This window comes from Sturnus vulgaris, chromosome 20, assembly GCF_052056855.1.
Source record: "Sturnus vulgaris isolate bStuVul1 chromosome 20, bStuVul1.hap1, whole genome shotgun sequence".
NCBI lineage: Eukaryota > Metazoa > Chordata > Aves > Passeriformes > Sturnidae > Sturnus > Sturnus vulgaris.
Window position 1 is genome coordinate 1,206,465 of NC_142262.1, and position 103,879 is coordinate 1,310,343.

At 60.7% G+C, this 103,879-nt stretch overlaps 7 protein-coding genes across 13 annotated transcripts; 4 read left to right on the forward strand and 3 right to left on the reverse strand.

Annotated features, from left to right (window-relative positions):
• The first annotated feature begins 11,504 nt into the window (after positions 1-11,504).
• SDK2 (sidekick cell adhesion molecule 2) lies at positions 11,505-55,792 on the forward strand. 2 transcript variants are annotated; one of them, XM_088176439.1, is made up of 45 exons: positions 11,505-11,781; positions 29,152-29,311; positions 36,805-36,911; positions 37,850-37,997; positions 38,673-38,806; positions 39,635-39,746; positions 39,932-40,122; positions 40,333-40,416; positions 40,486-40,680; positions 40,811-40,927; positions 41,028-41,195; positions 41,358-41,460; positions 41,665-41,841; positions 41,925-42,061; positions 42,236-42,383; positions 42,456-42,596; positions 42,679-42,860; positions 43,047-43,162; positions 44,201-44,396; positions 44,517-44,615; positions 44,932-45,123; positions 45,213-45,334; positions 45,414-45,523; positions 45,646-45,796; positions 45,888-46,125; positions 46,203-46,318; positions 46,461-46,650; positions 46,813-46,911; positions 47,144-47,338; positions 47,418-47,619; positions 47,799-47,902; positions 47,998-48,068; positions 48,199-48,328; positions 48,873-48,929; positions 49,153-49,254; positions 49,332-49,447; positions 50,123-50,309; positions 50,703-50,840; positions 50,892-51,068; positions 51,173-51,298; positions 51,542-51,706; positions 51,974-52,114; positions 52,660-52,798; positions 53,168-53,294; positions 54,530-55,792. In XM_088176439.1, the coding sequence occupies exons 1-45, from the start codon at positions 11,703-11,705 to the stop codon at positions 54,884-54,886; spliced, it is 6,546 nt and encodes a 2,181-aa protein (XP_088032565.1). In that variant the 5' UTR covers positions 11,505-11,702; the 3' UTR covers positions 54,887-55,792. The 2 variants fall into 2 exon arrangements, with proteins under 2 accessions (XP_088032565.1, XP_014742935.2); XM_014887449.2 differs by having other exon boundaries at positions 11,509-11,781; positions 50,907-51,068.
• Positions 55,793-60,692: 4,900 nt separating this feature from the next.
• Positions 60,693-67,663, forward strand: CDC42EP4 (CDC42 effector protein 4). Its single transcript, XM_014887515.2, has 2 exons — positions 60,693-60,787; positions 65,765-67,663. Exon 2 carries the CDS (start codon positions 65,890-65,892, stop codon positions 66,832-66,834), a length of 945 nt encoding a protein of 314 aa, XP_014743001.2. The 5' UTR covers positions 60,693-60,787; positions 65,765-65,889; the 3' UTR covers positions 66,835-67,663.
• Positions 67,664-69,643: 1,980 nt separating this feature from the next.
• Positions 69,644-72,114, forward strand: CPSF4L (cleavage and polyadenylation specific factor 4 like). Its single transcript, XM_088176810.1, has 7 exons — positions 69,644-70,149; positions 70,352-70,493; positions 70,759-70,857; positions 71,002-71,095; positions 71,379-71,421; positions 71,532-71,664; positions 72,086-72,114. The coding sequence occupies exons 1-7, from the start codon at positions 69,790-69,792 to the stop codon at positions 72,112-72,114; spliced, it is 900 nt and encodes a 299-aa protein (XP_088032936.1). The 5' UTR covers positions 69,644-69,789.
• Positions 72,115-72,508: 394 nt separating this feature from the next.
• Positions 72,509-75,710, reverse strand: MTNAP1 (mitochondrial nucleoid associated protein 1). Its single transcript, XM_014887427.2, has 4 exons — positions 74,615-75,710; positions 74,229-74,336; positions 73,734-73,850; positions 72,509-73,321 (listed from the first exon to the last, which is right to left on the reverse strand). Exons 1-4 carry the CDS (start codon positions 75,666-75,668, stop codon positions 73,293-73,295), a joined length of 1,308 nt encoding a protein of 435 aa, XP_014742913.2. The 5' UTR covers positions 75,669-75,710; the 3' UTR covers positions 72,509-73,292.
• A 92-nt stretch (positions 75,711-75,802) lies between these two features.
• Positions 75,803-85,440, forward strand: VCF1 (VCP nuclear cofactor family member 1). 2 transcript variants are annotated; one of them, XM_014887516.2, is made up of 4 exons: positions 75,803-75,981; positions 77,563-77,659; positions 81,273-81,335; positions 82,943-85,440. In XM_014887516.2, exons 1-4 carry the CDS (start codon positions 75,935-75,937, stop codon positions 83,177-83,179), a joined length of 444 nt encoding a protein of 147 aa, XP_014743002.1. In that variant the 5' UTR covers positions 75,803-75,934; the 3' UTR covers positions 83,180-85,440. The 2 variants fall into 2 exon arrangements, with proteins under 2 accessions (XP_014743002.1, XP_014743003.1); XM_014887517.2 differs by lacking the exon at positions 81,273-81,335 and having other exon boundaries at positions 75,806-75,981.
• Positions 84,067-92,055, reverse strand: COG1 (component of oligomeric golgi complex 1). 5 transcript variants are annotated; one of them, XR_015807850.1, is made up of 15 exons: positions 91,721-92,054; positions 91,288-91,532; positions 90,444-90,625; positions 89,992-90,162; positions 89,761-89,914; positions 89,427-89,637; positions 88,554-89,306; positions 88,142-88,288; positions 87,153-87,314; positions 86,787-86,914; positions 86,263-86,371; positions 85,709-85,818; positions 85,541-85,616; positions 85,149-85,414; positions 84,067-84,248 (listed from the first exon to the last, which is right to left on the reverse strand). XR_015807850.1 is itself a non-coding variant. In XM_088176729.1 (15 exons), the coding sequence occupies exons 1-14, from the start codon at positions 92,042-92,044 to the stop codon at positions 85,167-85,169; spliced, it is 2,790 nt and encodes a 929-aa protein (XP_088032855.1). In that variant the 5' UTR covers positions 92,045-92,054; the 3' UTR covers positions 84,067-84,248; positions 85,149-85,166. The 5 variants fall into 5 exon arrangements, 4 of the variants coding, with proteins under 4 accessions (XP_088032855.1, XP_088032854.1, XP_014742910.2 ...); XM_088176729.1 differs by having other exon boundaries at positions 85,149-85,184; XM_088176728.1 differs by lacking the exon at positions 85,149-85,414 and having other exon boundaries at positions 89,992-90,156; positions 91,721-92,055.
• Positions 92,056-92,708: 653 nt separating this feature from the next.
• Positions 92,709-99,448, reverse strand: SSTR2 (somatostatin receptor 2). The gene is made up of 2 exons (XM_014887563.2): positions 99,405-99,448; positions 92,709-98,949 (listed from the first exon to the last, which is right to left on the reverse strand). Exon 2 carries the CDS (start codon positions 98,902-98,904, stop codon positions 97,774-97,776), a length of 1,131 nt encoding a protein of 376 aa, XP_014743049.1. The 5' UTR covers positions 98,905-98,949; positions 99,405-99,448; the 3' UTR covers positions 92,709-97,773.
• Positions 99,449-103,879: the final 4,431 nt, after the last annotated feature.

Below are 103,879 nucleotides of genomic sequence, written 5' to 3' on the forward strand. Positions count from 1 at the left end.
GGGGTGCTCTGGGGGTGTTGGGGGCCACAGCACCCTGGGGTTGGGGACACACAGGATGGGGGGGTCTGCAGGAGCTGGTGGCAGTGGGAGGGGTTCATTGGCACCTCGGGGGATGCAGATGGACCCAAACTCTCTTGTTCTCATCCTGCTCGGTCAGGACCTCATGGATCCAGTCCTGGTGATGCCACAGTCTAATGTCACATGAGACGGAGACTCACAGAGAGGGACTGGCACTTAAAATGGATTTAAACCACTCCCACTGTCCCCAGTGGCCGGGGATGTGTGTCCCCACAGCCTGGCTGTGGTCACGTCAGCGTGGCACAGGGGACAAGGGCCACCAGCTGCCTGTCCCTGCTGCCTCGAGCTGGGGACTGGAAAGGTCCATTCCTCCCTTTTGAGGTCACGGGGACCTCGAGCTCCATCCTGCACCGCAGCCAGCGCTCCCTCCCCGCGGCTGTGGGGCTGTGCCATGTCCTCGTCCGCGGGTGCCAGGAGCTGAGGCCAGCACGGATCAGTGCCCATGTCCCTCCCCAGGCAGCCGGCGGTGACGGATCCTGGCAGGGGACAGGAGCATGTGGATGTGGGCAGGCTCTGGCAGGGGCTGCGGGCTCAGGGGGCAGCTCCCGGTGCACGCCCCGCCGCTGCCTGGGGACAGCTCGCTCCGAGCTCCATATGCTGGAGGAGAGGAGCTTTATCCATCTCCAGCCTCCTCTGGCTGCAGCCCAGGCTCCGGCTGGAGCAGGGATCCCGGGGTCTGGCTCAGCATCCCTCCATCTTTCCTTTCCCTCCCCGCAGCTCCGTGGGGTGGGAGCAGACCTGGCTGAGCCTCCGTGGGACACCAGCGTCCCCTGCTCAGTCACCAAATCCAGCAGGAGCGTGGCTGAGCATCACCCACACCCAAAATCTGCGCAGGGCCGTGCATCCCTGCCCAGCCACTCGGCGGTGACAGCGGCGCCCAGGGGACACCGATGGCAGCATTCAGGGCCCTTTTGCCAAAGGAGCTCCCGGCGCCGCTGGCCCAGCCCTGCCAGCAGCCTGGATCCTCTGTGGAATTGTCAGCCCTGCCAGCAGCCAGAAGGAAGCTGCTGTTTGCCAGGGAGGCAGAGCCTGGCAGGGCCCGCGGGGCTGCGGGCAGTGCCAAGGCGGGGAGCTGTGCCGGGGAACGGGCCCCGGCTCATCCTCAGAGCAGGAATCCGATGTGTCCTGCTGAGGAGGAGCAGGATCGGTGCTGGGATGTGCCTGGGCACCCCCTTTTCCTGCACGAAGCTCCCCATGCATTAGGGGCCAGTTCGGAGCCCCTCTATCCCAACCCTCCCTCCTCGGGGTCCCTGCCGAGCCGCAGCCAGCGGGTGGCTGCTGGGAGAGGAGAAAAATCACTGGGAGAGGAGAAAAACCGCGGCATCAATCCCAGCGGGAGCAGGGGCGGTGATTTAGGGCACCGGTCAGCGCCCGAGCTGATTATGAGCTGCGAATGGAGGGGAGAGAAATCAGGCGGTGACACAAAAGTGGCATCTGCTCGCACGGAGCCACCCGCCCCGGAGAGGGGATAAATCCCTGTCCGCACGTTCCTGCTCTCCGGAGAGATGGCTTTGGAAAGCCCAGAGGCTTGGGGTGAGTTATTGGCTGAGGAGCGCTTGTGCCAGCTGGCAGGGGACCCCAAGGATGGTGGCACTCCAGTCTGGGACATCAGGGATGGCGGGACTCTGATGTGGGACCCTAGGGATGACAAGATTCTGTCACAGGTCCTCAGGCGTGCTGGGTATCCAGAATCCAGAGATTCCAGGTGTCCGGTGTGGGATCTTTGCACCACAGTCCCTCCTCTTCCTCCCAGCCCTTCCAGCTTCTTTAACTCTCATTTCCAAACAGGCCAAGATGAGAAAGGAGGAGGAAAAGGAGACTCGAGCCAGGGGTTTTTTGTTCCTGAACAACTCTTCCCTGCGTGCCAGATGGGCAGAAGGAAATGATCCATAATTCTTTATCTGGAAGTGCTACAGTGGAGCAGAATCACCTTCTCCCGGTGATTCCAGCTCCAGGGTGGGGGGCTGGGGCTGGGGGGCTTGCCCCCACTCCCAGGCCCCCCCATCCCTCAGAAATGGGGTCACAACCAGGGACCCTCCTCCATCCCCTCTCTCCCAAGCCACCCCCACCCCGTGCCCTGTCTCTCACCTCCCCGAGCCCGACAAATGGTTTACAGGGAGATGATGTACGACTTGCTTGCTCATCTAAGTTTTCCTTTAAATGAGGTTTGTTTTTTTTTTTATTTTTGGAACAGCCTCACAAATCGATCCCCTGTCACCCATCCTCTGTTCCTGCCGTGGGTAACAGCAGGGAAATGGATCCCTGGGTCCTTGGGAAGACTGGGGGCTCTTCCATGCCCGTGTCCAGAGCCTCTCCGTGCACGTGTGCCGGGGGTTGTGGCACACGTGGCTGCACATCAGGATTTCGGAGTGTGCACCCTGGCTCGGGCTGTATATCTGGGTGTGCAGAGCTTTATGACAACCGAAATGGAAAAGACAATTGGATGTCAAAACCTATCCCAGGAACCCATTTATACCCACTGACTTTTATGGGATTCCCACTGATTGATTCGAGCACTATCAAACTTCCCACAGCAGCTCCCAGCCCTCCCAGCCTGGCTTCTGTGGGGATGGGATTGACTCCTCTGCCTCTATCCAGCATTCCTGGGGGTGCAGCTTCTTCCCAGCTCCTTGTGGGAGGAATTCTGGATCAGGGATGCAGCCACCTTGTCACCCATCCCTCTGCTGGAGCATCAGGCACGATGGGGCTGGAGGCCATGGCTGAATCCTGCACATTTTCCTCAAGAAAATCCCTCCTGCGCCTCAGTTTTCCATTCCCAGTCTCTTTTTCTCCTCTCAGAGGTGAACTTCACACTCCACTGACAGTCTCCAAGTGACAGCCCTCAGTGCCACCAAGGCAGGAGCTGGGATTGTCCCCAGTGGGACAATCCATCACCCTGCACCAGTGCCACGTGGCACTGGCACTGCCCTCGCGTGCCGGTGGCTCCAGGAAGCCAAAATTCCATGTGTGGGCACAATTCATCACCCCCCAAAGCCCAGCGAGGCTCTGGAATCCTTCAGAGAATGGGACAGGGGGCTTTGCTCACACAAATCTTAATCAGAATCTCCCAGCCCCTCATTTTTTCCCCTTTATTCCCCCAAATCCTGAGCAGACTGCAGAAATAAAGCACTTTTGGATAGAAAGAAGTGGAGTATTTCCAGTTGGAAGGGACTTACACAGATCACCTCCCCACAGTCCCCCAAGCTGGCCTAAGCAGAGGATATCCAGGGAACCTGTGCCAAGAGCTCCCAAAAATAAAATATTTCCATGTCAGAAAGCTTTAAAAAAAGGAAATGGGAACTATAATGGAAAAGATGAGGAGTGAGGAGAAGAAATTTGACTGTTAATAGAGGAAAGGCAGTGAGAGGAAGGTTCTGGTGGGGGGAAGGTTGGGGAGATGTCCCCGGGGAGGGCACGGCAGGCGGCTGCAGCAGGTCACCAGTGTCACCAGGAGCCAGCAGTGGGCGCAGAGCTCGGGCCAGCAGAGTGTGTCCCGCAGGGAGGTGACAGGGAGCCCTTCCCCAGCCCCCCCGGAGCTGTTGGCACGGCTGGGAGCGGCTCAGGCGCCCTCCAGCGCTCTCCTTCCCATGGCTGAGCACGCTGACCTTTCCTGCCGGCTCTGGATGTGCCGGGGGGAGGCGGCCCCGGCCCCTTCCCCTGCCCAGCCCCCCCTGCGCAGCCCCTCCTCACATGGACACCCCCGGGTGTGCGCACGGAGAGCTTGGACACAATCAGGACACGGAGTCACAGCGCAGGGACAGGCAGTGGGCGGCTGGCACAGTGTCCCCAGTGTGTGCCTGTGACAGCACGGAGTGATGGTGGCACGTGAGGGTGACAGGCAGAGTCTGGTCCCCCAAATCCCTGCAGGGGACAGGGGGCACTGCCAAGATTTGGGTTGGGAAGGTTCGGTGCAGGTTCCTGCCACAATTCCAGGGAGGGGGTGAGGGGTGCTCAGAGTGGGGGGCAGCTCTGGCAGTGCCATTGTGACACTGCTGTGGTTTGTGTCACCATTTCATGCATTGTGTCACCATTTCATCGTCATTGTGTCACCACTGTGTCACGGTTTCATAGCCATTGTGTCACCATTGTCACCACCACATTGCCGTTGTGTCGCCACTGTGTCACCATCACATTGCCATGGCAGCGCCATTGTGACACTGCTGTGGCTTGTGTCACCGTTTCATCACCATTGTGTCACCATCACATTGCCATGGTGTCACCGTTCCACTCCCATCTTGTCACCCTTGCACTGCTGTGCTGCCGTCCTTGTGTCACCTGTGTCACCGTTGCATCGCCATTTTGTCACCACGGCATTACCATGACACTGTCCTTGTGTCACCACTGCACTGCCATTGTGTCACCATTGTGTCACCATTGTGTCTGTCACCATTGTGTCACTGTTGCACTGCCGTGACACTGTGGTTGTGTCACCATTGCACTGCCATTGTGTCACTGTTGTGTCACCATTGTGTCACTGTTGTGTCACCTTTGCATTGCCATGACATTGTCGTTGTGTCACCACTGCTCTGCCATTGTGTCACCACTATGTCACCGTTGTGTCACCATTGCATTGCCGTTGTGTCACTGTTGTGTCACTGCTGCACCATCCCCACATGATCCTCCCTGTCTCCTCCCTCTCCCACCCCACCACCCTTCCCACATCCTGCCCTGCCCAGACCACCCCAGTTTATCCCAGTGTCCCCCACCCCGAGCTCACCTCCTGCTGCTTTTTCCCCGACCCACCAAACCCGGATCCGTGATTTGGGGCTGCTCCATCGCGATCCCGACGAGCAGGGCTGAGCTGTGGTACAGCGAGTCCCGGTGTCCTGGGAAGGACAGGACACTCCGCTCCCTGCTCCCGCCTCTTCCCACCCCTCGGATAAAAGCTCTGCTCCTGGAATAAAGGATTTCGGAACCCGCTGTGCCTGTGTGGATAGAAACTCATTTGTTTAATAGGCAGCAGTTTGGCTTTGTCATGTTCATTTAGTTTTTAATGACGCACAGTTGTGCCAATATTGATTTTAGCTTATAGGGACTCAAAAAATTTACTATCTGGAATTATCTGAAATGTAGCTGTTTTATCCAGTGGGCAGCAGGATGGATCTTTCCCAGCCTCGCTCCCAACAAGGTGGTGGCACCAACCAGCTGGGAAGGGCTCTGTGTCATCCCTGTCCCCATGTCACCCATGGTATAGCCAGGCTGGATCTCATCCAGGGAAACTGAGGCACCAGCGTGGTTCCCCCAGGCCTTGCTGTGAGGTTGTGCTGGGGATCTGCTCCAGCTGTGGGGTTTTTCCCCCTGTATCCCACAGGGATGTTTGTTGTGGGAAGGAATGTGCTGGAAGAGCAGTGCCGGGGCTCTGCCCCTTCACCCCCCACCCAACAGCCTCGTCCTTCCGATGGTTAATGAGTCAACAGCTCCCAGGGGTGACAAGAGACAGCAAATCCCATCCATGGCCCCTTGGAAGATGAATTCCTCAGTGGGAGCCAGCCAGAATCCATTTCCTGAGCGTTTCGGCACTCCCTGGGGTAACAGGGGTCGATGTTCGGGGTGTGGTGACCCCAGGAACACCCGGGGGGAGCAGAGCTGAGCTGGCTGGAGCAGCAAATCCAGCAGGATGGGTGGGCTCGGCACGGGGAGGGGGCTGGGCAGGGACCCCTCCCCTCCTGCCTGAGTGCCCCCACAGCCCGATCCCAACCCAATTATGGGATAATTCACTCTGAGGTTTGGCTGCTGCTGACGGGATTGATTGAGGAGCTGGTAATTACATCTCCCTAAAAGGCCCCTGGGGCTTTGTGGGAACACAAGTGGGGAAGGGAAAGGTTAATTTTTATGGGGGGACAGATTTGGGGAGCCTGCCAGAGCCACGTGTCCCCCTCACCGTGTCCTCACTTGTGCCCTCTCCCCTGCCAGGCAGGGATCTCTCGCTGCAGCCTGAGCTGGGTGCCATCCATTATGCAGGTCTGTAAATATATTATTTACAATTTCCCCGATTTTCACTCATTATTTATCACCTGCAGGCAGGGCTGGAGTCCCCAGCCAGGAACCAGGGACAGGGCTCTCCCCTTCCCTCAGCAGCAGAGCAGGAAGCTGCAGGTTGGGGGGCTCCAGGTACCCCCTGAGCACACCTGGAGGGGTTTCAGCTGCAGGTGAGTTAAATCTCCTGCCCCAGTGCAGAGCAGAGCTGGGATGTGGGCTCTGCGCAGCTGCTCTGGGATTCCCACCCTGTGCCAGGCAAGGAAATGCTGGAGCTGATCCTTCCCAGGAGGGATGAGCCACGAGTGATGCCCACTGGGGATTGGCAAGGTGGGTTTTGGGCTCTGTTCCTTTTGTAGGGTTCTGCTGGCAGGAAACCCAAATTACAGGGGGTGAAGAGTGTCCAAGGCTGCTGTGGGCACCCTCAGACCTGTGGGTGGTGATGGCAAGGTCAGGGGTGCTGGGAGAGTGAGAGCACACGCGACATCTCCTAAAAACAGATCTGGTGTCCTCCCCAAGTCTTTTTGATCTGGATTGCCCAACAAAAACCCCACCTCTCTGAGCTTTGGATGTGGGAATCAGGGATGGGATTCCTACAGATGCTTCGGCTGAGGGGAATGGGTTTGGGGGGGCTCTGGCACCCCCAGCCTGGCCCTGGCTGCTGTGGGGGGGTCAGCAGGGAGGACCTCGAAAAGCTCGGCTTCTGGAAACGTGATTAAGTGACAGTCTTGGATGCAGCCCCCAGCAAACCTGGCTGGTCCCCAGCTGCTCTTCCCAAGGAACGCTCTGAAGGTGGCCTTTAAATGTTAAGAAATCATGTTAAAATGAGCCAGAGCCTTAGTTTAAATTTTTAATCTCCTGATTTAAAAACTCAGCCTTGAGGTCTGGGCTGTTGGTGGGGGCTGGTGCTGCTGAGTGGGTGTCTCTGCGCTGGTGGTCCTGGGGTGTGGGGTCAGCTCTGGAACTGGGGGGTTGCACCTTTGCCCTCCTGCTGCTGAGTGGAGCCAGCTTTTCCCATGGCTCATCCTAGGGCTTCTCTTTACTCGTTCCAGCCTGTAGGAAAAGGAAAATTCGGCTTTGCAGGGCAGTAGAGGAGCAGTTTGTGTGTCTGGGGCTGGGGAGGTCCTGGTTCCATGGCTGCAGTATGAGAAATGTTTCTTCCCCCCAATCCCTGCAGCCTCAAAGATGCTCTGCGGGAGGATTCACCAATGTGAGCCCCTAGCTGAGGGTCTGGAGTACCAGGAATGGTGTTTGCCCCACCTCAGCCCCTCTCACACGGGGATCCAGGTGAGAACCCCCACATCCTGCTTGGTGTAGGGGGGAGAGGCCCCTCCTGCACTGGGAGCTGCTCTTGCCACACTGCCCTGAGCTCCTCGGGAGCCTGTGGGGAGGAGGAGGAGGAGGAGGATGAAGGCTTTGGATGGAGCAAAGGCTCCTGCTCTGCCTGGCTGCTGGGATTTGAGCAGAGGGAAGGTGAGAAGCTGTCCTGGGGTGCTCAATTAGAGTTTCAGAGCAGGAGAAGGAACTTTAATGCCTGGGGTGGGTTTGGGAGTCCGTGGTGGTGCTGCCTGTGCCAAATCCTCGTGTTTGAAGGGGAGTCAGGGGTGGTTTGGCTCAGTGGAGGTCCCATGGTCCCCACATCTACCCTAGAGGGGCGGGACCCTTCACCCCCTTGTTCCAGTGCTTTGTGGATGACTTGAGCCCATCTGATGGGTGCAGAGGTGGAGCAGAGGGGTGGCAGCCATGGGCAGGTCTCCCTGTGAAGTCTCTGTCCCTTCGTGGCTTGTCCCCAAAGCTCTCCAAGGACAGACCCAGCTCCTGCTCACACATGGGGGTCCTGCCCCCAGTGCTGCTGCTGCTGCTGCTCTGCTCTGTGCCAGCTCAGAGCCCCCTCAGCACCGAGCACGGGCTTGCTGGGGGCTTGGACCAAGATCTTAATTGTGCTGAGATGCCCCAAAGAGCTGATGCTGGGAGACAGCCCCAGGGCAGGGAAGAGGAGCAGCCCTGGCAGAAGGAGAGGCCGCGCCCCCGGTGCTGTTCCTACCCTCGGCGTTTTTTTAACTCATGAAAGGTTTAAGATGTTTCTGCTCCGTGCCAGTTTGGAGGCTCCTTGCACAGCACCCGAGGGCAGCTCCGAGCCCTGTTTGATGCCCTTCAAGGAGAGGCAGCTTCAGCCCTGCCAAAAATGGGGCGTTTGCCTGCGTGTGGCCTTTCAGAGCTGGGGAGGGCCCTCAGGGCTCAGAGGATGAGGTGGCTGTGACTCATCCCAAGCTGCAACTCTAGGGAGAAGGGACCTGTCCTAAGCCCAGGTTTGAAGAGAGAGAGCAGCTAAAATGATTGCAGAGGCTGCTCTGGCCTGCAGCGCTACCTTGGATTGACTCTTCCAGCAGAGCTGGAGAAAAAAACCTCTTTCAATCTTAATTACAAGAAAAAAAAAAAATAAAATAAAAGGTGTTAGGGAGCCTTGCTGCAGCCAGAGTTATCCTCCCTGTTAGAAACGTGCAGGTTATTGCTGGTCTGGATCGTTCAGGCTTCTCCTCCTGCCTGTGGGAGCTTGTTACCCTGCTGTCCGTGAGGCTGCCGAGCCTCCCGGATCCAATTTCTCTTCCCTGCGCCGATGCTGACAGCCTGTGGCTACATCCATCTCCTCTCCCCTTTGATAGCCGAGAAGGACTGAGCTCCTGGAGCCTCTCACTCACAGGCAGCGCTTTCTACCTCTCCTTGCACTTCCCAGAGCAGGGAGCGTGGATGCTCAAGAACAGGGATGCTGCTGGGTGTCAGAGAAAGATGAGGGATGCTGAGGACAGCTGAAGCTCTTGCCTGTTGTCCTGCAGCCTCTGGATAATGCCGATGGTCCCTAAAGCTCCTGCCAACCCAGCAAAGACTTTTACATTTCAAACAAAGCCTTGATCTTTTTTTGGAACTTGCCTTGGTTTCAGACAAGAGTTTTTAATTCAAGCCCAGCGCCGTATTTTGGGTTTGACTTTGATGCGCCCTCTTCAAGCAGGAGGCAAAATAACAGCGTTCACATCCGCAAATAGCCCCGGGCCGGGTTCCTGCTGCCCGCGGGGCCGGCCCCTCCTTGGCCGCAGCTCCGGCCGCAGATCGGGGATGTGCAGCTGCCGGTGGGGGCTGGAGCCTCCCGTGCAGGGGTCAGCGATTGAGAGAGGAGCCCAAAAAACCCTTTTAGAGACGTCTTGGAGAGGCAGGAGCCGTGTGATGTGGCCCACGGTGGTCTGTAGGGATGTGCTGTCGCTATTCCCGGTGTAATTGTAAGCGCTGCTGCCCCAAATTGTAGGTTCAGTCGGGATTCTCAGTGATGTTGGGGGAGGAAGGGGCCAAAACTCATGGGAGACGGAGAAATGCCCTGTGTGGGGCAGGGGTGAGGCAGCAGCAGGGGGAGGACGCAGCCTCCCACCTGGAATGTCCTCAGGGACAGGAGTGAGCGGCGATGCGGGGCCACTGGAGCGCTCTGCCCTCTGTGATCCCGGCTATGTAGGGAGCAGCTCCGGGCTCTTCCACACGCTCCCGGAGACAGGTGTGGTGTTACCTGCTGGAACTTGCTCGTGCTGGGAGGGATTTGGGCAGAGGAGAGCTGGCACAGAGTGGGACTGGGAGGGGGGGACGTGCTCTGGTGGGAACTGATGTGACATCCAGACTCAATCAGTCTGGGTGACCGTGGGGAACCAGGTACCTGTGCAAGTGGGTAATAAACTACTCACAGCTCGGCAAGATTAATGGCAATAACCATAAATCAGTGCCGGCACCAGGGTCAGACCTGGATTTATGGCCCTGGAGACAGGAATTCCTGTTCTTCATGGAACAAAGCCCTGATCCTGCAGAGGCCTGGGAGCGTGCTGAGTGTTTTTGTGGTTGCAGCACGTGTGTAGGTGCCTGGGGAACGGGTCTGAACCCCCGATGGGGGCTGAGCTCAGCCCTGGCAGGGCAGCCTCTCCCTTTGCTTGTTCCAGCCAGCAGCGGGAAACACCTCCCTGAGGGGTGAGCCAGGATTGCTGCCTCCCACAGCACATTGATCCCGTCATCTCGGTTGAGAATGCCAGCCACGGAGCTGATTAATGCCGGGGTGGGCAAGAGCTGGGTTATTGTTCAGACTCTCCTCGAGAGGTCGATGGGAAATTTGGCAGTGGCTCTCCAAATACACAACGTGCACACAGGCGTTGTCCCCCCGAGGACTGTGCAGGATTTACACGTGAGTGTTACATTGCAGTGGAAACGCACACCGGGGCCCGGGCATTGTCACACGCGGTTGTGTCAATGCCTGTGGGAGAATGTTCCCTCCGTCCCTGCCCTGGTGTGACCCGGCACTGCCGGGGCTGCCTCCAGGCTAATCTGCTCATGCTTTCGTTTCACCCTGATCCTTGCAGGTCCCTTGGCTCAGAGGTGCCGTGTGTGTGTGCTCAGAAGGCTGATCCAGAATTCCGGATGGATATTTCCTCCTGTGCAGATGGTGCAGGTCCTTGGGTGTTAATGCTTGATAGCAGCCGTGACTGAGCTGCTTTCCCCCACCTAATGCAAGGCACTGTGCTAGCAGAAAGCACAGACATCTTTGAAGGATGGGAGCTCTGGGCTTGAGGAATTGCAGGATCGGGCCTGATGAGGTGGTGTGTTGTCAGACAGGTGCTGCTGGGTCATCCCTGGGGTTAAAGGATTTTTTGGGTTTGTTTTTGAGAGCCCTAAAACGTTTGTTTTGGTAATCCTGAGTCATTGAGTTCTGCCTCGGAGCTACCTGGGGGATGCGCTGTGTCCCCTTGGCAGGGGTCGAGCGCTGATGCTCTGAGCGCTGTCGGAGGGACTGGAGCAGCGAGGGGTGGGTTAGGGTGGGAGCTGCAGACAGGAGCCTCTGTTTCCACAGCGGGGACACCAGGAGCCGAGGCGGGGGGGGGACCCGCCCGCTCCTCACGAACCGGGGGCGGCCGGTGGGGACGCGCCCGCTCCCTCCGCGGCCGCTGGGTAGCGCTCGGGGCCGCGCCGTCTCCCCGCCTCCCCGGCTCGGGCTGCCCCCGGCTCCGCCGCCGCCGCCGCTCACTCCGCCGCCGCACAGCGCAGGAGGAGCAGCAGCGGCCGGAGCTCCGAGAGGGGTCGGCGCGGAGCCGCCAACCCGCCCGCCGCGCACCGCCGGCGGCTCCGAGCGGGACCCCGCGCCGCCGCCCGCAGCTGCCGCACTTTCTCCCGTTCCCCGCTGGGGACGAACCCTCTCACTGTCGCCCGGAGCCGCCTAGGAGGGGATGTCCCTAGGCAAGAGCTGAGCGCTGGGGAGGGGCCGCCCCCCGCCCCCAAACTTTTCGCTCGGCCCCCATGGAGCCCGGGCGGGCAGGAGGGGCCGGGGGCGCGGCGCCCTGCGCTTCCCGTCCCCTTCCCTGACGCGGGGCGCAGCGCTCGGGGAGGGGCTCGGCTGCCGGCTCCGCTCCGGATTTGGTGGTCCCGGCTCCGCACGTCCCCGGGGAAGCTGCCGATGGTGGGGAGCTGCCTGCGGACCGCCCCCAGCCCCACGAGGAGCCCTTCACCCCGGCGCCTTCGCCTCTCCCTGAGCAGCGCTGCTGCGGGGATCCCTGCGCTGGAGCCGCCCGGATTATAAAGTCGGGGAAGTTCTGCTCCCCGCAATCCCCCCAGCTTGTCTCAGCAGAGCCATGGCCCGGCTCCGGAGCTGGGGGCTGCTCTGCTTCGCCGTGCTCGCCCTGCCCGGCCCCCCGGGAGCCGGCGCCCAAGGTAAGAGGATGCGGGGGGCGGCGGGAGATGGACCAGGAGAGATGAGGGGGTCCCCGCGCTGCACCCCTTAACCGAGCCTATTGCTGCCCTGGGCTGGGAGATCGGTGTGCCAGCCGGGGGGTGGGAGCGAGGAGGCTCCGGAGCTCCTACCGGGGGAAGAGCAGCATCCGTGATATTCGCAAAGCCTCCCCGGAGCCAGGACTCAGGGCCCGCCGGTGCTGGGTGCAGCGCGGTGTCCGTGGTGGTTCAGGGGGACGAGCAGCACGGCTCTGCTCTGCCTCCCCCTTCCCCAAAACTGCCCTCAGGCTGGGGATGGGGGGAACGTGTTGCTCTGAGCATGATGTAGAGTCTGTGCTGGGCCACCTTCGGGAGGCTGAGCACCCCCGAGGGGTAAGCGTCACCCATTTCCCCCCCCCCCTCCACGGGTACCCCCGTTGTGTCACAAAACCCGGGGTGCAAGTTTGGGGGAGCAGCTCATACCCTGATGTTGGTCCCGTCGACTTCCAGCCGCTGGTACGAGCTGGTAGGGAGCTGGGGAGCCCCTGTGGGTGCCTGGGGCTCCCACTGCACCCCAACAACCCTTGGGGGCTGCAGGGCTGCCAGGCAGCGTGAGCCCCTCTCTGCTCCTCACCCTTTGAGGGCTCGGGCACAGCACAGGCTGCTTTTAGCTGCTCCGCTACCCCACAGGGATGTAAAAACAGTTTGTGGCCCTTTGGGGTGCAGCTGGGGTTCAGAGGGGCCAGGGGGACCCTGTGGTCCCCTTCCCCTGCTGTGAAGATCCCTGCGGGCCCAGAGAGGAGGCTCCCGGCTGGCAGGGCTGCAGCGTGGCTGCCTCTGTCCCTGCGCTTGGACTGAGCAGATCCAGACTGGAAATGGGGGGGGCACAGCTGAGAGCAGCGCCGGGGGTCCTCACCCACGACATTTCTTGCCCTTGTTTGTGGCAGCAAGTGGAGCCAGAAGTCCCTGTGCGCTCCCGTGCTCCCGCTCCCCCTGAGCCTCCCCCAGCACCGCTATAATTTCTCAGTAATTAAGTTCAGAACATAACATCTAAAGCGGCAGTATATTATCCGGGCAGGCCCTGTGTGGGGAGCTCTGAAGGTCTCTTTGATTGATTCACTCCCTTGCCGAGTTTCTCTTCTCCTGGCTGGCGTCTCCGGCTGGCGGGTCCCCTGTGATCCGTTTGTTCCCTGCCTGCGGGACGGGCTCCTGGGGTGACCCAACCTCCTTCCATTTATCCCTGGAGCTCCGGGGTCTCGCTGTGGGGTGGGAGATGTGGGGCTGCCTGTGTCCCATCGCTCTGGAGGGGTGGGGAAGGGGCTTTGCTCCTCTCTCCTGGCGCAGGAGCCGAGCTTTGCAGCTCTCTGCGGCGAGTGTCACGTCCTCGCGGGCGCTGTGACATTGCTCGGTGCCCGGCCCCGGCGTGGCAGCGGCCACGGGCGAGCCGGCCGTGCTGGAGGGATCATTCCCAAAGCCTGGCACGTGCCGCGGGTGGCACCGGGGACGCGCCAGCAGGGTCACCTCCCTCCCGGCTGCGGTGCCCGTGGGGTGCCGGCGCTCTCTGCTGAGTCCCGCTGGGATGGACAAGGAGCGCGGTGATGGAAGCTGGGGACAGCCCGGCACGGGGATCCTCCAGGCTCCGGTTTGTCCCCACTGCGGTGGGGCAGGCAGAGCTGGCAGTGGAGGGGCAGCAGCGCTTTGTGCCAGGGCTATTGATTCTGGCAGCCAAAGGAAAATGGGATCAATCGGGAAGGGAAAGGAAGGAGGAGGCGACAGCGCGAGACCTCCCCGGCCGGGGCACAGGGGCTGCCCGGCCATGGGGTGAGGCCCTTTCATACCTGTGGTTGGTAAGAAAAAAGGCCCCTTGCTGCCCCGGAGAGAGAGGATGGAAGTTTAATTACAGCCCGTCTGTGCTGTGTAATTATTAATTACCCGTGGCAAAAAATAACTTATTGATTAGGGGCCTCGCGCTAATTACCCGGAGCCCAATGCAGAGCTGGGGGAAGGCTCAGCCGGCAGCGCTGCCCGGGTGGGAGCTGTCGCAGTGCGACCTGGGGGCTGTGCCAGGGCTGGGGGCACCCCACCACCGAAGGCCCCTTTGGCTGATGAACAAGGCAATAAACGGCTCTCCTACAGCTGGGGGGGAAGTCTGGGGGTCCCCAGCCCCCTCCTGCTCACTCTTTGTAGATTTTCTGACACCCACAGATGTGGTTTCCCCACATTCAGTGCTGGGGGCACAGCCCGGGACCCCCCGTGCTGGCACAGCACCTCTAATGGGATTGAGACGGCCACGGCCAGTCCCAGGAGGGATTTGGGCAGCTTAAGGTTCCAGACGGGATTTGGGGCAGGGGCCTGCCATGGGCAGCTTCCACCAAAGAGGCTTATTAGAGATGGCAGCAGGGGACTTCCAGCATCTTCTGTCCCTGTGTGTGGGGCCTGGGCACGTCTGTACTGTGGGGCTGGGCAAGAGGGGGGCAAGGATGAGCCCCTGCCCTTCCTGGGGATGTGATGCTGGTGCCAGGCTCATGCCAGGACTTTGGTGATGAGAGCTGCTGGTTCCTCTGTGCTGGCATCAGAGCAGGAGGGGATGGCCCTGGCTCTCCTGTCCCTGCCAGCGCTGCCACATTCGCTGGTGGCCTCGTGCAAGGCTCCGGCTGAGGAAGGAGAGTGGCTTTTAGGGGAGAGGAAGGGAAGATTAAAATTTGATGCTGCTTGGGAAGCCATTAGTGCCTGGGCACAGCGATGATGAAATTTTGATGACCTGATAACCGTAAGGGAGGGGGTTACGGTCCAGTCCCAGGCAGGCTGTGTCACTGTGCCTGTCACTGCGCTGGTCCCCAAAGGTTTGGGGTGGCAGCTGAGGAGCAGAACAGGCAGGATGAGAGCTGCCAGTGGGATGGGAATGAGAGCTCGTACCCACCTCCAGCTGCCGGCACTGGTGGGCAGGGAGAGCTGGCGGTGGCTGAGCAGCTCCTGCCCCGGTGCCATCCGGGGACCAGGGTGAGTGACAACGTCAAGTGCTGCTCGTCCCTCAGTGGCGGGGACTGGGCTGCGGTGGCATTTCCGCCCAGCAGGAGCTCGAGGAGAGCGGGAAGGAGGGAGCTGGCGGATGCTTGGCTGCTTGAGAACCTGGGGAAACGCTGATAATTAAACCGAGAGGAGGGAGGAGGGAGGCTGGCGGGTGATGTGACGAGGGGTGACCCTGCCTCTGCCACTCCACGAGCCGTGTCCTTGTCCCCAGCCCGTGCCTGTGGCTGGTTCCTGCCTGGGGATGAGCTCCAGCCACACACACGTTACTGCAGGCCCTACACGAGCTGGTTTGGGTTGTGCTGGTTGCAGCAGCAGCACGGGCAGTGCCTGGGGTGAAATGGCCCCGTGGGGCAGCGTGGGTTCTGTTCTGTGGGAGCAGAACCCGCTGGGTGCTGCCCGGGTGGGTGAGCGGAGGGTGCCCTCCCCTCTGAGCCCTCATTACTGCCCCGAGCTCATTAACGAGTGCCTGGCGTGTGGCTGGGTGAGAAACGGCCGGGGAGAAATATGCTGCTGTCAGTGGTGATGTGATTGTGCTAACGAAGGGCGAGCTGAGCCCCCGCCGTGCCCGCGGCCGTGCCAGGGCTGGTGGCTCTGGTGCTCCACCGGTGCCTCATGGCACTGGGCCTTGGACTTGGATCCAGCAGCCCTGGGGAGCTGGGATGGCTCAGGGTGCTGTGAACTGGGGCACTGGAGTGTCCTGGGAGCTTCTTTGCCAGTGCAGTGGAGCTACATGGGGTCAGGATGTGGTGGTGATGCCAGGGACCACCCTCATCCCCACGGCTGCTGCTCTGATCTGGGGTTCCCCCCATCCATGGAGGTGGATCCAGACTCAGGATGGGATCCTATCACTCTGCCCAGGCCAGCGGGCAGGAATGTGCTGGCAACACCTCCATGTGCTGGCATGCTTGGCATCCCTCACACCCCCTTGGCATCCCTCACACCCCCTTGGCATCCCTCACACCCCCCTTGGCATCCCTCACACCCCCCCTGGCATCCCCCACCCCCCCTTGGCATCCCTCACACCCCCTTGGCATCCCTCATCCCCCCTTGGCATCCCTCACACCCCGAGCATGCTGGCGATGCCACTGGCATGGGCAGTGCCCTCAGCACCCTCCGTGGGTTTGGGGACCGAATCTTTGGGGTGCATTTCCCACCCCCACTCCCAGCTTTTTGGGTACACCCTGCACCCCTCTCCCAGTGCTCCCTCACCTTCCAGCCCCTCTCCCAGCCTGACTCCCAGCACCTGCCTGTGCCCCGGGCAGGCAGTCGCCCCCTTGGTGGCCCCTGCCCCACCCTTCCCTCGCCCCCAGCCCCGGGGGTGCAGGAATGCCTGCCTGGAAAGCCATGCCGGGCTCGGGTTGCCTGGGAACTGGGAAACCTGATCCCTGGGAACGGGGGCCGAGGGCAGGGGACATTCCCGGGCTGCAGCTGGTCCCTGGCCCCCTTTGTCTCTCTGCTCTGATGGGGCCCCCAGGAATGGAGATTTGGGGCGTGGGGGCCATCCTTGAGGGACACTGACTGGATGCTCTGGGGTGTCACCTTCCCATGTGGATCAGTGTCACCACCATGGGCTGGGGAAGGGGACCAAGGCCATGTTGGACAGGGCTTGGACGAGCCTGGTCTGTGGAAAGTGTCCCTGCCCATGGCAGGGGTGGGACAAGATGAGTTTTAAGCCCCTTCCAACCCAAACCATTCCATGACTCTCTGAAGGCCCCGGGATCAGCTGCTGCTGCGTGCCAGCAGCTGGGCATCCCGGCTGGCCACAGGGATGGCACGGTGGCCATTCCAGGAATGCTGGGGTCCCCTGTGCTGGGTCTCTCCCTCCCTGCCAGCCGTCACTGTCCCCACACCCACCCTGACACGTGGCAGCTCCCTGAGCACGCCAGGAGCTTCCCTGCAGCCTGGGCAGTGTGGGGAAACTGAGGCACGGGCCAGGGGGGGTGGTGGGGACAGTGGGAAGGGGACAATGGGGCTGGCTGGTGGCGCAGGGAAGGGGACCCAGGCACACGTGAGCTGCTCCTTTGGCTCCCATCCCTCTCTCCCTGCCGAAGCCCCGGCTGTGGGGAAGCCTTGATGAGTTTGACCATTAGCAGAAGAAGCCTCTGAGCTAATTTTAGCCCTGGTAACTAATTGCTTTCTGCACTGCTGGGTGAGCCCACAACCTGCGAGTCCTCGGCTGTAACCTTGAGCCCTCCTGGCTCCGTGCACGGCGGCACCGAGGTCCTGCCAGGGCAGGGAGCGGGATGGGGATTTGTCTGTGGGATCGCTGCGCCCTGGAGGGGTTTCTCTGGAATATTGAGGAAAGGCTGGAATGTCAGGCAGGGTCCTGCTGCCCGTAGCTTGGAGCAGTGTCTCTTGTGCTTTGTGGGGAGCAGGGACATTCCACAATGTAATGTGGGAGGACTCCGGCTCTCAAAGGTGGTCGTGAGGTGTGGACCCCCCCTTGTGGGTCTCCTTCAGCTCGATGAAGGGAAATGCTGGGTTTGGACTCCCTTAACTGGGAATTACTGGATCCAGAGAGCATTTCCCCAGGGCAAGAGTGAGGCTGGGGACACACACACGTGCTCTCTGTTCCTGGCTGCAGGGACAGCGTTCTTCCCGGGATGGCCGGAGGGACCTGTCCCTCTGTCCCCTACCCTCCAGCACATCCCAGCTCATTGACTGGGATCTGGGGCACGGGCTGGGCAGTGCTGGGGGTTTATGGGGATTTTTCTGTTCTTTCCATGAGCCCGTGTCCCCCTGCAGGGAGCAATCGAGCGCTGGGTGCTTCCCCCATGGGTCTCTGCAGTGTGGGATGCTCGGTGCTTCCCCTCCTCCTCCTCCTCCTTGCCTGGGCTTATCAGGGGTCAAGCTCAGAGCTCGGAAGGAGGTGATAGTGAGACAGAAATTAAGAATTAAGAATCAAACAGGGTCCGGCATGGATCTGGCATCCCCAGCTCCTGCAGTCCATGGAGGGCTGGCTGGGGATGGAGCAGGATGCGGCCAGCGTGGGGCCGGGATGGATGGATGGATGGATGGATGGATGGATGGATGGATGGATGGATGGAGGGGGCTGGGACCGGCGGATACAATAGCTCTGGTTTCAGCACCCCGCCTCCTGCATGCCTGAAAAACAGCTGATGGCCGTGACGGGGGATGAAATGGGATTAGCTGCTGCTTCCAAAGGGAGCGCGTCCTGCCGAGCCGGACAATGCGCCCGCTGTGCCACAGCCCTGCCCACAGGGGCTCGGCGCTGTCCCCTGCCCTGGCTGTCGCCGAGGGGACCTGCCACCCTCCCGGAGGTGTTGGAGACCCCGGGATGGCCTGGGAGCTTCTCGGTGCCACTTCCAGCACTAAGCAGCTCCCAGGTGAAGTGTTGGGGTGAGAGGAGCTCGGAGCTGTCCCACCCCACTGAATGCCCCCAGTGAAAGGGAGAAGCGAACCTCGTGGCACGAAGGGGCTTGGCAGGGTGGGCACCTCTGCCCTGGCCCCCCCGATCGGTGCCGGGACCCGCGGGGTGTCCCGGGGCAGGAGCGGCCCCAGCTGCGGTGCTGCCGTGCTCGGTGGAGTGAGCTGATGTTTATTTTGATAATGAGTTCTCAATGCATTCGTAAACTAATAAAATCAACTCATTAGGGTGGGATGTTTCTGCCGCCCTCGGGAGAGCCCTCCCCGCCGGCTGAGCACCTGGGAGCGCTCGGCACCCGGTCCCGGCGGGGAGGGAGAGGATGGGTGCCTTCATCACCTCCTTGTCTTCTCTCTCCTCGCTGCCAGGGCTGGCACAGGGGCTGTGCAGGGCGGTGGAAGCAAAACGCGTGCGGGGAGCAGGGCACGGAGCTGCCGGAGCCCTTCCCCCGGGGCTCCGGGGGAGTCTCGCTCGCTTGGCTTCTCCCCATAAGCTTCACGTCAGGCTGGAATCGCTGGCGCGGCGTTGGCTGGAAAAGCCCCTCTGGCTGGGAGAGCCACAAGTGTGTGAATAAATGCGATGACCAGAGTTTGCTGCGCTGCCCTGGAAATTCAGGGCTGTCTAAAGGGGAATGCCAGGCTGCCTGTTCCTCCCCCATCCGCGAACGGGGCTGTCTGGGGAGGAAAAGCTTTGGAAAAAAAGCTTTTCCAAGGAAAACTCATGCTCGCTGTCATGCTACAGCTATTTCTGTTTCAAGTGAGCAATGCAATGACTAATTAATACTTAGGAAAAAGGATGTCTGGGCAACACCCCAGTCAATGGGCGAGTGCCCGGTGCCCGCTGGCTCGGGGCCGTGCCGCGGGGAGGGGGACTCCGGCCACCAGCGCCTTCATCCCGCCTGGCACGGGCAGGGTGGGAGCTGGCAGAGCATTTTCCATCCCGCGGGGCTGGCCGCCCGATTGCGTCAGTGCCCTGGGAAGGGCTGAGCGGGGTTTTTCTTGTGGTTTCTCTCTTGTGTTTTTCTTTCCCCGCCGTTTTCTCGGTTGGGAAACGCCGCCTCGTTGGGATTCTCGGGGCCAGCCTGGGAAGCGGCTGGTGTGTGTTTGTCTGTCCGTCTGCTGAGCATCCTGCGGGGCCGGGGGAGGTGGCACACGGGTGCCCCGGGCAGGAAGGACATCTCAGGTGCTCCCACAGGGCGGGCCTGTGGTGGCTTTGCTTCCCCACCCCTTTATGGCCGCTGTGACCCCAGGAGTTTCCACAGTGGTGTCCTTCCAGGAATTCCTCGAGGATGCACTCGGCGCGTTCCATGGAGCCAAACCCAGCCCTGAGCTGAGCTGCGCTGCCCCGGGCTTGAGTGTCACTCGGTGGGGTGGGTGACAAGGGACAGGCTCCGGGCTCTGGGGACTTCCACCTCACTTGGCAGCAGCGTGTGGAGACAGTCCCTGCCAAATCCGTGTGGGGAAACGCCAGGCTCGGCTGGGGAGGGCTGGGAAAGGCTGAAGTACAGGACGGGGGATGCCCTTTGACCCCCACTCCTGCCCGGAGAGCATCCGGCTGCTGGGGGGGTCTGGAGGTGATCGATCCTTCCCTTCCTCAGTGTTTTGGAGCCTCTCCCGGGAGAATCAGCCGCAGGATCCGGCCCCTCTAATAGCGTTGAGTCACTCTCCGGGTGTCCGTGACTCACAGCAGTGACCCAGATACGGCGGAGCTGCGTAATCGCGGGCACAGGAGGGTTTCTGCCGTCGGAAGGAGTTTGCTGCGGATGGAGTTTTGTCCAGAGCCTGGAGCTCCTTAAACATCCCCAGGGCTGTGTCCTGCGGGGGGACAGGCTGGGCAGGACAATATCTGTCCGTGCCACCCGCAGCAGGGCGGCCCTGGGGATGTCACCTGGGCTGTCCCTTGTTCCCCCAGGATCATCCCTTTCCTGCAGGTCCCTTCCAGCTCCTGGCAGCTCCACGCGGTCGAGTTTGGAGTTCCGTGCCCTGGGGGCAGGATTGGGATCAGACTGCGGGGTCCGTGTGCTCAGAGCCGGCTCCGGGGGTCCGTGGGGGCTGCTCGGAGCACAAAGCTCTTCTTGTCTGTCCCCCGGGCTCGGGGCTGGGCACGCACAAGCGGCCGTGTGTGTGTGTGACTGTTTGGGGTTTCCCGGCAGGGAAATGTTGGTTTTTCCAGCGGCAGGGATGGGCAGGCACACAGCCCTGCTCTGTTCCCAGCCGTGGGGCTGAATAAATCCCTGTTTCCCGGCCAGGGCTGATGTTTGTCCGCTGGCTCGGGGAGCATTTCAAACCTTACCTTACCCGCGCTGTCAGCGGGGTGCACCTGGCTGTGTCCCCAGTGCCACAGGGATGGGGACTGAGGCCTGTCCTGGGCTGGGGTCCATGAGGGGATAACGCTGGCACAGCCCTGGCTCTGCTGCAGCGGGCACAGGAGGGTCTGTCACAAGATTTGGGACCCCTGATGGCTGGGGACATGGGCTGGGAGCTGCTGAGGGGTTGGGGAAGGGATTGGAGGGGAAGGTGGCTTCATTCCCAGCACCCCTGCTGGGAGAAGGGAGGTGCTGAGCCTTCTTCCAACACTCCTCATGCTGGGGGAGCCAGGCTGCCCCCTCCCCACGTCCCCCATCCCTGGAGGGGCTCACCCGGGCATGGTGAGGCTGCCCATGGCCCGCTGAGCCCGCCGAGAGCCCCGGCTGTGGAAGAGGAGCTTGTTATGGAGCCATCCTGCTTTTAATTAACAAATTAAAATCCTAGTTAACAATCCAGCCCCAGGGCTGTTGGAGGCTGGGAGAAGCTGGAGCGTTTGTTATGGAAACAGCAGTTAATTAACAAATAAATAAATAAGTATGGGCCTGGAGACAGATGTGGAAGGAGGAAGGGGAGATGGCAGCAGGGTGGGGGTGTCCCACCGGCCTGGCCTGGCGGGATGGAGTGAGGGAGGAGGACATGGATCCATCCATCCATCCCTCCCTCCCTCCCTCCGTTTGTCCTGGGGGCTGCCATGGTCTGGGTGGGCATTGCCAGCTCCGTTCAGAGCAGGGGGGTCATGCTGGCAGTGCCAGCCAGGACAGATCTGGCCACGTTCCGTGCCAGGGTCACCTTGGCTGGGCTTGAGGCTCCCAATCTCTGCCTGGGCTTTTCCTGAGTGCCTCCGGCTCCAGGAATCACCCTCCCAGGGCCTCTACCCCCACCCTGGCACCAGGAAGCACCAGCACAGATCTCCAGCAGAGATGGATGAGGGGTGACACCGGCAAAAGTGCTGTGCAGCCTGCAGGTGACACCAATGCCGTGCTGGGGACAGCAGGAGGAGGGGACAGCGCTCGGGGGGCAGCGCTCGGGGGCTGCTCCTGCATCCCTGTGCAGGGACTGTCCCCACCGGTGTCACCTTTGCTCTGGGATAGGGCTGTGTGGAGTTCTGGCTGCTGCCAGGGAGGGGGTGCTGAGGCCGTGGCCCCCCTGGCCGTGCCCTGCAGTGGTCAGCTTGGATTAGGCACAGGGATGTCACCCAGAGCCCCGAGCGGTGTCTGCTGCCAGCGGGGATTATCGCCATGGGTGGCTGCTGGTGCTGAGGGGGCCCTGCGGGGGTTTGGGGTCACTGTGCTGCTCCCTGAGGCGCTGTGGGGTCACCTGGAAGTCTCAGTGGCACACACAGGGGTGGCTGTGGGGTGTGACACAGTGGCACACACAGGGGTGGCTGTGGGGTGGCTGTGACACAGTGCCTGTGTGAGGACGTGGGTGGCTGAGGGGGTCACCGTGGGGACATGACCCCTCTGCCAGCCCACTCCGGGGCCCTGCAGGGTTTTTGTGGGGTGATGAGGGGGCAGAGCCCACGCCCCTCCTGCAGCTTCACCTTTCCAAAGGCTTAAGGGGAGGAAATCAGTTTAAGCTCCAGCTCTGCAAATCCTGCGGTGTCACACGAGCAGGAGCCGAGCTCTGCTGAGCAGCTCCTCCAGGTTGGCATCTCCCTCAGCCTCCCCCTTAATCCTGTTACCACACCTCTGCAATCGGCTTAGGGCATGTAGGGAACCCCAAATCCCCGCTGAGGGAGGCACAGGGAGTGGGCCAGCAGTGCCAGAGCTCTGGGCTCTGCCAGGCCCAGACAGGTCTGTCCTTTGCCAGCCCTCCGGGGGTCACGGGCACACGTCCTTGCACCCTTTATGGGAGGTGTCCCCACATCCCCAGAGCTCCCCATGACCCTAAACCCCCTTTTTCCCATGTCAGGGAGTTGCTAAAGCAGCTGCACAATTATCAGGGGGTTGGATGGGGATGAGCTGCCCTTCTCCAGCCGTGTCCCTCCAGCTGTGACCTGAGCCCAGGGGACAGCGTGCCCACGGCCAGCAGCCCCCTCGTGCCACCTGTGCCCCTTGCCCAGGGCAGAGCAGCAGCTCCCAGAGCTGTGAGCAGCCTGGCAGCCTCGGAGCAAGGCTGGGTGTGTTCCAGCAGCAGGGTCAGCACGGGGCACACGGCTGGAGGGCACTGGGTGCCAGCCCTTGGAGCCTCCCAGCTCTTCCCTCGCCACGGGCAGGACGGGCACAGCAGCTGGCACGGCTCCAGGCTCTGCTGCTGGAGGGATGTGGCCGCTGTGAGATGCTCCTGCACCCCTGAGCATCCCCGAGGCAGTGATTCCCTGCTCCACAGGGTGGTTTTATCCCTGTGATCACAGTGGGATTGGAGCCAGGGGAAGGGCAGGTGGCTCTGCCTCGGCTGAAAACTCCCTCAGCTCCTTTTTGGGGGCTCCCGCTGCACCCCCCAGAGTCTCCTGGGCCGTGGTGCTGTGAGAGAGCCCCAGGCTGAGCCCCCCGTGCCCGTCTCAGCCCACCAGGGGGGCGGGGCCGCCTCTGCCAAGAAGGAAAATCATGTCCAGCACTGTTTTCTGCACGGCAAAGGAGAGGGCTGGAATTAGCAGCCCCAGAAGCTGCAGGGCACCATGTCCAGGTCCCCTCTGTCCCTGCTGTCTGTGGGGTGGGGAGAAGGAAAACCTGGTGGGACAGGGATGGGGACAGGAGGGATGGGGACTGAATGATGTTCTCCAATATTCTGCGGACACTGGAGCACCGTCTGCAGGAATTGACCCCCCAAAATCTGCGCCGTGGCCCCGCTGCCTTCCCACACCCCCAGCTCCGGCAGGAACACTTCCCACCACGGCTCTCACCGCCTCGGAGCACCGAACCCTTCCTAAATAATTCAGGAAGGCGAGTGCGGTCCGCGGGGGCTGCGGATAAACGTGGTAAATGGCTGAGAAATGGAGCGTGTCCTTCGGGAGCCACCTCCGCGCAGGGTGGCCGAGCCCCTCTCCTCCCTCCTGGCCCAGGTGGCGACTCCGGGCCCGCACAGGTACAGGCTCAGGGGAGGAGGGGATGGAGAGGAGCTGCCAAGGCCACTGGAGCATTGGGAATTGCATTTCACGGCTGGGCAGGCTGGGATACCAACCCGGCCCCGTGAGCCGGGCTCTTGGAGAGGAGATAAGATTTGATTAAGAAGGCTGCTATTAATTTATGGCAAGTACACTCACGGCAGTGGAGAGGTTGCTTTTAATTAATAGCCAGAAGGAGAGTTTTAAAGCTCTTGGTCTCAGTGGGGGGAGAACAGAGGGAGGGGAAAGCAGGGAAGGAAGGGAACAAAGTAAGTTGGGAGGATTAATGGTCACATCTGCAATTATAAGTCTTTTTCTTAGTGAAAAGGGCAAAAAAAACCCCACATCAAAAGGCACGCCGTGGCTGGGGGTGTGCGGGGCAGCCGGGCCGCTCCCTGGGGATGAGATGGGTGGGGCTGTGGCACTGCTCCATGTGGCGAGCGGGGCTACCCCGTGGCACCAAGCCAGCCTGGGGGCACAGCAAGGGACAGCAAGGGACACCAAGGGACAGCTGCGTGTCCCTGGGGCTGCACCAGGGCCAGCTCTGCTGGGATCAGGACCGAGGGCCAATTCTGGGATGGATTTTATGGAAGAAATGATTTATTGTGAGGGTGGGAAGGCCCTGGCCCAGGGTGCCCAGAGGAGCTGTGGCTGCCCTTGGATCCCTGGAAGTGTCCCAGGCCAGGCCGGACAGGGATTGGAGCAGCCTGGGACAGTGGGAGGTGTCCCTGCCATGGCAGGGATGGCACTGGATGGATTTTAAGGACTTGCCCAAGCCAACCCACTCTGGAATTCAGTGATTTTGGCTGTGGTGGGGATGGGATGATGAGGATGGAGCCGTCCTGCCCCGCTGCCACCCCATGGGATCCCGGGTGTGGCTCAGGCTGCTCTGCACCTGCCCAGGTGTTGGGAGGAGGGCAAGCAGGGCTCAGCCGAGGTTCCCAAACCACACTGGCTCATTCTTGGCTTCATCCTCGACACCCCCAGGCTGAGCCTTGTCCCCTTGGTCCCCGCCTGGCAGCGCCGTCGCGCTCTGCAGCTCCCCAGGTGCCGGCAGCGCTCGGCATTTCAATTCTGTGTTTGCTTTTTATTAAGGGGATGGAGCCGTGGCTCAGGAATACTAATGGCTCTGACAGCAGCAGGGAGAGCCACTAATCCCCCTGCACCTGCCCCCCGCCACCGGGGACACCGGCAGGGGACACCGGGAGCACCGGGGGCCGTGCCCGGGCGTGGTGGTGGCTCTGTGTCCTTAGGGACATGTGGGCCATCGAATTAACCTGGTGGCTTTAGCAGCACCCACTGAAAAATTGCTGCTCCCCAACCTCACCTGGCATCCAACAAGCCAGGAATGGGACTTAGCCAAGGGCTGGCTGCTTGGGCAGGGATTCATTTGTCCCCAGGGCCACCGTGTCCCCATCACTCCTTGGTGATGGATCCCCTGGGCCACCTCTCCTTGCACCCACTGAGGCTGTGACCCCACTGGGGTGCTCGGGAACATGCTGGTCCCCCATGGGTGCTGTTTCTGGGGGCTGTGGGTGATGTTCCCCCCTCCCCAGCTCCCCCAGATGTGGCACGGCTGCGGCGGCGCCGGGGAACCGCGCGGCGAATATGTTCCACAAATGAATAATAAAAACAAAGGAAAATTACCCTCTTATTGAAACTCGTTTTATGAATAAAACAATTATTCTGGTAATTGAAAAAATGTGTCGTTAAATTAAATGCAGTGGTTCCTATTAAAATTTTAGTGGATTTCTTCTTCTCCTCTGTTTCTTTTTCCTTGCCTCCCTCCCTCCTGCCTCCGCTGGCGGCTAAAGGCTGGTAATTATAGCGGAGGGTTTCGCTTTCTCTTTATTGTTTTTTAATCTCTTCGTGCTGCGGAGCCAGCGAGAGTCTGATGCCGAGGAGATTTAGCTCCATCTCCCCGTGCTGGGGAGGGGGGCCGGGGTGGGAGCTGCTCGGTGGCACTGCCAGGTGGCCGTGCCACTGCTCCTGGAGGGCTGGCATCTTCTTTACTGGGCTGGCATCCTCCTTTTTGGGTGGTGATGCCCTGGGAAGGATGGGGGGAGCTCCGAGGGGAGCAGGGACGTGGCTCTGTCCCCTCTCTGTGGTCCAGGTGGGGTGTGGGCAGTGCAGTGGGCACTTCCCAGGGTGGCACCGGCCACATCCTGGTGGCACCAAAGAAGGGTTGTTGGGAAAAGGAGGAAGAGGATGGAGTTGTTTTCCCTGAGGCAGGTGCTGGTCCCTGGTGCTGGTTGGGCTCTGTTGGGTACCTGGAGCCTGCAGGTGAAGCTGGGCTGGGGTCAGGACATCCCCCAGGTCCCGGTTGGGATTCCTGGTGCATCCTGCTGAACCATGGCAATGAGCAGGAATGGGCTGGTCACCTTCCAGTGCCAGGCAGGGGATGGATGTCACTCCTGCTGAACACAAGCACAGATGGGGACTGCGATGTCCCCTGGATGGTGGCACCAGGCAGGAGGGGACCCGGGTGTCCCACGAGCCCCTGGTGCTCCGGGGGTGCCCAGAGGACACCAGTGGACTTGGATCTCCTGCCTCCATCCCCAGCTTGCCTCTGGGGGGGGAAGGGAAGAGGAGGGAGCTGCACCCTCCATCCCCCCCACCCCCCTGCCAGCAGCTGCCGTGCCCTTGGCAGCCATTCCGGGATTCCTCCAGGCTTAAAACTCCCCTTCCCTTCCCATCAAGAGGGATTTGAAGCTGGGGAGAGGGGAGCTTAGTTCCCATTAGGGCCGGGAATTAGGATCCATTACGGCTCTTTGGGGAGCCCTGCCCTACATCTGCACCCTAATGCCCCTGATGTAACTAAAGTGCAGGGGCCAAGATTGTGATCCCATTAGGCAGGATTAGTGCTGTGCCAGGGCCTGGCATTAGATTGTCATTGGCAGGGGAGGGAGAGAGCCGGGACTGTCCCTGTCCCTGTTCCCCTTCCCTGTTCCCTTGGAATCCCACCCAGCACCAGCAGCTCAGCTCTGGGGTCAGCAGTGAGGGCAGGATGGGGACACGGGGGTTTGGTGGCACCTTTCTGTGTGGAGGGCACCCTGCTGGCATGGCCTGGCATGGGGTGGGGTGGCAGGGGGTGGCACAGGGTCTCCGCAGTGTCCCGAGCCGCCGGCAGATGTGCAGATGTTCCCGGAGACGCCCCTCGCTGCCGCCTGTGTTTGGAAAGTGATGAATTTCTGCACCAACTAATTAGCCTCTAATTAGCAAGCGGAGTGTAAACAGTCACGACAGATGGGGGAGAGGCAGAATGAGCAGTAATGACCCTTCGTTTGGGGGGGACGTGGCTGTCACCCACCGGGAACCCCCCCAGGCCCATCCGTGCTGGCTGTGCGGTGACACGGTGACAGCTCCATGGACGTGGGTTTGGTGGTGCCAGGGCCTGTCAGGGATGGTGGCAGAGTGCAGCTGTCCCCGGGGAGCAGAGGAGAGGGAAACTGAGGCCGGGGGGCTGCAGAAGTGGCTGGGGACGAGGGGGACAGCGCTGCTCAGCACTGGGGGCCCCCCACTCTTCTCCCCTCCAAGAGCTGCTGTGGGCATCCCCTGGGAACACCGGGAACACCCGGTCTTGTCCCTGGGGCCTCTCTGGAGACCTCGGAACTAACGAGCCACATTCCCCTCCCTGACCCCTCCTGTCCTCCAGCCACCCCTGCCCCGGCTTGGGCTCCTTGGAGGGACACGGGGCTCCCAGGAGGATGAGGAGGATTCCACTCGAGCTCAGTGCCACCTTCAGCTCTCCCAGGGGACCCCCAGGACCCCATCCCCGCTGTCCCCTGCTGTGTTTGGGGTGGGTTTAGCCTTTCTGGGAGGGGCTGGGCGCGGGGCAGCCGCTGTGACCTTCGGGGGAGGATCCCCACAGAACGATCCGTGTGGAATTCGGAGCCGCCTCTCCTGCTCTGCGCCGTTTTTCACCCCTTAATGCAGAACAGATGGCTCGGGCGCTTCAAAGCGTGATGAGCCTTAGCTGCTTAAAATCAAATTAGGATGGATGCAAGCGGCGGGCGGGCTCGGGGGAAGGTGCACCAGCAGCACCCTGCTCCCAAACACTTCCTAAATCCTTCTCAAACGCTTCTCAAGCACCTCCAGGACACCTCCCAGGTGTCCCCCAGGCTCTGGGTGCTGGCTGGGTGCACTGGGCATGCCAGGTCTCAGTCCCGCTGTGCCATCGGAGCGCTCGGCTGGACCCTGGCAGGGATCAGCGTTCCCCGGGGATCAGCCCCAGGGTTGTGCCGTGCTTGGATCCCCCCTGCAGCTGCATCGTGCCCGGTGGATCCCGGTCTGGTGTGTGGATCCAGAGCTGCCATCTGGCTGTGCCACGTCCCCATCTGGGCACTGCCCTAATCCCAAAGTCTCCAGGGTGGCGTGGGCGAAGCCCCGGCCTTGCAGGTCAAGCTCTGCCGTGGTGGGGACACGTGTGGGGACACTGCCATGCACAGGTGACCCAGATCCTGCACTGGGGTGTTCCCGTGAGCCCCGTGGCTCCTGTGTCCCCACTCCCGGGGCACCCTGAGGGCTGCAGGGTTCCTGTGAGCTCCCCAGGCCGGGGAACAGCATGGCCATGGGTTGGGCTGTGCCAAACCCCGCAGCCAGGGCACTGAACTGCCAGTGGGCATCATCTGCCCCTGTGCCACCCAGGACATGCTGGGCTGCCATGCCCTGATGCCCCAATGTCCAGATCCATCCTGGATCTGAGGTGGGAACACCAGGATGAGGGACGGCTGCCCCTTCCAGCCACTGCTGCTGAAGGTCAGAGAGGAAAATTAAATTAACGAGCCATAGGCTGCTCCCTCCCTTCCTAATGACTGGCCTGGCATCCAGCACCACCGTGCCCTCCCCTTTGCCAGGCAGGGTGGTGTAAATCCACTGGGCATTTCCATGTGGGTGTGCAGGAGCCAGAACCGAGGAGAGGGACCCCCAGTGCAGCTCTGGGGGTGTCTCTGAGCTCCCACAAACTCCTGTCACACCCCCAGAGTGGTGAGCACTGCCTCAGTGCCACTCACCGCACGAGGATCCACGGCAGGAATTCAGCTCGAGCAGACAAGAAAGCAAAGCCCTACCCCAAAGTAAAAAAACCCAGAATTGTGATTGAACGTGCACTTGAAAGCTGCTGGGGAATATGAATGTGCCTTTGAAGTAAAAGGGCTTCCATTTGTTAAGCAGAAAATGGAGCTGTGTGGTTCGATTTATAGTTTTACTTAGCAAATAAGACAGGAGAGGAGTAAGTGGTTCTGCCTCGCTCTGCTCGCAGCCCCTCCGCCCCTTCACCCCCCGAGTTAAAAGCTCGGAGATGCTACAAAGGGAGCGGGGAATAAAGCAAAGAAGCAGCTTAGATAAACCTGCAGCGGGCTGATCCCTTGTGGATGGGCTGCTGGAATGGTTCAGGGAGGGACAAGGGACAGGGAAGGGGGCTGGGTGGCCTGGCTGGGGCAGAGGGGGTGGCTGCGGGGTGATGGTGATGATAACAGAACGCTTTGGGTTGGAAGGGACCTTAAAGAGAATATTTTCCATGCCCTGCCAAGGGCAGGGGCAGCAGTGCTGAGGGGGGCTGGCAGGATGTGGGGCCCTGATCCCTCTCCCTCCTCTCCCTCTCTCCACAGACGATGTCTCCCCGTACTTCAAGACGGAGCCGGTGCGGAGCCAGGTGCACCTGGAGGGGAACAGGCTGGTGCTCACCTGCATGGCAGAGGGCAGCTGGCCCCTCGAGTTCAAGTGGCTGCACAACAGCCAGGAGCTCACCAAGTTCTCCCTGGAATACAGGTGAGTCTGGAAAGGGCGGTCAGCCCAGGGAGGTTTGGAGTCCCCATCCCTGGGGGTGACCAAAGGGACAAAGTGGGGATTGGCACAGCTTGGCATCGATGACCTTGGAGGTGTTCTCCAGCCTCTGTGGCTCTGGGATTCTGAGCCTTCCCGAGGCAAATCCCACCTGTCATGCTGGTCCCTGGCAGGTGCCAGTGCCAGGGCTGCCATCCTGGGAGGCAGCACAGAGGCAGCTCTTGGCAGCCCGGGAGCTGCCGGCTCTGTTTGCAGAGCAAACGGGGAGTTTAAGCAGGTCAACACCGGGGAGGAGGTGTTTGCACAAGCGGATTAACACCTCAACACCGGGCTGCGGATCACAGCCCACCGTGGCTCCCTGGGAACAGCCAGACCGGGAAGGGCCAAGGCAGGCTTGGTGTCGGAGTGCCCAGATCCAGCCCCGTGTGCCAACTGGCCCTGGCACAGAGCGGCTCCGGCCCCTTGGAGATGGCCTTTAAATCAAAGCGGGCACCTCTCCTGTCTCCTGTGAGTGTATGTGTCGTCCTCTCTGTTTTAATCAATAATTCAGGTCGAGACAAGCCGTTCCCCCTTCCCAGGCATCGAATCCAAAGGCTTCGTGTTGCTGTAGCAACGCGGGGCTGCTCCGGGATGCCGGGAACGCAGGGAGAGTGGCTGGGTGACGTCGTGTGCCTGCTGGGATCCTGGCGCCCGGGCCCTCCTTAGGGACCCTGGGGACTGTCCCCTCCTAAACCGTGGTGGCTGCAGCTCTGCAATGCCCTGAGTGCCGGCCTGGGGTCCCTGTGGGACACCCTTGTCCCTTTTTGTGGTGTGGAAATTCACAGACCTGTTGAGCCCCTCAGTTCCCACAGCTCACTCCTGCCAGGAATGCAGCTCTTTCCCAGGCTGGAGAAAGGAGTCAGGATCCTGATCCTGGGTCCTGCTCTTCCCTGGGAGTGAATTGGGGTGCTTCCAAACCCAGAATGGGGGTTTTGACTCCTTTTCCTGAGTTTCTCCTGGGTTTGATCCATGCCTCAGTTGACCCTTCAGTAGGAAAGGGCCCGGCAGTGATGTCTGTGCTCCAGGATGCCTGACAGCTCCACATCCCTGCATTCCCTGCCTCCCTGATTTCCTGCATTCCCTGCATCCCTGCCTCCCTGCTTTCCTGCATTCCCTGCCTCCCTGCATCCCTGCATCCCTGCACCCCTGCTCCACTGTGACTCCCCTCCCCCCGAGCCCTCAGCCCCCAGCTCCAGCATCCAGGCAGAAAGGATTAAGGAAGGAATCGAGAAACCAACCAAACAAACACGTGGGGAAAACCCAAACAAACCCAGCTCAGCCAATGGAGCAGAGAAGCCACCGTGCAAATCCCTGCTGGGCTCCCCCAGAACCTGCCAGCGTCCCTTGGCTCTGCCCGCGGCTCCGTGGGGATTTCGAGTGTGGGGATGAGGCTTTGGCTGTCTTGCCTGGCACTGGAGGCTGCTGGTGAGAAGGCGAAGGACCAAAATTAGTTATGATGGGCAGAAATTGAATTTTAATAGAGCTGTCGGTGGCGCGGAGCCAGCCCGCTCAGGCAGTGGGAAGGTTGTAATTAAAAGTTAACGAGTTTAGAAACAGAGTAATCCTTGGAGAGGGGAGGATTGGTGCTGATGGCCACGGAGGCTCAGGGATGTTCTTGGTCATGTGGGGCTGGGGATGGCTCTGGGTGCATCGGAGCTGTGGGTGAGGGGTTTGGGGTGTCCCTGTCCCCTCCCAGGGACAGGAGGACATTCCCAGAGCCTGGCAGTGCCCACGAGGGAGGATTTGGAGAGGACAATGTGCTGCGGGGGGCTGTGCCGAGGGACTGGCTGGGCTGGGTGGCATCACCTCATGATTCCCAGCAAGGTTTGGTGGCATCACGCTTCCCAGCCAGGTTTAGTGGCTTCACCTCGCGGTTTCCAGCCAGGGCTGTGTCTCTCAGCATTCCATCCTCATCATCCTCTCCCGAGCAGGGCATCCCTCTGGCACCGCCGGCTGCAGTGGCCCCTGTGCATTCCCCCGTTCTGGGGGGCTGTGGGCAGGGGTTCGCTGTCCCCCAGCCCCGCTCGGTGCTCGCCGGTGGTCGGAGGAGCTCACGCCACGTTTCCAGGGAAGGAGCCGCTCTCCCAGTTTGGCAGCGTTTCCATGGCGACCTCCCTTTCCTTCCCGCAGCGGTTCCGCCGCCACCGGAGCGGCTCCTGGCATTCGCCAAGGGCCAGGAGGGCACCGGGCTCGGCCCGGCCCTGGCCCCGAGCCGGGCGGGCTCACGGCGGTGCCTCTGCACGGAGCTGATCCTGCGGAGCATCCCTGGGGAGCACGGCGGGGTCACTTGGCTCTGTGAGCATTTGGAGCCATCCTCCCTGAGGAGTATCCCAGGGGATTGGGAATCACTGGAGACCAGCCTGGAGCTGTGTGCTCCCCCTCTGGGAGCCATCCCTGGGGACTGTGGGGATTGGGCACCAGTTTGGCTCGGTGAGTGATCATGGATGCATCCCCCTGGAGCATCCCTGGGGATGGGAGCATCCCAGCATGGTTCCACACACATGCAGAGCTGTTTTCCCTCAGGAGGATCCCAGGGGATCGAGCAGGATGAGGGGTTGAGCAGCAGCCTGGCTCTGTGTGTGTGTGTGGAGGGGGGGGACATCCTCCCTTGGGAGCATCCCTGGGGGGATCAGGGATCAGCCTGGCTCTGTGTGCCCACGGGCCTGTGATCCCAGGAACATCCCTGGTGGATGGAATGGGATCAGGGATGGAATGGGATCAGGGATGGAATGGGATCAGGGATGGAGTGGGATCAGGGATGGAGTGGGATCAGGGACCACCCGCCTTCCCCTGCCCTTGCTCCCTGCATTCCCTGCTGCTGGCATGGGGTGCAGGAGCCGTTTTCCCTGGGATCCCTGCAGTGACACCCCTCCGATGCCCACTGAGATGCCAGCAGGCTGGGTGCCCACACACTCAGGTGCCCTGGCCCTGCTGTCCAGCTCTGATTTTCCCTCCAGGATGTCTCCAGTGCTGGGCTCTCCACGAGCTCTCCGGAGCTGCTCGTATGAGGAATCATAACATGCAAATCAGGCAGCTTGATGTCTTTAATGAAATCCTCGGAAGGGAAGCGCTTCTCTGGTGAATTGGGGATATTTATTTCTCATACAAGAAATTTAACATGCAGATTAGTTGGGTCTGGTAATTTATCACATGAGATTGTCCTATTAAGGGCTGCATCGAGTCCTGCTGCCTTCGGAAATTACCTTACACATAGATTACCTCTGGACAGACTCCCATCCGTAGGGATGCATCTTCCAGCTCCTAAATCAGCCCTCGTGCCTCTCCTCATGGCCTCCACAGCTGCTGCAGGAGTCCAGCAGCTACTGGAGGATTCCCTGCCTCCTCTCAAGAGCCCAGATCTCCTTTGCTGGAGCTTGGAAAAGTATAATTCCATCTCCGACTCTGGCTGGCTTTGCCCCAGCTCCTGCCGGCCGAGCAGGGCTGGCACAGCTGAGCCTCCCCCGTGCCACCCCATGCCAGCCCTGGGTGGATTTTCCAGCACGTGGTGTCTCTGATCCATCGCCTTCCAGGGGCCTTTCTGTGTGGGCTCACTGAGATTTGGGACTCTTTCAGCCTCTGCTGCTCACTGGGCTGTTTTGGGGTGTCCCCCGGGGGTGCAGGGACACAATTGTCTGCACACACAGAACCCTGACGTGCCTTTATGGCCTGGTGAGGATCTCAAATGTTTGATGCCCAGAGTTTGTTCCCAAATCATGTAAAATACAGAGCCAGGAGCCTCTGAAAATCCCAGACCTGGGGCAAACAGGATGGCTCAGCCCTGGATTTCTGCTGGAACCTCAGCCTGTGCTGCTGCTCTCTGGGAGCTCATCCCTGCTCAGCTCTTTGCCAGCCCAGGTGTGAAGCCCATCCCTCTGCCTTGGGAAGCTAATTACCATGCAATGAGGTAATTAACGGGAGCTGAAGAACACAGGAAGGGTTGGGTGGGAGTCCAGCAGGGCCTTCCTGGTTCTTGTGACTCCAGCCTTGCCCGTGTCACCTTTGCCACTGGTACCACAGATGGCAAAGGCCCAGGAGTGCTGGTGAGGAGCAGAGGCAGAACAGGGTGGTTTTTGCTGGGAATTCGTGTGCTGGGGACACTCCTGCCTGTCTCTGTGCCTTGTTTGGAATTGGGGGCACACCTGAATGTTGGCATGAGGAGCCGTGGGCACAGGGCGGTGGTGCCAGTGAAGCACAGGGCTGGAAGAGGCACGAACTGGGATGGCAGCAGAGGGAATTTCTGTGCTGGGAACTCAGAGGGGCTCAGGAGCCGCGGTGGAGAGGACAAGGAACTGCCGGGGTGGGAGATGCCACCGGAGCTGGGAGGTGGCCAAGCTCGTGGTTAGCAATGCACCAAAACCCTCCGGATGCCACAACACGGATCGAGGCTCGCTCCGTCCCTGCTCGGCAGGAAGGAGGCTGATTAATACACGGGCATTAATTATTAAATGGCTCATTGTTCTGGCAGGGCCAATTGAGGCAGCGATTTACGGGGCTGCCGGCGCCCGCCCAATTCCCACGGCCGAGGGAAAACACTCCGGGCAGGAGGAGAGGCAGCGGCCACGTGGATACAACCAGAGCCCGTTCCAATCGCTAATTGAGATCCAATAGCCCAGTTAAACGGGGCTGATGGAACTCCAGGGGGGTGCTCAGAGCCTCATCGAGCGCTGGCCCCGCGCAGGGGCCGGGACACTGCTCGGATGCTTCGAGTCGTTAAACCTCTGCTAAGTGTGTTTTAATGCTCACTTGACATTTCATTATCCCACAGTAACTATTCAAATACACGTCCCCTCCAGAATTAATTAGTCGTTATACAGGATATTAATCAAAGGGGACTGTGCCAGTGTGCTTCCATCCCAAATCCGATCCAGCTGTTGCTGTTACTGGGCGGCATTGGAAGAACCTCACAGATTTCTGCGCTCTCCTGGCTTTCAATTTGATGGATCAAATCCTTTGGCTGCTGCTTTTCCCGGCCCTTCTCCACCCCCTCAATCTAAGAATAATTCGGCAGCGTCAGCCCCACGCTCCTCAGCAACCCTACAATAACAGAGCCACGGCAGCCACGGGGCTGGGGCACGGCTGTGCCAGAGGAACGGGAACAATCCTGAGGTGCCGTGCAAGGATGGCACGGGGAGGAGCTGGGCACGCTGCTGTGCCCTGCCCTGCCCTGCTGACGGGATCAGGGATGGATGGACGGACGGACGGACGGACAGGTTGGCATTCCCGGCATGCAGCCACCCATCTGTCAGACTGAGCCGGTGCCAAAGCCGCTGCTGCAAACCCGCCGGTCCCCCGGCACGGGGCTCCTGCCCGACCCCGGGGCTGAGCGGGGCACAGCCGCTTCCTGCCGGAGCACTGGGGTCAGTGCTCGCTCTGGAAGGGCTTTCCCCCACGGACGATGCCCTGTCAACCTCCATCTTCACAGAGAAGCCAAACAAACCCCTGGAACAGCGGAGTCAGCAGCCAGGGCTGCGCCGGGAGCTGGGCCAGCTTCACCTCGGTCCCGGCTGGAGCGGGGGCGGACAGACAGAGCCCCCCGGCCGGGAGCGCTCCCAGCTGCAGGAGCTGCTCCCTTCCATGGAACAGCGGCCCTGGAACTCTCCTGGCCGTGAAGCCGTGGCACAAACTGGGGGAGGGAAATGTGGGGTGACATCCAGCCCTCCTGCCTGCAGCACATCCCCTGTGAGGGGGTGACAGGAGGGTGACATTGGGGGTGAAATCAATTCCCATCCCCTTCTAGCCAGGCGTGATGGGGGAAAGAAATTGAATCCGAGCGGTCTTGGATAAAAGCCTCGGTGAAGGCGAGCGGGAGAGAACAAAGTCTGTGCTGGTTTGGTTGATGACTGCGGGCTGGGCTGCGCCGGGAATTGATTTCCTTTCTCCGGGCTATTTTCAGCTGCTGAGGTGTGTGTGGAAGTGCTGCTGCTTCAATAACTCCTCCAGCTCCCGTGTGTGGGGACCAGGTCCCCTTAATTGGATGTGCTGGGCTGGGGGACAAGGCTCCCTGTGCCCGTGGAGGTGTCCTGCCTGCGGGGACACGCTGCTGCCAGCGCTGGGGACCGAAGGTGCTCCCTGTGACCCGGTTTGGGTCCCTTGGGCTGTGCCAGTGCTGGTGGCTTTGCATTGTCCTGGAATGAGGGTCTGGAGGGGACACGGATGTGTTTGGGGACACACGTGTCCCTCCGCTGCTGCTGCCTGTCCACCCATCCGTCCATGGGCGCGCGTGTGTTCGGGAGTCACGGTGTGATTTATTAACGAGGACACGGCAAGGAGAGCGGGCCCATTATTCCTGGCGTCTGCAGCCGCTCCTGACAGCTCCGTGGAATTGAAATATCTTATTTAAAGCCTCTGGGGAGCTTTTTTAAATATCAGCCGTGACACTCAAGGACTCGTTCCCAAAGGGCACCCTCCCTCCTCCCGGCGGGGACGGGTGACCCCGGCACGCGGCCTGGGTGGGCGGCTGGGTGGGTGGCACCGCGGCTTCGGTGCCAGTCCAGCCGTGCCCGCCCCATCCCCGCGGTGCCAGCGGGGACCCCGGTGCCCCCTGTCACCCTCTCCCGTGCGGGGAGGTGGGCGCTGAGCTGCCGGCACGGGGAACGCGCTCCTCAGGTTCTTATGAAAGTTTAATTTACGCTCAGTTCTCAGAAGAACAAACAAAGCTCTGCCGAAAGAGCCCGCGGCGGGTTTTAACGCAAGATTAGATTTTTGGGCAAGGAGGGCTGAGCTTGCTTTATTTATTCCCTCTCTGCTTTATCTCGCAGCGCTCCCCGTCGGGGACGGCGACGCTGCAGCGCCTGCCCGGCCCCCCCGAGGCTTCCCCGTTTGTTTTGGGGGGATGAAACAGGAGCTCCGGGGGTGGGGGACTGCCCGGGGAGGTCTGGTGGCAGCAGGGTCCGGCTTGGGGACCGCGGCGATGCTCGGGGGGCGGTCGAGTGGAGATTTGGTGATTTCCTTTATCTCCTCAGCGGCTGCTGGCGCTGGCGGCTGATAAGAGCAGGCGTGGGGGTGATAAGGGGGTTCAGCCGGGGTTGATGGGACTTGGGCGCTCTCAGGTCCGGGCTGAGTGACACCAGCAGAGCGCAGTGTCACTGCTGGGGCTGGGACAGGGCTCAGGACAGAGGGTCGCAGGTCCCAGCTCGCCGGGATGGGTCACATCCAGCCCCTGCACAGGGAGGGTGACAGCGGCTTGTGCACAGTGCAAACACCTCCAGTGCGGGTGGCCGCGAGTCCCTGTGTGGCACTGGGGGACACTGGGGTGTTCCCCCAGCCTGCACGGCCGCGCACATCCGTGTGGTGTGTGCGCCTCCAGCAGCAGCTCCTCGGGGAAAAGGAGCTCCTGGCACAGGGGCAGGAATTCGGGAGGGCGGGCAGGACCTGCAGCTTCTCCGGGGAGCTGTGACAGTGACACGGATGTCCCCTCACTGCTGCCACCCCTCCCGCAGGTACATGATCACCTCGCTGGACCGCACCCACGCCGGCTTCTACCGCTGCATCGTCCGCAACCGCATGGGAGCTCTGCTGCAGCGCCAGACCGAGGTGCAGGTGGCCTGTAAGTGACCGTCCTGCTCCGTGGGGACAGCGCGGGGACACCCAGCTCCCGGCGCTGGGAGACAGCTCTGGTGTTGGTGCCCCTCGTGTGAGCCTGCAGCATTCCTGGGGTGACACTGGCAGGGACATCCAGAACATCCCTGGAGACATTGGAGCGTCCCTGGGGTGACACTGGCAGGGACATCTAGAATGTCCTAGGGTGGCACTGGCAGGGATGTGCTGAGTTTTAAGGAGGAGATGAGAGTGCTCAGGCCTGGGATGGTGGCTCTGTCCCCTGAAGGGACCTGTCCCTCTCTGTCCCCCCTTGCCTCCGGGACACCCCCTATCCCATCCCCTTCAACACCTCCTGAGGAACAGCGACAAATCAGGAGGATAATGAGGAATTAATAAGGCAGCTGTGCTAACAACTAATGATAATGGCAAAGTCGTTAAAAAAGGATTCTTTACATGTTTTTAATTACAGCAATTAAGGAAGTCAATAAAAATCCCCTGTCCCACCCCCCTCCTCCGTGCCCCCCTAGTTTCCCTCAGTCTCCCACAACTGCTGTGTGCTTCCAGCTTGGGAATGGCAGTCTGGGATGGGGACAGTTGTGCCACCTCTTGTCCCTGGGGCCGGGGTCATGCTGGGAACGCTCCCGACACTGGGATATGAGACAGGGAATGGAGAGAAGCTGGGGAGCCCCTGGGCCCTTCTTGCTGTGGCTGCAGCGTGTCTGTGGTGGGGAACACTCGGACAGGGGTCCCTGACCCAACACAAGGGTGAGGGGCTCCAGCTGCTGCAGGGATGGATCCCCAGGAGCAGCCGGTGGCGTCTGAGCCACCCCAGCCGAGGAGGGGGGACCAGGAGCAGCCCCTCTGCATCAGCCATCCCACAAACGCCATGCTGGCTCCCTGGGCGCACCCCCAGCCCCTGGCACGGTTCTCTGCCCTGCTCTGCAGACATGGGCAGCTTCGAGGACAGCGAGACGCAGCAGAGCGTGTCGCACGGGGAGGCGGCCGTGATCCGTGCGCCCCGCATCGCCAGCTTCCCGCAGCCGCAGGTCACCTGGTTCCGCGACGGACGGAAGATCTCCCCCAGCAGCCGCATGTGAGCACCCCCAGGGTCCCCCTGGAACCCCCCAGGATCTCCCTGGAGCCCCCCAGCATCCCATTTGCATTTCCCGTTGTCCCCACACTAAGGATGTTTAACTGACGCTGCATCCTGCTGAAACCCAGGGACGCGCTCGGTGACTAATGGCTCTGTTTGCCACCAGAGAGAGGGATTTCTTAACCAAAAAAAATGAAAACAAGGCGGAGAAGAGGGTGGGATAGAGCCAAGCACGGCGCACACGCGTGTGCCAGGTGTCCCCACGGAGCTGTGGCAGATCCCGGTGCTGCCGGAGCCCGGGCAACCAGAGCCTGCAGCAATTGAATTTGTAACCCCCATTATGCAGGAATTGAACTGGTCTCCTTTCGATTTGCAAAGCGGGATTGAGGAGATAAAACTTCTTTATCTCATATTTAATGGTAAAAAAACATATTCCCCACAGCATTTTATGTTTCCAGCAGATTAGATTGTTCCATTAAGTAAAAAAAATGAAAAGAAATCGGAGAAATCCTTGAAATCTGCACTGTCCCGTGGGCTCTGCTTGGACTGAGGGGTGCAGGGCTTGGTCCCCCCATCCTGGGGTGAGGTTGGGGGTCCCATGTGGCCAGGTGAGGGTGCTGGGTGGGGAGTGAGGGTCCCAGCTCGATGGGTTCACTTCTCCCTGTCCTCCCCCAGAGCCATCACGCTGGAGAACACCCTGGTCATCCTGTCCACGGTGGCGCCGGACGCGGGGCGTTACTACGTGCAGGCGGTGAATGACAAGAACGGGGACAACAAGACGAGCCAGCCCATCACCCTGACCGTGGCCAGTGAGTGTGGGGGGGCACTGGCCCCTCCCTCCATCCCCTGCCTCGCCCCCAAATTTAATTTGCAGTAAATCTCTTCCAAGGCTCCGGCTTCTGCTGACTTAACAGTTCAGCTGCCTCAGAATTTATTTAGGTGCTCGTGGCTGTGCTGCAGGCGCTGTCACAGGCACAGCTCCTGCTCCTGAATTTGGGATGGGCTGTGGAATGGGTGTCCCCATGGGCACCGTCCCTGTCCCCCTGCCAGCTCCTGGTGCTCTGCCTGGGGGCCACCCTGTGGCTTCGTCCCTCCAGTTCCTTTGGGCCCTCCGTGACTTCCAAGGCTCCCCCAGCCCATTTGGGTGGTGACAGCCCATCCCATGGGACATGCCCTGAAGTGACATCAATCCTGTCACACTGCCCATCTCCCCTCCTGCTGCTCCGCAGGGTTAGGGCAGGTTATCCCTGTCTGTGGCGGGCTCCGCCTGTCTCCCATCCCCATTAATCTGTTTTTCCCGTCCCTCGGCGTCCTGGAGCGCCATAAACATCCCGGAGCCCCTGTTTATGGATTCAGCTCTATCAGCAGCTTTCGAGCCGATCGCGTTTTTACAGCGCCTACATGAGGGTTTTTTATTGTTGCCATCATTTTGCTTTATGAACTCCTTGCTCCCTCCTCCCTGCTGCCACCAGGCGTGCCAGGGCTCCCATGGGAGCACACAGCTTAGGGAAGGCACCCTGATGGCATCAGGTCCCTGTCACCTTTGTCTCCTCCAAGCCGAGCAGTGAGGGATTTGGGGACACCCCAGGGTGGGCAGGGAGTGCTCACGGTTGTCCCTCTGGCCTCCTTCTCCCCAGACGTGGGTGGCCCAGCTGATCCCATCGCACCCACCATCATTGTCCCACCCAGGAACACCAGCGTGGTGGCCGGCACCTCGGAGGTGACCATGGAGTGTGTGGCCAACGCCAGGTGAGCCGTGGGGATGGGCAATCTCCCTGTTGGCATTGCCCAGCCTCGGGGTAATCCCTAAATCCATTCCCACCGCACTCCTGGAACCTGTGCGATGGACGGAGATCCTTCCCACCTGAGTCCTGCGGGATGGAGGGAGGTGGGATCCTCCAGGGGAGCTCCTGACACGCCTCTGGCCCACCCAGGCCACTGATCAAGCTGCACATCATCTGGAAGAAGGACGGGACACCCGTGTCCAGCGGGATCAGCGACTACAGCCGCCGGCTGACCATCCTGCACCCCACTCTGAGCGACAGCGGCTTCTACGAGTGCGAGGCTGTGCTGCGCAGCAGCAGCGTCCCCGCCGTCACTGCCGGAGCCTACCTGTCTGTGCTGGGTGAGCTCCTGCCCTCGGGCACCTCCCTGCCCGTGCTGGGCGAGCTCCTGCCCGTGCTGGGCGAGCTCCTGCCCGTGAGCAGCCCAGACCACGCGTGCCAGGAGCTGATGCGGGCTCAGCCCCAGTCTGGGATGGGAGGTGACCCTGACCAGCCCAAGGACCCTGGGGAGAGGCTCTGTCCCCGTTTCTATTTCCCAATTCCCTCGGCAGAGCCCCCGCAGTTCGTCAGGGAGCCAGAGAGACACATCACAGCCGAGATGGAGAAGGTGGTGGCCATCCCCTGCCAAGCCAAGGGTGAGCTGCTCCCCGGCACCCTCCCCGTGCTGCCACCACCCCGTGCCTGACGTGGCTGTACCCGTGCAGGTGTCCCCCCTCCCGAGATGGCCTGGTACAAGGACGCTGCCCTCCTGCAGCTGGAGAAGCTGTCGCGTTTCCAGCTGCTGGAGGACGGCAGCCTGCAGATCAGCGGGCTGCTCCCCGATGACACCGGAATGTTCCAGTGCTTCGCCCGCAACGCGGCCGGCGAGGTGCAGACCACCACGTACCTGGCTGTGACCAGTAGGTGCCAGCCCCCCTCAGCCCTGGGGGTGCCCTGGCTGGGTGATGGGTGGGATGGAAACTCTTCTGGGTCAGGCTGGGAACAGGGAGGGAATTCAGGGGGGGGTCTGTGCACCTCTGTGCCCCACAGGCATCGCCCCCAACATCACGCGGGGTCCCCAGGACAGCACGGTGATCGATGGCATGTCCGTCATCCTCAACTGCGAGACCTCGGGGGCGCCGCGCCCGGCCATCACCTGGCAGAAAGGTAAAGGGCTGGGGACAAGGCTGTCCTCTGAGCCTCGCCATGGGGCTCGGTGACCAGCACGCCGGTGGCCGTGGCACTGACGGGGCTCTGCTGTCCCCAGGGGAGCGGGTCCTGGCCAGCGGCTCGGTGCAGCTGCCGCGTTTCACGCTGCTGGAGTCGGGCAGTCTCCTGGTGAGCCCCGCTCACCTGCCCGACGCTGGCACCTACACCTGCCTGGCCACCAACTCCCGCGGCGTGGACGAGGCCTCTGCAGACCTGGTGGTCTGGGGTAAGGGACTCGCGGTGGGCCCGTGTCACCCGCAGCCGGGAGGGAGGGACCCTGCGGGATGGAGCTCTCCGGGATGGGCGCTGCGTTTTGTGGGTGCAAACGGGGACTGTCCCTGCCGGTGCCACCCCCGCAGTGCCGGCGGTTCCTTGTGTGTCCCCGCAGCAAGGACACGGATCACGGACCCGCCCCAGGACCAGAGCGTCATCAAGGGCACCAAGGCTGTCATGAGCTGCGGGGTCACCCATGACCCCAGCGTGGACGTCAGGTGGGTGAGGGTTTGGGGAGCGCAGGCACTCCCGGACTGCCGACCTGGCTGCTGTCACCGCTGTCCTGGGGAGCGAGATGGGGGTGCTCCTCCTCAGCCCCGCGCTGGTGGTCCTGCAGTGCCACCTGGTGCCCTGCGACCCTGGTGTCCTCTTCTCACTGGGGAGCTGCGGGACACCAGCACACCTGGCTCCCTCTGGCACAGGTACGTGTGGGAGAAGGACGGGGCACCGCTGGGCCCCGAGAGCGGCCCCCGGGTGCGCCTGGACGAGCTGGGCACCCTGCACATCTCCCAGACCTGGTCGGGTGACATCGGCACCTACACCTGCAAGGTGATCTCGGCCGGGGGCAACGACTCGCGCAGCGCCCACCTCCGTGTCCGGTGAGACCCCCCCCATCCCGCCGGCACCCCCCGCCTGGGCCTGTGCCCCCTGCCCTCCTTCTCTCCCTAACCCCCCTGTCCAGGCAGCTCCCCCACGCCCCCGAGAGCCCCGTGGCCGCGCTGAGCCCGCAGGAGAAGCGGGCCATCAACCTCACCTGGGCCAAGCCCTTCGATGGCAACAGCCCCCTGCTCCGCTACGTCGTGGAGGTCTCCGAGAACAGTAAGGGGCTGCTCCCACCCCCCTGGCACCGCTGGCACTGCGAGAAGTCCCCAGGGTCACCCCGGTGTAGGGGATGCTGCAGGGAGCTTGGGGACCCCGGGACTCGTCAGCCGGGCAGGAGACCCCAGTGTCCTGCAGGTCAGGTCCCCACCCTGCTGTCCCCTCTTCCTGCAGACGCTCCCTGGACCGTGCTGCTGGCCAGCGTGGACCCCGAGGTGACATCGGTGACAGTGCGGGGCTTGGTCCCCGCCCGCTCCTACCAGTTCCGCCTGTGTGCTGTAAATGACGTGGGCAGGGGACAGTTCAGCAAGGACACCGAGAGGCGAGTCCCGGCCGGGGGAGGGGTCCTGGGGGGCTGCTGACCCTCGGTGCTCACCCTGCCCTGTCCCTGCAGGGTGTCCCTGCCCGAGGAGCCGCCCTCTGCCCCCCCCCAGAACGTCATCGCCAGCGGCCGCACCAACCAGTCCATCATGATCCAGTGGCAGCCGCCCCCCGAGAGCCACCAGAACGGGGTCCTCAAGGGCTACATCATCCGGTGGGTGCCGGGGGGGTGCCCAAGCTCCCAAACCTGGTGTTGATTGGGGACAGTGGCAGCTCTGATGGCTCCCTGTCCCCAGGTACTGCCTGGCAGGGCTGCCCGTGGGGTACCAGTTCAAGAACATCACCAACGCCGAGGTGAACAACCTCCTCCTGGAGGATCTCATCATCTGGACCAACTACGAGATCGAGGTGGCCGCCTACAACAGCGCCGGCCTGGGCGTCTACAGCATGAAGGTGACAGAGTGGACCCTGCAGGGAGGTAGGCAGGGACAATCGGGGACAATCCGGGGTGCCATAGCACCAGGGGGTGCCATTGGGGTGGTGGGATGGGAGGCAGGAGGGTGGGTGTGGAGGGACTGGGATGTGCCGGGCAGGGAGGAGGCACCCAACTGGTGGAGGGGACCTCGTGGAGCTGTCCCTGTGAGCTGTCCCTTCGTCCCGACAGTGCCCACGGTGCCTCCAGGGAATGTGCACGCTGAGGCCACCAACTCCACCACCATCCGCTTCACCTGGAACCCCCCCAGCCCCCAGTTCATCAACGGCATCAACCAGGGCTACAAGGTGAGGGTGATTCCCAAAAACTGAACAGCTCGTGGGGAAAACTTCACAAACTGTCTTGGCTCCTCCTCGTTGAAATCCCGGATTTTAATTGGATCTCTGCTGACTGTTAAAATAATGTTTACTGTTATTTAACACTTGCATGGGCTCGGAGTCTCCCATGCTCTGTAATTAATTCCGAATTGCAATTAATTCAAATTTACATTAATGAAATTGAATTAAAACATTAAACTTGTGTCTTAATCCAACCGAAGGAAGTTCGGGAATTTAATTGCCGCTGGATGAGATAACCAGCGTGAGTAGGATATTTAACATTCTTATTAAATGCCACTTAGTATTTTTGATTAGTATTTTTAGGGCCTAATTAGTGTTTAATTAAGTTGCTAGAGGCTATCTCGCACAATACCAATTAAATGCCCAGCCATTCTCTCCTGGATGCGGGCAAAGGGGGATCCCGGGCCGTTATCGATGGAGTTAATCACAGCTCCATAAACAGCACAGGCACCGTTAATTGATCGTTAATCAACGCTGAACTAATAAGAAGAGGCCGGAGATGGATATCTAAACATTTAAATCATCAAATAAAGTAAAGGGAAAGAAAGTCAGGGCTCACCCTCAGCTGTTGCTGCCTTTGATGTTCGGAGTCCTGCAATTGTTGTTTCAACAGAGCCATTCCACGCCGTGATTCTGCAGTCACATCAGATGTCTGCTGGGATTTAACAGAAAAAGCTTTTATTTTTTTTGTCTTGCACTCCTCATTAGCTCTTTCGCATTTTTAAATTTATTTCTCTAAGGTTCTCCCAGAAACTGGAAAAATTATCGGCTTGGGAGAAAAAAACCTGTATGAGTTTACAGCTGTGGTGAGCTTAGAAATGGAAACAAAAGCACAAAAACTCAACCCTAATGATAAAAAAAAAAAAAACCCTACTATAACTTGGTAGAAAGAAAAAACACCTTGTAAAGGAAATGGAGTAAAGTATCATCAAAGCTCAGAGAATTTCAGCAAATAAAATTACAATTACATTTCTCCTTTTCCTGCAGCTCATTGCGTGGGAGCCGGAGCACGAGGACGAGCCCACGGTGGTGACGGTGCGGCCGAATTTCCAGGACAGCGTCCACGTGGGCTACGTGGCGGGGCTGCGCAAATTCGCCGAATATTTCACCTCGGTGCTGTGCTTCACCACGCCCGGGGACGGCCCGCGCAGCCCCGCGCAGCTGGTGCGCACCCACGAGGACGGTACGGGGGGGTTCGGACCCCCGGCATGGACCCTGCCCGCCCCCGGTTCCGTCCGAGGGGAGCCCCCCTCCTCGCGGGGGTGCTGTGGGTGCTGAGTTTTTGGGTGGTTTTTTTTGGCAGTGCCTGGCCCCGTGGGACACCTCAGCTTCAGTGACATCCTGGATACGTCCCTGAAGGTCAGCTGGCAGGAGCCGCTGGAGAAGAATGGGATCCTGACGGGTATTGGCTCTGTCGTGGGTCCCTTTCCTACCCCAAAGCACCTCCCGTGGGTCCCATTGCCACCCCACAGTGTCACTCGTGTCCTCTTCCCACCCCGCAGCATCTCGCCTTTATCCTGTCCTCTTCCTACCCCAGGGCATCTCCCGTGTCCCATTGCCATCCCACAGCGTCACTCACGTGTCCTTCTCCTCCCCCCCATCATCTCCCCTTTGTCCTGTCTTCCCACCCCGCAGCATCTCCCCCCTGTCCTGTGCCTCCTGTCCCACCCCGGGGTGACACACGGGTGACACTGGGGTGACACAGGGGTGCATTCCAGGGTACCGGATCTCGTGGGAGGAGTACAACCGCACCAACACGCGGGTCACGCACTACCTGCCCAATGTCACCCTGGAGTACCGCGTCACCGGCCTCACCGCCCTCACCACCTACACCATCGAGGTGGCCGCCATGACCTCCAAGGGACAGGGACAGCTCTCCTCCTCCACCATCTCCTCAGGGGTCCCCCCAGGTGAGCACGGTGCTGTTGGGGTGCTGGAGGGCTGTGTGAGGTGCTGGGGACAAGCAGCCGGTGCCACCCGCCCTGCCCTGTCCCCACAGAGCTCCCCGGTGCCCCCACCAACCTGGGCATCTCCAACATCGGCCCCCGCTCTGTCACCATCCAGTTCCGCCCGGGTTACGATGGCAAAACCTCCATCTCCCGCTGGCAGGTGGAGGCACAGGTACAGGGTGGCTCCTGGACGGGGGGGCAGGGGGTGTTTGGGGTCAGCTCACCCCACTCACCCCAATGCCACCCCACAGGTGGGCCAGAACGGTGAGGCTGGGCAGTGGGGGCTCGTGCACCAGCTGGCCAACGAGCCCGACACCCGCTCCATGGAGGTGCCCAACCTGAGACCCTACACCTATTACAGGCGAGTGCCAGGGCGGTGCCATCCCTGGGGGAACGGAGCCCTCTTGTGTCCCCTCCTCATTGTCACCCCAGGGGACTGGAGTTCTCTTGTCCCCCCCCATGACTCCCCCTCTCCTGTCCCAGTTTCCGCATGAGGCAGGTGAACATCGTGGGCACCAGCCCCCCCAGCCTGCCCTCCCGGAGGATCCAGACCCTCCAAGCCCCCCCGGACATGGCCCCTGCCAATGTCACCCTGAGGACAGCCAGTGAGACCAGCCTGTGGCTGCGCTGGATGGTGAGGGGGGCTGTGGGTCAGGGGGATGTGTGCCTGAATGGGCTGAGGGGGGCTGTGGGACATCAGGAGTGACAGTGCCTGTCCCTGCCAGCCCCTCCTGGAGCAGGAGTACAACGGGAACCCCGACTCGGTGGGGTACAGGATCCGGTACGCGCGGGCGGACGGGCGGGGGCAGCCGGCGCTGCACGTGATCCGTGACCGTGTGGAACGGGAATTCACCATCGAGGACCTGGAGGAGTGGACGGAGTACCGGGTGCAGGTCCAGGCCTTCAACGCCATCGGCTCGGGGCCCTGGAGCCCCTCGGTGCTGGGACGTACCCGGGAGTCAGGTACCGCTGCCCGCCTGGGCACTGGGCACCCACCTTGGCCAATCCGGCCACTGATCCTCTCTGTTGTCCCCCTCCAGTCCCCTCCTCCGGCCCCAGCAATGTGTCAGCAGTGGCCAGCTCCTCCAGCAGCCTGGTGGTCCGATGGAGTGACATTCCCGAGGCTGACTGCAACGGGCTCATCCTGGGCTACAAGGTGAGCTCCTGCCCGTGGGCACCACACCTTCCCCTGGGAGAATCACCCTGCGGGCTCTGGGGTGCCCGGCTGTGCCACCGCCAGGATCTGGTGCCCCTCAGTGCCAGCCTGACCCGGCTGTGTCACACGGGCTGTGTTGCAGGTGCTGTACAAGGAGAAGGGCTCAGAGGCACGTGCCCAGTTCTGGCTGGCAGAGGGCAATGCCTCCCGCAGTGCCCAGCTCACCGGGCTGGCCAAGTACACCCTGTACGAGATCCGGGTGCTGGCCTTCACCAGGATCGGCGATGGTGTCCCCAGCCGGCCTCCTGTCCTCGAGAGGACACTGGATGACGGTGGGTGACAGCACCTGGGGGGTCCCCTGGGTGCCTAATACCATCCTTGTTCTCTGGGGCGATCCCTCTCCCTCTGACCAGGATATTTAGGGTTCCCATTCCCGGGGGATGGGATCTGGCACTTTTCCCACTTTCCAGTGACTCCGATCTCTCCCCCTGCAGTGCCCGGGCCCCCCGTGGGGCTCCTCTTCCCTGAAGTGAGAACCACCTTGGTGCGGCTCATCTGGCAGCCACCGGCAGCTCCCAACGGCATCATCCTGGGTAGGTGGGGAGCATCCCGGGCGAGCCGCGCTGGGATGCTCTGCAGAGGTCCTGTGGGAGCAGGGATTGCCGTGGGGAGGCAGACACCAGCTCCCTGGGATCCCCTGAGCATCTCGGGGCCCCCAGGGCTGAAATTCCCAACTCGGATGTTGGTCGCGGGCTGGGGGTGAGCTCCCCCGTGCCCAGGCTGGTGTCCCCTGCCCAGCCCCACCACCCCGCTCCCTCCCCGCAGCCTACCAGGTCAGCCACCGCCTGAACACCTCGGCGGTGACCGCGGCCGCCGTGGAGGTGCTGGAAGCCAGCGCCCGGCAGTTCACGGCCACCGGTCTCCAGCCCGAGGCCACCTACCTGTTCCGTGTCACCGCGCAGACCCGCAAGGGCTGGGGCGAGGCGGCCGAAGCTTTGGTGGTCACCACTGAGAAAAGAGGTAACGATGGGGGGGACCCGACCGGCGGCGAGGGGCTGGCGGTGTCCCCGCAGTGCTCCCAGCTCCTCGCCTCCCCCAGCCCGGCCGCAGCCCCCCGGGAAGCCGCTGGCGCAGCAGGAGGAGGTGCGGGCCCGGAGCGTGCTGCTGTCGTGGGAGCCGGGCAGCGATGGGCTCTCCCCCGTGCGCTATTACACCGTGCAGAGCCGCGAGCTGCCCGACGGGGACTGGGCTCTGCACTCCGCCCCCGTCAGCCACAACGCCACCGCCTTCGTCGTGGACAGGTGAGGGGCTGGGGACACGGTGGGTGATGATGTTTCAGGTGGTTTCCCCGTGCCTCAGTATCCCCATCTCATGAGAAGCGCTGTTCCAAGGCTGGGAAGGGATGGCCCGGTGAGAGGGAGGGTGGCTCGGGGGTGACCCCGCTGGCTGCCCCGTCCCCATCCTGCTCCGCTCCCTGCAGGCTGAAACCCTTCACTTCCTACAAGTTCCGTGTGAAGGCGACCAACGACATCGGGGACAGCGAGTACAGCGAGGAGTCGGAGTCACTCACCACCCTGCAGGCGGGTCAGCACCTCCCGGGGCAGGGACAGCGGGACCCCCGTGCCCAAGGGAATTCCTCCTTTGTCCCTGGAGCCTCACCACCCTCTTCTTCCCCACAGCCCCCGAGGAGGCTCCCACCATCCTCTCCATCACCCCCCACACCACCACGTCGGTGCTCATCCGCTGGCAGGTACCGTCCCCTCTGCCCTGACCTGGGAGGTGGCACCGAGGCGTCCCGGGTGGCACCTGAGGGTGCCAGGGAGCCCTGGATGGGAGCAGCCTCCTGGATCTGAGTCTTCCTTCCCTCCGTCCCCTTGCAGCCGCCGGCTGAGGACAAGATCAATGGGATCCTGCTGGGCTTCCGGCTGCGCTATCGGGAGCTGGTGTACGACAGCCTGCGGGGCTTCGCCCTGCGCGGCATCGGCCACCCCAGCTGGGCCGAGCTCACCCGTGAGTGCCCCACTGACCCTGGGGACAGGGCTAGGGTGACCTGGGGGTGGCAGGTGGGGATCTGAGCAGTGCAGCATCCTGTGCTCCACAGCATCTCCCGGGTACCAGGGTCGGGCTGTGCCTCCTGGAGCTGTCACCAGTTCTTGTGCCACCAGGGCTGTGGTCCCTAACACTGTTTTCTGTGGCTGTGTGACATCCTGCTGTGTGTCCAGGTGTGCTGCTGTCTTCAGCCCCTGCAGGGAACGGGGTCACCTCCGCTCTGGGGGCAGCAGGACACGAGTGACAAGGGCAGAGCCCAGGACAGGACCTGGCCCTGTCCTCCATGGAGACCCCAGTGTGAAACCCGGCCCGTGCCCCTCAGGGAATGGGGCTGGAGGATGGAAAAGCTTCTCTATGCTGTGGGAGCCCCGTTGGCACCTGGGGGTGCCAGGGCCCTTGCGGGGGATCCCTGGCCCGCCCTGGGGTGGGGCTGTATTGGGGTGGGGGCTCAGAGGGGGGAGCCCACCCCTGCCCTGCACTGACCCCCTCCTGCTCTCCTGCTCAGCCGTCTATGCCGTGCACAACCTCAGCGAGGTGTCCCTCACCCAGTACGAGCTGGACAGTAAGTGACCACCCCCTGTGTCCCCCACCTCCCTCTGTGTGTCCCCCACTGCCACCCCTGCGTGTCCCTGCACTGCAGGGCGAGCTGGAGCCGCTCTGCCGACCCCCTCCAGCTGCTCCTTGGGGACACCCCTTTCTTCCCCAACAAGGGTGGGGGCGATCTGCCAGGTCCCCCGGGGGTGCCCCATCACGGGCAGGGTCCCACTCACCCTTTTGTCCCCCAGACCTGAGCAAGCACCGGCGCTACGAGATCCGCATGAGCGTCTACAACGCCGTGGGGGAGGGACCCCCCAGCCCCCCCCAGGAGGTGTTTGTGGGGGAAGCGGGTGAGTCCTGGCACCCCTGGAACCCCCCACGGCCCAGAGCAGGCAGTGCGGTGACACTGTCCCCTCCCTTGGCTCAGTGCCCACCGGAGCGCCCCAGAACGTGGCTGTGCAGGCGGCCACGGCCACCCAGCTGGATGTCACCTGGGAGCCGCCCCCCGTCGAGAGCCAGAACGGGGACATACAGGGCTACAAGGTACCCGCTGACACCCGGGGGGAGCTGGCACCCGCCCGGGCTCGGGGACACGGGGGGGCTCTGGGGAGGTGCTGAACCCCTGGGGGGCACAGGGTGGGTGGCGCTGGGGGTGCTGTGCGTGCCTTCGGGGGAGGATGTGGGAACATGCTGGGGTCCCGAGGAGATGCCGGGTGTCCCCGCCGGGTGTCCCCTCCCGGTGCCGAGCGGCGGCAGAACAGCAGATGGCGCTGTCGGCCCTGGAATGCGGCCGGGATGCACCGGGATAGAGCCGGGATAGAGCTGGATGTACCGGGAAGCACCGCGATAGAGCTGGGATGTGTCGGGATAGAGCTGGAACGTGTCGGGACGTGTCAGGATGTGTCGGGATGCACCGGGATAGAGCTGGGATGTACCGGGATGCACCGGGATAGAGCTGGGATGTGTCGGGAGGCACCGGGATAGAGTTGGGGTGTGTCGGGATACCCCGGGATAGAGTTGGGATGTATCGTATGCAGCCGGGCGGCACGGGGATAGAGCTAAGATGTGTCGGGATATAGCCGGGACGTGTTGGATGTACCGGGATATGCCGGGACCCACCAGGCTGTGTGTTGAACACAGCCGAGGGCTCAGGGAAGGCGAGCAGGGTTGGATCCTTGGATCCGCGCCTCACCCGGCTCCCCGCGCCCCCTCCCACAGATCCATTTCTGGGAGGAGCAGCGGCAGAACGAGAGCGCTCGGGTCAAGACCCTTTTCCTGCCCGAGAGCGGGGTCAAGCTGAAGAACCTGACGGGCTACACCTCCTACTGGGTCAGCGTGGCCGCCTTCAACGCCGCCGGGGACGGGCCCCGCAGCCCCCCCGTGAAGGCACGGACACAGCAGGCAGGTGGGGCCCGTGGCACGGCTCCCCCAGCAGCCTCCTTGCCCCTGGGCTCCGTGGGGAGGTGTCTCCATGGGTCTGCAGCTCCAGGGGTTCACTCTCATCCTGCAATCCCGAGCAGAGCATCCCTGGGCTCACCCCAGCGGGTTTGTGGGGTGAGGGGCACACGGGGATGGATGTTTAAGCTGAGGCTTGAGGAGGATGAATGTCTTGGGAGGAGACACCAGGAGCAGGAGACTCATTCCCGCACCATGGAATCTTTGTTGCAGCAGGGATGGGGACTGGAGGGGGTGCGAGCTGATGATCAGCATTAGGGTGGAGGCAGGGAGAGGACCTGGCTCGTGCTGGGGTTGTCCCCTGGAGCTCTGAGCTGGCCCTGCCACCCTTGTCTCCTCACAGCCCCCAGCGCTCCTGGCTCCATCCGCTTCAGCGAGCTGACCACCACGTCAGTGAACGTGTCCTGGGAGCCACCAGCGCTGCCCAACGGGGTCCTCGAGGGCTACAGGCTGGTCTACGAGCCCTGCACGCCCGTGGATGGTGAGGGCATGGCCGGGGGGAGCGGGGAGGGCCCGGCGGGACCCGGCTCAGCCTCTATCCCCGCAGGCGTGAGCAAGATCGTCACGGTGGATGTGAAGGGGAACAGCCCCCTGTGGATGAAGGTCAAGGACCTGGCTGAGGGTGTGACGTACCGCTTCCGAATCCGGGCCAAAACCTTCGCCTACGGGCCGGACGTTGAGGCCAACATCACCACGGGGCCCGGGGAAGGTACAGGGGACACGTGGGGTGACGGAGGAGATGGGGTGGGGACTGGCACAGCTCTGTGCCCCCTGTGCCCGGTTTGTGGCCTCCAGCTGTGCTCTGGTCCCCAGGTGCCCCCGGCCCCCCAGGAGAGCCCTTCATCTCCCGCTATGGCTCAGCCATCACCATCCACTGGTCCAGTGGGGACCCCGGGCAAGGACCCATCACCAGATACGTCATCGAGGCTCGGCCCTCAGGTACCACAGCTGCTCTCCATCCCCACCTCGGGGGTCAGGACAGGGGGAAACTGAGGCAAGGGGTGCTGACCTGGGTCGGGTGTTAGCACCCAGTGTCTGGGGGGTTGTCCATGTGCTGATCCATGAGGAAAACGCTGCTGAGTGGGGCTGATGGAAAGGGAGGTGCATGGAGGGACATCACCCCCTGCCCTGGGGTGTCCTGCAGAGCCAGCCCTCCCCTCTCAGCCCCGTTGTCTCTTCCAGATGAGGGGCTCTGGGACATCCTCATCAAAGACATCCCTAAAGAGGTGACGTCCTACACCTTCAGCATGGACATCCTCAAGCAGGGGGTCAGCTACGACTTCCGTGTCATTGCCGTGAACGACTACGGCTACGGGACCCCCAGCACCCCTTCCCCCTCCGTGTCAGGTGTGTTCCTGGGGGATTCTGTCCCCCTGTGCCAGAGGGAGGGTCCTGCTGCTGCTCTGTGGCCATCACTGAACCTCACTCCTGGCTCCTACAAAGTCCCAAGTCCCACTGCCAGCACCCCCTTTCCAAACCCCCTCCACCCCTCTCCCTTTCCTGTGGATCCAGGTCCCACAAAGCTCCCCAAGTGACCCCGTGCTCTGCAGAGGAGTGTCCCCATCCTGACTGCTTGTCCCCTGTCCCCCTCTGATCCTCCCTGCTGTGCCCCAGCCCAGAAAACCAACCCGTTCTATGAGGAGTGGTGGTTCCTGGTGGTCATTGCCCTGGTGGGGCTCATCTTCATCCTCCTCCTCGTTTTCGTGCTCATCATCCGCGGGCAGAGCAAGAAGTACTCCAAGAAATCAGACTCAGGTGGGTGAGGGAGTGTGGTGGGTGGTGACAGGACCCTCGTGCTCCCGTGGGAGCCTTTTGGGGGTCTCTCCCTGCCTTTGGGATCTGGGTGGAGGGGTGGGAGTGTCCCTTCCTGCCCGCCTTGGGAACAGCCCCTCCAGAGCCCCAGTGCCACCCCATAACGATGCTGTGGCTTCCTGGAGAGCACCACGAGCTCAAGATGAAATAAAGGATTTGTCCCACAGACAGCTGCGGAGGCAGGGCAGCCCCGGGGGCTCGCAGAGGTCACCGGGATTAGCCAAACACAGCTCTGTTTTCTTAGCTCTGTCAAGGGCTCAAATTGTGGGGAAAATCCAGAGCTCCTCGTTAAACAAACAGCGCGGAGTGGGGAGCTGGGGGCACCGGGGCAGGGCAGGGGGCTGGGCACGGCTGGCACCTCCTGGCTGTCCCCAGGCTGTGGTGACTCTGGAACCAGCACAGTCCCCCCCGGGGACACCCCCAGCCCCCCTCGCTGTGCTGAGTTGCCTGGGGAGGGGCTGGGGGACGCTGAGCATCCCATCCCCCAGGGAACAGCTCCAAGGCGGCCGCCCTGAGCCACGGGGAGATGGTGAGCCTGGATGAGGGCAGCTTCCCCGCCCTGGAGCTCAACAACCGCCGCCTCTCCGTCAAGAATTCCTTCTGCAGGAAGAATGGCATCTATACCCGGTAGGGACCCTCTGCCCCAGCCCCCTCCCTGGGCACCGGGAGCATTTTTGGTCACTGTGTCTATTCCTGCTCTGTCGTGGGGTGGGGAGGGCTTGGATCCCGAGGGGGTGATCCTGATCTGCTCAGTGTCCCCCTGGATCCCGAGGGGGTGGCCCTGATCTGCTCAGTGTCCCCCTGGATCCTGATGGGTGACCCTGATCTGTCCCCCCTGAAAACCCCTGGCAGTGGGATCAGGGTTCTGGAGAGGGGATTGGCGTGGCTGAGGGGTGTTCCCTGAGCCAGCCCTATGGATCCGCTGGGGTTGTCCCCAAGTGGCCCAGCCCCGAGCAGAGGTGACACACACTGAGCACTCCCCTGTCTGTCCCCGAGGTCGCCACCCCGGCCCAGCCCCGGCAGCCTGCACTACTCGGACGAGGACGTGACCAAGTACAACGACCTGATCCCTGCCGAGAGCAGCAGCCTGACCGAGAAACCCTCCGAGGTCTCCGACTCCCAGGTGAGCCCCGGGGCTGCACACGGGGACAGGGACCCGGGGTGGGGTGGAAGGTGCTGGGAGCCCCGTTCCTTTGCTCGCCACCAGGCGAGTCTTGGTGCACTTTTGGGAACTGCGCTGCTGCTCCTGCCCCATCCCGCTCTGGAGGCAGCAGCATCGCTGTGGCTCCGTGGCACAGAGTGAAGCTGGCACAGCCCCCGGCCCGTGTGCTGGGGATGTGACACCGCGGGGGGCTCCCAGGGCTGCTGGGGACAGGCCACGGGGGACTGGGGGCTGTCCCGCTGCCCGGTCGCTGATGGCAACGTCCTCGGCTTTGCCAACTCCACAAAATGCCACCTTTGTCTTGTCCCGGGGCCACGGGCAGCTGTGGCCGGGCAGCGGCGTGGAGCCCCAGGGAGACCAGGGGACTGTCACCCCCAGGATGGATGCTGAGGGGCTGACACCCAAGGAAAGGTCCTGTGGCTCTCTAGGGCTGTCCCCGAGCAGGAGGGGACGGTGCCCATGGTACCCCCCCCGTCGCTGCCCGCACCGGCTGTTTCCTTGGCAGATGCCAGCTCCTCTCGCTGCGGCCCGAGCGGGGCTCGAGTGGCTTTTGAGGAGCTGTGAAGAGCTGCGGGAGCTGGCGCTGGCGCGGGGCTGTTCCCACCGCCCTCAATGGGCCCTTTGTGCGCCGCCGGAGAAGCTGAATCCAATTACCGGCAGAGCCCAAAAACACCCTCCGCGCCAGCCCGGGGGCATCGCGGCCTCGGCAGCGCTCAGGAACCTTTTGTATGAGATTTTATTTTGTTTTAGCAAGAGGCAGAAACCCCCCCCAGTGATGCTGCAGCCGTCCCAGCCTTTAAATACTTTGGGGATGTGCTCGCCAGCATTCCCAAAAGAGCATTGGGAAAGCACCAGGAAAGTACCAGGAAATCACAGAATCATTGAGGCTGGAAAAGAGCGCTGAGATCACCGAGTCCAAGCTGTGCCCCATCCCCACCTTGTCCCCAGCCCCCAGCACTGAGTGCCACGTCCAGGACACCTCCAGGGATGGGCACCCCAAACCTCCCCGGCAGCCCTTTCCAATGCCTGGCCACCCTTTCCATGTGGAAATTCCTCCTGATTGAACTCCCCTGGTACAGCTCGGGGCCGTTCCCTCTCATCCCATTGCTGGGAGCAGAGCCCGACCCTTTGAATTGAATTTTGGGGCTGTCGGGTGCTGTCCCCACCTCACCACATTTCCCCATGGTGTTTTTCAGGGCAGTGACAGCGAGTACGAGGTGGACCCCGGGCACCAGAAGGCGCATTCCTTTGTCAACCACTACATCAGCGACCCCACCTACTACAACTCGTGGCGGCGGCAGCAGAAGGGCATCTCCCGGGCACAGGCCTACAGCTACACCGAGAGCGATTCGGGCGAGCCCGACCACACCCCGCTCTCCAACAGCACCTCCACGCAGCAGGGCAGCCTGTTCCGCCCCAAAGCCAGCAGGACTCCCACCCCCCAGACCCCCGGCAACGCCCCCAGCAGCCAGCCCGGGACCCTGTACCGCCCCCCCAGCAGCCTGGCCCCCGGCTCCAGAGCTCCCATCGCTGGCTTTTCCTCTTTCGTTTGATATTTAAACAGAAGGAAAGAAAAAAAAAAAAAAAAGAAAAACAAACAGGAGAGGGGAGAAGAATTAGGAAAGAAAGGAAAAAACAAGAAACAAAAGAAAAGCCCCAAGAAATTAAGTGAAAAGGAGACGAGGAGGAGGGGGAGCAGCCCCAGGCTCCAGGGGTTTTCTGCTTTCTCGGCAGCACCGGAGCTGGATGCCAAGCGCCCTCCCTGGGGCTGGGGAGCAATCCCAGGTCCCCTCCTTGGCCAAAGTGTCACAGACTCCTCGGGCAGGGGGCTCGGGATGCACCAACGTCACCCTTGGCACCCATCGGGGCTGCCCCGGACCTGCTGCTGGCCTCCAGTGGGTGCTGGGGCTGGCTGAGGAGCTCCTGCCGTGCCAAACCCCGGCCCCTCCGCTCGTGGCTCCCCCAGGACGTGGGGACAAGCGGGACACAGAGACCCCCAACTGCAGAGGGTGAGAGGAGCTCTGCTGATCTGAAAACGTCTGGATTTGAACCCTCCCACTCGGGACCCCCCCCCAGCCTTTGGGAGAAGAGGGAAGGATCCCAGGGGACAATTCATTCCTCCCCTCTTCGTGCCCCCGCAGGAGAACCCAGGACTGAAACCCCAGGAAAGCCCCAGTGGGGTGCACGTGGTGCTCAACCCTCCCTGATTTTGCACCCTGGGGCTCTGGTGAGGACTCGGATGAAGCGATTGGAGCCTCCCCTTGGCATTTCTGGTGGTTTGGGGATTTTTATTGGGGTTTTGTGCAGAGGCCCGAGGGCATTCGGGGGTGTTGATGCCCGGGGGGTCCATGGTCCATTTTGGGGGTGTCTGCACAGCACAGCCCCTGCAGTGCCTATGGGTGAGCCAGCACCAGCCTGGCCTGAGCCGAGGGAGATGCCAATAAACAGCCTGAGGACAAGTGTGTCCCCTCTCTGTCACCTTGCTCTGCCAGAGAACGGGACAATGCCATGTGTCCGTGTGTCCTGCTGTCCCACTGGGCTCGTGGCAGCCCTGTGGCACCAGGGAGGGACCTGGGCAAGGGGTGCCAGAGGTGCTGGATAGAGCCCAGAAGGGTGCAGGGAGCTGTGGTGGCCATGTCCTGCATGTCCCCATGGCAGTGGGGCCTGGAGCTGCTGGGAAATGGGGTGATGGGACAGGACACCCCACTGCACTGGCACTGCCAGCAGCAGCCCTGGCACTGGGGATGTCTCCTGGGCTGGTTCACAGCCGCCCTCTCTTGCTCTGCCCTTCAGGCCTGGCAGGAAAATCCAGGTGATGCATTCAGGTTTCATCACCTGTCACCAGCGGGGGCTGGGGGTGGGGAGGGCTCAGCAAAACACCACGTCTGTGTGGGCAGGGGGTCTGGCAGGGGCTGCCAGGGGCTGCCAGGGCTGTGGGGTCTGCAGGGTCCCTGTCACAGCACCTGGGAGCCCGTGGAAGCCACATCCCTCACCCTGGCATGGGCAAGGGGCTGCCAGGGCAGCGCTGTGCTGCATTTGGGAACCGGTCACCCAGTGCTGCTGCTCTCCCTTGGACTGGGAGGGTTGGGCTGCAGTGGTGGCCTTGCTGCTGAGCCACAGTCACTGTCTGTCCCCCCACGGTGTCCCCAGAGCAGCTGGCATTGCTGGTGGGTGACTCCTCTGACCACCCAGGGGTGCCCGTCCCCTCCTGGGGAGCCCCCACACCCCACTCGTGGGGACGGTGATGTGGGACAGAGGGGATTCTGTGCCCGGCTGGACAAATCCTGCTCCTCATGTGCAGCCCAACTCCAGCCCCAGGCGTCCCTGCTTGTGCAAGAGGGACTTTCCTCCCACGGGGGCTGGGACACAGAGCGGCCAGAGACGCGGGGCAGAGCAGGTCTGGGGAGTCGAGCAGCACAAGGGAGTTCCCAGTGCAAGGAATGCTCCTTGTGCCAGGGATGCCACCCGTGCAAGGGACATTCCCTGTGCCAGGCGTGCTCCTGGTATCGGGGCTGATCCCTGGCTGAGAGCTGTGAACACCGAGCTCCCCAGACACATCCTGGGAACAAGGGCATGCAGACCCTGGATCCCAGCCGTGAAGGATTTGTGTGTTCTCCCCAGCTCTGGAACAAAGCAGAGCCCAGACCCTGCTCACCTGCCCTGACCTGGCTCATCCCTGGCTGCCAGGAGGAGCCGGAGGGCGCAGCCACACCTGCGGCAGGTTTGGGGCTGGCACCGTGCCGGGGGGTGACGCTGAAGGCAGGAGGAGCCCGGGAGCCCGTGGAGAAGCCTGGGAGCCCTTGGAGGAGCCCTGGGAGGCGCCCTGTGAGCCTAGGAGGAGCCCAGGAGCCCTTGGAGGCGCCCTGGGAGCCCGTGGAAGATTCCTGTGAGCCCACGGTTTCCCACAGCTGAGGGATGCAGCCCCTGAGGAAGCGGGGAGATCTCACATCCCACGGCAGAGGGTTGGGCCCCTGCTCCCAGGGATGCTGTGCAGGGCCCAGGGCTCATTTTGGGCACAGCAGGGATGGGCTGAGTGCCAGTGGCGCTGGGGAGAGCTCTTGCTCAGCTGTGCTGCCTCAGTTTCCCCGTGGAACAGAAGGAGTGGAACCAGCCAGGCTCGCAGGGGAAGACCCTGAGCCGCCTCTCTCCCACCTCCACTTTCAACCAGCAATTTCCCAAAATCCTTCCCCAACATCCCGGCACTTCCAGGGAGGTGAGGGCTGCCCATTCCCATTCTCATTCTCATCCCCATTCTCACATTCCCGTTCCCGTTCCCATTCCTGTTCTCATTCCCGTTCCCATTCCCGTTCCCGTTCCCGTTCCTCTCCAGGCTGCTCTGTGCCGCAGTCAGGCAGGGTGAGCTGTCAGCACCAATCACTCCCCGAGGACCAAATCGGCCTTGACGTTTCTCCCGAGCGCTGCTCCCTGCTTTGAGGTTTTCCCGGGGGCAGAGCAGCGCTCGCTGTCAGGGCTGGGAGAGCCAAGGCGGGGGGCACAGGGAGATGAGGAACCCCCAGATATTGATGGGTGGATGGGGCAGCGTTGGAGCAGGAGCTGCTCCCTGCTCCAGGTGTGATGGGGAGATGTTGGTGTGCCAAAAATAAGAGTTTTGACCGATAAAGCTGGGCTGAAATCTGTGAATCGCTTGAATTTATTTATTTTAGAAGCAGCCCAGCAGCCTGGGCTCTCCCTGTCCTGCAGATATCTCCGGTTCCCTGCCAGCTCCTGGGACAGAGCCAAGTGTGTCATGTCCCCACCTTTCCCTTGCCTTGGGGACAGGGACAGCTCCTCCTGCCACGCCGGGGGCCAGACGGGACTCGGCGCATCCTCAGAGCCCCGGAGCTCTGGGCACTGCTCCGTGCCAGGGGTGGCAGGAGAGGAGAGCGGCGGAGAGGACGGAGCCGGGTCTGTGCCCCCTGCCCCACGCTGGGGGTGCCCGGGACACCCCCATGTCCCTGTGCCAGGGCAGGGGCTTTCCTACAGAAACCACAGTCCAGGTGGGATCATGGAATCACGGAATGGTTTGGGTTGGAAGGGAACTTAAATATGACCCAGTTCCAGGCTGGGAAGCCAGGTGGGAGAGGCCGCGGTGGCTGCGGCCCATGCAGGTGATGATTTCCTGGGGGACAGCGGGTTGGAGGAGCCCATTCCCTGGCACTGCTGGCCAGGGAAAGGTTCCAGCTGGGAAAGGTGAGAAGCTGCACCGAGAACCTGCCCACGGCACCCGGTGCCCACCTGGCCAAGGTGGGAGCGGGCAGAGCATCCTGCCGGGATTCTCTGGGTAACTGCTCCGCCCTGGGTGTTGTGGGGAAGGGGCTGAACCTCCCGGCTGTGCCCGGGGGTCTCTGGGGTTATTGGGGAGGTTTCTGGCAGCAGCCAGCGCTGGGGGGATTTGAGGGGGGCTGTGGGGACAGGGCTTTGTTCTGGCACCCTGGGGTGTCCGGACAGTGATCTCCAGCACTCAGGGAGAGCTCCCCGCTGGCTCGGCAGCATCGGCAAGACAAAGCTGGCAGGAGCTGGCGGCAAGAGGAGGGGATGGGGCTGCCGGGAACTCGGGCACTTCTCTGCCCTGCTTTTCAAAGTGCTTTTCAAGCCTTTTTCTTTTTTTTTTTTTTTTTTTTTTCTTCTCTTTCTTTCAAAAGCTGCTGAGAAGCAGCAAAAGGAGCCGGCGATGGCTGAGGAAGGGAGGGAGCGATCCGTGCTCCAGAGCCGCCCAGCACCCCGAGCTCTCCTCCCCAGGGCCGGCTGCAGCCGCGGGGCTCCGGGGCAGGGAAGGGGAGGGGAGAGGGCCCGTCTCTCCCAGGCAGTTTTTCAAGTTGAGTGGGTGCCTGCTCTTCCCAGCCGGAGCCAGGCCAGCCTGCGGGAGCCTTCCCGGCGGCTCCCACCAGCCGGGTGATGTTAATCCCTCCCGACTGCGCTGTCTCAGCCATCTCCACGCTCCCGTGACAGCGTCAGGTGAGGCGAGCAGCGCTGCACCGCTGTCCCACCAGCCTTCCAGGACGTATTTTGTCTCCACGTGAGCGGGTCGAGAAGCAGCTGGGGGCTGGGGCAAACTCTCCTCCTCTTCCTCACCTACCAAAAAGAAAAAAAAAAAATCACTGTTGCATCCAGAGGTGGCCCCCTCTTCACTGCGGGCCCGGGGCTTTGCCTCTGGCCTCAGCCTCTCTGTATGGAGAGCAAGGAAAATAAAATTTGCCAATAAAAGAGGCTATGAAAACGGCACTGGGGGAAGCAGCACAGCTCAGGATGGAAACACGGGATGGTGTTGGACACCCGGGCTGGGGGGTAGAGGCTGTGCCCTGGGTGCCAATTCCAGCATCTCCGCAGTTCCAGCTCCGTGGTGACACCACTTCCCTTCCGATGGAGGGAAACGTCAGCTCCAGAGGAGCCATCCCAGTGCCCGGTGCTGCCCACCCAGTGCTGCCACAACCGCCCCCCGATCGGGGGCTGGAGCTCCTTGCACCGGTGACACGAGGATCCTCCGGAACTCACAGCGTCGTTTCCCAGCACTCGACACCCCAAGAGCGGCGTGGCCAGAGAATCCCAGCACCCCACTCGCCACCCCCCTGCTTCCCTCCGCGGAGACGCCCAATTCCCCGGAATAGCCAAGAAACGCCGCATTAGGCAGGTTCGGGATAATCTCGGCTCTCCCGCCTCTTTTCTCCCACAAAGGTCTTGTCTTAATCCCCTCGAGCGAGCGAGCCGCGGCTGTGCAGCCTAGCACTCTCTCTTTTATCCCAGTGTCAGTGGGGTGGGATGGTCACGGGGGGGCCGCGGTGGCCTTGGAATCCATCCCTGGGAGCCCAGCACCAGCACCAGACGCTTGGGGTGACCACGGACCCCCAGCATCGTGTCCCGGCCACCGCCCACCCAACCCGGTCACGGCCCCCCAAAAGGGCTCGAGCAGTGGGATTGGCTGGGGCCAGGGATGTGGATGCAGCCTCGTGGGTGTCCCCGTTACGAGTGGAACGGGGGCATCGCTGCTGCCCTGCGGCTGAAGCCGCCTCCTCCCGGCATCTCAGCGCGGTTCTTAATTCCCCTTAATTAATTAGACTCGGTCACCCACCACCACCTCAACCCCGCCGCTCTGCCGGGGGTGCGGCCAGCTCCTTGCTCTGCCGGCGGGGATCCCACTCGGGGATCCCAGTGGGAAGAGACCTGTGACCGCATCCCCCTGGGAGGTGCCGAGCCCCCACTCCTGTCCCCTCTCCTGTCCCCTCTCATGTCCCCTCTCATGCCCCCCCTCTTGCCGGACACCCCGGGCGGGGCCAAGGGTTCCGCCCCCCCCGCCCCACTCGTGTTTGAATGGAGAGCGTGGGACCGCCCCGTGACGTAGCGCTGTGCCATTGGCCCGGGTGGGGCGATGATGTCATCGCCGTGGTGGGGGGGGCGCTCCGTTCCGGCGCGGCGCGGCCATGGACCGGCGGCGGCGGCGGCGGGGCCCGGGCGAGCAGGTACGGGGGGGGACACCGGGGGCTCCGGGAGTTCGCGGTGGCTCTGCGATACTCGGCCCCGCTTGGCCAGGTCCGGCCCGGCTCGTCCCGGCTCACGGCGGGGATCCCACCGCGCTCAGCCCGGCTATTGTCCGGCGGGCGGGCGGGGTCCCCGGAGCTGCCGCGCTCCGGTACCGGGCAGAGGGGCGGCCGGGACCCCCAGCCTCGTTCCCCTGGGGCCGGTGCGCGGCGCGGGTGGGCGAAGGGGTTAACAGGATGCGGAGCGCTGTTTGCCCAGCGCGGGGCACCGGCCCGGCTCACCCCACCCCGCCCCAGCCGCGATCGCCGCCCGTTCGCCCGCGGCTCCGCCGAGCCCCGCGCGGGGGTGGCGGTGGCCGGGGCTGGCGGGGGTCGCGGCCGGGGTGGTGGCTGTCCCCGGCTCGTGTCGGGAAGGTGGATCCTCGCCGAGCTGGAGCAGGTCCAGCGGCACCCCGGGGCTGGGCGCCCGGCGGCTGCTGAGTCAGAGCCGCCCGAAATCCCCGTCCCGCTCATGGCCCGGTGGCCCCGGACAGGGGTCCCGGCTGAGCGCAGCCTGCCCTCCGCCCTGCTGCCCGTCCCTGGGCGGCACACACCGCTGCCAAAGGTGCCCCGGAGAGAGGGACTGCCCGGCTGTGTCAGCGCTGGGCACGGGACTGGCTCCCAGACCCGCTCCGGTGCCCGCAGAGCTGCGGGTCGGTGGGCAGCGACGGCTGGCGGGGCGCTGGACTCGTCCCACGCCGCCCCGGTTTGACCCCGGCAGCAGCAGCAGTGTGAAGTATAGATGTTTCCAAGCGCCGAATCTATGGATCAGGGCGGCTGTTCCAAAGGGAGTTGGGATCTATAGAGCAGAAGAACTGTTCTGAAGGGATCGTTAATGGGCTGTGGGGGGAAACTGAGGCACAGCGTGCGATCTCTGCAGCCAGGACAGGGCTCGCTCCCCTGCCGGGCACGCAGTAAACAAATCTTGTTTTGGACGCAGCTCCCTCGGAAACCGTGGAGCGATTCCAGCTGAGGTTTAGCACCGAGGAGGCTCAGCCTGTTTGGGTCTGGGGGTGCAGAGCGAGCCTGGCCTGAACCCCGATCCCCTCCCGGCTCCGTGTCCCGGAGCTCCTCCGTGCTCCCTCCGCGGCCCCCAGCGCCAGCCCCCGGCGTTGTGCTGACCGTGCCGGTCGCTGCCTTTGTTCGCTGGGTTTTGTCCCGAGCACAAACAGCCGCCGAGGGCCCCCCGAGCCGGCCGGCTGCGGGCTCCGGGCCCCCGGCAGGTAGGGAGCTGTGGCCACGCTCTGGGAATTCTGCCTGCTTTACTTCCCGTCCACCCCAGCGAAACCGCAGGAATTCCGAGCCCGGCGCAGGTCGGGAGGTCTGTTCAGCCCCGGTATCCTGTTCAGCCCGGCCAGCCCCTGTTGTGAGGCAGAGCCAGGGCCAGCGAGGAGATAACCTTTCCCCCCGGAAAAGTCCCCTCCTGGCCCTGCAGAGCCGCGGGCTGGTTCGTGGCCTCGGAGCTGGAGGATTTATGGCCCTGTGCGTGTTCTGGCGTGTCCTGCCAATAGTTCCTTGCTGAACTCTGGCTACCTCCTGGCTGTTGGCAGTCCCTCGGGGAGCGCTTCTCTGCTTTTGGCACTGGCGGTGCGTTCCCAGCCTGGTGTTGCTCCGTGTGCCGAGAGCCCTGGTGAGAGCCAAGCTTCTCCTCCATCCCCGGCTCTGATGCTCGCTGGCAGCGGCTCTTCCACTTCCAGAGGCCGCTCCGTGCATCCCACGGTCGCGGTGCAGCGGCGTCCCGATGCCAGGGACAGGACCGGACCTGTCACCGCGCCGGGGTGGGGGCGGTCACTGGGGCGCCGGGGCTGCCCGCACTGACAGCACCGTCTGCCCCCAGGCCCTGGGAAGAGCCCGACCGAGGGTGTGACAGCGGCTGGGTCCCCTCCTGGGCCGGCCGTGGCAGGGTGTGATCCGTGCCCTGTCTCCAGCTGCTGTCTGCGAGACTCCAACATCAAAGGATCAAAGGATCCCCGAGGGGCAGCGCACCCCAAAGTGGGGCTGAGAGCAGGTGGGGTGGCCTCCCTGTCCCGTGTGTGGGATCTCCCTGGCCCTGGGCAGTGTGGGGGGACCCGCCCGGTCCAGCACAGCCCCTGCCCCAGCTCCTGGCAGGGCGGGGAGAGCATCCTGTGATCTCGGGGTGCTGCCTGGGGGGCTCTGCATGGAGAAGCCGGGGAGCTCGTTTGGAGCTCGTTTGCAGCTCGTTTGGAGCCGGCTGGGCCGGCCAGGATGCTTTCCCAGGTTGGCTTTCCCAGCCTGTGAGCGGGAAGAGCTGGGGGCAGGATGCATGGGAATGTGGCTGGACTTGGCATTTCTCCTGTGTGCACTTCTTCACTGGCCTCCTTCTCTGAGCCACTTTCAGTCTGGTCCCCACGGGTGACTGATGCTGAGTGGGATGAGATGGAGAGGATGGAGGGGGTCTCGTGGGAAGCCTGCACCATCAGGGCACGTGGGCCTGGCCAGGGCTGTCCCAGTTCTGTGCTGTCCTACAAGCAGACATTCATTTACAGGGACAATTGTGTCCCTGGGCACCTCAGGTTCTCACTCCTCAGAGCCCGTGATCCCACAGGGCTCAGAGGCCAGGTGGGAAGCAGCACAGGGCTGTCAGTACAAGTTATCCCTCTTGTTCTCGACCCAAGCATGCAGGTCCTGTCCCCTCCCCTTGCCCCAAAGCCCTGCTGGGGTTTGGCTCTGCTCTGGGCTCGCTGCCCCGGCATGGGCAGCGCTGCCAGGTGCCTGCGAAGTCTCTCGGGTTACCAGCAGCTTCCCCTGGTAGGTGGCTGGACAGGCAGCGCCAGCGATGCCTCCCCGGCCTGGTTTTCTTTGTGAAAGCGCCGGCAGCGGGAATGTCACAGGATCTGCTCTCCCCGAGGGGGAGGAGGAGAAAAGGGCTCTGTGTCCGCGTCCCCGGGGCCGGGCTGTGCGGGCAGCACTGTCCATCTGTGCTGCCATCACCTCCCGGGGCGGGCTGGGACCGAATCATCGGGGGCTAGGGGCAGATTTTGGCTGCTGTGAGGAGGCTCTGTGGGCTGGAGCGTTCAGGGGAGGGGACACGGTGCTGGTTTGGAGGCTGTGACGGTGATGGAGAACTGCTGGCCCCGCCGGTCCCGCTCCAACCTCCCGGTGGCCCCTTTGCCGCGGCTTGCAAAGTATCTCACAAATGCTGAACTTGGCCCCGAAATCTAAATACAAGGGAGGGACAGTCCCCAGATGGCCTAAATCAGCAGCACGGTTGCCTGGCCCAGCTGGGGAGCTCGCCGGGAGTGTTTGTTTTATGGAAAACCAAAGGCTGCAGGAATGCTGGCCTGGAAGGAGATGTTGGAAGGGGAAAGTGTTCGTGCCATGCACACGCGCCCGGCCGGAGATCCCAGAGAGGGAGCGGGGTCCAGAGAGCTGCTCCTGTGTTGTTGGGAGGGGCAGGAATTCCCCCAGCTCCAGTTTGAGGTGTAGGAAGGGGGTGTGGCTCCTTGGTGGCTTCCCCCAGCTAATGGGGATGGACTGGGGGCTCCCTAGCTGGTCCCCCATGTGCCATCATCCCCCTGGGGGCTCAGGCTGTGCCTCCCTGGGCTGGTGGGGTCCTGCACAGGGCTGGACAGGGAGTGTGGCCATGTGCCACCAGTGCCGTGCCACTCCTGCCCTGGCCAGGCCCATCCGGGAGCCGTGCACGACAGGGTTGGGCAACGGGACTTTGTCCCAGCGTGGGGCCAGAGTCCATCCTGCCCGGCCACAGCCTCCCTGAGCTCCTGCTGCTCCTGTGGGGGACAGCGGGGTGTCACAGCGTGGGTGTGGGGTGTCCCCTCGCCGTGCTGGCAGCTCTGGGGTGGGTGCTGTGGCTCCTGGCGGTCCAGCCGGGCAGGACTGGGCTGTGCTGGGACCATCGCTGCCCTCGGGCTGTGGGGCCGGTGGGCACCGGGGGGGAACGTGGCCCTCGCCCCGAGGACACACGTCCATCCTGTTCGTCCCTTCCCCGTGCGTGTCACGGGGCGCGGTGTCGCCGGCGGTGCCCGCAGGGAGGAAGAGGGCGGCCACGAGCCCTTCCTCCCCGGCAGCCTCTCCCGGGACCACCTGGGGCTGCCTGGCGCCATGGGATGCAGGGACACAGTCGCTGTCCTTGTCCCCTCCTGCGTGGCTACGGACACTGGTGAGCTGGTGGTCCCGAGGTGGCCGAAGAAAGGAACATCGTGCCCGTTGCCATTGTGGTCCGACAGAGCCCTCGTCACTTGTGTCACCTCTGAGTCACAGCGGTGACGATGAGACGGCCGGGGGATGGTCACGCATGGACTCAGCTCCGAGGAGCAGCACGGAGGGTTTTGGGGGGCTCCAGAGCAGCAGCAAAGCTGTGTCCCCTCGTCCCCATCCAGCCAAGCATGAAGGGGTCCCCATCCTGGTCCCCCCGTCCCCCTGCTCGGCTGGCGGTGCCTCCCGGGGGCTCTACGCCCTCCTCACACACTTCCTGCCGTCTGTTTCCAATTCCTCCTGGCGTCTGCTCCTCCCTGCTTTCTTCCAATTAGAAAAAAAAAAAAAAAATCCCAGGCATCTTCTCAGCGTGCAGCTCGCAGAGGCTGGAGCTGCGGTGCCCCGCTCGGGAGGGCTGGGGCTGCACCAGGAGGGGACAGAGGGTGCCCTTGGTGCCCTGCCTCTCTTTTGGTGCCCATTCATGTGGGGCACAGAGTCAGGGATCATCCTGAGGGATTTCTGTGCCCAGGTCTTTCTCTTGAGGTTCTCTCTGCTGTGGGGATGGGTCTGGGGGTGTGAGGAGCTCAGGGGGGTCTGTGGATGTGTCCTGTGTGAAATTGAGCCAATTCCTGGGGAGAGCCAAGCAGCTGGTGGGCACGGGGTCACATTTTACGGATTGGTGGGATGAAATCTGGCACCCACCCACATCCTCAAAACCTGACCATGTCCCTCCTTCCTCTGCCCTAGGAGTGACCCACCCGTGACTCCACGAGGATCCCGGCTGTGGAGCCCCAGCTGTGAGCAGCAGGCTCAGGACAGCGTGCCCAGGACAGCAGTGGCACAGCGTGGCACAGCCTCCCCTGGTCGCCACCATGCCCATCCTCAAGCAGCTCGTGTCCAACTCCGCGCACTCCAAGCGCCGCTCACGGGCTGACCTGACGGCCGAGATGATCAGCGCTCCCCTGGGCGATTTCCGCCACACCATGCACGTGGGGCGAGCCGGGGACGCCTTTGGGGACACCTCCTTCCTCACCAGCAAGGCCGGGGAGCCGGTGCCGGAGGTGGGAGAGGAGCCGGGAGCCTCTAAGCCCAGCCTGCTGTCCCGGCGCTTCCGCAGCAGCAAGCGCTCGCAGTCGGTGACACGCGGGGACAGGCGGGACATGCTGGGCTCGCTGCGGGACTCGGCGCTCTTCGTCAAGAACGCCGTGTCCCTGCCCCAGCTCAACGAGAAGGACGTGGACAGGAGCGCGGGGCAGCTGCCCAAGAGCCTCTCCTCCAGCCCCGTGAAGAAGCTGCCCGAGGAGATGAGCCCCGAAGAGCAGCAGCGCCCGAACGGGGCGGCCGCGGGGCCGCTGAGCCCCGGCTTGGACGAGCGCGACTTCGGGGACATCACAGAGCTGCCCGTGGTGGTGGCCAAAGGCGGGGCGGGCTTGAAGCACGCCGAGTCCATCATGTCCTTCCACATCGACCTGGGGCCCTCCATGCTCGGGGACGTGCTGAGCATCATGGATAAGGAGCAGTGGGAGCAGGATGAAGATCCCGAGGCGGAGGAGAGCCGGGAGGAGCAGGAGGAGGAGGAGGAGGAGGGCGAGCCTGCCCCGCCTGGCTCCCCGCTGGTGGCCCCGCCGAGCCAGAGCCCGGCCCGCGGCGCTGGTGGCCGCAGCCCCAGGGACAGCAGTCCGGTGTCCAGCTGCACCTCGGGGCCCGAGGAGCGCAGCCCTGTCCCCAGGCCACCGAGCCAGCGGGGAGGGGCCCTGAAACGCCCCGACAAGGAATTCTCGTTCGCTGATGAAGATGATGATGAGATCCGGGTATAAGGGCGGGCGGCCGCGCCGAGGGTCTCGTTCTCACCGCGGTTGTTTGGACACAGGGATGAACACTCCAACTGGTGGCACTGGGGAAGACTGGACTCCTCTCCTGCCTCGTTCCCTCTCTGTGCTGCAGCAGGACAGCTCTCTGCTCCCGGGGCTGTTCCTGATGTCTGGCAGCCCCCAGAGAGCTGCAGCACTTCCTGGGAGGGGGAAGCAGACTCCATTTTGGTTCTTTCTGCTGGACTTTGGATATTAGCTCCTTTCTCCTGCCCCCCCTGCCCGTGTAAAGCGATTTAGGATCCAACAAGACGAGCCTTTGGAGTTTTAGCCCCTTTAGTAATATATGTATATTTTCCGCCGTACAGTTTTTACTGTTTTCTGATTTGTACTTACCTTTCTCTACTCTCTTTTGGTTTTAACTGAGGGAAGATTTCCCACGAGGAAGAACATGTCTCTGGAGCTCAGAGGTGGCCTGGGACTATGGGCAGCTCCAGTTTCCTGGGTTTCTTGGGGACTTTCTGCAGACCCAGAGCCTCCCTGTACTGTGGCAGGTGCTCGCTCCCCATCCCTCGGATGGATGGATGGATGGATGGATGGATGGATGGATGGATGGATGGATGGATGGTTCCATCCCAGATTCTTGACCCTCCAACCAGCCTGGGGGTCACAGGGACGCTGATGGAAGTGTGGTTCTGTCCCCTGTGGGAGCAGCACCTGGAAGCCACAGAACCAGGGTGTCCCAGTGGGGCTGGGCAGTGCTGGGAGCAGGCAGCTGGAACAAGAGGTTTTATACCGTGTATGTACAAATGCAAGGAATAAAAGGAAATGCTAGTGACTGCAGTGGCCTCAGTTCCTGACGGGTGACACGTGGGAGGAGTGTCCTGCCCAGGCAGGACCGGTGTCCCTGTGCTGCCACCAAGCCCAGCTTGTCCTGCTGCCCCTGTGCTCGCTGCCCATCCCTGGCCGTGCTCCTGGCCATGGTTTGGGCACCTGCCGTGGCCCAGCTTTCTCTGCCCGTTGCCTGAGGAAGCAGGAGAGCTCCTGCTGGCCGGATCTGGCTCAGGGCTGGGACCCTCGGGCCAGGCAGCTCCTGCCAAGGGAGGCTCTGCCAATCCTCCCCCGGCCCTGATCTCTCCAGCCAGGGAGGAGGGGATGGTGCTGGGGGGGCAGGACTGGCTGTCCCTGCTCCCACGGGCTGGGGGCCAAGGGGTGCCCGGGGGGTTCCTGGCTGGCATGGCCCTGGGTGATCCTGGCATAGAGAGCAGGGCAGGTCAGTCCCATCCCACAGCCAGCTTCCCACAGCTCAGCCCTTGGGGAAATGGGGCTCTGCCAGTGCTGGGAGTCACTTCCTGCTCCAGCCCCTTGGATGGAGCTGGGCTGAGATGGGGCAAAGTACCAGGAATGGCTCCAGAGCCTTCCCCTGAGCACTGCCAGGCTCTCCTCACTGGAGAGAGGGGATGGTTTATCATTTATCCCCCTAAACATCTCCCAGCCCTGGGAAGGGCTGGATGCCCCTGTCCACCCAAATGGAGAAGCCAGGGGAGCAGGCAAACGCTGTGCCACAGTGGGGACACAATGGGGTCCTGTCCTGTCATCCTGGGCAGGGGACATTGGGCCATTGTCTGGGACAGGGAGAACAACAGCAGCTGCAGCTGGAAGCTCTGAGCTCACCAGGCTGCCTCTGCCCCGGTCACCGTGCCCCCTGCCCTCTGCCAGGGTCCCATGTCCCACTCCCTGAGCCAACCATCCTGGTCATTGTCACCAGGGAGGTCGCCAGGCTGCTGGGGGACAACTGGCTCCTCTTGTCCCTTAGGGATGCTCTGGCACAAAGCAGCGAGGTTCGGTCCCTGAGGTTTGCCTCCTTTGCTCCCCGGGGCTGTGGGGTGGGGACAAGCCCTGGGGTGACATTTACGGGCCGCCTGCCACTGTCACTTGGCCACCCTGATCTTTGTGACGCCTGTCGGCTCCAGGCTCGGGCTCGGCAGTGCCGCGATGCCGCGAGGTGATGGGGCAGAAAGTGTGTGCAGGGCTGCTGAGCACAGCTGGGACACGGCCCCGCTCCGTGGGACAGGGAGTGGCCCTGGGACACCGGGAGGGAGCAGGGACAGGGACACTGTCATGTGTCCTGGGCTGGTGGGGAATGCTACAGGGAGCCAGGCTGCACCTCCAGCCTCCCCAAACCCCTCACAGGTGGGCACAGTGACATCTGTCACATCCCTGGGCTGTCCCACACTGCTGCTGGGTGGGCGGTGGGTGCCCAGCACCAACCCCTCGGTGGGCACAGTGACATCTGTCACATCCCAGGGTGGCACCTGGGCTGTCCCACACAGTTGCCAGGTGGGTGGCGGGTGCCCAGCACCCTGCAGCACCCACGGGCAACGCTGTGGCCGTGCTGGTCCAGTGGTTTGATGGCAAGTGACAGAATGGGGGCAGGGCTCCAGCGGCCGTGTCAGCCCACGGCGCCCCGGGCGCTGAGCGTGGCCACCGGAGCCGTGTGATGGAGCAGGGATGGAGCACTGGGATAAATCCAGGGGCTCCTGGGGGTGGGCTCTGGGAAGCTCACGGAGCCCTGGTCATGCCCAGAATGTGCCACCAGAGTTTGGCACCCATGAAAGCCCCAAAGCAGGGATGGAAGGGGATTCTGGGCAGCCCAGTGGACGTGTGCCTGCCTGTGGATGTTTGCCAGGTGCTGGAGGGCAGACCTGGGGCTGGTGCTGCCCACCCAAACACACCCAGCATTCCAGCATTGGAATGCTCAATCCCAGCTCTCCAGCCATATTTGTCTCTATTTAAAGCCCCGAAGTGAGGGGTTAACCCAGCTCCCAGGCAGCCCCAGCCGAGGTTTCTGGAGGAGAAGCAGATGTAGGAGCGAGGGGCTGCCTGGGGCTGATCTCCCCAGCTGCAGCAGCAGGCAATGAGGGCTGCAAATTGGGATCAGATGTGGGCAACTTCCCCCTCATAATGCAGCACTCCAGAGCTGCTTGGGTTCTGCTCTGCCTGGGGAGGAGGAGGAGGAGGAGGAAGAGGAGGGTTTTGGAGTGTTGCTGGGGCCCAGGGTGGCTGCAGGGACCTCCGGAGTGTGGGGCTCCCTTTGGAGAGCTGTGTTTCCCTGCCTCTTGCCCTGCCTGTGCCAGGCTGGAGCGGGCTCTTCCCGGAGCAGGGATGATGCAGGAGCTGGTGGCTGGCGTGGAGAAGATCAGGTTTGACTCAGAGGCTGATGTGGAGGAGCTCGGAGCTCGGCCCCTGCCCTTCCCGGGGGTGGACGGTAAGTTGGGGACAGGGCTGTGGGAGTTTTTGGGGTTCTCCTCTCGCAACACTTGCGTGGTTTTTATCGTGGCTCTGGGCATTGCTCCCTCAGGGATGCAGCTGGCAAAACTCCTGGGGGGCTGCCAGGGTCCCCAGTGTCCCCATGGTCCCAGCACTGGGGGTAGAGGGAAGCCCTCCCTACCCCGGAGCAGCGGGGACAGGCTGGCTGTGACAGCGGGGACAGGCTGGCTGTGACAGGGCTGTCCCAGGTGTGCAGGGCCACCCCCGGCACGGTGGAGCCAAGCCCGCGGTGTGCAAGCATTGGCTGCGAGGGCTCTGCAAGAGAGGCGACGGTTGCGACTTCCTGCACGACTACGATGCCACCAGGATGCCCGAGTGCTACTTCTACTCCAAGTTCGGTAGGTTCGGGGCTGGACATCCCCGGGACCCTCCTCCCACCCCTCCTCCCCTCTCGTGTCCCTCGGTCTGGCCTCGAGCAAGCGGCTGATGCCACCTCCTGACTGCGGGAAGAAGTGCCACTGTCACTCGGGGTCACTGTCCCCGTCAGCCCCAACCAGGCTGTTCCCAGGGCACCCCAATTCCTCTCACCCAGCCCATCCTTGAGTGATTCCCGCTGCGTTTGGCCGGAGTGAGAATTGTCCCGACTGTCCCTTGTTCCCGCAGGTGAGTGCAGCAACAAGGACTGTCCCTTCCTGCACGTCGATGCCACCACTGCCAGCACCGTGGGCTGTCCCTGGTACGACCGTGGCTTCTGCAGGCACGGTGAGATGGGGCAGGGCGTGCCCAGCGGGAACAGAAACCCAGCAGCACCCGGAGGGGATTTGGGCTCGGGGCTGCAGGGAAAGCAGAGCTCCCACAATCCTGGGGTGATTCTGTGTCACTGTGAGTGTCCCCTCTGCCTGGCAGGTCCCCTGTGCAAGTACAAGCACACGAGGAGGGTGATGTGTGCCAACTACCTGGTGGGATTCTGCCCCGAGGGACCCAAGTGCAAATTCGTGCAGTACGTACTGGGCAGGCTGGGGAGGGCTTGGGGAGTGGTTGGGGAAGGGAAAATGCCCTCTCTGAGGTGGCTGTGACCCTTGTAGGGTCAGGGACAAGGACACAAAGGGTCTGAATTAAACAAACCCCACACCCAAGGTGTGCTGCTGACAGCAGGGGACAGCCCTGGTCCCCATGGAGGTGCCTGGACCAGCTCTAGGACATCCCTGAGGGGGTTGTGGGATCCTCAGGAGGGTCTGGGGGCACCACAGGGACTAACTGCCTGTCCTGTGTGTCCCCTCCAGCCTCAAGGCCGGGCTCATGACCAGCAGCACAGACCCATCCAAGGTGAAGCTGCTTTCCCTGTGCCCACGGGGGTGATGCCCCAGCTGGCCCCCAGCTCCTGTGGGGCAGCAGCTGAACTGAACTGCCCCTCCTGCCCCCTTTATTCCCTCCAGGAAGCTGGGTGTCCGTGGGGGCTGGTACAGAGGGGTCTGCCTGCTGCAGAGGAGAGGGCAGGTGAGGATGTGCCACCCAAGGAGCCACCTCCGCGTGGCACCCAGCACCTGGCAGCTCATCTGTGGGACACCAGTGGGTGCCCCCCGAGCACACAGAGCCTGCTGGAAGGAGGCACTTGCTCCAAGGTGAGAGGTTTTGGGGAATGGGAGGGCTGGGAGCAGCAGTGTGATTTTGGAGGGAGAACGAGGCGCGGCAGATGATGTGGGGATTCCCAGAATGCTCCCAAAACAGCTTCTTTGACTGGAAATGTATTTTCCTTGTGTCATTTGGCTCTGTCCCCCCGGAGCTGGGGTGGGAAGCAGCAGGGGAAGGGATTTCAGTGGCAATAACCACTGGGAGAACCCTGGGAACAACAAATCCCCCTGGGTGAGAGGTTTGGTGTAGGTGGAGGTCTGGGGGTGCTGTTTCCATGATCCCATTCCACTGGAAATAGGGTCAAAACCAAAGTGTGGGAGTGGCTGATCCAGCACAAACCCATTCCCTGTGCCCCCAGAGCAGATCAGTGAGTCCCTGTGCGAGTGAGAGCGGCAGGACTGCGCTGGAAATGCTGCTGGGAAAGTGACTCCAGTGCTCCCACACGGATCGGGGAAGGAGGAAACCACGGAACACGATGGACACGGCACCGGGGGCAGCTGCTGGACTGGAAAAGCCAGCAGGGTTTGCCCAGCACCAGCTCACAGTTGGCACAGGCAGCACAGAAATCACCTCGTGCAATGAAATTTGGGACTTCCCACAGCTGGCTGCTCCCCCTGGCACTGCTGCCTGTGGGCAGGCTGGGACAGCAGCAACAATTCCCAAGGTTTGAAGGGGGGCAGGACTGGCTGGTGCCAGGATCCTGGGCACAGGGGTGAGGATGTGCTCATCCCTTTGAGAAGGGGGCACAAAGCACCACGTTTCACATCATAACCAAAGCAGGAAAGAAAAAACCACACGAACTTTTATTGCTGGTGAGAAGAGTTTTTGGTGCAACACTTCTGTCACAACACTACTGCACTGTGCAGAATAAAGAGCTCAGACTTTTAATTCTTGGCTTTTCTTTTTGCCCTTCATGCCTGCAACATGAGCAACCCTTTCCCAGACATGTCTGGGAATGGCAGGCTCCAACTAGCACTCCTGACTGTCCTGGTTTGTCTGCTGCAGGCACGGGTTTGCCCTTTGGGCACAACAGCTCATCCCATGGATTTATTTTTTTTCCTGGAATTAGGGCGCTGTGGTCTGAGCTGCCTTCACACAGGTCCTGGCCCAGTCCCACCAGTACAAGGGGTGAGTACAAACTGGGCTGGGCCAGGCACAGCTTTGAATTTAAAGGGTTATTGGGGTTGAAGCCCACCCTGCTACAACACTGAGCTACAGCAGAATTGTTAAATCCTCTCTAATGACAGCTCAGGTCAAGGTGTTGTCCCCTGTCCCAAACAAGGGCTCTGGGACTCTGCAGGCTCCAGGAGCTCTCCTGCCCACACAGATCTCTCAGGGTGCCTCTAATGTTTCTCATGTCACTACTAAAAGCTGCCTGACCCACGGAGGGGTGACCACAGGCTGTCCCTGTCCCCTCTCTGCTGCACAAGCCATCCTGAAAAGTGGCCCCTCCTCAGCTCCAGCCAGGCCCCTGCTGCTGGGAATTCCTGCTGGGATCCCAGTCCTGGGTGCTCTGCTGCCTCCCAAAGAGCTGTGCCTGTTCCCTGGGTGCTGCTCCTGCTCCTTCAGTGATATTTTCGCCAGCGGTGCCCCTCTGGAACGACAGGGAGAAAAATTTCAGTAAAAGCATTGCAGTGTCAGCTGAGGGATCTTTTTGGGGGGTTCCAGTTGGGATCCATTTCATTTGTCAGGAAATGCAGGGAACAGGAGCTCCTGGTGGAACATCTCCTCCCTCTGCCCAGTGTGGGCTTTTCCAAGTGCTCCTGACAATCCTGGTGCTCTCCAGGGAGTCAGCAACTGCTGTCAGTAATTTATTAACCAAATTCTTCTGCTCACCTAGAGAATCCTGCTCTCTGAGCTCTGCTGTTAGTCTTAAATGGGGAGCATTTAAATAATATAATTATTTAAATTATTCCACAGCTTTAATTAACAGGAATGCTAAAAAGACTCTCCAAGTGCTGCAAAAGGAAGAATTCCTGAAATAGGAAACCCCAAGGAATTCTTACTGAAGTGCTGATAGTTCCAGCCATAGCTGAGCAGGCAGTAGCCAGCCAGGAGCATGGAGATGCCAGCAGGTCCTCCCTGCTTCACGTGGATGTATTTGGCACAGTAACTGCTCCAGGCTGTTGGGAGAGAAAGGAAAGGGATAAATCATGGGCTGGTCTTGGAAATTCACTGTTTCCATGCAACTTTACAAAGCTAAAATTTTATTTTTATTTATAATTTTAATTTAAAATTTTATTTATAGTTTATTCCCGGTGCCCAGAGAAGCTGTGGATGCTCCTGGAAGTGTCCTAGGCCAGGCTGGATGAGTTTTGGAGCCACCTGGGACAGTGGAAGGTGTCTCTGCCCATGGCAGGGGTGACACTGGATCATCTTTATGGTCCCTCCCAAACCATTCCATGATTTGTGCTTTGTAAAGATCCAGGCTGGCCACTGGGACCAGTAAAGTAAATCAGGGAAAAGTGGGATAGATCTCTCCAAAATCCAGGAATTCTTACCTCTCTGTGCTGCTCCCAGCAGGCCCTGGGGAGAGAAGTTGCAGGTGCTGATCCAGGTGTGCAGCTCCCCCAGTCTCACCTCCATCAGGGGCCTCTCCCAGAGGGGACCTGCGGGGTGACAAGTCACAGTGCTCATGGAATGTGGGCTTGGGAAAGGAGAGGGAATCACCTCACCCACAACGTTTGGGCTCTGTCAGCTCAAACATGCAAGAGCCTGACTCCAGCCTTCATAAAAACATCACCCATTGGCTTTGCAGGCTGGAGGATTGCCCAGTTAAACCTCCTTGGATTCTCCTGGATCTTTCCCTGGGCAAACCCAGCAGCTCGGCATTCCCCACTCCTCCTTTCCAATTCCCAGCAAATCCCAGCACAGAGATTTTCATTACCTGGTTGCCCTTGTGTGAAACCACCCTTGGGTATCTCTGCTGTGATCCTCACATCCTCGTGGAATCGCTTCCCCGGAAAAATCCTCAGCCCTTCACCATCAGGATACAAGTCTGGAAACCACTCCAAGCCCATGGCACCGGCCCTGGCACTCCTGCCAGAGGCCTGGGCTGAACAGCTGGGCTGGATTTTGGGAGTGTGGAGCAGAGCCAGCTCCGGGGCTCTCCCCACGTTCAGCACGAGCTCGGTCACTCCCTCCACCCGCTCCCCGCTGTCCCGCAGCCTCTGCGGGCTGCTGAGCTCATTTTTGGATGCCCCCTGACCCGTCAGTGACAGATGGAGGCTCTTGGGACGCAAAGCATCCACGGGGGGTTTAGATCCCACCCCAAATTTCAGGTGCACCTGCTCCTCTCCTGCCGTGAAATTGTCTTTTCCCTCCTGTTGGGTCAGATCACCGGGGCTATTTCTGCTCTCAGGGGGCCCTTGAAGTTCCTTTGTTGCCTTTAAACGTTTTTTTTCTCCCTTGGTGCTCCCAGTCCCGCTCCCCACGGCTCCCTGGCTCGGAGTCTCCTTGCTCTCGGATTTTTGGGCAGTTTTGCGGCGCTGCGGAGCAAGGCCAGGCTCCGTCCCTTCCCCGGCGCTCCCCGCTGCTCCAGCCCGGCTCCGGGGCTCCTTCTCCCGGACCACCCTGGCGCGGTGCTTCTGGATCACCACCTTCACCCCCTTCTGCAGCTTCTTGGGGACATCCTCCACCTCCTCGGGGTGCAAATCCAGGCTCCGGGCCACGTCCTGCACGGCGCGGGAGCGGCTCCCAGGGCTACCGGGACCCGCACCTGGGCTGCTCCCGGGGACCGCCTGAGGCGCTGGGCTGGCGCTGCCGGTGCCGGGGGAGCGCTCGGGGCTCGCTCCCGGTGCCGATCCCGGGGCGCTGCCGGTGCCGGGGCCCGGCCTGGGGCTCGTTCCCGGTGCCGGCGCGGCCTTGCAGTGCGGGAGGTGCGCGCGGAGCCGTTTGAAGGGGCGCTGGCAGTGCGGGCACAGCTCCGTGCCCGCCGCCATCACCGCGCGCACGCCCCGCCACCCCGTCCCGGTGACGTCACAATGGCGCAGCTCCCCCTCCGCCGCCGGCCCACGAGGCGCGCGCCGTGACGTCACAATGGCGCAGCCCCGCCCGCGTCGGCGCACGCCGTGACGTCACGGGGGCGAGGCGGCGGCGGCGGCGGAAGCGGCGCTCGGGGCCGGGCAGGGCCGCGCTGCCGCCCCTCAACCGCGGCCTCCGTCCCGCACCGCGGCCTCCGCCCCGCACCGCCGAGCTCCGACCCGCCATGAGCTGCCGGCAGCCGCTGCCGAGCGAGCGGGGAGCGAGGCAGAGGTGGGTGAGGGCAGCGCGGCCTGAGGGACGGGAAGGAGAGGCCGCGCTGAGGGAACGGGGGCTCGGCCGCTCGGAGCAGCCCCGGGGGCGCCGCGCCGGGGGAGGGGTTGGCGTAAGGGGTGAGAAAAGGGAGAGCGGCCCCTGAGCGCTGCGAGCGGTTCAGAGGGGCTGCGGGGTTCGAGGTGTCGGCCACGGAGGTTGGGTGCTCTCGGAGGGTGAAGGGATGTGGGGGATGCGGAGGAGATCCTCGGTGTGGTGGGGGAGGAACCGGAGGGATCGTGGAGCTGGGAGGCAATGGGGGATTGTGGAGACGGGGAATGGGGTGGAAGGAACCTTAAAACCATTCCCATTCCACCCCTGCCATGGGCAGGGACACCTTTCACAGCCCTGGGTGCTCCAAGCTGTTGAGGTCACTGCAGGTGTTGAGGAAGGGAAGATGCAGATGCAAAGAGGGGTGAAGGGAGGAATATCGAGAATATCCCTTCCCCAGGGAGTGTTCCAGCACAGATGGCCAGCGTTTGGTGCCGGTGGTCCCAGGGATGGGGAGCAGGGAGGCAGCTCCGGGCTGTAGGCGTGGGCCAAATCCTGGCAGCTGAGGCTGGAAGAAAGGAGCCAGTTATAAATACCTCCCTCGAGTCTGTTTTGACTCATTCGAGCACGGATTAATTTTAGGCACACCAAAACAGCTCCATCCTGTGGGTTTTTTTTTTATTTTTGGAGATCCTGGCTGACTTGTCACGTTTGTACGGTGGGGAGAAGCGTTTGATGTTTGTGTAGGAATTCTGGGATGCTGTGTTGGTGTCACAGAATCTCACAGTGATTTGGGGTGGAAGTGACCTTTAATGTCATCCAGTGCCACCCCCTGCCATGGGCAGGGACACTTTCCACTGTCCCAGGTTGTTCCAAGTCCTGTCCAACCTGGTCTTTGAGGTCTTCCCTTTATCTCCTCTAATCTGGGAATATTAGCATCACTCCCATTATCCTCCTCCAAACTCTGCCTTGATGCCTGCAAAGATTTGGATAAAAATTAGGTTAAAACTTGTACCCACCAGGACAGGCAGTACAGGGTGTTGTGAGGGGGTGGCAAATACAGCAGAAACTGGGAAGAGTTTGTTTTCCACGAGGTGTTTCCTTATTTCCACGTGGGAAATTGGATTGTTTTGGGATGTGACTTGACTCCAGACACTGTCAGAGTGGAGAGTTGTTGTGGGGTGGTGTGAGCAGCTGAACAATTGGAGATGTGGTCACTGCCACTCGTCCCAGTGCTGTCCCCAGCCTGTCAGGTGTCACTCTGAGCCCAGGGATTATTTTTAGATGTGTAAGGCTGACAATTGTTAAACGAGTTTATTTAGAAGGATGAGTTTAATGTGAGTCCACGTGCCTTAAACTGATGGGAAACATCTCGTGAGAAGCAGGATCCTTTTCTCTGCCCTCAGGCAGCAGCTAAAAGGGGAATGTGGGAGTCCACAGCACCTCAGGGGTCTGGAGACATCCTGCATTAATTTATCAGGTGTTCCTGCTTTTTTTGGGTGCCTTCAGAAGGTAGATCAGTGAGCTGATGATTGATTTTTTCTCCTGCAGGAAGAGGAGAAGGAACGGCAATGAAGATGATGGTCACGTTCCCCAGACCAAACGTAGCACCAGGAATTCTGTCCTGCAGGACTCGTGGGACACTGAGGTGAGAGCCTTGCCAGGCACATCCAGTCTCCTCCCATGCTGCATTTCAACAGCACTTGGAATATCCTGTGCATTCATTTAGTTTTTATTTCATAGCTTTGTGTTTGAGGTCGTGAGGTTTGACTTGGTGACATCAGAGATCGAAATCAGCACTGAATCACTTTGGAAATCAGCATTTCCTGTGAGCCTGGTTATCCATTATTTCCATGTATTTTCATATATTTATCCATATATCCATAGATTTCTAGGAAGAAATTTCAAATCCTGCTGTGCAGCACCCAGGGAAATAATTTCCTGCTGATTTTGCTGAGTGGGATGAGCTGAGGGGATGCTGAGGGTGGATGTGTCCCTGTGCTCACTCTGCCTGACCATCAGCTTTGCCTTTCCTTACAGTCAGGTGATTATTTGTGGGAGAAAGACAAAACACATTCCAGGCAGGCCTTATCTGATGTGGAAAAAATGCTCTGATAGAGCTGCTCAGTTTGGTCACAGCTAAAACACTCAAAGTGTTTTGGTTTTTTTCTCACATTTTCCATGATTTTTTGCTGGATGTGGGATAAATTCCCTTGTTTTCTTATCCCTCACCAGACAATGTTCTCTCAGTGCGTTTTGAGATTTCTTTTTTCTTAAAAAAAAAAAAAAAAATTGCTGATTTCCCAACTGCTGACAGATTTCCTGAGATGTCACCTGGGTGAATCACCTGAAAATTCACTGTGAGCAACGTCCTTGTGTTCAAAACATTCATGGAAAAGAAGGTGCAGAACCCTCTCTGAAGTTAATGAAATTAATTTCTTTGAAGGTTTTGGAAATACCCTTGGTTTTTTAGAGCCTCCTCACTTTGAAGGTGGATTGTAATGAGCACTTACAATCTGAATTATTACAGAATTAACTCAATTATTCAACTATTCATTGTACTCCGCAGAAAATATTTAGTTGCTGTGTAACTTTGAGCTCTTTTATAATCTAAAAATGATTTCAAATGAATATTTCTACATTGGTGTTGTGAGGGAGACTCTCCCTCAACCTGTACAAATAGATCATGTGATAGGAAACACTGCTGGAAACGCTTTAAGAGCTGCTGTCCATCATGAAGGAATCCTCTGGGATGAAAAGTGCCCTGTGCTGCTGTGTTCTCAGCAGGGACACTTTGCATTTTGGGGTGTGCTGGGGAGAGGCAGCCCTGATTTGTTGCCATCTGACACTGAATCACTTGTCCAACAGGTCAAACCCCTCCGTGTGTGTAGAGTAGTTAAAGGCTAAAGCAGCTTTAGAGGAGGAGGACGGATTTAGTGTGGAACAAGGGATTTGAAGTAGGAGTAATGAAATTAAGGATATCAGGAAAACCCCCTGATGGTGAGTGCCAGAAGCACCTTTGCTTGTTGTGTAAACACCTGGTGTTTGGGCAGAGCCACTAAAAGCAGGACTGGCAGTGGGTTTGTGGCCACACAGGAGGGGTGACCTCAGCCCTGGCCTGCTTTCCTGTGAGGGAACAGCACGGGCATGGCTGAGCCAGGGCAAGGTCACTGCTCAGCCTAACACAGATCTGCTTCTTGCATGCTCTTGCCTGGTAAAAGTCTGGTTTTAACACCTTAAACCCTGGTGTGAGGCAGGGAGGAGCTGTCACTGCTGAGGAATGGACACAGCTTCTCAAACACCACGGCCTCCTTCCTGGGGAACAGAATTCCCAATGTTTGCTCCTGATGAATAGAGCTTTTTCTCTCTTTTTTTTTTTTTTTTTTTTTTTGGCTTGTTTTCTTGTCAGATCTCTGAACTGAGCATGCCCAGAAATTCAAGCCACGAGATTAAATCTGTATTATTCCAACATTTGGTTAAGGACTTCCTGTGCCAAAGGGAGAAATCCTCGTGCTCATTGTGCACGAGTGCTTCCGATTGGTGTCTCCTGGAAAGTCTCAGCCACTTTGGAACTCTTGTGTTCAGTTTCCTCATACTTTGCTGTGTGCAAAGACACCTCTTGCTGGTTAAAAATCCCCACTGGTTTTGGGATATTGCTTGGGAAAGGGGGAGTGGGAGCAGTTTGTGACTTCCAAGAGCAGGTGAGAGTCGCTTTTCATTACAGGGTGTCACTTTTTGTGAAACATTACCCAATGTCCTGATTCCTCGGGCCTGTTTTGGTTCAAACTCACTGTTCCCTCTTGCAGAGCGAGGCTTCTTTGAGAACACAAGCTCAGGATGGCAATCAGGCAGCTGCATTTTAAGCAGCACTTGGCTTTTGGCAGGATCTCTTCCCATTTTTTTTTTTTGTCTTGCACGTTTTGCTCTGGAGAATGAGGTGAAGGGAGATTTTTTCCTTAGTGGCAATTCAAAGCTGGGCTGTGATGTTATGAGTCCCACTGCTCATCCAAATCACATCCAATTCCAAAGGATTTGCTGTTTTCTCCCTCTGGATTATCCTTTCACCCAGGACAGGCAGCACCCTTGACTTCCAACTTTCCAGGATGGAAGCAGATTCTCTCCAGTCTCCACCAGTGCTGCTTTTTTGGCCAGTTGCTGCAAGGATGTGCCATTCCTGCTGCTCCTGGAGAAGCCACTGCCAGGTTCCAGGCTCCCTGGGGGTGACAGAACCCTCAGCTCTGGGCTCAGTCCATGGGCAGGCACAGACACGGGGCTGCAGCTCCAGCCACTGTTAAACATTAGCGAGGCAGAGCCTTTGCCACAACGGAATTTCACTTCCTGATCAGCCTGTCCTCCCTTTTCCAGGAGCTCAGCTGGCTTGTTTGCCCAATATTTGGTTAGAAATCCATTGCTTGTCCCCCTTCTACAAGGAGAAGTTGGAGTGGATCCTCCAAGCTGAGATTCCCAGCTGTGCTCTGAGGAATCACCAGTGCAAAGCCTTTGCTCTCATTTTCCCAGGGAAGGAAGCGAGTCTGAGTGTTCTGGCTGACCCTTTCCTTCCTCAATAACTTCTGCAAACCCCAATTTCTCATAGTTCCTCTTTGTTCTGAAACACCACTGGGTTCTTGGCAGAGATCAAATCAAAGTTCTTGTCCCCTGCTATCCAGGGAAGAGCTGCACTTCAGTTCTAACTAAAACTAGATCTGTTAAATTCATCTTAGATGTTGAGAGCAGCAGGGGCTGAGTGGCTTTCTCCAGTTCCTGTCACGAGGGATTGTCCCAGATCTGCACATTTCACAGGACTTTTGTTTGTTTGAAAGCTTTTAGTGCGATGTTGAGGGTTAATGAGCTCAGTAAACCTTGAAGATGCCCTTTTGATAGTTAAAGTATTCATAAACATCACTGGGCCGCTTTCCTTTGCCCCTGTAAAGCTTTGTTGATGCCTGCCTTGCTGACTTGATGACTTTAAGGATTCTTTTCCTGTCTTGATTGTGGTCCAAGTGCCTTGCAGAATGTGCAGCACAGCCTGGGGACATGGCAGTGGGCAATGGTGAAGGGGTGCCAGTGAATGTGGAAATAGAGAGGGTCTGACAAAGCCCATCTGTCACCAGCCTGAGGTGTCAGAAGCACGTCCCAGCTTCCAAAACCTCCGAGATGCACAAAATAATCTCTGCTAACAACTGGGAGACGTTTGTTGAGATGTGAAACTGGAGCGGCAAGCGAGGCCAGGCTCTCACTCGCATTTTTACCTTGATTTGCAGAAAGTGGCTGTAACGAAGCTCACTAAGGAGCGCAGACTAAAAGGAAACAAAGTGTCCAGTGCGGTGGGTTCCTCTCCGAGGCTGCTGTGACCCCTTCCAGCATCGCGTGTGACTCTTTGTGCTGCTCTGCAACAGCCCAGCACCACCCCCAGCTCCTCCCTGTCCTGCCGGGGCTCTCTCCCTCTCTAGATTTAGGAAATGGAGCTGGATGCTCCCGTAGTTCCATCTGTGCTCCCTGGGGAACGAGCCCGCTGTGTGTTTGTCTCTCCTCGCAGCCCGGGGCCCTTGGCTTGGCTTGCTGTGCTCCCACAGAGCTGAAGCATTTTTGGTGCTTAGCGAAACAAAGGAATTAGTCAGGGTTGGATGGTCAGGATCGATGGTGGAGCAGGGCTGGGGGGAGGGACGGATGTGTTCCACCCAAACATCCACAGTGCCTCCTGGCACTGCTGGCGGCAGTTTGCACCATTCCTGATTTATTCCCAAGTCCTGGGTGCAGCTTGCACCGTTCCTGATTTATTCCAGAGTGCTGGGCACAGTTTGCACCATTCCTGATTTATTCCCAAATCCTGGGCACAGTTTGCACCATACTCCAGACAAAATGCTGGGTGCAGTTTGCACCATTCCTGATTTACTCCAAGCGAGGCCCTTCTGGAATTGGTGCTGACTGGTAAATCCCTGAGGATTTTGTGAAATTTGTCCTCTTCTGCTGTGGCCACAAAGCTGTGACTTCTGTGGCTTAATCCTTACAAAAATTTCGATTTTTAGCTGCTGTCACTTACTGTATCTGCTTCTATAAATCATTTATGGGGTCCAGAGTAGCCACTTGCTGTTTGACTCATCCAAATATTTGCAGGTCCTGACCAGCAGATCACACAAACTCAAATATTCCCTCTGGAACTAATGGAACCTTTCCTTAGCAGCCTTTAAAATGGTGTTTTATGTCTTTGAATCCCTCATGATGATGGCAAATGCTCTTCCAGCCATTCCCATGAAACGTGGTTATCCTAAATGCTGACAAATGAGCCCTGGCCTCTTACCCCAGTCAAACGCTGAGTTATTTTTGCTGCATGAGGAATCCTTTGCTCTTTCACTGTCAAGTCAAGTAAATTGGTGTGGAATTGCTCTGGAACACTTCCAGTTAAGCTGCCATGGAGTACTTAACTGGGAGAAGAGTACTTGATGTTAGGGTGTTCAGAGACTTAAATTGGCTGTTTGTTTGTGCGTTTGTTTCTCACAGCCTCTTGCTCTGGATGCTTCAGATCTCACTTTAGGATTGCCTTGTAGGAAAATGCTTTGCATGGTGCTTCCCTCAAACCTCTGCTAGAGAAGTGCCAGCCCTGCCCTGCCTGCCTCTACTGACACCTGCAGCTCCCTGGGAATGTTCTTTATTTTCCAGTTCTCCACCACTCCAGTGCAAACGTGGGGCTGGGGGCAGAGCTGAGGGGTTTAACTGGGAAGGATTGAAATCCAACATCCCAGAGGTCACTGGAGCCTGGGTGAAGGTTTGTCCCTTCAGCTCTGTGACACCGGTGTGGGCAACAGTGCCAAGGTGGATTTAACCATTCCATCAGGCTGGAAATGTGGAAGGGAGGGATTTACCCTAAAAGGTTTGCTTGTGTGGGGTGAGGAAGACGTGTCTGATGTTGCTGTTCACCCTGTGTGTGTCCCAGTCCTCCAGCAGTGACAGCGGGAGCAGCAGCAGCAGCAGCTGTAGCAGCAGCAGCATCAACAGCCCCGACAGAGCAGAGTCCAGCCTCAACCCCAGGATTGCAGGATCCAGCCCTGTCTCCTCCCAGCCCTTCCACGAGCAGTCTGCACTAAGCCAAGGTCCTTACTTCCACATCAACCAGATCCTGAAGGAAGCTCACTTCCACAGCCTACAGAGCCGGGGACGCCTCCCTACATGATGACCCAGCAGCTCCCTGCCTTCTGTGAAGGGACAGCACTGTGTAGATTTGATATTTCAACTTCAAAGTTTGTTAAAATGGAATTGCACAAAATTGCCTGTTGCCTTTTCAGTCTATATTTGAAATAACAGGTTAACAGGAGATTGTTTACTTGTGGTTTGCTGCACTATTGCAATGCAAAAGGGGCTTTGAAGCAATTTTTATAGGATTCTTTTTGGGGTGGTTCTAAAGTACGTGGCAAGAGGAGACTGAGGAGTCCACATGTGTGTTATAGGATTGCAAACTGTCCAATTCCAATCGACTGCCTAATCTGTTTGTTAGCAAGTTGTTGCTTTCTGTAAAGTTCTCTTAAGCGTTCCTCTTCAGTTTTATAAGTCTTTTTTTAATTTCAATAAACTAGTTAAAAAATTATTTGGCAACATAATTTTTTGAGCATTTAGAGTTAGCGAGAATAGGAGCAGTGAGTGCAGGTGCTCAGGCCTGTGAGCTCCCACCCAGCTCAGGGTGATGAAGCTTCTCTCGTGAGCTTCACTGCTGCAGGACTGGAAATGTGAAATGAGAGCCAGGACAGGTCGGGCAGGGGCCACTCAGAGCAGGGTGCTGGTGCCTGGAGGACACAGGGGTCTTACTCTGCTCCAGCACCCCTTTCCAGCTGTGAAATATTTTGTTTTCTTTTAGTGTGTAGGTTATTTTGGCTTCTTTTTTTTTTTTTCTTTAATTTGACTTTAACAGTGTAAGGATAGGAGGTGAAAGAGCAGCTCCACCAGGAGGGGACAAGGACAATCCAAGCCGTGCCTGGTTCCTGTGCCATGCCCTGCTCTGGCTGAGGATGGGAAGCCAATCCCAGAGGTGTCACCGCTCCTACGAAGGGGACAGAGAGATCTCAGTGAAGACAAACAGCAGAGCAGTTTTATTGTTTGCTGCCTCACTTGGTCATGCCCGAGAGCCAGCCCAGCTTGAAGAGCGACGGTGCCGCCGCGTCCTCGTCGTCGGTGATGAGCTGTCGGAACAGGGAGCCTGGCCGTGTCACCTCGTCCTCTCTGGGCAGCACAGCAGCTGCAGCCTGGCCCTTTGGGAAGACACAAGTGACTCTGAGTGTCACTGCACCCTCGGGGCGCCTCCTGTCCCCCCTCAGCAACGCCAGGTGGGACCAGGCCACAGCCGGAGCCACACCCGGAGCGGTGTCACTGCTGGGTTAGTGACAGTCACACACGGGGACACAGCACCTCGCTGCTGGCAGCAACAGGCACTTGGCAGATGTCACTCAATGCTCGTAAAACCCCTGAACGCTCATCAGAACCCTGTGAGCAGCAGGGCAGGAGCTGCTGCTCTCAGAGCAAGGGAACACAGTGTGGCAGAAGCACGGCTGGTGCCCTTGCAGGAGCTGTTCTTGGAGAACTGCAGATTTTAACCTCTCCAGATGAGTTTTTTAGCATTGAAGGAGGAGCAAAGCATCTGTCAGGGATCCTGGGAAGTGTGGCTAGCACAGGACATGAGTGTGCTGAGCACAGCACAGCAGCTGAGGGGAGTGACAGAACGAGCCAGACATCACTGCACACTGCTATGCTCCAGTCCAGCTGAGCTGTGAGAGGTAAGGAATACCTTTACTGGGAATTCTGGGCTTTTAGACACCCCTTCTGCTGGGTCTGGTCCTAAATGGCTCCAAGTAATGGAGAGTTACAAACTGATCATCTCAAATAACACTGGTAAAACCAGGCCTTTACCTCTTTGTCTTGGCTCTTGTCAAGACTCAACAGCTTGTCCCACGGAGAGATTGGGTTGGTAATAAATAAAGGAAACATTAATTGCTGCTTCCCACAGCAGTGAGGTATTCCTTGGCTCTCACTCAGCACACAGAGCCCCATCTAAGCAGATGTTTGAAACTGGGGGAAATGGAGCAACAGAAAGATTGGCTGCTAGAGCTCAGCACCAGGGGAGCAGCAGGACACTCCTCACACAGCTGGGGTACCTGAGGCCTCCTCGGGGGTTACAGGGCAGCATCCCACTGGAAAGGAGTTCAAGGATTAGCTACTGGCCTTCAGCCCTTCCTGCAGCCCTGTTTGTGAGTTGTCTTTGCATTGCCCTCAGCCATGTAATCCCTCACTGCAGTGGTTATTACCTGCTCTGCCACAGAGCAGTGACCCCAAAACCATCACAGGGGCAAAGGGTGAAGTTTTGGAGGGTCCTGGAGAAATCCACCCCATCCCCTGCTGTGCTGCCGTAATTTTTGTTTTACTGGAAATAAAAATCAGGTGAAATAATATTTGGCTGCTTTCTTCTTTCCCCACAAACTCAGGTGTTGGGGCGACAGGGAATACTGGGGCAATATTCCTATTTTTACAGCTCACTTCAAACACCAACCTGGACTCTTTCTGTGCTCGTGGCAGTGACTTTGCTCTTCCGTGAGCTCGACATGCTCAGTGGCAGAAGTCCAAACCTTAAGAAATGGAAGAAAGAAATGTGGGAAGCAGCAATTCCAGAGCAGCTTCCCAGAGGCAGGAAAATGCCTGGAAGAGTTGGGTGCCTCACCTGATCTGGCTGGATGCTAAGGGCAGGATGTTGTGGAGCTCCTGTGAGCTTGGTGCACTGCCCCTGCTCGTGTACTGGTGTTCTGTCCCAGTCAGCAGGCCAAAGAGAACCTGCAAGGCACCAGGAGCTGTTTGGATTTTGGGGAAGAGAAGCTGGAAGGCACCAGGAGCTGCTTGGATTTGGGATTCCTGCAGAGCTGACCCCACAGTACGTGGTGAATCCACTGCCACACCACCAGCACTGAGTTTGAACATGAAGTGTCTCCCTTCCCCCTCTTAACTCTTGTGTTTAATTATTCCCACAGTTGACTCCCAGGCCTGTTTCAGCACTACTTAACCCAATTAGTGTTGCACAGGCTCCAGTGAATCCTGTTAGATAAAGTTCAGCCAGCCCCACACGGTGCAGCCAGCTCAGCCAGCTCCTCTTATCTTCAGCTGGCACTAAGCATTCTTCCCCTTTCCAAGGAAGTGCCAGTGCTTATCTGGAGGCATTAAAGAGTTTAAAGCCAGCCCAGCTGCCCTGCTGGAGGTGTTTGCAGCCCTGCTCCTCCCTACCGAGGTTCTCTGCACCAGGCGGTTCAGGTTGCTGTTCAGGTGTGGGGTGAACACATCCAGGTCGAAGGGATCGATGTGTCCCTCCAGGAAGTCGATGACCTTCTCAATCCTGCAGGCAGAGCAGGGCAGAGCAGAGGGCTCCTGTCAGGGGTGACACCCTGCTGCTGCCAGCTCTGAAGCAGCCAGGGATTTCCTGGCTGGGGTGACTGAGCAGAACAGCAGCTGCCCCAAGGGCTTCCAGCTTTTACACAACCCCAGCAGCAGAAACCTGCTCCCCATGTACCCCCCAAGGCTGGAGCTAACTCAAGGCTTTAACTCCTGGCTGGAAGCTTAACTGCTTTCTCCAGGGGCATCCTGAGGGTATCCTTGTGGACACAAGGAGAGGGACCAGCCCAGAGATTCCCACCCCATCTCTGTTCTGAGGATGAGCTCAGTGTTTGTGCAGTGTCACAGCTTGGAGCTTGCACTGTTTCAGTGCCCCCCAAAGCACTGCTGGAGGATGTGAAGCCCAGAATGTGCCATACCCGGAGTCCTGCTTGATCCTGCTGGGTTTTGTGTCCTCACTCTTGGCTGTCAGGATGATGCTGAGGTACCTCAGGTCGTAGAGGAGCTGCAGAGCCCTGCTCTGGGTCAGGGGGAAGCTGTCTGGCCTCTGCAAATGAGACAGGCAGGAATGGGGCTCCTCCCTGGCACAGGGGAGGCTGCCCAGGGGGGAATATTTGAGAACACCAACTCCAAGGTCCAACCAGAGTGTGAAATGTGGTGACTGCTCCCCTTCTGCCTGTTCTGGGGGAGGCAGGGTGAGTTTAAGGGTGTCCCCAGCTGTCACACACAGGCATTTTCTGTTCCAGGAGCATTCCCAGCCACGCTCCCATCCCACACCCAGGTACCTTCTCCTGCTTCTGCTCCACCAGTTTCTCATAGGCAGCGAGCACCTCTGCCATGCAGCTCCTCAGCAGCTCCTGCAGGGTGACCTTGGGCAGGGTGTGACCACCGACCCTGTTCAGCTCCTGGCACAGGCTGAACAGGAGGCACTGCACGTGCCACGAGGGCTGGGCAAGAGAAAAGAGTTTATTTGCAGTTGCTCTGTAAACTCCATTCCCTTCCACATCCCTTCAGATGGGTGGTGGGAGTTTCCAACTTCCTCAGCAGACACAAAGATCTGCCCCACAGCTTGGCTCAGGAATCTCACAGGGTCTGGTTTGCTGACACCCCAAATTTTGGGTTACAGCAGCTCCCAAAGTCCCAAAAAAACTTTACCAGACACTGCAGTGAGAATTGCTTGTGCATCTTCTGTCAGCACAGACCCTGCTCTGTCCACCCACTCCCTGGGGCTGTTCCTCCCTCATCTCCTGGGCCTCCTGAATTCTCACCCAGCTGCTTTTTCCCTCAGATAATAGAATTCACTGGGTAAGGCTCACTGCACTTCCCTGTCCAGCTCCTCCCATGCTGTGCAAACACAGAACTCACCGCAGGCCTGGCCCCCTCCCCCCTGCCACCTGCTCCCTGTGCCACCACCACACCCCTGCAAAGCCACACACTTCAGTTCCCTCAGGATTCCACAGTCCCACTGCTGCAGCCCTGTCCTTCAACGCACCCAACTTCCATGGACTCTCTCTCCTGGGACCTCTGTGTTTAAATCAGGCCTAAGTTCTCCTCTGGCTCAGTTTTACAGGATCTGGGCCAACCTTACTCATTGAGATAAACAAGGACAATGACCTATTTCCTTCCTCTGACCTCTGTCCTCACGAGGTGAGTATCTCAGAGAGCACCAGAGAGTGTTTGTCCTCTGCTCCTGACACCAAACCACCTCCCCAGCAGCTCAGCAAGTGGCTCTGGAAGGCAGTGCTGGGCTCCTCCCACAGGCTGCTCCTCATACCTGCACAGGCAGCCGGATCTTTGATGTCACACTGCTCCCAGACTCGGTTTCCTCCTGGATTTCAATCTCATCCCAGTTGGTGGCTGTGGCCAGCACAGACCCAGCTGTGTCGAGCAGCAATGTGTGGGTGAAGCTCTCAACCAGACCCTGGAACACAAAAATGAAAGCCCAGATCACAGGAACAGTTCTAACGAGAGCAAGAGCAGCCAGGCCACCCTGCCTGTGACCTGCACATCCCAAAGTGAATTTTATGGACTCCACCCCACTGGAGCCACCCCAAGGGCAGCCAGGCCACCCTGCCTGTGACCTGCTGCATCCCTGCACCTCCCAAATGGACACCAGCCCACTGAGCCACCCCAGCGAGGGAACCCCTCCCCAAAAAGCATCTCTGAGGAGGGAAACAGCTCCTTACTTTGGTGACAGCCGAGCTCCAGAGCTGATAAGCCAAAAGGCTCTGCTGCAGGAGCTCTGCCTTCACCTCCTGCCACTTGGCCAGCTCGGGGGACACCTCCTGGGCTTTGCCCTTGCCCAACTTCTTGGCAGAGCGCGGTTCCTTGGGCGCCGGCTCCGCCTGGCCCAGCACACAGCGCTGCAGGTGAGGGCACAGCTCGGGCAGGGCCTGGCACAGCCTGGCCATGAAGAGCACAGCGTTGAGCTTGGCATCCCCAGGGGCGTGCAGCTGGCTCTGGGCACTCAGGAGCTGCTCCTGGACACAGCCCAGGAGGTGCTGGGTGCAGCTGACACAGCGCTCACGGAGCAGCCCCTGCACGGTGCCCGCGTCGGAGAAGCGGTCGAAGGCAGAGCGTGGTGGCTCCTTGGGGACAGAGCCATCCTTGGGGAGGTAGGACAGGACATCCTCCAGCCTGGCCTTCAGCTTGGAGTCCAGTGTGGAGCAGAAGCTCTGCACACAGGGGGTGAGTGCCTGTGCCTTCATGGCCAGCCCGCTGCGGGTGAAGGGCCCGCGCTGGCCCACGCTGACCCACGCTGCGTCCCCGGGCAGGTCCCCAGGGCTCTCTGACCACAGGAACAGGGCCACGTTGTGTTCCAGCTGGATCTGCTTGCTCAGGGCACCACTGCTGCCTTTCACTTCCAATTCCTGCAAGGCTACAGCCAGCAGCTGCTTGGAGCTGCTTGAAATGGAGTCGAAGCCTTCTTTGGTCAGAGTCTGCAACAGAATCGGGAGAAAAAAACCGATTTCAACTTAAACACAGCCTCAGTGCACTGAGGGCTGGGTGAGACAACAACTGGGGGTGCAGAGCAAGGCTCCCCAGAGCACAGCACCCACCTGCAGCCTGTCCAGGAAGAGCTGCTGCAGCAGCTCCTCCCAGAAGGACACAGGTCTGTCGAGCAGGCGCCGGCACACGGCCTCCCAGTTGTGGCTGCTGGACTCGCTGGACAGCAGCTCCCACACGGCATCACGGATCCCTGCCAGCCCCTTCATGCTCTTCACGAACACCAGCAGGGTCCTGACCCCCGTCCTGATGTCATCACTGCACCTGGAGGCAAAGTTTCACCTCTGTGAGTGAGGGGCGTGAGGCTGCTTACATGAAGGTGAGGATGAGGAGGATGAGGGGATGAGGAGGAAGTCAGCCAGGCTGGGATTGCCCTGTCCCACTCACATGTTGATCCACTGCTGCAGGGTCTCCCTGAGGTACTCCTGGCTGATGGGGTGTGCCAGGGTCCGCAGGGCTGGCTGGAATTCCACCACGGACTCAGGCAGGTACTTGAACCAGCTGCTCAGCTTCAGATCCTCCTCCAGCACTCCTCCTCTGCCTGGAATCACAGTCAAGGATCAGCCCAGCACAGGGCACCCCCTCCTGCCTGCACACCTGGGCAGGTGCAGGGCTCACCTGCAGGATTCTGGCCCGTGGTGCTCTCCAGGGTGGAGAACAGCAATCCACAGGGCAGGGCTGGGTCTGGGGCCATCCCCTCAGGCACAGTGTAGAAGAGAGCGTGGGCCTGGTACAGTGTGGTGGTGAGCAGCTCCATCAGGGAACACACCTGAGCTTTGATACCTGCACCTGCAGAGAGGTGACTGTGAGCCTAGGCAGCCCTTCAGCACAGGTCAGTGGCACTGTCAGGGCCTGTGGTCCCTTCCAGGGAGGGCAAAGCACTCAGCCTCATGCCCCACCTGCTTCCCCATTACAGCTAGGCTTGGACTAACCCCCCGAGAACTGTGAATTTTTGGATTATTTTGCAGTGTCCCTATCACCATGAGATTTATGGCAATCACCTATCCCTGCTCCGGGGGCAGGACAAGGTGAAGGGAAGGCTCACCCCGACCTTGCCCCATGGCACTGACCGTGGTGTGGCTGGTTGAGCAGCTGCTGGATGGCCATTTTCCTGGCCAGCAGGAAATCAGCCAGGGCCTGGCGTGGGGAGCTGTCCTCCAGCAGCATGATGGCACACAGGGCTTCTGCCACCGCCTGGTCCGAGCCCGTCCGGCAGCGCAGCAGGGCCTTGCTCTCCTGCAGGATGGTGGATCTGCCACAGGGACCAGCTCGAGTCACTGCTGGGCCCCACTCAGCTGGCCTCGTGTGACTACCAAAGTGTGGCTCTTTCCCACTTCTATCTGGGTATTACTGGAGTGCTGAGATGGTTTTTGTTCCAGGTTCATGGAATGGTTTGGGTTGGAAAGGATTTCCCTAAATCCCTGTCAGTGCTGTCCCGTTGTCTGATGGAGCCCCCAGGATGTGATTGCTGGCCATGGGATATTCCCTCACATCCCTCCTTCCCTGCCATGCTCCAGGGGCATTCCTGGAGCACTGTGCTCCCAGATTTGACATTCCCATAGCCCAGGGATCCTGCCAGTGCCTTCCCTGAGAGATCCAGGTGCAGCTGCCTCAGGACAGGTTAAGAATTCTCCCACCTTGCTGCATCCAATTTCTGTCCTGCCTTCCCTGGGCTTCCCTCAGTCCCAGTGACGGGAACAATTTGGAGGGAGAGAATTTAGGATCAAGCAGTTCCAAATCCCTACACCAGGCTGCTGCAAGTCTCATCCAGCATACAGGATGGAGCACTGGGACATTTCCAGGGATGGGACAGCCCAAACTTCTCTGTGCCAGGGCCTCGTCCTCTCCTCATCCAGCGCTTCCCACCTCACCCCCTCCTCATCCATCCCTTTCCCTGCCCCATTCCCGGCACACCTGAGGTGGCTGGCAGCCGCCACTTGTCGCAGCAGGATCGGGAAGCGAGCGAGGATGGGGCTGGAGCGGGCTCGGGGGGTGTCGAGCTGGAGCTGCCGGCGCAGGTGAGCCCCGAGCAGGTGGAGCCGGGCCGCGGGCAGGTACCGGCCCCCCTCCACCGCCCCCCAAACCTGCTCGGGAACCTCCAGCAGCAGCTTCAGCTGCGCCGCAGCCCCGTAAAAACTCTGCTGGGCTGGTGGGCGAACCTGCAGAGGAGAAAGAGGGGATGAGGGAACGGATAAAACAGGCGTGACAATACGGGATGAGCGCAGAGAAGAAGGGATGGGGAGGAGAAGAACCAGCCAGAGAGGGAGATGGAATGGGAGACAAAGAATGGGTTCAAGGAGGAAAGAGCAGACAGGACTCAGTGACCACCCTCCCCGCTGTCCCTCACCGTGCCGGCCGGGCCGGGCCGGGCTGTGCCGCCGCCGCCGCCGCGCTGCAGGCCCCGCACGGCGCCCAGCAGGCGCTCGGCGCTCCGCCGCATCTCGGCGATGGTGTCGGCCGCCTCGATCAGGTCGCGATAGCGCTCGCCCACCATCTGCCGCAGCTCCTCTCGTTTCTGCTCGATGCTGGCGCGCAGCCGCCGCTCCACCGCCCGTAGCTCGGCCGCTGTATGGGCCTCGAACAGCGCCTCGGCCTCGGCACCGCGAGCCGCCATCGCTGCCACGACACCGACATCGGGCGCTGCCCGCACCGGCGGGGCGGCCGCCGCCATCTTGGTTACGGCAAGAGGACGGCACTTCCGGCGTCAGGGCGGGGCGGCGCCGCCATGTTTGTGTTGGGCACATCCGGGTGCCGTTGCCATGGCAGCGCCGCCATCTTTGTGCCGGGCACAGCCACACCCAGGTGCCGTTGCCACGGCAATGCCGCCATCTTTGTGCCGGGCACAGCCGCGTTGCCATGGACACGCAGCCAGAGGGAGAAAGCGCCGCTTTGTTTATTTTATTTAATTTGTTTATTTATTTAATTGCGTTTTCTCTTTCTTTCTCGTTTCCCAGGGAAACAGGTCGCGCTCCGCGGCCTGTGGGTGCCGCTGTCACTCCACACACCTCGGGAGGTTTCGTCCTCAGGGCCCTTTGGGTTGGGGGGGGTTTGGTTGGAACAGAGCTGGGGCTTTTTTCCCATTCTCCCATTCCAAAAACACCGTTCTGAGCACGAGGACATTCCCCCAAAATCCATCCAGGATGGAATGGAACAGGATCGAGCTTTAAGGTCCTTTCCAGCCCCGAAGGGAGAGGCAGATCCAGAGCCAGGCAGGATCCAGCTCCATGGGGATGCTGCTGGAACCAGAGCTCGTGGGTGTGTGGTTGTTGTATTCAAACCCCATAAACCCCCTTTTGTGCTGGAAATTGAGACGGGAAGAAAAAGAATCACAGGTATTTTGGAGCAGTTTGGTTTATTTGCGTGTTCAGTGTTGGTGCTGCTGGGCTGCACAGCTGCTCAGAGACAAACTTTGCATTTATAGGATTTGATAAACTCTGCTCCCAGGGACAGGACAAGAGGAAACTGCCTCAAATAGTGCTGGGGAAGGGCCAGGTTGGACATCAGGAGGAATTTCTTTGTGGAAACACAGGTCTGTCAGGCACTGGAAGTGCTCAGGGCAGTCCCCGTTGCTGGAGGGATTTAAAGCTGCGTGGTTGTGGCACTTGGGGACAAGGTCAGTGGTGGCCGAGGTTGGACTCAGTGATCTTCGAGGGTTTTTCCAACCTGAGCAATTCTGGGATGGTGTCTAAGCCTGCCTCATTCCCTCCAGCTCCAACACATACAAACAATCAGAAACTATAGGAAAACTCTTTTATTTCCCTCCTGCGCCATCCACAGCCCCCTCCCCGTGTGGGAAGGCTCAGTCCCACCCTGGGACACTGAGGAACGACTGCTGGGGAGGAAAACGGGGCAGGGAGCAGGGACACACCCTGGGCACGTCCTGGACACGAGGGATCCAGTGACAGAGCACAGCACAGGACACGGGGGATGGACAGAGCTGTGGGAGCTCTGCAGGGAATGGAGAGACCTCAGTCCACCTCCCTTGCCCTGCAGAAGTCACCTGGCAGAGTGACAGCAGCCCCTGTGGTCCCTCCCGGCTCGTGGGAGCCAAGGACCCCTGTGGGGCTGGGTCAGGGGACAGAAACCCCCCAGGTTTTATACATCCAGTATATACAATTTACATATATTTACAATCAGCCACCCCAGCCCTCCTCCAGACACTGTGTGGGGTGGGTGGAGGGATGGATGATGGATGATGTACGGATGGATGGATGGATGGATGGATGATTGATGGATCCATGGCTGGATGGATGGATGGAGTGGCCAGGCTTTGCATCCCTCGGCATCTCCTGATCGGGACACAGCTGGAGGAGGATCCTCCCAGCCTGGCTCTCCTGCCCTGGCTTTTCCCAGTCCAAGTCTTGGAGCAAGCAGGGCGTGGAGCTGAAATCTCTCAGGATATCCATGCTGGCAGGGAGGGGCAGAGGTGCCCTGGGGCTGGAAAGCAGCAGATCCCATTCCAGACTGGGCAGCTTTGGGATCTGCTGTGTCCTTTGCTTGTGCCTCGCTGGAGATTCCCCCTGGGAGCCACAGCAGGGAGGGGATGGAGATTCTCCCTGATTTTGGAATCGGCTCCTTCACAGCGAGGGTTTGGGGCTGGATGGGAGCCTGGGACGGAGCTGGGTGGGGACCCTGGGCAGTTCTGGGGGGAAAGGAAGGGACCTATCACAAAGACAAAGCTCTTCCCATCATGGCAGGGCGGGGAAAGCCTCCGGAGACACGGCAGAGCAGTTCAGGAGGAGATTATTTCAGTCCAAGGCAGCGCTGGAGCCGACACGAGGAGCTGCAGGGAGGGCTCCAGGTCCAGCCCCAGCCTCTCCTGCCCACCTGAGCAGGATTTGGCTCTGGAGCACAGGGGGACACTGGTCACCAGCCAGGCTGAGTCCGAGGGGGACACGGGGAGATGCCCAGCCCAGCTCTGCACACAAGGATGTCTCCATGCAGGTCCATGCCATGGCACTGGGGAGCTGTGGAGACACCCCTCAGCCTCACTGGGGTGAGGAGGAAAAGGGGAATTGGTTCCCACAGGCTTTGGGAAGGCTGGAAGGTTCGTACAGGAGTGACCCAGCCCCCAGGGGCCAGGTCCCTGCTCCAGGCATCCCGGGGAGCTTGTGGCACACCTCAATCCGTGCTTCCCATCACCTTGGATTTGGGAAAACGCCCTTCGTGCCTCTGCAGGCAGGAGCTGTCTGTAATCCCTGCTGCCCAGTCTGCGTGTGAAGCACCTGCAGGCTCATTCTCTCGGCTCTGCAACCACCAGCAGAGATTTCTCATCCCGCTGCCAACAGCCCTGCGAGGCTTTGCAGAGCAGATCCAATCTGAGGTCAAGTTCCCTCTAAAATCAAGTGGCTGGGAAGGAAAACTTCGTTACTGGCAGCAGCAGCAGCGGTGCTGATGTTTATTAGTCAGCAATGAACAGCAGAAGGTTTTATTTTGCTGGTTTTACAGCCGCTGTTGGGCTGTGGCTGCAGCTCCCTCCCAGCACTCCCAGGCAGCACATTTTGCTTTCCTGCCCTTTTTCCTCGGTGAGCTGTGGAAAGGTGGCCAAGGAGAGCCCTGGAAGCCCCCAGGAGCCGCCTCGTGCCCCTGCCCTGTTCCATCCTGGCTTTGGTGGCCTTTGGGATGTTGGTGGCAGCGCCCCACGCCCCTCATTCCTCACCTGCAGCCCCCTTGTCCCCATCCCAGCAGAGCCCCTGGGTGCAAAGGGGGGACACGGTTCAGATCACGTTTCAGATCACCCAGAAGTGTCACTGCCTGGGGGTTTGCCAGGACAAAGCTGACCCAGGGCTAGGAATTCCCAGGATTTCTGTATTTCCATATCAAACCAGCGCAGAGGAAGCGTGTTCCCAGCAGGAGGCTCCTGCTGGGGACTCCTGTGGAAATGCACTTGGGAACAAGTGTCCCTCTCCTCCTCCACCGGGATTTTGGTGGCAGGACTTGCACACACGGCTGGGATGGAGTCGGACACGGCAAATCCGGGCTTGGCCTGGCTGCAGGTGAGCACTGGGGGCTCCACACATCCCCCTCCCCATTGCACACCCGCTTTCCACGCAGACACCTCCCCCACGGAGTGCCCACGGCTGCACTGACGCATCACTGCGGCTGTGACACCGAGCCTGAGACAGCTCCCGAGTGTGACACCGAGCCTGACACAGCTCCTGGATGTGACACCGAGCCTGACACAGCTCCCGAGTGTGACACCGAGCCTGACACAGCTCCTGGATGTGACACCGAGCCTGACACAGCTCCCAGGTGTGACACGGAGCCTGGGCACAGCAACCTTGATCCTGGGCTGTGACACCGAGCCTGAGAGAGCTCCTGGCTGTGACACTGAACCTCAGACAGCAGCCCTGCTCCGGGCTGTGACACCGGTGGCACCGAGCCTGGGCACAGCAGCCCCGCTGCTCCCAGCCCTCCCCAGGCAGTTTCACCGTGCCCTGACCCGCTGCTGGTGTTCTCACTCCTGCAGGGTCAGCACGGAACTGCTGTGCCCCGGAATCCGGGGTCAGGGCTGTGCTCAGTGCCCAGCCAGGGGACAGGGAGGTGCCACACGGGCGCCTGAACGCTGTCACTGTTCCTCGGAGGAGCAGGAAAGAGTTAAAAGCAAACAATTGCTGACATCGCTCTGCTTTGTCTTGCGGTAAATACCCAACAGAGCCAGGAGCAGGTGCCCAGCCTGGCACTGAGCTTTTTTTGGGGGATCTGGCACAGGAGAACGGGATGCCCCAGGCTGGGATTTGCTGCAGGAACAGGGCAGAGCCATGGGGAAACTTCAGCCAGAGCTGGTGCTCTCGGCTGGAGCATCACCTGGAGGTCCCAAAGCAGGTGGCACCTGGCGCTCAGCCTCACCTCCCTCACTGCCAGGTGAAGGCTCCGTGTCTGCTGGCCATGGTGCCACCAGGGTGGGCTGGCACAGCGTGGGGTGACCGAGCCCACGGCTGTTTTCTCCTCCTGAACCCCCCGCGTTCCCACGGCTCGGCTCTGGAGCAGGGGCCTGTGAACGGATCCAGCCTCTGGCACAGCCGCTGCTCCGGGTGCTCCGGCAGGAAACCAGCACTTGTCCCTGTCCCCTGGGCTTTGCCTCGAGCTCCCGCTGCGCTGGCCAAGGAGGGGCTTTGTCTGGGGGGGTCAGGGCTCCAGAGCCCCGGGTTTATGCTGAGCTGGGAGGGCAGCCAGGGACAGGGACAGGGACAGGGACAGGGACAGGGACAGGGACAGGGACAGGGACAGGGACAGGGACAGGGACAGGGACAGGGACAGGGACAGAGCCGAGCGCTTCTTGGGAAGCCAAACAGAGCGGATGTGAGGCCAGCCCCGCCGCCCCTCACACAGTGCAGGATGCAGGGGATGGATCCGCGCTGCTCTGCCTTTCCTCATCCCCGGCTGCTGGGAGCTCTGCTGTCTGCTCTGCCCGGTCCCTTCGGCTCGGACAAGGGTGGGGACCGAGTCCCCAGCACCCAAATTCCCGTCCCCATCCTCTCCATCACCCCTGCCTCCAGCGTGACTTGCCTGGAAGGAGCAGGGAGGTGTCACCCCTCGGAGCCGTGGGCGGACAAACCCCGATCTCAGGCGGGTGCGGGAGGCGTTGGCAGCGCCAGGTGCCCGTGCCAGGCTGCTCCAATGTGTCACCGCTGCTTAAACACTTCCAAGGATTTCCCAGCAGGGAGCGGAGCTCGTGCCGCGGGTGCCCGGAGCAGCGATCGCGGCAGATGCGGGCGGTGGGAGGGGCAGCGGCTACCGGGGAGGGAAAAAAGGGGGGAAATTCTCCATCCGAGGAGAAAATCTGCGGGCGGGCGGCAGGGAAAGGGCTCTGCAGCAACGGGACACGGCAGGGCTGGGGGAGGCAGGGTGGGGTCTGCCCGGGCAGAGCTGCTTCCCGTGGGGATGTCACCCCCCGTGCTGGCCGTGTCCCCTCGGGGCAGGGCGGCTGCGACCGTCACACAGCACGGGGTAAGGAATAACCCAGGGAAAATGCGATCCCAAAGATCCCGGTCTCCTCGCACCAGGCCGGCGCGTCCCCCGTGGTGTCACACACCTGTGGCTCCTCCTGAGGTCCCCCTGTGCGTCCAGGTGCACCCACGCGCTGTGGGGCACAGCCCCAAAGCCAGCCGGCCCCGAGGGTGGCACGGGGGACCCAGCAGAGCCAACCCGGCCGTCCCTGTGCCAACGGTGGCACTTCGGTGCCGAAATGCGCCGCGTCGCCGTGAGCTGTCTTTGTTTTCCTGGCGAGGCGGCTCCTCCTGACCCGTATCCTTCCCAGCGCTTGAAAGCCAACCCAGCCGAGAGGAGCCCGGCAAGGACCCCCGAGGCCACGGGGTGCTCACAGCCGTCCCCTCAGGTGACATTCCTGCCTGACCCCGTGAGAGGAGGGGCACAGGCAGGACAGACCCCGCTGTCCCCTCAGATGCTCGTCTGCAGGTCACCGTTGAGCAGGGTCCTCTGCGTCTCCGTGGTCTCGTTGAGCCGGGACTTGTCCTGCTTGCTGTCGCTGCGGTCGGCCTCGTCCATGCCGCTGACCTTCACCAGGCACAGCACGTTCTGAAAGCTCTTCTTGAAGTTGTCGGACAGGAAGGCGTAGAGGATGGGGTTGGCACAGCTGTTGGCGTAGCTGAGCACCACCACGAAGTCGAACATGCCCTTGAGCACGGGCGTGGGCACGATCATGACGGACACGGAGGAGACGTTGAAGATGTAGAAGGGGAGCCAGCAGAAGATGAAGACGGCGACCACGATGGACACCATCCTGGTGACTTTCTTCTCGGATTTTTTCCTCTTGGACGAGCCCACCCTGATGCCCGAGGACTTGACTTTGATGATGATGAACAGGTAGCAAAGGCAGATGATGGTGAGAGGCACCAGGAAGCCCAGGATGAAGGCGTAGATGATGAACCCCGTGTACCAGGCGCCCGACTCTCCCGGCCAGATGATGGTGCAGCTACTCCTGCCGTGGTTGTGCTGCACCCCAGCATAAATCATGATGGGCATGATCACCAGCAGGGAGACGCCCCAAACGGCCACGTTGATCATTTTGGCTGTCCTGGGCCGCCTCCACTTGGCAGATTTGATGGGATGGACCACAGCCAGGTACCGGTCCACGCTCATGACCGTCAAGCAGAAGATGCTGGTGAACTGGTTGATGCCATCCACCGTCATGACAATCCTGCAGAGGGCTTTGCCGAAGGGCCAATGCACCAGGGCCACCTGCATGGCCAGGAAGGGCAGCCCGAGCATGAAGAGCTCGTCTGCGATGGCCAGGTTGAGGATGTAGATGTTGGTGATGGTTTTCATCTTGGCATAGCGGAGGATGACGTAGATGACGAGCGTGTTGCCGCACAGCCCGATGATGCAGACCACGAAGTAGATGAAGGTGAGGATGGCATTGCTGGTCAGGTCGAAGTGCTGGCCCGTGGCGTTCTGGGAGGTGTTGGTGGGAGCCTCCAGGGAGAAGTTGTCGAAGGGGGACGCCGGGGAGAACCAGAAGGCGGTGGCGTTGGGCAGCTCGTACTCCAGCTCCATGACTCTCCTCCCCATGGGCGCTGCTGGCTCAGAGGAGCCGAAATGTCATCTTCCCTGGCTCTGGGGAGAGATGAGAAGATTCTAGAAATCAGGGAGTAAATAGAAATGAAGGGATTCCTGGGGAGGATCTGTCCATCCTGCTGCCAAGCTCAGCGCGACAGAGGCTCCCCGCAGGGGGGGGTTCCCAACCCACTCCCCACGTCCCCTGCTGGAGCACTGCCCATCCTGCCCGAACACGCCTCAGCTCCTCCTGGCTCTGGCGATCCCGGAGCCTTTACGACTCCACAAATCCAATCGGTGCGTCCCGGTGATGCCCGGGAGCACCGAGCGCCGGGGGAAAACCTCCTCCTCTCCCGGCCGCTCGGCGGGTGCAGCCCCTTCCCTCCCAGCCGGCACCGGCACACCGAGCCCGGGCGGCTCCGGTGGGCGACGAACTCGCTGCGGGGACCCCCCAGCCCCGGCCCCTCTGTGTCTCCGCCGCAGAGGGCACCGGGCGGTGCTGCCCCGCCGCTCACCTGCTCCTGCCACCGCCCTGCCCGGCCCGGCGGGCACCGGGGAGGCGCCGGCAGCGCCGGGTCCCCGCTGGGCTCCGCTCGGTTCGGCTCCGCACGGCTCCGCGCACCCGCTCCCGGCGCGGCTGGAGCAGCGCACCGGCTGCGCCCCGCCCCGCGCGGGGCGGCTCTGCGGGGCCGGGGCGGGGACAACCCGCGGTGCCCAGCGCTGCCCACCCTGCTCTGCCCACCCTGCTCTGCCCACCCTGCACTGCCCATCCTGCAGTGCTCACCTTGCTCTGTCCACTCTGCTTTATCCACCCTGCAGTGCCCACCCTGCTCTGCCCACCCTGCAGTGCCCACCCGGCAATGCCCACCCTGCTCTGCCCACCCTGCTCTGCCCACCCTGCTCTGCCCATCCTGCAGTGCTCACCTTGCTCTGTCCACTCTGCTTTGACCACCCCGCAATGCCCACCCTGTCGTGCCCACCGTTCCCGCTCTGCACAGCCAACCCTGCACTGCCCTCCCTGCCTGCTCTGCCCACCCTGCCTTCGTTCCCTCTCCTGCAGTGCCCACCCTGCCTCCAGCCCTGCCTCCCCACTGTGCAGCAACATTTTGGTTCCTCAGCCTCCCCAGAGCCACCAGCAGATGGACAGGGAGATGGCAGCGTGAGGCTGCGTGTGGCAGCGTGGCCCAAGAGGCTTCTGAGAGCCCCAAAGTCTCCCTGGAACTGCTTTGGCCCCAGGAGTTTCCATTTTGTCTCCACAGCCAAGCCAAGGCAGGTCCTTGCTGGTCCTCCCAGCTGGGAGAGGTCGGAAGGTGATGCCGAAATATTTGGGGTCTCTGGGGACTTGTGCAGGACAGGTGGCTCCTGCCACGGCCCCTCCCTGGGGGAGGAAACACAAAAAGGAGAGGTCTGGGGCAGATAACCTCTGCTCTGGTTTGTTTGGGATCTTGAGAGCAATTAAATTATCTCTATTCCTGCCCTTCTTCCCATCGCTTGTCCAGGAGACAATAGAGAGCAGGAAATTAAGAGTGACTGTGAACAAAGAGCCCCGCGCTGAGGCTGCTGAGTGCGGCCGGGAGCTTCTGGTTTTCACTTCGCCATCCACTTCCCCAGGCGGATCTAAAGCCATCAGGTCCTGGAGCAGCGGCAGAGTCGTTATCAGCCTCATTAATCTTTAGGAGGCAGGAAAAAGCTGCTTGTGCTGGAGATGATGTGGGAATTAATGTCCCGGTAATAGAGGAGGGAGGGTGTGCAGGGGATGCTCGGCTGATTGAGTGGGGAGCGGGATCGGATCTTTGGGGTGCTGCTGTTGGGATGTCCCTGGGGTCCCACCACAGTTCAGGGGAGGAGGGAGGACAGCCCAGGAGAGGGGTTTGGTGCCTTGGGACCTTTCCGGAGCTGTTTTATCCTCCCCTGTGCCCAGGAGCGATGTCCTGCCCGTGCCCTTCCCTCGGCAGTGGGAAGGAGCAGCCCGGCTGGAGCATTCCCAGCGCTGCCTCCTTGAATTTGTCCCCTGCCCGTCACTCCTCTGGGCTCCTCGGTCACCCCAGCCCTGGCAGGGGCCTCTCCCGGCTGGAGAGAATCCAGAGGGCAGGAGCAGTGAGGCAGAGGGAGCACAGGGATCCCAGGCTGCTTCCAGCTGGCTGGGGCTGCCCGTGGAGCATCAGGGCTCCAGCCTCTCCCTGCCTTTCACTTCCACCTCACTGAGAAACCGGGGCCAGGGGGAGCCCAGCCAGTTCAGCCTGGCTGAACCCAGATCTAATCTTCATTAAAAAGCCCATAAAATTAATGAAATGATGGCCCGGTGGGTACTGAGGAGCTGATCGGAGCTGATCTCCATCCAGGAGGAGGGCAGCACCAGCTGCCTGAGTTAAGAAGCCACCCTTGAGCCTTTTGAAGGGATTTTTTTTTTTTTTTTTCATTCTGCTGGTTTTGGGGCTGAATTAAAGCCTGGTGCAGAATCTGCATCGCTGGGTGGTCCCTGGTTCGGAGGGAGCTGTACCAGCAGCTGGTTTGGTGCTGGCAGATAAACTCCTCTTTGTCCTTTTGCCTGGGAAGCATCCACTGCGCTGAAAAGCGATTTACTGGCAGGGCTGGAGAGAGGAGGAACACACAGCCCCTTCCCACACGGCCCAAATAACCCCTGGGAGAGGGGCACGGGGGTTACGTGACGACAGAGAGCTTCTAAAAACCCTTCCAAGTTTTCTGCCATCCATTCTGAGCTGTCCCTGTGGAAAAACAGCGCTGTCGACCCCTGTCCTGGAAATGAGTGTTGTAAGGAGCTGGGGCCGCGATGCCAATGGAGGGGTAGGGTGAGCTGGCCTTTCTCCTGGATCCGTGGGATGGAGGCAGGAATGAGGGAGGCTGGGCTGGGCTGTGGGGGGGTGCAGCTGCTGTTCCCCATTCTCAGGAGGGGAAGGATTTGCTCAAACGTGCAGCCAACCCGAGGATCCCTGTGGATCTCTTGGAGATGATGATGGATCTCCCGTCTGTGCTGCCCCGGCCCCTCAGAGGGTCCCCGCTGTCCCCTGCGGCCGTGGGGACAAGGCTGGCACAGGCAGGGGTGACCGTGGTGCTTCTGTCCCGGGCACGCTCGGGCTGGCACTGCCCTTTCCCTGCCCCTTCCCTGCCTTTTCGCTGCCTTTTCCCTGCCCCTTCCCTGCCCAGCTCCAGCCCAGCAGCCCTGGGTGGCTGCGGTGCCTCTGCTGATTCCTGCCTGGAGGCGGCCTGGCTGCTTTTCAGGGATGCCCGGGCTGGGGGCAGGCTTCGCTTTCTGCTAATTAGCCAGACAATCAGTCTGGGCCATGTCCCCGCACCCCGAGGCGCGGCAGGACCCGGCTGCTGCCTGCCAGATTTAATCGGGAGCGTCTGCAGCGCTGATGGATGGAGAGGGAGAGGCTCTGGCGCCTTCACCTGCGCCCGGGGCAGCATCCGGACCCTGCAGGATCCAGGGCAGCATCCAGAACCCTCCCGGGATCCAGGGCAGCATCCAGAACCTTCCCGGGATCCAGGGCGGGATCCAAGGCAGCATCCGGACCTGCCGGGATCCAGGGCAGGATCCACACCCCGGGATCCAGGGCAGGATCCACACCTCGGGATCCAGAGCTCTTCCCACTCCTCAGGGGTCTCTCCTCCACGCCCCACCCCGGCTCCTGCTGCTTCCAGACCCCCCCAAAGCCGATTCCTTCCCTCCCTTTCTCGCCCTCCCCTCCTCGCCCCGCCGTTATTTGCCTCTGTAATTGGTTTATTGATCTCTGGAGGGGCCGGGGCAGGGCTCGCTCGGTTCTCGGTGAATCACATCCCTGACACTAATGAGCCTTTGGCAGCCCCAGCCCGAGATCCCGGCTCCTGTCCCCGCTGTGCCTGGCTCGTCGGAGGCTCCTGCGCATTAAACCGGGGCTGAACAGGCTGGCTTTGGCAAGCCGGGCTTTGTTCCAGCTGGAAATGTCACGGCTGGTGACAGCACGCGCTGAGCTCGGAGCAGCTGCTGGGACTCCCCCCAGCCTTGCCGAGGGTCCCTCGTGTCCCTCCCTGCGAGCCCGGAGCCAGAGCAGAGCGATAAAAGTGTCCCTTTGTCACAAAGAGGTGACCTCAGCCCGTGCGATGGCACCGTGACCCCGCCTGTCCCCCTGCCCTGTCCTTGGGGACAGCCCTGGATGTCCTCACTCCCTGTCTCGCCATCCAGGCTGGCTCCAGCCTGACACAGATGGATTTGGGTTGGGAAAGAGCCCGGCCCTGAGCCCAGCCTGCACGGAGGGGACACTGCAGGGACACACTGCCCGTTCCCAGGGACATCCCAGCCAGCAGTGCCTGCTGCCAGCCCCGTGCAGGGTGTGCCTCTCTGCCCCAGACAGTTCGATGGCAAAAATAATCCCAAAGGATTTGGGTTCTGGCTGCCCCAGAGCTCCCTGGAGCTGCTCCTTGTAAGGTCTCGTTCAGCTTGATGGGAGATGGCACCAGATTTGAGTCCCTTTTGGTGTTTAAAATGAATTTTAGGGGCTCTGGGTCTCCCCCTTCCTGCTGGAACAAGGGGAGGGAGCTGCCAGCCCTCCTGGCCAGGGCTGTGACACGGAGGGGACAGGCAGGGCTGTGACACTGAAGTGTCCATGCACACAGAAGTGACACTGGGGAACGAGGGTGGCAGTTGATTTTGCCACCACAGCTGTCCCCATTGCCAGCCACACGTCCCCAGGCAGGGCCACCATCGCTGCCAGCCTCCCCCAGCCCGTGTCAGTGTGTCAGCCGTGTCCCCAAGGCCAGCCCTGCCGGGTCACCAGCTGTCCCCAGCCCTGCCAGCGCTGTCACAGCCCACTGGGGATCCCCGGGGTGGCAGAGGGACACTCTGTGTCTGTCCCCGTGTCCCTCCAGCCTGGCCCCGGGAGCTGATGAGGGATGGAGCAGTGGCAGGGCCAGGCTGAAATCCTAAATCAGGGAGGTTCCTGCAGCCCTGACCTTTCCCAGCTGGGGCAGCGTCAGATAAATCCATAAAAAC

Excerpts from the sequence above, each read along its gene's own strand:
- SDK2 (XM_088176439.1), top strand. The coding sequence starts at position 11,703 with ATGGCCCGGCTCCGGAGCTGGGGGCTGCTCTGCTTCGCCGTGCTCGCC. Across the intron at positions 41,842-41,924 it reads AGCGCCCACCTCCGTGTCCG|GCAGCTCCCCCACGCCCCCG; the intron begins GTGAGACCCCCC and ends CCCCCTGTCCAG. Across the intron at positions 49,448-50,122 it reads GGGACATACAGGGCTACAAG|ATCCATTTCTGGGAGGAGCA; the intron begins GTACCCGCTGAC and ends CCCCTCCCACAG.
- CDC42EP4 (XM_014887515.2), top strand. The coding sequence starts at position 65,890 with ATGCCCATCCTCAAGCAGCTCGTGTCCAACTCCGCGCACTCCAAGCGC.
- CPSF4L (XM_088176810.1), top strand. The coding sequence starts at position 69,790 with ATGCAGCACTCCAGAGCTGCTTGGGTTCTGCTCTGCCTGGGGAGGAGG. Across the intron at positions 70,858-71,001 it reads CCGTGGCTTCTGCAGGCACG|GTCCCCTGTGCAAGTACAAG; the intron begins GTGAGATGGGGC and ends TCTGCCTGGCAG. Across the intron at positions 71,422-71,531 it reads GCAGCACAGACCCATCCAAG|GAAGCTGGGTGTCCGTGGGG; the intron begins GTGAAGCTGCTT and ends TATTCCCTCCAG.
- MTNAP1 (XM_014887427.2), bottom strand. The coding sequence starts at position 75,668 with ATGGCGGCGGGCACGGAGCTGTGCCCGCACTGCCAGCGCCCCTTCAAA. Across the intron at positions 74,337-74,614 it reads TTTCACACAAGGGCAACCAG|GTCCCCTCTGGGAGAGGCCC; the intron begins GTAATGAAAATC and ends GTCACCCCGCAG. Across the intron at positions 73,322-73,733 it reads CTGGAACTATCAGCACTTCA|AGGGGCACCGCTGGCGAAAA; the intron begins GTAAGAATTCCT and ends CTGTCGTTCCAG.
- VCF1 (XM_014887516.2), top strand. The coding sequence starts at position 75,935 with ATGAGCTGCCGGCAGCCGCTGCCGAGCGAGCGGGGAGCGAGGCAGAG. Across the intron at positions 75,982-77,562 it reads GAGCGGGGAGCGAGGCAGAG|GAAGAGGAGAAGGAACGGCA; the intron begins GTGGGTGAGGGC and ends TTTCTCCTGCAG. Across the intron at positions 77,660-81,272 it reads AGGACTCGTGGGACACTGAG|AAAGTGGCTGTAACGAAGCT; the intron begins GTGAGAGCCTTG and ends CTTGATTTGCAG.
- COG1 (XM_014887424.2), bottom strand. The coding sequence starts at position 92,044 with ATGGCGGCGGCCGCCCCGCCGGTGCGGGCAGCGCCCGATGTCGGTGTC. Across the intron at positions 89,915-89,991 it reads CACGGGCCAGAATCCTGCAG|GCAGAGGAGGAGTGCTGGAG; the intron begins GTGAGCCCTGCA and ends CTGTGATTCCAG. Across the intron at positions 87,315-88,141 it reads AGATCCGGCTGCCTGTGCAG|CCCTCGTGGCACGTGCAGTG; the intron begins GTATGAGGAGCA and ends TCTCTTGCCCAG.
- SSTR2 (XM_014887563.2), bottom strand. The coding sequence starts at position 98,904 with ATGGGGAGGAGAGTCATGGAGCTGGAGTACGAGCTGCCCAACGCCACC.